This window comes from Apteryx mantelli, chromosome 15, assembly GCF_036417845.1.
Source record: "Apteryx mantelli isolate bAptMan1 chromosome 15, bAptMan1.hap1, whole genome shotgun sequence".
NCBI classification, from domain to species: domain Eukaryota; kingdom Metazoa; phylum Chordata; class Aves; order Apterygiformes; family Apterygidae; genus Apteryx; species Apteryx mantelli.
This window is the reverse complement of record NC_089992.1, coordinates 26,007,983-26,135,372: the sequence shown is the minus strand read 5'-3', so window position 1 is coordinate 26,135,372 and position 127,390 is coordinate 26,007,983. Positions and strand designations below refer to the sequence as shown.

Sequence of the window (127,390 nt, the reverse complement as noted above, 5' to 3'; positions counted from 1 at the left end):
ATATCCAGGCCAGGATAACTGCTATTTCTTCCCTTGCTCTTTGGAGTTGAGTTTCTTCCTCCTCCCTAAGGGCATCTATTAATTTAAATCCTATTTTACTATTTAATGACTGGATTTACTCTAGCTTTTCTGCAGATCACAGCCTTTTTGAGATTTGCAGTATTTTTTGAAATTTTATCTCGTAAAAATAGCCACTGACCACAAATCATTTCAAATTCATCTTTTCCAGCTGCAGTTCGTTTAGGGGGGAGAGAATATATAATCTGGCATTTTGAGTGGCTTCTCGCAGTTATCTCCCCCCACATATGCATTGGTCAGCTTTGGGGTTCTGACACCTCAAAGACGTCTTGGGATCTGTTATAAAATTCCGCATTATGTTGGCAGTGCAATATTTCTGCCCTCACAGGCAGTGTTATTCAACATAATCATTGTAGTCACGTCCTCTTGTTAGTCTCAGGAACATTTTATGTCTTGTCTGCCTGCTTTTTTCTCCTGGGCATCCAATGAGAAGTTCTGTGCTGATATTTATTCTGTCTCCCTGAAGAGGACAGCACAAAGGAGGGCTGTAAAAGGTGGCTACATGTCACAGAAGATTACTGAGAGTGATTTAATACCAAATGAAAACACAATCCATAATAGAATTGAAGTTGCTTTTGTTCCACTTTCATCTTGCTTGTCAAGCTGTTGTATTGTATGCCGAAGGCACATAAGTGCTAAAAACAGATCTCTCCATCACAGCATTGACTGATAGAGCAAATTTGGTCCAGATCAGTTGTCTGTCCCTGACTGCCCAGCTGTATGTTTCTGTTGAACTAGTCAATGTGATGTGGTATTTATGCTGTCTGTTGTAATGGGTGTCCTGTGCCAGGACGTTTTCCCTCTCCCATAGCATGGTGGGGCACGAGCCCCACTGAAGTGTAGGGTGCTTGTGGCTGCCTTGCTTAGGGAAGAGAGCTCATGTTCCCAAGATCAGCCTCAGCCTGGGAGATAGAAAGCACCACATCTCCTTTGCACCTTACCACCACCAGACCATCACACTACTCCCCCTCTCTGCTTCTACAAGGCCCTTTGCAGTACACATTATGCTACAACATTCAGGCAGCTTGCTAAGAGTTTTTCAGCAGAAGTTGGCAACGGAAATTAATGCAAACTTCCTTTGCCCCAGGAGTACCATTTACTTTCTACATATTCTAAGGAAGATGGGGTGCATAGGACAAGTAATACAGAGCTGACCATATTCCTAGAGCTTTCCTGGTACTAAAGAAGCTCAGAGTTGAGGCTAAAGAACTGCTGTCTCCTATTCGGTATATCCTTGAGTAGGAAGAACATAAGAGTGGTAGCAACAAGTATTGCTGTAAAAGTGAAAATACCATTGTGAAGAGAGGACTCCTTGATGGGAAAACAACCTGTTTTGAGCTTATCAGACACTTGGTGAGACAAGCAAACACATGAGACAGTAAGCAACAGGGGAGAGGATGGTCACACCAGTCATGTGGAAGTTGGACATCCCTCATTCTGGTTGTCCCCACCAAACACAATGATTTGGAAGGTGACCTCTGCTAGGGCTCCAGGACCCAGAGGCTGCCTGCTGTGGAGCTGCCAGCACCTCAGTGAGGGACTTCAGCGGACTCGAGGGCCCAGAAGGCACCCAGTCCATCCTGGCCCTGCCGGCAGGGGTGTCTGCTGCTGCATGGCCTGGGTCCCACAACAGAATACCATGGACAGCTTACAGCTGTGGAGGTTTGTGATGGGAGCACAACACCGGTGTGTATGGAGTGTGAAAGTGAGAAGTCAACAGGCTGAGACCAGCCATGAAACCCTGGAAAAGAACACAGAAAACAGCAAAGGATGGTCACGTGCTGGGTGACACCAGGCCACAGCAGAGATATGGAGCAACAGCAGTTTGACATAACTCAGCCTGAACCTAAGCTGACTTTGTCACAGATATATCAAGCTTTGGTCCAAGTGGAGAGGGAGATTACAATTTGAGCCTGATCTGAGCATGGAGAAGCTCGTGCCCACCAAGGGAATTGCCAAGTCCAGCAGATGTTCAAATCTATGCATGTAGGAGGGCAGTGACATCTTTGGACCGGGGGTTTGGAGAGAAGGGAGTGGAGAGAGACTGTGAGCTGGCTCTGGGTGATTCAGCCATGCAACCTAGTAGAGCAGAACATGCAGACAACATCAGATCCATTGCCAAGCCCACCAAGTGAATTTTGCTCTCATGCAAAGTTTCTTGGATCCTAATGACCTGTCAGAGTCAGTTTATACTGGGTCAACAATTTATTTTTTTTTTTGTGTGTGGTTGCAGCAGTTCTGATCTGGTCTTAAACAAACTAAATCTGGATTTATTCAATTGCCTGACTGTGGCCTGGCCCAATATGTTCCTCTGGCTTTCTAGTGATCTCTATAAAGATGGCCACAATTCACTGAACATGTTCAGTCATGTTATTCCCTTTTCACTTGACAAGTAGCCAATATTTGAGAATTTCTTGTGCAAGGCTCTCTCACTCATCCAGATCTATCCATCAGGATCAGACTTGCTGCACTTCCATTCAAGTTCCAATGAAATACTTTTCTCAGCTCAGATCTCAGGATAACCTTGCATTTGACCAGTGTTTTTGGAAAAAGGTCTCTATCGCTTCAGGTGCAGGTATTGGAGTTTATTTGCTTTTTGCAGGCCACTGTGGCAGATGATTGTATTATAAAGCATGTAAATAGCTAGATTTGTGACATCAGAGAGGATACTCAGTCCTGGCAAATGCAAGTGATGAACCTCATAAGATATCTGGATGTGATCCTAGGAAATATGGGGGAAAAGGTCCTGGGGACTTGTGGTCCCAGTGGGCTGACTGAAGATCCTGCCTGAGCAGGGAGTAAAATGGCAGGTGAAGTTCCACAATGACAAATGTAACATGATCCATATGGGAAACAACAGTAGTTATTTTCCATAGGTAGTAGTGGGCTCTGCATGGGCTAATCCATCTCAAACAGAATATAATAGAACTGAAAAGAAAAAGAACTTCACAGAAGGCAGTAAGGATGATCAAAGGCCTGGAATGGCTGCTACCACATGAAGAACAACTGCATAGATGTGGACTCCTCAGCCTGGAAGAACAACAAAGGTGCATGTGATGGAAGTCCACACAATCCTGAGTGACAGGGAGACATTATGTTTCAAAACAAGTCTGGGGGCACCAAGTGAAATTAGCAGGTGGTAAAATTAGTAAAATAGAGTGCTTCCTCATGCATGTTGTTATTAAGCTATGGAGCTGCTTGCCGCACAATACTGTGGCTGCTGAATGTCAATAGGAGTTAAAAAAAAACAGAGGACATGTGGAAGGAAAATCTCTGGAGGTTTGTTCAGGAGAAGGATACTCGCTTTTGATCAAGAAGTCTCTGAGTGACCAAGTCCTAGAGTACCCTGGAGAAGATTCCTTCTGTGCATGCCCCAGTCTCACACCCTCCGTGCGCTCCAGCATTTGCCCAATGTGGGGGGCAGGATGCTAGGCTGGGAGGACCCAATGTGACGTTCTGGTACTTACATTTCTTTTTCTGAAAGAAGGAGGACCTTTAGGTCCATCAGCTTCAGTTAACCTGAATTCAAGTCCCAAGATATTAATTACATGTTATTTTACCATCCTGCCACCATTCAGCCCTATCCTTTGGGGTGTTAGTCTGACAGAAGAGACAGTTCAGACCATCTTGAGAAGGGTGCCCAGAACTGGAGGGGCTCTGTGTTGCTCTGTGGGGTGAAACCGTGTCCAGTTTCAGGCTCCCAAATGCAGGAAAGACACTGACATCCTGGAGTGAGTCCAGTGAAGGCCACCAAGCAGATTAGGGGAGCTCAGACACATGACATATGAGGAGAGGCTGAGAGAACTAGGTTAGTTAAGTCTTCAGAAGAGAAGGCTAAAGGGAGATCTTATTGCTATCTTCAGCTACGTAATAGGAGGGCGTAGATGAGACAGAGCCAGACTCTTCTCTGAGGTGCAGAGTGATCAAATGAGAGGCAACAAACACAAGCTGCAACAAGGGAAATTCTGATTCGATGTTAGGGAAGAAATTATCCTGGAAGGGGGATCAAATAATACAACAGGGGCCCAGAGAAATGTGCAATCTCCATCCTAGGAGATAGTAAACTCTGGACTGGACAAGGCGCTGAGCAACTGATCTAAGTTGGCCCTGCTTGTAGTAGGAGGCTGGACCAGAGACCTCCAGAGGTCCCTTCCCACCGCAATTATAGTGTGCTTCTGTGACTCACCCTATTAGCAAAGGGAAGCCTGGATGGTGAGCACAGCCCTAACACCTACCAGCTCAAGTTAGCTGAGATGAATCCTGTTCTAGTGATTGATCCCTCATCCAGACACATGGGGATTTTTTTTCTGTCCTTTTGAACTCTGAATGATTCTCGTGCCAGTTACACTGCTGAGACAGAGCTTTCTGTTGCAACATCTGGTCTCTAGTCATTTTGTTTGCAGAGAGTGAGACTGCCCTCTGCTCTTGTCTCTGTTTTGAAACTCACTTTCTCAGCATTTAATTTTTGAAGTATAAACCAGTCAGTCACAAGGCTTCAATCCTGCATTCTTGTTAGCAAAGCTTTTGTTCTCTGCCTCCAAATCCAGCACTGATTCACAGTTGCTGAGAGACACAGATGTTCACATTCTTCTCACACAGTATATTCTTCCCTTTCCTATCCAGCACAGATACACATATGCTCCTCCCTTTCTAAAATCACGCAGACTTGTTCCTGCTCTCCAACACGGCATCAACAAACTCTACCACCAGCACACAGACAAAAACATATTCTTTATCAGATATTCCTGCAGACTATGGCTGGACAGGACTCTTCCCAAGTTCAGAGGACAAGAGTAATACAATTTTTGACTAGGCATCTGATAGAGGATGAAGCCCAAAGAAGCAGTCCATCTGGAAGGCAGCAGTGCAATGCCTCCAGCTGTTTGAAAAGATGCTGTGTCAACCAGAAGTTTCATCTTTAGCTCTCTGAAAGTGTTGGGGTTAATTTAACTTTTACCATTTACCTGAGCTGTATTTATGATAGCTCTGCATCACAGGAACAACATGAAGCTGCTGGAACATATTCAGTCAGAACCTTAATCTGCAATCCACTAATATGTTTATTTTAAGCATGTAACAGGTACATTTCCAAATGCTTGGCCAGGCCCTCTCTGTACTAGAAATTAAGAAAAAAGAGGTTCATTATGCCCATACACTGTGTCTGTGGCCTCTCAGAGACAACTGGGGAGGTAAGCACAAAGGAAGGCCATACCTGTCTGGTTTAACCATGAGTAGGTTCACGAAGTGAAGCACTAACTGGGCCACGGCTGCACCTAGTCCCACTTCTGGGCTCTGTGGCTCAAGCCCAGTTGTAATAAGCAGCACCCATCACACACATGTTCCTCCTACCATCCCCTGTGGAGGAAAGGACTTGGATGGAGAGAATCCTTCCTCCATCCACCACTTGTGTTGTTTTCTGCTTTTTCCTAGAATCTCCTTCCCCATCCTTTTCAAGAGAAGAGCACCAGGCAGAGGCACATCCTTCATCCTTGCTTACTCCCTCTGACCCTATGGCACAGCTTAGCTCTGTCCCTTCTGCTGCTCCTGGGGAAGCACGTGTGCTATTCCACCTCTCCCACAGTCTCCACTCCTGCACACCCCATTTCAGTCTTTTTCTCTCTCAGCCATGACTGCTTCTCTTCTTAGAGGTGCCTTAATTGGCAGCCCTGGAGGCCTGTCCTGCCCTCTTATGCTGCCTGTGAAGGTACTCAGGATATGGGCCAAGGGAGAGACATCCCCAACAGCGCAAATCTTGCTTTTCCTTTGTCAGCCCCCATTTTCACCACTGCAGAGAAATACAGCATGGGCAGGGGATCAGCAGTCTCTCTTGCAGCTTCTCCTCCAGGTGGTCTGTGGTTCCCCTCATTCCTGACACCACAGGGAACTACTGCCCAGGACCACTGTTTTGCACCATCTATGGGGTTGTAGGAGAAACCATTCTGGTGGGAGTTTGTCTGCACTGGGGATGTGATCTGGCCAAACCAGGCTCATAATGTCAGGGCTGTCCTCCAACCTGAAACACCTCTGAACTCCAATAGGTCCTGAGCAGAGGCAGCCCCTGCCCACCTCTCATTCTTGGCTCCGCACAGCTCATGTCACCCAGAGAGGGTGAAATCTTTTTCCAGCCTTTATTCCACTTGAGACCTCAGGCATGTTTGTGGTACAGTTCTCAGGTCTCCCCCAGTGAAGGGCAGCTGCCACACACATACAGCAAGTATACCAAGCTGCAGCCCCTCTTCCAGAGCTTCCTCTTGAGGATTATTTGGGGACATCCAAACTATTATGTTTGACCAAAGCCCAGCAGATCAGTCCATCTTCCATTTTTTTGTCTAGTACCTTTCTACTTGGTGATGTCTTTCAAAAGGTGAAGAGTTCTAGTTTAATGAGTCTGTTCTTAAATGGAGGCCATTCCAGACCTCTGATCATCTTTATTATCCTTTGTGTGCCTTCTCTAACGCTATTACATCCTATTCATAAGGCACTGAAACAAAACCAGATATGGATATGCCATGGAGCCACATAGCAAAATTAAGTGTAACTACAGTGAATTCTTTTTATTTCTTTGCTCCTATTAGGATGGGGTCTGAACTCTTTTGCTGCCCCACCTGAGATGCTGTTGGTAGAGGAGAGTCTGCCTGTTGTCCTAGCTTTGTCTGTAAATAAAAATCATGACTGTATGGCACAGCAATAATGAATCCTTACAGTCACTGCCATCTAGTTTCTCCAAATACAACCTGCATACAAGTGTAATTCATTTCATTAAGTTATAACTCGAAAAGGGCTTGAAGGATCTCTCATTCTGCTATAAGAGACTATTTGAGATAAAAATTAGACAGGCACAAGTGTTCTGTTCCCAGAGGCCTCCTTAAAAATTAACTCCTAAATCAATTGCCTGCTTTATTAATGAATCCTCAAGCTCATTTCAGTAGCCAAAGAAGGAGACTTCAGGAACCAGGGGAGAGATTTCATACTTTTCCTTTGTACCAAGAAGGTAAAATGTGGGCTTTAAGAACAAAATCAAACCAATGAATGACTCTGAGGCCACAGGTAGAGCCAGTTTGCAATACAGGCTCTAGAAGTCATAACTTTGGCCTGGAGAGACTGGGCCTCAGGAGGAGAATAAGCCCCTGGCTCTGATCTGTCCCCTTTCTGCCCAGTCCCAGAGGGACCTGTGTAACCCCTGGGCTGGCTGGCTCAGCTTCGCTTCCCATGAGGCCCTCATGATGCCTGGCAGGGTTGTCTGGGGATTTTTCGGAGAAAGCGATCTGGCAAATTTTCACCAGTGTAGGCTGGATCCTCGCTTGCCTTCTCCCAGCTGAGGGAGCAGGTGGCAGTGTAGCTGTGGCTTCAGCATGAACCTTTGGGATACGGCTCTGCAGACGTGGGCAAGGGAGGCTGTGGGCACAACAGAGTGGCCATGGGGACAGATGGGGGTGAGGGCAGCTGTGGGGACAAGGGTGAAGGTGGCCGTGGAGATGAAGGTGAGGGTGGATGTGGGGTTGGTGGTGAGGGTGGCTGTGGGGCTGAGCGTGAGGGTGGCCATAGTGTTGAGGATGAGAGTGAGGGTACCTGTGGGGATAGGGACGAGGGCAGCTGTGGGGATGGCTGTGGAACTGTGGATGGCAGTGGGGATAGGAGTAAAGGGAGCCCTGGGGACGGGGGTGAGGGCAGCTGCGGCACAGCAGGGTGGCTGTGAAGATAGGTGGGGCTGAGGGAAGCCATGGGGCAAGGTGAGGATGAGGGATGTAGGGACAGTGGTGAGAGTGGATGTGGGATGGAGGGTGAAGGTGGCAATAGGGATGAGGATGAGGTTGGCTCTGGGGATGGGGACTAGGGTGGCTGCGGGTATGAGGGTAAAGCTGGCCATGGCGATGGGGGTGGCTGCGGGGATAGGGTGAGGGTGACCGTGGGGTGAGGGCGGCTGTGGGATGGGGGTGAGGGTGACACTGGGGGCAGGGGTGAGGGTGTTTTGTGGGATGGGGACGAGGGTGGCTGTGGAGAGGTGAGGCAGGGGGCCACGGGGCCGGGAGGGGGGGCGGCCGTGGGCCCGGCCGAGGCCCCCACGGAGGCGGGCCGTGGCGGCGGGGCCCGCGGTCCCCGGCAGCCGGCGGGGCGGGCCGGGGCCGAGGCCGGGGCCGGGCCGGGCCGGGGCAGCCCCGAGCGGCGCCGCCCCGAGGGGGCCGGGCGGCGCGGCGGCGGTTGCGGTTTCGCTTTCGGGGCGGAGCGGGCCCGGCCCGGCGGCGCGGAAGTGCCGCGCTCGGCGCCGGCAGCGCCTTCCCGGGCGGCGGGGCAGGCGGCAGGTGAGTCCGGGGTCGCGCCGCTCCCCCCCGCTCCGCCGGTAGCAGCGGGGCCGCCTCCCCCGCGGGCACGGGGGGCGCCCGTCGCGGCCCCTCGAGCGAGCCGGTCCTGTGGCCTGGCCACGCGGGCGCTGCCGCTGGTCGGAATGGTCCGAAGGACCCGCTTCCTTCGCGCCCTCCTGGGCGAGCTGCCGCCGCCGGGGATCCTGGCCCGCCGGAGCCGCTGAGCCCCTCTGCCTCCCCCCTAGGGCCCCCGGAGCGCCCGGCCTGTCCGCCCTAGCGAGGCAGCGCCGACGGCCCGACCCCGGCGCCGAGACACCGAGCCCGGCTCTTCCCGGGAGGAGGCGCCGTCCCGGGCGACCATGGCGGCCCGCAGCTTCCCCCGCGCCGCTCCGCCAGGTGAGAGCCCCGGCGCCCGCCGCGGCGCGGCCCCGGCTCGCCCGGGAGCTCGGCCGCCTCCGGCCCGGCCCGGCCCGGCGGCTGCGGAGCCCGGCCAGGCGCGCCGCTGCCTGCTCTGCAGTTCAGGCTGGCAGGAAAGTGGAAGCAGCGTGCGGAGAGTTAAATGCAGCCGTTCACAGCTCTGCCCTGAGGAGTGTAGAGAGCCTGGGCTGTTTGTCAAGGCCCAGGAGGTTGGGAGGGTGACGTGAATGGCATACAGCCGTAGGTTCCTTCTCCTGCTCTTTCTTTTTTTTATTATTTTCCTGGCAGCCTGCTGTGGGAGTTGAGGATAGAGAGAGGGAGTCCTGGGTGACTCTGGGCTCTGATATGCTCCACGGGGGACCTGGAGCTTCCTTACCATCTCTGCTGTTTCCTTCCCTTTCCTAGGCAGGTGCTGCTGCTTAACTGGGAGAAGAGCCAAGTGTGAGACTGACGGCTGTTGAGGCCAGCTGCGTGCATGTAGACTTGGGAGGACAAGCCGCTGTTAAAGCGATGCAGAAAGGTGAGCAGCTCCCTGGCCGTGTTCAGGCGCGGAGTCAGCTGGGGAGCTGCAGCTGGTGTCCTAGAGTAGGTGTTACTAGGGCTTGTAAGTTGTCAGTTAAGCAAACTGAGTAGTCCCTTAGGTGATCCATGTCAAATAAATGCCTGTGTTGTGTTTCATCTGGGACAGCACAAAGCATATGCCTCAAAGTGCTGTGACCAGTATATTTAAGCTGTCAGGAAGACTCTTTAAAAACAGTGGCATCCCTGTGCTTTGGAGGTGGGGCTTCCTCACTTTTCCAAATCTCCTTCCTTTGAGGGATAGGCCCATCTACGCAGGGGGCCCAGTCCTAAGGGACCTGAGGGGTTTACTCCCTTCCAGAAGAAAGTGCCCAACAGGTCTTGCAGCACTGTGTGCCCAGCCGCTTTATGAGAAAGCACCAAACAGAAGTGAGCAGCCTTGGTCTAACCAAAGCAGAGCCTGGGTTGTGCTGGATCGTTTCTCCTCTGAAGGAGGAAGAGTGACTTGTGCGGGTGAGGATCCTGCGCGCCTGCCCTGTTGTTTCTGTCTCCTTGGTTGTGTTACAAACCTGCATCTGTTTCTCTGTAGCCATTGTGATCACCGAGCAGCCGGTCTCCGTCTCCGTCCCTGTCGGATACTCCTTCACTCTGCGATGCAGAGCTGAGGCCTGCACGTCTCTGCAGTACCAATGGTTTTGTCAGCACCAGGTTAATGCTTTTATATGGAGATAGCCCTGGGTCTTGCGGTCACAGGCTGGTGAAGTGCACTGCAGCGTAATGGAGATGACTCTCTATGGAGAAATCTGGTGGGAACCAGGAGGGTAGAAGGGAAAAGAGCAAAGAGCAGAAGGAAATAGGATATGTTTGTATGATTGTGCTTGCCTAGGGCTTCAGTGGCTGCTATGTGGGGTGCTAAGCTCCTTCTCCCTGCATCCTTCTGGCTGGAGGAGGGGACAAAACCAGGGACTTTCCACTCTTCCTGCTCTTAACAAGGTCCTCCTAGTGCCTTCTGCTACCAGCGATGAAAATGGGATGTGCTGCCCACTGCCTGTGTTTTCTTTTTAGTCTGCCTGCTGCCAGATTCCTGGTGCCACTGAACAAGACTTGCTCATCACTGCACAGCAGACCCAACTCTACACCTGCAGAATCAATGACCTCTATAAAAATGCCATCTTCTCTAACTGGGTGAAAGTGGAGGTCCATCAGTGTGTTGCCAGAGGTACGAGCATGTCTTCTAGCCTTTCTCTGTTTTATGCTTTGCTCAAATATTGCCCACGGATGAAATGTTGCAGCCCCTTGCAACAGTGACCCTTTGCAGTTCTAGGGTCAGTGTGTCCTCCCAGCTCTAAAATCATTATACAGAAGGATTGTTCCAGTGAAATGACCATGCAGGTCCAAGCTGGACAGCTGTGTCCCTTGCTCTGGATATGTCAGATCCTGTCATGATCCCAATAACCCAGGCTGTTTTTACCTGTTCCTCCTGCTGATAACTCACCAGAGATTTCCCAAAGAGATGTTATGCTGGGTGTTTGACAATTTGCATTTGGCAAATGAACTTGAAGAAGCAGTCTGGCTATTTCAAAACTGAGCAAATTAACTCTGAGTGTGTCTGACCTCAGCATGTTGACTGCACCCTTGGCAGGAGATGTTGAGCCTCTTCAGGCATCAGGGCACATTTGGGACTGGAAAGCAAAAGATATTGCTTTGGCTTGTCAGTGGGTGATCTCACTATTGTAGATGTTGCTCTCGAGGACTCCCTCCTCCAAGAGCAGAAGACAGAGGCAACTCTGGAACAGCAGCCTTGCTGTGGGGCATTATCTCTGTGCAAGTGGAAACAATTCATTTTTCTGGCAGTCTGCACAGACTGCTTTACAGGGAAAAGATGCCTTTATTTTCTCTCCTGGCAAAGGGAGGACCAACTCTGTTTGTTGCTTCACAGATCTGCTCCCTCAGCTTTGGCGAGGAGAACCAGTCATCATCCTCAACCCCATTGAGCAGAAGGTAGAAGTAGGGAAGCCACTACAACTGCAGTGTGCTGCCATGGGGGTCCCAGCCCCAAGCTTCCAGTGGTACCGTAATGGGAATGTGCTGGAACACCAGAAGAAAAAAAAACTCTGGGTAATGTTGCCTCTGGATGATTCATAAACTGTGGATGATGAGAGAAGCTCATTGCTCGGTCACAAGCATGGGGGAGCCTCAGAAGGCTTGGAAAGACTGCTGAAATATTTTATTGCTGCCCTGGATATGGCAGGTCACAGTCCTTATGTCTGGCTCTTATCTGCACTTAAAGGCCCAGGCATGCTTTGATCTGTGAGAACAGAGATCTAGAAAATGAGGAAAAGTGGGCAACCCAATTATAATCATGCACTGTCCTCCCAGCATGGCTTCCAGGGACAGAATATGACTGTGACACAGTGCTTCAGGGCTGTTGTAGAAAGAAGGGAGAGTTTGGCAGGAGATCTTTGTGCTCTAGAAGCTGAGGTCTGCAATAGACTCTGTGTGAACTTACTGAGCTTCTTATAGAAAGAAAAATCATGGAAAAGCTTGTTAGACTGAGTTTTTTCAGGCAAGGAATGAGATCTTGGTGAACAACAACAAAAGAGACGTTGAGTTCCAGGAACAGGGTTGCGTTTGGCAGATACTGTCAGGACAACGCAAGCATTCATCATAAATAATGTGATTTAACTTTCAATCTGTCTAGATCAGCCATGCAAAGGTCAGCGACTCCGGCACGTACCTTTGCTGTGCTTCCAATAGCCATGGAGAGCACTGGACCAACGCAGTGGATATTCACGTGGGTGAGCAGAGCCAACCAACATCTGGTTTGTTACAAATCATCTTTTAGCGTGAAAAGCTATTATAGGGCGGAGAGGATTTTAGTGCTCTCGCCTGGAAAGGCTGGGCTGGTGAACAAGGAGCCCAGTGCAACAAGGTTATCCTGGGGCTCACTCTGTGCAGGGGAAGTTGGGCTGTGGGCTGTGAGATGAGGAGAAGTAGGACACGCAGCTCTGATGCTTACACCTCTCCCCCATCTTGTACACTGTTAGTAACAAAAAAAGGCCACCGGTTTTAGATACCTCCTCTCAGCAGAGCACAGCACAATATGCTTCCGAGTGCCTTTTTTTTTTTTTTAGAATGTCATTAAAAGAAATAGCCATGTTAAACAGTGAGTTATTTACTTTTCTGCCTTGGTTGCTGTCTAGAAAACTGTATGTGTGTTTGTGTGAATGCTACGTGCCAGGCCCTGAGCAATAATGTGCTGGGCACTGAAAGGTGAGGGGGGCGCTAGGCAGAGGTGCATATGAGGCCTTGGATATTGGAGAAGCTTGCTGCTGCTGAACCTAGAAACCCTTTGCAGCCATAGCAACTTGTGAAGAGGCAACATGGGGCTCTGCAGAGAAATTGGAGAGTCCTGGCAGTCCTGTGACAGCTGTCACTGAAACAGCCTGCAAAGCACAATTTCACACCTTGGATATACTTGAAGCGATGATCTCAGTGGAGCTGCACAAGCCCTCCCTAGCTGAGGACGTGGGTGTCTGTTAGTCCCTGCTGACAGGCCAGAGCAGTGATAAATGGAATTCCTTGATAACAGAGTTCAAAATTAGCGAGGGAAGTGGTGTCTATAAACGAAAAAACTCAGTGATCTTCCTGCATGTCTGTACAGCTGCTTGGCCACAGGGATGCCGCTGTAGCCTTTGGCATGACTGAAGTTGAAAAGGCTTTTGCATTCTGTGAAGTGTCTTGCGGGACATGGATCTACACGTGGGATTCAGATGGGGTCTTTCTGATGTCTGGGAGTAGAGAAGAGAATTGGTGACCTGTGTCGGAGCTGTCAGGCTGCCAGGCAGGCAGATCAGCACACATGCGGCTGGGCATAGCTGAATCCTGGGTACTTGGCTGCTTGCTCTCTGTCTGCCTCAGTTTTTGGTTGTGCGCTTTTGAATGCAGCTTTTAAAGCACCTCTGATCAGCTCGTAAAAAACCTGCCACATTAGACTGTGCTCTCCGATGCTCACTCGGGTATTCTTGCCCTGCTGAGGTGCTGGTTTAATAGCTGTCACCCCAGATTGTACTGGGGTCCTTTGCTGAAACTAATTTACTGTCTTACTGAGAGAAAGTATTATGTGCTCAGATTTATAGAGCTGGGAAGGACAGTGTTTATTTCAGGAAGGTTAAGGCTGCTCAGGCTAGTAGGCCAGGTCTGATTCTGTGCTTCCTGTATGACCTGAGGAATTCTGGGAAAAGATGGCTTTCCAGGGCCTCATACATACTCCACCTACAGTATGATGGCTGCTTTGGTCCTGTGCCTTTGCTAGGTCATGAGACAGGAATAGCACAGGACGGCGTTGCTGGCTCTTGACTCCATCTAGAGATTTTTCTATGCCATAAGTTTCTTATCTGGCCATTTAGGCTGGCTGTAAAATCTTTCTAAACTGCAAATTGGTCCTATGTGACTAGGGAGTCTTGTCCACTCTCCTTCACTCCTTGCAGCTGGCAAAACAGCATTCAGGATAGACAGGTGGTGGGAAAGGGGTATCAGACTGGGCTGGGTTGAAAATGTGAAGGCTGTATAGTTTTAACATGCAACTGGCAGCTCTGCTGGAGGCAGAAAAGGACAAATGGGCTTGTTCTGATGGCTTTCCAGGCATCCCTGGAGTATTAGCAGCACTGTCAGCACTGCGTATCCAGGTCCTAAAAGTCTTCCAAGCCCATGAAATTTATGCAATTAAAAAATATTCCCTTACTTTCTTTATTTAGAGCCTTTAGGGTTTCAGGACTTTCTCCTGGGCTGGATTATTATTATTTATTTATTTATTTATTTATTAATAAAAAAAGCTGAAGCTGTCAGGGTAATGATGACTTTAAGAGGCTGCATGCTGGGAGAGCTCAGGGGATGGGATGCCTGCACTGATGCCCGCTGGACATGCTGGCACCAATGAAGTACCGTGCTGCGCTCATACTCAGGCAGGGAAGCTTATGGAGCTCGTGAAAATGACTCATGTTTGGGATGGCATTTCTGAGACGGAACTGCTAAGAGGCAGGGAAAGGCAAACCAGTGTGTTGAAACGCGCTGGAAATCTTATCGGAATCTAAAGCAAACAATCTGCTTCCTAAGTGCTGACCGTTCATGGGGAGATGCTCTTTGTTTTGAAGCTTATGTTGACTGAGTTTCTTCCTTGAGTCCTCCTGTTTCCTTTGCTTTCCCTGCAATGAGGGAGCAGGCAGGTCATCTTGGGAAGAGCAGCAGCCCAGGCAGGGCTGATATAAGCAGTACAGACTTCCTGATGGGCAGCACTGGCTCTTCCACACCAGCCCTCCTTCCCCCAGCCTGCCACTTCTGTGAGCTTTGCTTTGTTGGCCTTCCCAGCTGCTTATACACTGGCACCTTTCTCTTGTGCATGCCCTGGCCTTCGTCCTTGACCATTCACCCTTTGCTGCCCACGCATGATTTCAGGTACTTCTGGAGGGCTGGTACAGGCAGGCTCTTGAAATCACCAAACTAGTATCTTTAAGGTTGGTAAATGGGTTGTGAAAAACTTGTCTGAGGAGCAGCCTCTGTTGCTCGCTCAGCTGTGCTGCTGCATTGTTTGATCCAGCTTTGCATAGCCAGGGACCATGGGAGCAGGTTTGAGACCTGTGATGGGTGTTGGCATTGGGAAGCTGGGTGCTGAGCGCAGGCTCATCATTTCCCTCTTTCTTTTCCAGGTACGTGTCGCTCTGAAAAGTTTTTTGGTGAGTACTGTGAGTACTTTTCCTGAGCAATTATTCCCCTATTTAAAAGTCAAGCTCTAGGGTGAATGTGAGGACAGGACATAGGAGTGTTTTTCCTGCAGAGACCATTTTGAGTCTTTGTCCACATTGTCACAGGCTCTGCTGGCACTGTTCTTTTGGGATCAAAGTTGCAAGGCATAGAATGAATCTCGTCCCCTGCCAAGAACCAATCAGCCTCAGCAAGTGGAGTAAGAATACTCCTAATGAGTAACCCAATCTCAATCTCTGCTTGCCAAATGACTTTGTAAAGTCTTGTTTGCGTGACACCTTTTTGCCTTCTTTGAAAGAGCTCCTTGGACCAGGACAAAGCTCTTTTCTCCCGTGGCTGCTGAATGCCATATATCTGTTTTTCTCATGGTGGAAGCTGTGGGCAAAAATGAAACAAGAATCTGGGACTTCTTCCCTTCAAAATCGTGGGGAAAAGGACCTCTTATGCCTGGCTCAATGCTTCCCCTTCCAAGGCACTGCTGGCATGCAAGACTCAGACACAATAGGGTAGGTGCTGAATAACTTCAGTACCGCAGATCCTCCTGCACTGCTGGGGTTTTGCTTTCCAAGTAAAACTTCTCAAGTCTTGCTTTCAATATGATGGTTTGTATGAAACCATGTTTTGTTAAAATGTTTAAAAGATGCAAAATGCCTGAGAATGAAATGAAAATATTTTCTCCCGTTTGGTTTGTCTGCTGACAACCCTCCCAGCCCCCAAAACATTGCTCTGGTTCCAAGCAGAAGGGCATAATGTGGAGCTGGCATGTGGGCTGCTAGCTCTCTGGACAGCAAGTCAAACAGAACTTAAACCGGGTTAAAAACTAGATTTGTTCCCAAAATACTATATACTGAGGGGCGGGGAGGGGGCACTCCAGGATTGTGGCAGTGTAGGGTATATATCCCAACTAAACATAAGATTTCATGTATCCTCAGTCTAACTGAATGAAGTGATACCTTGATCCCTGCTGAGCATTAACAACTTTGTCATTTGGTGTTTCTGTTAGCTACAGACAAGATAGCACTTTTAGTGGGCAACAACCATTACCAACATCATCCAAACCTGATGGCTCCTGTCACAGATGTATTTGAACTGAGTCTTCTTCTAAAGCAGCTGGGGTTCCAGGTTGTGTCTCTCCTGGACCTGAACAAGGCTGAGATGATGACAGCGGTCAGTCGGTTCCTGCAGCTTCTGGGGAAAGGGGTCTACGGTAAGGCAAAGTCAGCCTGGCCATCCACTGAGGCCAAGCAGGCAACAGCCAATGCAAGCTTAACAGTGGTTGATGGAAGGGAGGAGCAGGGTTTCGGCAATAACTTTTCGTAACAGCTGTTATAAAAAAAGAAAGAAATTGAACTTTTTTTTTATGTGGGGCAGGGGAGCCCTACAGCACAGTCTGCAAGAGTATCAGGCTTGGCAGGAGCCCCCAGGTAAATGCTGCTCAGTTTTGGCCAGGTTACAGACAGTCATAATGGGTGTTTCTCTGGTACATGGCTAGCTTTGAACTCAAATAGCATGGTCTTGTGCTGCAGTACCGAGGTTTCGGGGAGCCAGTGCATGTGAGAGGGTGGTTTTGGTGTTTTTTTTTGTTTGTGTTTTTCTTAAAAGATAAAACCTAGGAGACTGTTTTTAAAGTGAATATTGGTGGCCCCACAGAGTTCCTTTGTGAGGGTAGGAACTCATTTTGAGTGTTGCAGCTGGCCACAATTTCCTTGTTTCTCTTTCCTGGTGGTCTAATTTGAGACACTAGCAGCCTTTTTGCAGAAGTGCAGAGCATTCCTGGTTGTAGATGGCTTAGGTTGGAGCTGCTGGGCTTTGAGCTTATTGCACACTGTCCTCAGTGGGAAGCATTCCTTAAACAAAATCAAAGAACAGATTTTGTGGATCTTAAAGCATGCATTCAGAGTTGTTGGTGGAAGTAACTTCTTTGGGGACTGTGAGGCCCTCTCAACATGACAAATACCCTGGAAACACCTGGCAGATGGTTTCTTCTTCCAAACCTCAGGGGGGCACAGCCTGCTTTGTATGGTGCTTTTTTTCCCAGCCCTCCAGTCTGACAGAAGACATAAGTGCAGGCCAGTGCCAGCATGGTGATCAGTGTGAGGTCTGGATGTTGTACAAAGGATAAGGACAAGGCCACAGATGAAATGTTAATATGAAGAAATACAGCAAAGCTACTTCCTTCTGGGAATCTCTGACTCACTCTGGGAGGTTCAGCTGGTGCGGAAATGGAGCACACGATTGCCACTGCTTGGGCTGAGTGCATCATCTGATGACAGCTTATTCCCATGATTTCACTTGCAAACTTCCTTTTGTGGTTTCTCTCTGAAATCCCCTTCAATCTCAGGCATTACCTCCTCTCTCCCTCACCAGAGTCCTCTGCTTCTCCTGGGCTCCCCCTGGAGAGCTCCTCCACTTCTTCCATGGATCCAGCAGGGTATAAGGAGCTGCAGATCCTACCCAGCAAGTCTGCATCCATAGCATATGGCAACCAAACAACATTTTCTTAACACTGAGATTCCCTTATTTTCATAAGCATTGGAGAGAAAAAAGATTTTAAATGACAAACCTTTCATGCTGTCATGCCTTTTTTAAACTTCCAGTGCTTTTCTGCATTCTTGGCCATTGATCCCTCATGGCAAAACTGATTTTGTGCACTAGCAAGGAAAATATTAACAGCTGAGGGACTGAACCTTAATAAGCCCTGGGTGTTTGTCAGGCAGAGCCTGCTTTGAATAGTGGTTTTTCTTTACAGCTTTCTAAGCTGAGTGGACTGCTAATGTATTGAGACAGCAAACATCAGGCTAGTCCCAGTACAGTGATCAAGTTGAAGACTCTTGTGATAACTGGGTGACATCCAAACTTACAGTGAGGACTTCGGTCAGTTTGTCTGCTGATTGCCCCAGGGTTTCTGGATCAGAACTGCAGTGCTCCTCTCTGATGCATCTTGCAGTGTTTCTTCAGATGTTTATCTTGCATAAAATTAAAAGAAACTGGTGAACAGCAAGTCATTGAAATTAACTTGTCATGCTGAGAGAAGTGCGTGTTTAGAACAAGCCAACAATTCATCCTAAACTCTGCGTATCAGATTTTCAAGGCACCAGCTCCAGAATAAAGGCCTAGAACCAGTTGACAGATTGAGAATTCAGACAGCTCTGATGCAGAGGAAGGTAATGATGACACAGCAGCTCCAGTGACAATCTAGGTCACCTATTAAAACTACAAAGCTCATTAGTGTTCACCTGTGCGTGTCCTGTACATCCGCATAGGTGTTTTAGATAGGCACCTACACAAGCAGAGCCATCCCAGTGCCTGCCCCTGTATTTTCTTGCTCAGGGAACCCTCAGGTGCCGTCTGCTGTGTTGCAGCCACCAAAGCTGAAGTCACGAGAGCTTTGCGTAGTAGCATGGAGCTGATCAGAGAGCTGGGAGGAGAGGGCTAACTTGTGAAAGACTTTTACAAGGCTGAAGTGGGAGATCCTGGCGTAACACAGACACATCTGTCTGCACACCCTAGGGATGATGCTGACTGTCTTCTGAAGCTTAACAGCAACAGCAGAAATGTTGGCGCGTTCGTGCATCTTTCTCCTGGTACAGATCAGAAGAGAAAACATAGCTACTTGGGTTAATGTTTAAGCAAGATACTTGTTACTGCTACAAGAGTTTTTATTTAGCTTCAGGATGTTGCTAATAGCTGAAAAAGTAGTACCTGACCACCCTAGGTTCCTTTTAATTCAGGGACTCTCTGGATGGCCAGGCCTCCCTTGTGTGTACTTACTGAGCCACATGTGACTTATACTCATATACGGGTTGGTGGGAAGGGACTTCTGCAGTCCAAATCCCACTCACAGCAGGACTGTCATCAACACAACATCCGGTTGGTTGTGGCTTCCTTTATCAGGTTTTGAGGACCCCCAAGCATGAAGCCCCCTGCTACTCTACCTGCCTGTCCCAGGGCTGCACCACCCTCCAGGGATAAGTCTTTCTTCCTGTCCAACTTGACCCTCCCAAGGTGTATTCTGTGCCCATTGCCCCACGTTATACCTGCCGCTGCTGGGAGGAGCTGGGCTTTGTTGTCTCTGTAACAGCCCCCGTGGGAGTTGTAGCCTGCTGTTAGACCCTGGCTTCATCTTCACTTTACCAGACTAACCCTGGACCCCACCATCTCAGTAGCCTTTGCTGGCCTTTTTCTAGTTTCTCCATCTCCTTCTTGAACTGATGGCCCTAAAGCTGGACACAGGATCCAAGGGGGGCCTCCCCAGCGCCAAGGAGAGGGTGCGACAGCTTCCCTTGCCCTGCTTGTCCTGTGTCTCCTCCTGTAGCCCCATGTGTGTTTTGCTCTACCCCCATTAGAACCCCAGTGCTGGCTCACCTTCAGCATGGTGGCCACCATGATCCCAGGCCCTTGTCTCCAGGGCTGCTGGTCAAGCAGTAGCTCCCCAGCCAAAATGATGCCTGGGATTATCTGCCCCAGTGCAGGACTTTGCACGTTTTATTATTGAACCTAATCTGAGATTTCTCAAGATCTGAGCCAACACAGGCTTCCTTTTGAGGCACAGGGGTGTTGTATGCCTGCATGTTCGAAGTGATCTAGCTAGCTAAAGGCTTTTTTAATTCACCTTCCAGAGATGGTGGCTTATCTGTCACCCTGCTTCCCCTCCAGATCTCCTCTTAGAAGAGCTGCCCCAAAGGGGCAGGCCCCAAACCCACCCTGAATATGTAACCCTCAGACAAGCAAGAACTCTCCCTAGATGTTATTTCAACCATCCTAAAAAGTCCCAAGTCAAAAAATAATGTCAGAAGTGCAACAGAGAAAAAAGTTGCAAGTGAAATACTAGAAATATACTGTCATATGTTATTTAAGCTGTATGCTGACATTTCCTGTATTATAACCAGTCTCTGGAACTTCCCCTTTATATTTTGGTACTCGGAAGCTAGTCTTGGATCAGCAGTTTTGTCTCACAAAACGTGGGAAGACAGTAAAATTAAACTTGTAATTAAAAACAAAAAAATCTTTTCTTCTTCTACTCGAAATGTTGAGGGGCCTGTTTAAAGTGAGAGATTATGTTTAGAACAGGTTTCCAGCAAAGTTGCTCAACCAACATGATGTTGATGTCCTGGTGTTTCCTGTCTCTCTAATGGAACTGGAGTCATTTTTGTCTTGGGGTTTATACAGTGCAGGAGAGCACTTGATGGTGTATTCAGGTTGCAAAACAAGCTCCCAGAAGTTAGAAGGTGCTGTATTGAGCTGTTTGTGGTGTCTTAACCTGAGCCCTTCTGTGTCTGTGTGTTTTGATGCTGTCTCTGTTGACACATTTGCATTGTATTTTTGTAGGCAAGGACCATGCCATCCTCAGGGCAGGTGACATTTGTGATTCACTTTCATCATGGAAGGCCTGCTATGACTAGTGATTTAATCATTCTCTTGGGGCTTTTCTATAATGTTTTAGTTCCTTCCAAGTGTCAGTGATGTTATCATAACAGTGCCTTGGTCCGGTAAAGGATCTCATCATCTTCATTTTATGTACAGAAAGCAGAGCTAGAGAGATGAGAGCCAGAAGTGCTTTACTACTTTAGAGGCCAAATCCGAAATGCCTGCATCTGATTTTTTCAGAATGCTTCCCATTTGGTACTCTTTTATAGTCTCAAAGCAGGGTTTTGTGGCTTTGATTTGCAAGTTATGAAAGTTTAGAACTTCTGCAAGTGAAAGCCCACTGCTTCTGCCTGGGGTTCCACAAGAAGAGGAACCCAAACCTTTCAGGCACCTGTGAAAACAGCCGTTTGAGTAACTTTCATCCCCTGAGAATAGAAACCAAAGATGATTTTAGGTTGTCTTTTCTATGGGATTATGCTTTCAGTTCCTGCTCCATTCACTGCATCCCTTCCAGCATCAGAGATCAAATGGGTGCCCTGCAAACTACAGGGGCAGGAGCAGTGCAGGGAAAATAGAGGAGGCAGTTATTCAGTGAAGCAAGGGCTTTGGCAGCAAATCTGACTTGAGACGTTCCTCTGCTTTTGCCTCTTAGCTGCTTGTTCCCATTTCTGAACTCTAGTTCTCTGCTGTCCCATAATTGCAGCAACGCAACTGTTTGCATCATCTTGTAGAGCTATTTCCAACGCCTTTCAGTTCCCCGAGCTCTCTTTCGACAAAGTCCCGCAAACAGTTGTATCAGTGCTGGGAAGGGCTAGCAAGCCACTGTGCAGCTTCCTTTCAGAAGGCTACAGCTCACATGAGGATCCCTACGTGTAAGGAAAGCCCTTCTGCAAATGCATGTGCGGGGAGCTAAATGGGAGTCAGAGAGAAGCACCACCTTTGGCCTCCACTGTGCTGGGCTTTCCCAGCTGGAGGTTCCCGTATTGCCTTCTCTAGTGAAGGCAGAAACTATTATTATGGTTTGCTTAAGAGCAAAACTTCAAACCAAAATCTTTGTTGGATGTTGGACTCCAGAGGTCCCTTCCCACCAACACCTCAAAGAGTCTGACTCCCCTCCCACCTTAAAGGGCTGGTAGCTGGTTTGAGATCATTGAAGCATGTGGTACATGTGTTCAGATCTCTGTTTCTTTTTTCACTGGTTTATATATATATTAATACAGGTAGACTTTTGAAAGCTGAAGGGTGTTTTCTATCACCTAATGCATTGCCAGTCTCTGCTCTAAAACTTGAAAGCTGTGGAGCTTCTCATTTAAAAGGTTGCTAATATATTTTTGATCAGAGTAAAATACTATTTTGTCCATTGTCTCATTCTTACTAAGAGCCAGACTTTTTTTAACCAAAACTTTGTACAAAAATGAAACTCAGCCTTTTGGATACTGAGCCTGGATGTTGCAGTGCAGGTTGTTACTGTTTAGCAAATATCCAAACCCAGCGACACTGGGGTCTCCTGAAGAACAGTGGTGGAAAACACAAGTACAGGAGAGCCTCTCAGGGCTGAAAGGAGCAGATTTTGAAGAAAGTCAGAATTGTGAAGTCAATTCAGTTCCAGTTTCCTGCCTAAAGGTGCTACTGGTCCAGGTCTCTCCTGTGCCAGTATCCCTTCAGGGTGGGATATGGGACATGGTCATGGGAAGCTAGTTACAGGCTTGCGGATTTGCATCATGACTCATCCTGTTCTCGTCACATTCCCAGCTATATTTTACTACGCCGGGCATGGATACGAACATTCGGGGAGGAACTACATGGTCCCCATTGATGCCCCACAGCCCTATGCCCCTGAGAACTGCATCAGTGTGCAGAGGATCCTCCAGAAGATGCAGCAGCGGCAGACGGCCCTGAATCTCATCCTTCTGGACACCTGCAGGAAATGGTAGGGCACTTTTCACCTTTCCTCTCCCAGGATGAGCAGAACATGGTGTTTAGAGGGGTCAGGAAAGCAGCTGCCAGTCTCAGCCCCCGTTCAGCAATGTCACTGTTCAGAGATGTTGCTGTGGATTGCTGGGAGCACGTGTTCTGTCCCTCTGTTGAGCTGAGGCCTTTGTCACATGCTATTAGACTGTGTCATAAAGTCTCCAAGACTGTTGGGTCTTGCAGATTTTCCTGGGCAGCCTTGTCAGTCACACATTAGATTCAGCCTTGTAAGCATCAGATCCTGCCTGAGATCTGCTGGAGAGAAGGAGCTGGAGCTGGAGGGCTGGATGAGGAAGCCTGACAAACTTGAGGCTATTCGAGCAAGTCTTGATGATTGCCTCAAGTCTGTGCAAAGCCAGCTCTGCCCTAGCATGAAGCATTTGCTGCCACTAAGCACAAAGACAGTACAGATGTGTCTTTTTACATTTCAGCCCCATCACCGTGGCCCCATTCTCTGCTTCATCTCCAAATGATTTCCTCCTGCACTGAACCACCCAGCCTGGCAGGCTATAACAACATCCCTCTGCTGTTTCCTTGCTTCACACTGTTTGGCCCTGCTAGTGCATGAAGACCATCGGGGCCCACTGTGCAAGTTTGGCCCTTTCCTGCCGCTCTGTGGGATGTGTGTGGCTGACATGCTGGCTGGCCCGCTGTGCTTACTTGCTGACTGTCCTTGCGCTTTCACTGTACGTGTTGCCCTGCATGCTTTGGCTGGACTGTTTAGCTCATCTCTTTTCCCTTGGCTGTGTTTTTGTTAATGTCTCAGTGAAAAGAGTGCAACATAGGAAACATTTGGGAACATGATGGGGAAAATATTTTAAACTGTGCTACTCGGATTTACTGGCCATTTCCTTTAAGACTTCCAAAGACTTCATGCCTTGAAGTGGGACTGAGGCTGATGCTGAGGTTGGAGATCAGCTTTTTCCCTCTCTCTGTGGAAAACCCATCTTCCCTCAGCTAATTTTTGGGCTGCAGAAAATTACTATTTGCCCATTTTCAGTAGAGTTAGTTAGACTTATCCAGTAAAAGCTGTCATCATTTCATTTATTTGGGGCTCCTGTGGCAGACTTGCAGGGCAGTAAGGACCTGGAGGGCAAAGGCAGTAAGCCTCCCTTTTCTTCCTGTGGTCCTGGACTGAGAACTGGGAAGTCACTAGATGATGGAGATTTTGATACTGCAGGCATCTTAGTCTTCCACCCTGAAAGAACCAGCAACCCCTGGAAAGATGTTAAATCTTTGTTGCCTTTTAGATGCAGTGATGGAGCTTGGAACAGTTGTTTCGAGTAGGTTTACAAGCTGACGCTTGTCCTGCCTTTCACAGCTCTAAGTTGCCAATGGTGCTGGAAGCTTCTGTCCTTGGTACTTTCCCTAAATGCCTCATAGTGAAGCATCTCCATTTTCCCTGTCCTCCATCTTGCTCCCCTCTGCCCTCAGCACACTGCAGAGCCTGTTACATCTCTGCGCCGAGTGCCTCTCTGCCATCCCAGCACACATGGCAGCACCTTGCTGCTCTCCCCAGTGTGACGCCAGGCAGGGGACTGCTTGCAGATGAGCAGGAGCACATAGCTCTAGAGTATACACTGACAGGGATATATTAGCGTCCCCTTGATCCACAGATGAAGCAGACTTCCTGCTTGGAAGAAGCCCGTGGGATAGGGTTCTAAAAGGAAGAGGGATCCAAGAAGGCTGGTTGATATTCAAGGATCACCTCCTCTAAGTGCAAGAACAGTCCATCCCAATGAGCAAGAAGTTGAGCAAAGGGGGCAGGAGACCTGAATGGATGAATGAGGAGCTAGTGGCAAAACTCGAACAGAAGAAGGAAGTATACAGAAGGTGGAAGCAGGGACAGGTAACCTGGGAGGAATATAGGGACATTGTCCAAGTATGTAGGGAGGAGGCTAGGAAGGCCAAGGCCCATCTGGAATTTAATCTGGCAAGGGATGTCAAGGACAACAAGAAGAGCTTCCATAAATATATCAGTAACAAAGGAAAGAATAGGGGAAATGTGGTCCCACTGCTGAATGGGAGAGGGGCCCTGGTGACAAAGGATACAAAAGGCAGAGGTAATGAATGCCTTCTTTGCCTCAGTCTTTACTGGTGAGACCAGCTGTCAGGAATCCCAGGCCCTGGAAACCAGGGAGAAAATCTGGAGAGAGGAAAACTTTTTCCTTGGTGGAGCGGGTTCAGATTTTTAGAGATCACTTAAGCAAACTGGACATACACAAGTCCATGGGGCCTGATGGGATGCACCCACAAGTGTTGAGGGAGCTGGCTGATGTTATTGCAAGGCCACTCTGTCACCTTTGAAAGGTCATGAAGAACAGGAGAAGTGCCTGAGGACTGGAAGAAAACCAGTGTCACTCCAGTCTTCAAAAAGGTCAAGAAGGAGGACCCAGGGAACTACAGGCCAGTCAGCCTCACCTCCATCCCTAGAAAGGTGATGGAGGAGCTCATCCTGGATGTCATCTCTAAGCATGTGGAGGAAAAGAAAGTGATCAGGAGCAGTCAGCATGGATTCACCAATAGGAAATCATGCTTAACCAACCTGATAGCCTTCTGTGATGGAACGACTGACTGGGTAGATGAGGGGAGAGCAGTAGCTGTTGTTTACCTTGACTTCAGAAAGGCTTTTGACACTGTCTCCCATAACATCCTCATAGGCAAGCTGATGAAGTACGGGCTAGATGTGCAGACAGTGAGGTGAATTGAAAACAGGCTGAATGGCAGAGCTCAGGGGGTTGTGCTCAGTGGTGCAAAGTCTAGCTGGAGGCAAGTCTAGTTGGAGGTCGTAACCAGCAGTGTACCCCACAGATCAATCCTGGGTCCAATCCTGTTCAATTTATTCATCAATGACCTGGATGAAGGGACAGAGTGCACCCTCAGCAAGTTTGCTGAGGATAAAAAATTGGAAAGAGTGGCTGCTACACCAGAGGGCTGTGCTGCCATTCAGAGGAACCTCGACAGGCTGGAGAGATGGCAGAGGGGAACCTCATGAAGCTCAATAAAGGAGGGGGGAGGAATAACCCCATGCAGCAGTACAGGCTGGGGGCTGGCCTGCTGGAAAGCAGCTCTGCAGAGAAAGTCCTAGTGGACACTAAGGTGAACATGAGCCAGCAATGTGCCCTTGTGGCCAAGAAGGCCAATGGTATCCTGGGCTGCATGAGGAAGAATATTGCCAGCAGGTCGAGGGAGATGATCTTTCTCCTCTACTCAGCCCTGGTGAGGCCGCATCTGGAGTACTGTGTCCAGTTCTGGGCTCCCCAGTACAAGAGAGACATGTTGCTTCTAGAGCAAGTCTGGTGGAGGGCTACTAAGATGATTAAGGGACTGGAGCATCGCTCTATGAGGAAAGGCTGTGAGAGCTGGGCCTGTTCAGCCTGGAGAAGAGAAGGCTGAGGGGGGATCTTATCAATGTGTATAGATATCTGAAGGGAGGGGGTAAAGTGGATGGGACCAGACTCTTTTCAGTGGTGCCTAGCGATAGGACGAGAGGCATCAGGCACAAACTGAAACACAGCAAGTTTCATCTGAACATGAGGAAAAACTTTTTTACTGTGAGGGTGACTGGAGCACTGGAAGAGGTTGCCCAGAGAGGTTGTGGAGTCTCCATCTTTGGAGATATTCAAAAGCTGTCTGGACAGGATCCTGCTCAACACGCTCTGGGTGACCCTGCTTGAACAGGGGGGTTGGACTAGATGATCTCCAGAGGTCCCTTCCAACCTCAACCATTCTGTGTTTCTGTAATTCTGAGATAAGCTTTGCTGAGCGGAGCTGCTGAATCATCACCGCAGCCCATGCCAGATCGGGGGGTGGAGGTTAAGCCAGAAATTCATCCAGGTGTCGAATACACTGCCTGAATATAGCATGGCAGCGTGCAGCTTTGCTGTGTGAAGGCTTCACTGGGATTTCAAACACGAATGACAACAATCTGTGAAATAGCTTTTGGGTTGGTGTTTCCTTTCTTGGCATTGCCAGTAGTTTCTGTGCTCAGTGAATTCTTAGGGCACTTCGGGAGAAGGATGCGATGTGAGATCTGCTCTGACATTTAGATATGGTTACATGGCTGTTTTTCTCCCCCACTGCCAATCTGACACTTCTTTCCTACCCTTTCTCACAGCAAACACAGCACTTCAGTGCAGTAGGTGTTATGCCTGGGCTCACGATGGATTGCTGTAGAAGGCTCTCTCCTGGGTTTATTTTTCATGAAAAACATAAGTCAGTGTTTCAGCTCAGCAAAGCATCTGGATTTCATAGTTGTGCCTGTTTACACCACTCCTTAAAACGGCACTCTTTTTCCCAACACTTTTTTGATTAGACTAATGTTGAGAATTGCAGATAGTTGCTATCTTGTGACTGTTTGCTCAGTCCTGCTTGAACCAGGAGGAGCTGCATGTGTGCTAACAAAGAAGGGTCTAACTTGGAGTATCTCTTCACCCCATGTACCACCATCAGAAATGCCAAGTCAATAAGAAATACATCCCCCTTGGCCAAATGATAGCAGATGTTCAGTGTCAGTGCAGGAGGAACCAGGAACGTGGAGTCTGTGTGTAACCTAGTACATCTATGTGTAGACCAGTGCTAATTTTGGGTGGATGCAATTGCCTCTTCCAGGAATTTCAGCACACTTCCTCCCCAGGCACTGTTTAGGAGGGTTTCTAGCACCTGCTGCTTAGGACAGAAGGAAGACACCATCTCCTATCTGGAACGCAGATCAGAAATGCATTCACTACAACCAAGTTGCAGGAGATGTGCTGTATAAATGAGACTTTAATGGGGGGCTCGTGCAGGAGTGAGCAGTTTTTGGGCCTCTCACTATGTTCAGTCGTGATCTGGAAATGCCACTGCAGAACATAAGCAGCTGTAGCAATGTGTGCCTGTTGGTGCAGTCACGAAAGGCAGGCACTGACTTGTGTCTGTGCAGCCTTGGATGAGAAGCACCCACTGTGGGGACAGCAGGGATCTCAGCTTATTTGGGGATCTGATGTCTTGTGTCTCCTCAGGCCTGGAATCCTAGCTATCTCCATTTGTTTAGGAGAAGCTGGGAGGCAGATAAATCTCCTCATTCTGTGTTCATATTTAGAATCATCTCTTTTCCAACATTTGTCTTCTGAGCATCTTTAGAAAATGTATACAAGCCAGATGAATATTCACCATTCAACAGCTTCTCCAGACTTTACCAGCAGCAGTAGGTAACTTACTGTCTGCTGGCCATATAACAGCCCCTTCTGTTCTCCTCAGCTTGCCAGCTTCAACCCCAGCAAACTATCCTGGAACTGAATAACACCGCCTCTGTTCTCAGCTCTTGTCCCTATGCAATTGGGAACAGCTCCAAATCACTAGTGTAAACCTCATACCCTGGAAGCAACCGGTCCCTATGCTGTCCAATTTGTCTCCAGTCAGACGAGCTCCTTAGAAAGGCTTGCCACTGAGTGCTAGCATGACAGCTTTTTCAGTGGAAACCAGTCACCCCAGACAGATCTAACTGCTCTTGGAAATAGGTGAACCCATATGTGCTCTGTCTGAATCTGTGGAAAAAATAACACTGGGAAGACAGAGGCATGGTTGCACCCACAGCTCTGGGCCTGCTTGCAGGGCAGGGAGCAGTTCAGCAGCACAGACAGGCCAGAGTTGGCCCTATCTACTCATTGCCCTGTGGTTTGGGTCCTTCATAGGACTCCTAGCTGTAGTCTCTGCTGCTGCCTGAATAACAGGAGTGGTTGCACTAGATGTGAGGGATGATCCTGTTGCTACCCATAGGAGACAGGTTTTGTGGAGCACTCTGGCTTTGTCCCCTCCAGGCACAGGCCTGTGCACATGCTGATTGATGGCCTTGAAACTAACTCGTACCTTCATCTCCTCTTCCAGGTACAACCCAGAGTGTGCCCTGTCCCAGGTGCAGCCACTGGAGCCCTGGGGCAATACTGTTTATGGCTATGCCACGTAAGTATACTTTGCCATGCCCACGCCATGACACAAGACCTCAGCACAGCCCATAGGCACCTGCCCATGGTGGCAGGGGTTGGCATAGCCCTGTCTCCTAACATCCCTTCATCCTTAGTGGCTTTGGAGGTTTGAGAGGGTCTTTCTTATATTTCTTCTGGCTCTCACCCTTCACCTCTCTTGTTTGCTCTTCAGGTGTTTCTTTCCTCCTTCCCTGCATTGCCAGTGGCTGGAGCTGACCCACCATTCAGTCTGACCCCCTTTCCAAGGCGTTGTGAATGGAGTCTCTCTCCACAGCACAGTGTATGCCTCTCCTGAACTATGGGACTGTAAAGCTAGGCACACAGCTCATCAATCCTAAGTTATGTGTGAAGGTGACATCAGCTCCTGTCATCTGTCTCTCTAGGCCTGAGGCTGATTCCCAAGGCGCATGTGCCACAAGCAGGTTATCTGAAGCCTCCCAAGATGGGCAAGAGTACTGCTTACTGCTCTAATGCAAGTTCCAGAGGCTTTTCAGCTGCTGTCACCCACCAGGGCTGGGAAAAGAGGCTGTGCTCTCCTCTTCCATCTGTTCCCTTCTGCTTGTTCCCACCCTCATTTGTGCAGTTGCATGAGGAGCTAACCAAAGCTAGACTCAGCCAATACAGACTGGATGTCAGCAAGCCCTCAGTACCCCAGGGCTTCATGCCAGTCGCAGAAAGGTGAGGACAAGTCGTTATTTTTGCAGAAGTGAAGATGCAGAAGCCTATGAGTTGCAGGATGGGGAATTCAGCTCCGGGATCTTCATGAAGTATCTGAAGAAACATATTCTGCAGGAGAAAAAAGTTACACACATGCTGGAGGATGTGTTAGAAGGTAAGGGAGTGCTTTTAAGCTAGAAACCACTTATTTCAGTAGCAGTGGTAACAGGAGATATCAGCAGAAAGTGAGTGATGAGTGCTCAACATCTCTGCAGCCTGGCCATCCCAGCAAGGGTGAGAATGAAGATCAGCACCCACACTCCCCTCTCCTTAAAAATAGAAAATGCATATTTGTGATCTGGAAAGCAGGGAGGCCTGGCAGTCAAAGAGGGAGATCAGGAGTCACAGAGCAGATGCAGTAAGATTGTTAAAGTAGAGCAAGGCCTTCATCTAAATCACTGGTTATCCATTCCTTAGACACTCTGCAGCATAGGTGAGTCTAGTTCACCCAGCATAACCAGGGAGAGTCCAGCCATGCCAGAATTGCAATAGAGGCGCAGCAGGACATGCCTTGTGAGAGCTTTTAGTAGCCTGGCAGCAACACCACCAGGATGTTCATGTAAGGTCTGAAAGTCAAGATGAGAAAATTAGGGACCTGGATGCCTCTGGGTGCTGCAGTGCCCTTAGTGCCTCTAAAATTTCTCTCTCAGATATTGGCCGGGATCCTTTGGTCACTGGGAAGCAGGTGATGGAGATCAAGCACACACTGAAGGAAGCCCGGGCCCTGACAGACCCTATCTGCCCCTTGGGAGCAGCTGCACTGCACTGGGGACACAACCACGGTGAGCATGCAAGTAGTGGGGAGAGCTAACAGACAAGGAAGGAGGACCACTGAGGGGCAAATTCAAAAGAGACTTGCCAAAAGAGCACAGTGGGGCTGAGAGGACTAGGGAGCCTCTGTGCCCCTTCAGTGCTGAGGATGAGGAGGGAGTATCCAGGCTGGGCAGGGGAAAAGATGAGACAGTACCAAGTGTGAGATTGCCTCACAGTGCCAGCTGCTGGGTGAGCGCTGTGCAGTGTGTAGGGGAAAAACCCCATTCTCTTCCTTGCTCTGCCTCTGGTTGGGGGTCACAGCACAGCGAGGAGACAGGCAGCAGCACAGCAGTAATGAGAGCACAGCAGAAGAGCGCTTTGCTTCAAGATGGAGGCCAGGCGCCACAGCAACTGGGCTGCTGCACACACGCAGCCTCCCTGAGTGCTGGCAGGCAGGAGAGCTCTTACAGCTATTTAGGAAGAGGTTGTGAGACACTGGCCTACAGGGAGCAGCTGCAGCTGATGGCGAGAGCCCTCGAGGACGTCAGTGCTGCACTTAGTGCTCATCCTGCTCGACTTTCTCTTCCAGAGCTGCTTAATGAAATAGTGATGTTCCCGTGTGGGGCACAGGTGGAGCTCCGCTTCCACCAGGTTTTCTCCAACGTGATATATGTGTGCGCCAAGCTGCAGGCACCCCCATCCCACATCGCTGACGTCCGCCTCCTGCTTTGCCGTCCAACTGTGAGTCTTTCACAGGGAGGAGCTGGTCCCGTTTCCAGTTCCTTCTTGGCTCCTTTCCCCGGGGCATACATGGGAGAGGGTTTATTGGGATTCCAGCAGGGAGGTGGGGTGCATGCTTCAGGGTGAGTTTGGAGGATGATGTATCTAGCAGAGGGGAAGGAGAGGAGAATGGGTGCAGAATGGGAGATGTGGCATGTGTTACATGGGCAGAAGAGTCCTGAGGGCTGGAAAGGGCTGAACCCATGTGCAAAGGCAGGTGCTAAGCTAAAAGAGGGAATCATACACTTATTTATCACTTGTTAGGCTCGTCGCTGGGGTGTCTAGCCTAGCTCTCCAAAAGTGAGAGCTCTGCTGGGCCTGGTTGCTTCTTACTCAGTGAGAGGATCCCAACAGGAGCTGTGGCACCAGCCCTGTGCAGTGTCTGGAGGAAAAGAAAAGGAAAGTGACTTTTCCCATCATGTGACAGTCCTTGAGCACACTCACGTGCCTACTCTACCTGCCCTAGAGATCACTGTGATCCTGCTCTCTCCAGCCCAGCACCAGGTCTGGACTCCTCTTTCCTCCCCACTTCAGACAGAGTGCCTGCAGGGGTTGGTGGCATGAAGACAGACATCCCCGTTAATCTGAGCTCTTCCTTCAACAACCGCAGGCTCTATGAGCACTTGTGTTCAGTCTTTGTCTCAGTCTCCTGAGCTGTCAGTGCATCGGGTCTGTTGTACCCTTGGGATGGGGGGGGACCAGAACAGTCCTCAAGTGTGTGTAGCCCGGGATTTACACAGAGGTGTAATGACACTCTCAAATTTATTCTCCGTCCATTTCCTAACAATTCTTAACAGAAGTTGCAATTTCTGCTGAGCACTGAGAGTTACATTTTCACATAACTTGCTATTATAGTCCCTGGTTCAGTGCGAGGATCCCCTTTTCTAATAACATTGACCCAAATAATCCACGTGGCACCTCTGCAAAGGCCTTGTGCTCTTTGAGTGCTCCTTGCATACATCAGTGTCCCACAGACTGCCTGCCACATTCCTTGCTCCTAATGCATTGGAAAAAGGATTTAATGCTAGTTTTGATGCCTTTAGCTAGTTACTCCTCAGACTGATATTTTTCGGTCTGCCTGATTAAATCTGTGCATTTAATCTGCTGGAGTTGATCCTTTCTATGTTCTTTGTTTGGAAACAGTTCTGGCTTTTTGAATGATGCTTTCTTAATATGCTGTGCTAATGTATCTTAACATAACAATATATCCTAATGTGCTTGTTTACTGTTCAGCCATACCAGCTTCCTTGTACCCTTTCTCACACCTCTCCTAACAGGCAGGCACCATGCTCTCAGTATGGTCTTTTCCAGCAGTCTGCATGCCTCCTCTAAGAATTTAATTCTCTTTGCTGCTCCTTTTTGTTAACAATCTTCCTCATTTTCTGTAGCTCCCTTGCTGAAGTGTAGCACGACTGTGGTGGATTTTTCGGCCCCTGTTGCTCCCGGAGGGATGCTGACCCTAAGTATCTTGTAGTCACTGATGCAGAGCGGTGTGTCCAGCAGGAGGTTTGGAGCCTGATCCTGCCCATTACTCAGTACCAAGCCGGAGCATCATTTCCCCTTGTGAGCTCCCTAACCATGCATGAAATTTGTTTGTGGGTGTCTGTGTCTGTGTGCGGGTGTTTGTGTGCATCACCCCATATTAGCGCTTGTGGGGAAAAGGGAGTCCATCTGCTTCCTCCTGCTTCCAGAGCTGGAGCAAGAGGGACTGAGGAGACCGAAAAGGGACCCCGGTGCAGCCAGGGCCCTAGGATCCCCTCCCTGTTCCTATCCTGCTCCATGGCAGAGCTAGCACACACTGACCCCCAGTGGCGTTTGCTGACATGGCAGCAGATCTTGTCACTGGTGTGCAATTCATCTGCCCCACGTTAGACAGCTGCAGTGAGGCCACGCACACTGATGCTTGGGACCAAGCACCCTTGCCCACCAACAGAGAGATGCAAGGGTGTCTGCAGGAGGGCACCTGACTCTTTTTGCGATCTGGGTGAGTGGGCTGCATCCTCACTGTGCCAGCCCTCCTCAGGGATGCTGAGGGGAGCCTGGATGACTGTCTGGGCTGCACTTGCATGGCTAAGACCCCAGAGCTGGAAGCTGAAGCCAGACAAACATAGGCATGATGCAAGATGCATGTTTTAGCCCCTGGGGAATCAACCCATGGACCCATTTGGTCAAGGAAGGAATAGTTTTTCCACAATTTGCCATATTTTGCCTGTCAGAGTGACTTGAGCAGAGAGTCTGGGCTCACTGTAGGATTGCCAGAGATAATTACAATGGTCTTTTGTAGCACAGATCCATTTTCTTTCATTATTCAGTGGTAGCGTTCTCTCCCATCTCATGCCTTGCCTGACTTGCATTTTTACTTGACAAGGACTGTCTTCAGAGAGAGAGACTATTTTAGGAAATATGCAGAAAAGAATGATGCTGAGAGTTAGACAGTTCCATTTTTTTGCTATGTGCCGCTTAAATGCTTTTTTTTTTTTTTTTTTAACTTTTGTCATGGATCCCCTTGTTTTCAAGGTAAATCACTTGATCTGGAGCTGTTTGACCTAATGGTATCTCCAGTCACCTTTTCCCCAGTTCATTTTGAATATCTGAAACTCTGGGTAAGCCAAAACTCTGGTCTTGCCAATTCCTGAACATCATCTTCACTAAAAAATAACAAAATCCCCACCATGGGGATTTTACCATAGAAACATTTATAAGTAATTATGAATGGGATAGAAAAATTAATTTAGAAAATCCTTTTCTCCATTTCCTGACTCCTACACAGCAAGAAATGATGGAGACTAACAGAAGGAAATACTTGCCTGTATCCACTGTAATTATATTGTGGTAGAACAGGAGACTACTGAGGCTGGGAATTTAGCAGAGTGCAGATATTTGCATGAATAGCAAGCTGCTGTCAGTAAAGGGGTATTGCGTCTCACATTTCAGGGCTTTAATTCATCCCTCAGGATTAGGGATTAGAATATGGACTTGGTGATTTTTTTTTCTAATTAACCCCAAATTATTGACAATAATTGACTTTCCTGTGGGTAATAGGAGATGGAGGGACCTGCTGTTTACTGGAGGAGACATCCCAAGAGGTGCTGTCCCCACTAACCCGAATCCAAGATGACACCTAAGGGCTGCCAAGGCTTTTTCTGCCAACCAACCAGGATCCCATGCTAAACCTGCGAGAGGCCCTAATGCGACCCCACAGAGCCATCTATGGAAGGGGGCTGCAAGATCATGGGAATGGGAGTGCAAGGCAGAAAGAACCAGGGCTGGGCAGGAGGAGATGCCTCTCTGCACAGTGAGGTCTTACTGATTCAGGAAGTGGTGGGAAGAGGAAAGAGTATATTTGCAAAGTGGCTTGCAAGATTACTGAGGAAGTCTTCAAACTAGGATCAAGGTGGACAAATGTCAAAACCCTGCAGCACACAGAAGCAGTGGTGCCATGGGCAGAGACCTAAAACAAGGGGGATGAGGATATTTACAGTAAAGTAGAAAGAGGCTGGTGAGCTGGTCTAGTAAGCATCTCCAACATCTGAATACTAGTGAAAGAATGAAAAATGGCCAGGAAGACCTCAAAGCCTTCATACACAAGCAAGACTATGAATGAGTATGACAGGGCCTTGGTGGGAGAGTTCAGAAGATGTGAATATTATTATAAAAATATGTTGTTTTTTTCTGAAAGACCAGGGCTGTGATAGTGTTTTATATTTTCATTAATGACCTCAGTAATGTGTTGTAGCATGCTCTTATTAAATATGCAGATGCATGCTGTAACACTTGGCAGCACAAGATGCTAAAAGACAGGATTAGGTTTCAGAAAGATTTTGATAATCTGGAGATACAGTCTGCGAGCAAGACTATTATTCAGCATGGACAGATGCAAGGTGCTACCTGTGGGCAGGAGTAAGCAGTAGTGTACACACAGGATGGAGAACGACTCAGGTAATAGTTTTGTCTGAGGTCCACACTGGTTGGAGAAATGGAAGCAGGACAGAAAACTGTACTGAGGGTATAAATAAGAGCTCCAAGATTTGGGTGAGATCCTCTCTGGCTCCCCTCGCTGTTGCTGAGGCTGGAGCACTGGATCCAGTTTTGGACCCATGTTTCATGAAAAAAGTGTACCAGCTGAAACATATCCCAAGTAATAAACTGAAAGATTGAAAGAACTGTGATTTAGGCAAGAGAAGCAAAGTTTGGCAGAGGGGGGACCCTCAAATACATAAAAGGTTGTTGTGATGATGGAAGAAAATAATGGTTTAAATAGTACTAAGGAAGATCCAGGTTGGCCGTGATAAAGATGGTAAAGAGTGTGAAGGTCTGGGAGAGGTTTTGCCTAAAGGTGTCACAGAGTCACCATTCGTGTAGATCTCTAAGAGCAGCTGGAAATGCATCTGTCAGACATGACGTGTGTCACTGGATCTGCCTCGTAGTAGGGTCTGGGCCACACGACACCTTTGGCCCTTTCTACTTTAGGGTCCATATCCTAGGATATGGATATATCCTTAGGGCCCTCACCTCAGGAAGAGGACACAGGATCAACCCCCTGTGCAGAAGCAGACTGGCATTGTGTGGCTGGCTGGTAAATCCAAAATTATTTAATCATGCAGTCATTTAATCTGTTAATCACTCAGTCTTAGTCAGAGTGGGATCTGCTGGATGGCAGATCTTCCCTGCATGGATGCTGAAGGGACTTTGAGCTTTTCACCACAGCGCTGAGCGTTTGCTCCTTCCAGGGATAGGTGTTCTGGGAAGGATGCCAGGTCCGTGGCAGAGAAAAACAGCGCATCCGATTTGAACGTTCAGCACTTGGGGCTTGCTTTGTCCCAGTCACTCAGGGCTGCAGGGTGGTTCACCCCATCCAAACATCCCAGTGCTGCCTGGCTTTTCATAAGCTGTGTTTTCAGTTGTGATGGAATATTACTGTATTCACACTAATCATGTTTGTAGTATGCTGAGTATTTTTTTAGATAGGTTGAAAAAAAAGGGTGGCCCAGCTGCAATGGGCTTGAAACTGTAGCACAATAAACAGGCGTTAGGGAGAAGAGTCCACTGTAATAGCAGAGATATGAGCACTCCTGCCTTGCTTCTAAAAACTGAACTGTGATGTTAATCATTGAAGATTCCTGGTGTCTGCAAGGGTGGTAACACAACTGCAAAACCAGGCACTTAGAAGTTACCTGATCCAGACCCCCTCCATGCCTGCAAGGAGAAAAAAGGGAATATGGCCCAACCCCAGCTCCTACAGGCCAGTGAATCCCCAGAGAGGAGACAATTAGAGAGGTCACAGATGTGGAGATGCACCAGGAGAAGACAGAGCTGCAAAAGTCAAAAGACAGATGTGGAAAGAGCAATGGGGAGGCTAAGGAGGAAGTCAGAGGAGAGGCCTCAACTCTGGAGAGCAATATGGCATCAGAGAGCAGATGTGGGCAGGGAGGGTGACCATGTGGATGACTTCTGACCATGGACTGGACAGATTGTTTTCATAATAGCAAGTAGGGCACTGTGGGTATTACAAGTCTAGCAAGGTTCAAAATGAAATTGGACATGTTTGTAAGAGTCCCCCAAAGGCTGCTGAAAGCACAGACACCATCTTTGGCTCCGAGAGTCACCGATTTTCCCGTTGCAGGAGGCTGGCAGCATGGGCTCATCCTGGGTGGGGGTGTGCTTGCCTTCTCCTGTTCTTCCCTAAGCATGTGCTGCAGCGTGATGTCAGCAATGTTGGGTGAGATGGAGCCTGCTGGACCCAGTATGGCCGCTCATTCCTTAATGCGGTCCTCCTGCTGAAGCCCTGTGGCCATGTTAGTGGTATGCAGGTTGATCTGCCCTGTGCCTGGAGAACCTCTCTGTTTTGAAATCTAAGTTTAGTTTAACCGAGGCTGCTGGGCTTGGAAGGGCTGTGACCACATCAGAGCAGCAGACGGGAGATCAGAGCAGATGATCTGATGCAAAGAGCCTAGGAGAGCCTGGAGCAGGGCCTGCAGAGAGGATGGCTGGCACAGGAAGGAGAGAGCAGGAGAGGGCAGTATTCACTGGCAGAAAGTGCTCTGCATTGCAGTCTGTCTCTTCCCATTTCACAGTTCAGACCTGTCAAAGAAACCAGGATGAGGCCACCCTAAGCAACACAGCAGGAGGGCAACTTCATCCCCCTCCAAGTTGCGTCTTCCCCTTGCTGGCACAGCTAGTTCCCTTTTTGCTAAGTCCATTCACTGCCCTGATCTTTCCTAAAACTCTCTGTGGTTTCTCATTATCTTTCTGGTTACAAGTTGCTGAGTGCACAGAAAGGATCTGGTTTTGCTTTATATAGAGATAATGCTAGTTTTGCAGCTTGCCTCCAATGGACCCACTGGACCAGCTATAGAGGGATGATGTAGTGTTTACTCCTGTTCTACCACCCTTTCAGTCAGGGGCGACCCTGACACGTGCAGATCCCAGCCAGCATTTGGGGTCAACCATTTGAGCTTCCAACCCCAACCTTCTCCCTTGTGTCCCAGCCTGAAACAAATTGCTTTGTCCACTTGCACCCAGCAATTGGGAGGTGTGTAAAAACTAACATGAACGTCCTTATCATGAGCCACTGTTTACAGCCCCTTTGTGCTGTGAGAGCCCCCAGGGCTTCTCTAACCTCTGCGTCCCTGTGAGGTCCCAGACAGCCTCCTGCATCAGCATGCTCAGTGAGGCATTTCACACCAGCGATGAGAAAGCTTTGCGAGGATTGGCCCTCCTTGCACTCCACCAGCTTTATGCAGGGCCGCAATGGGCCTGCCTGGGCCGCTCAGCTCCCGTGGCCAAAGACAGGCCAGCACATCCTCGCGCTGGCCAAGCCAGGCTGGCAGGAGTGAGCTGTAGCAGCTGCCGGAGCCGGATGGCAGAGTAGCACCGTCGCATGCAAGGGGCTGGTGGATAATGGGTCCCAGGCTGTCACCCATCCTAGAGGGATCAAATCCAAAACAAGATGCAGTATGTTTGATGGGCTGATGCTGAAAACTTGATGCGTTTCCTCTTGTTTTCCTAACCCAGGAGAGGCAAGATGTGGCCATCCTGAAGGATAGCTGTGCAGACCAAGTGGAGTCTCTGCTTGCCTCTGTTTACAAGCAGGAGGAGCAGGACTGTGCGTTCCAGCTCACTGGACTGCAGAAAATTCAGGTAAAAAGCTGCTGTGTGGGAATCTCTGCAGTTCTCCCACACCCTCGTGTAACTGGTACTCTCTATCCCTGCCTGCTCAAGCCTCGTGTGCCCCTCTGATATCCCTGGACTGCATGCAGCAGTTGAACGGAAACTGGGTTGAGACCCTTCTGTATTGCAGGGTAACACCCAGGTGAATACTCTAGGAGCCCAGGCATCTCAGAGGCACAAAAACCTGCCTCTTTCTGCTGGCTCACCCTGCCCTTCCACACTGTCTGGCCAGAGAGGCTGTTCTTTGCCCCCATGCCTTTTTCAGGCTGGTGCTTTGGTCCTGGTGGAGATCAGAGTAACCCGAATGTTTCAGGTGAAGAAGGATGTCTAACTAGGCTTGTGTGCTCTTTGGGGAGCTGGACTCACAGGCTGGCCAGGGACTCGAGCGGCGGGAGAAATTAGCCCCTGCCTTCAGAGTGTTACTACCAAGCCCTTCCTTGCTTGAACCAAGAGCAAGGAGGACTTCAAAAGACACTCAGACTATATTTAAAGACTGCAGAAGAGGCAGAATTGCTAGTCTCATGGCTTGTCTCTTCCAAAGGATTATCTCTCTCCAAGCAGCAGTGTGTACCTTGTTTCTTGTTTGATTTTTTTCTGTCTTATATGGATCTTGCGAGGTGCTTATCTGCATGAGTAAAGCCTCTGCTCTGCATGGTCTTGCACCAAATGCAATCCAGTTGCTGTCTGGATCTGCTTGAAACAAGCTCGGTTTGCTGAGTACCTTAAGTGCCTCAGTGTATGGCAGTTCTTGCAGTCCTTGATTGTTCCTGGAGCTCTCTTCTGAACCCTTTCCAGGCATTCAGCATTGCTTTTTAAGTGCAGACATGGGACCTGGACCCTGCATTGCCTGCCAGACACGTAGGGAAAATCTCCCTCCTGCTCCATTATCCATCTCCCTTCTTTGTACAGCCAGGTGTCTTAGTCACAGCCCTGTGCTAAGGGTTCATGTTCAGGAATTTGGCTGCCATTGATGTGTTACTTTCTGATTTCTTCACCATCTTTGTAAAGATCTAAAATAGTGCTAGACTGAGAATGGATCCCTGCAGAGCACTGCTGTTTTAAACTGCCAGCTTTTACTGTGTGATGCACGTTTTCTTTAAGTGGTTCATATTCCTCCCCTTGTGCGCCTCTCTCTCATGTGTGCTTTGGCCAGGACAGACATCACGGTGCTCCTTGCATGAGTGTAATTTTCCTGGGCACAGTCCTCTCCACTCCTGCTCCCCTGCAGCAGTATACTGGGGAGGTAGTGCTCTCAGTGACAGTGCCCTGGCCAGGCATCTCAAGAGTCATGAAATCCAGAAACTGTGTCTCAGGCCCACAACCGTCATGAACATATATTAGAGCCCACTTATTCTGGCAGTAGCATTGCTCCAGCACACCACAGTACGGGGCTGTGAGCCTGCAGAACAGCCAGCCAAACCTGTAATTTCTTGACAGTGCCTGCAGAAAAAGCAAAGAAGTTCTGCTTTAAGTCTCTGATTCACTTTGTGTCCTTTGCTCTCCTCCTCCAGACAGATGTGCTCCTGCAGTTGGATTTGCATTACACCCAGCTAAGCACAAAGCAGAGGACTTGTGAAAGCCTGCAGAAAATCCTCCAGAAATCTCTGGTAGCGCAGTTGTTCAGCCACAGAAATTCTACCCTGCCAAACTACCAGCAAACTCCAGTATCTGCAGGCAGCCTGTGCCTCAGGGACACGTCCACGCTGAGCGCAAGCCCAAAGGCACAAGCATCTCTGAGGATGGGCTCAGGACACAGTTTGCCAAACAGCAACCCCTCCAACTCATGCAGTGAGCCAGAAGAGAATGACGAGAGCAACTTGAGTGAGCTCTGTTCAGCGCTGCTTCGGGCTGGTCCGGGGCAGGACTGTCCCTGATACTTGCAGATTGTCGTGACCAGCCTGGGAACCGTATTTTTGAAAAGGCAACAGTTATCCCAGTGATAAATACAACAGAAGTCATCAGCTGCCTTCAGCCTCAGCAGTCGCTCTGGCCAAATCAGGCCGCATGTGGCTGAGGCTGCTTTTGGAAAGACCTCTCCCATCAATGCCCTGCAACATGCAGGGCCAAAGCCTGCTGGAAATAACCTCTGTCCCACAAAACATTCTGCGCTGTTGGAAACACCGAGGAGTAATTGTCATGTCTAGTGAAAGACAGGGCCACCCTACAAGTCATAACATTTCCAGGCAAAACCTCATATTGCTTATAGTCAAGGACATTGGCTGATGTTTTCTGAGAATCAGCCTTTGCTAAGCAAGTGCCTGAAAGCAAGCATTACAGCATTAAACATGGTGAGGTAGGATACCCATAAACACTACAGGCCTGTGCTACAGCAGGGACACAGTCTAAAAACCCAAACACAACTGCTGACTCTCATCACGCTTGTGCAAGTGATGCAAAGAATTAATGAGTGACCAAGATAAAACTGTATGAATGTATAAGCTTTACCCCAGGGTTACAGTGTGGTTTTCTTTCCTTGGAAGTCCTGCCTATGTAAAAGCAGATGTTAAATTATGTGTTTATGTATTTCTAAAGAATGCATTTATATTTTCCTGCTTGCCAGGAAAAGGAGGTTGAGATGTCCTGTCAAATGCATGTTTGCAACAGAGGCTGGTTCACGCTTCCACCTGCCCCTTCTAGCATGTTACACACAGACATAAAAGGGTGTTAAAGCCTGTGTGGTCTTGCGTTCCTCTCAGATGCAGAACCTCCTAAGTGTGGGAGATGGAGAGGACAGGATGGAGGAGGGAGAACCTGGAAGAATTTTTTATTAGTACAAATTTTTTCAAAGTGCCCATCTCTCTCTGTGTGCATGCACCCTGGGCAACCTCAAGTCCTACCTTTCATGCAGAACCAGCTGTCCAGAGAGAGCCACAGGTGAGTGGGGACCAAAAGACAACCTAAGTAGGTGCAGTACCCCCTGCCTGCTTCTGTAATACTTGTTTAATAGAGGTTTTGGCATAGCACCAGCTGATTGCTCTGCAAGGGCATGGGAGGGTGGTCAAATAGTAGCAGAGGGACCAGGGATTCCAGTGAGGTGTGGGATCTCTATCCTTGGAGATGGTCAACTCTGGACTGGAGAAGATGTGGATGAACTGATTTAATTTGGCCCTGCTTGGAGCAGGATGTTGGGCCAGAGACCTCCAGAGGTTCCTTCCAGATGTGATTTTGTGAAAGGAGGAACTTGGAGATAAAGAGCTTCTTGTGAGGTCAAAGATGGCAGGGTGGGGAGAGCACCTGATGTCTCCTGTCTTGGTCTAAAAGAGGGATGGGTAGAACATTTTCTGTTATGGTTCTCTGTCAGCAGGAAAGATACTTGCTTGTATCTCAGTCTACAGTGGGGACTCTCTATTCCAGCATGGAAAAATATGAAATGCTATTTCCAGATAAACCATCCTATAAGTGCTAGAAGCCTGTCCAAAGTGAACAGAGGAGGCTTTTACTCTCCTCACTGTGTTGAGGGGAAGAAGAGAGGCCCCATCTGGCTGAAGACTAGAAAGTCACCTAGGAAAAAATGCAAAGCTCCCTCCCCCCCAAAATGTAGCTTAAATAAGATGGACTGACAGAGAAAGTAAACCAGAGGAAAACAATCTAATTGAGGGGAGAACCAAAGATCAGATCAGCACTGGTAGAAACCTAAGGATAGATCAGTGGGAATTGCTGTGCAGACAGCTGGAAGGTGCTGAGAGTCTCTGAGAACAGCATTCGAAAGGATAGCCCTCTCTATAGCTGTTGGGGCAAAATACATCTCTGGCTCGCGTAATCATGGCAAATGGCATCTCATGTGAATGTTGAGCTTACTCAAAGCAAAGCTGCTTATTTTTTCTGAATAAAACACTATTGGTGTTTTTGAATTGTATTGTACAAACCACCATGAGATGGTGAAGTTGAGGATCCTGCGAGGAGGAAGCAGGGCAATAAGTAGGATTGAAACCCTGGACTTTGGGAGAGCAAACTTTGGCCTCTTCAGGGACCTACTTGGAGGAATCCCATGGGTTAGGGCCCTAGAAGGAAGGGGGGATCCAAGAGAGCTGGTTAATATTCAAGCATCACCTCCTCCAAGCTCAAGATCAATGCATCCCTATGAGTAAGAAGTCAAGCAAAGGGGGCAGGAGACCTGCATGGATGAGCAAGGAGCTCCTGGCAGAAGTCAGACAGAAAAAGAAAGTATACAGAATGTGGAAAAAAGGACAGGCCACGTGGGAGGAATATAGGAATGTTGTCAGAGTATGCAGGGATGTGATGAGGAAGGCCAAGACCCATTTGAAATTAAATCTGGCAGGGGATGTCAAGGACAACAAGAAGGGCTTCTTCAAATACCTCAGTAGCAAGAGGAAGACTAGGGAAAATGTGGGCCCATTGCTGAATGGGGTGGGTGCTGTGATGAAGAAGGATACAGAGAAGGTAGAGTTACTGAATGCTGCCTTTGCTTCAGTCTTTACTGCTCAGGCCAGCCCTCAGGAATCCCAGATCCTGGAGACAAGAGAGAAAGTCTGGAGAAAGGAAGAGTTTACCTTGGTTGAGGAGAATTGGGTTAGAGATCATTTAGGCAAACTGGACATACACAAGTCCATGGGCCCCGATGGGATGCACCCACGAGTGCTGAGGGAGCTGGCAGATGTTATTGCTAGGCCACTCTCCATCCTCTCCATCATCTACTGCTATTTTATGCTTTAAACTTTAGCTTCTAAGCTCTTGTCTGTGGGGATTACTTCATTTTTTAGGTAACTGTATTTTGAAGTTTGGATTTAGAAGATGGATAAAATGGCATTAGATAAGAGGTAGATAAAATAATGTCAGCCTTTACTGTGAATTATCCAACTCGTTGGTAAGGTATTGCCCTAACATGGCTGGGCTAGGCTTAGGAGATCTGTTGTCCTGGGAGGCTTGGTGCCAACCACAGGACTTGTCCTTGTCACCGACTCTCTTGCTTCCTCTAGGAGACCCTGCAGCCAAGCCCAGCCCTACCACCGTGTTTCTGCTCACCTCAGGCAACAGCATGTTACAATTACAAACACAAGCACTTGCAAAGCTGAATTGCAAAAGTGGAGGTCAGTCGTGTCCTGGGCCTCTGGCTGTGAGTGACAGCATGCTGCCCTGCCACCAGCTCCTTCAGATATCAACCTCTGCAGCCTGATAGTCCTTCTGATCTGCCCATTTTTGTTTTCACTGTGAGCTGAACCTCTTTGGCCAGTTCATTCATCTGTCCAGCACTCTGCACTCACCCTTGAAGTCCTACAACATCTGCTTCACCCTGAGACCAGTGTCACCCCATCCAGCTTGATGGTGATTCACACTTGGGCCTGGATTCATTTTAGGACTGGCTGAAGCTACTCCTACCTTCGTTCCCCTACCTTAGATATGAAATCCAGACTCTCCCATGGTGGGTTAGATGTTCAGTCCCAGTAAATTTTCTTCGGAATACCCGCTCTTTCTGTTTCCACCATTCAGCATGGAGTATGGGCAACTCATCCAACATTTCTGTATGTCGGATCTTGTGACCCTGACCAGCACATCCGTGTACTTCCTGATTTGCAGCAATAGTCTTTGGGCTCCATCAGGTCCCTGCAGTGTAGGAAGGAAGGGGTGCCCATCTCTGTGTGATGTGCTAGCATTTTATATTCTGGTCTCAGCATGGCTGTGGCCAAGTAGTCCCAAAAGTCTCCTTCCACTCAACCCTTAATTTCTCACGTCATTACCACCATTGTAATCCTCCTTGGCTCTTTATGAATAGTAGTGAATGCAGGTGCTCCTGGGACTGTCCTCCTCTGCCTATCCTGATTCTAGCCCAGAGCCCGAGGATGGGGACAACATAGACAGGCTTATGAGCAGCCCACTGTACTCTCCTCCCCACCTCAGCACTGCAGTGACTGAGCTCCCAAATCAGCCACTTCATCCAACACCACATCCCTCTCCTCCCTGATCTGATTGCCTCTCTCTGTAATGTGCAGTAAAGAGGTCGGTTGCCTGGACAACACCGCTTTTTTTCCCTTCTTTCTCTCTCTCTGAGACTTTACCTCACCTCTTGTTACTGTATCTCTCTGGCTTGCCCTCCTCTGCCATGGCACTGACCCCACAGTTCCCACAACAGACATCCATTCTCCTTATCTGCTTCCCTTTCTCACCTGACAGCGTATATCCCACCCATCTTTCCCTGTCTTTTCCAGTTTTCTCTCCATCCCCAACAATTTCGAGTAGACCTTCATGCCTTTTTGTACTTTTTCTGAAGTAGTGAGTGGTATCTCCAGACTTAAAAATCTGGAAGTTTGGTGTTATCCTATTGCATTTCTTTACAGAGTCATATCCTGGACAGATCCTGTGGCTGGACAGTACAGGTACACTCGCATGTCTGTAGTTTTCTAGCTACCCTTAGTAAGAAACCAGTCTATTAGTTTGATTCTCCAAGAAGGAATACAAGACTCATTGAAGGCTGGGACTCCTTCATTAGATGCACAACTGCAGCCTAGGTGGGACCAAAAAAATAAATTCCAATTTACATTCCCTCTCTACCTCCACACCTTCACTTATGCATTCATAACCATGGTCATTGTCATCCTCTTCCCACTGTCCTTGGGCCAGTCTGTGCAGAGGAGCTACAACCAGCTACTAGAGCACTTTGAACCATATTTTAGGTAATACAGTTGCTTTCCCTTTGCTCAAGGCTGCTGTGTTTGCTTTGACAAGCAGCAAACTAACCAAAACTTTAAAACATTCATTAATCTCTGAAAAAAATAGCCACATCTAAATGTTCAATAATTTTCTTTTTAGACAGATCCCCTTGTGTTTTTTTTTTCTTCGCCAATGCAGATGTCTTGAAGGGAAGGACCTTGGTCAACAGCCTGGTTGTGCTTTTCTTGTGCTAAGGACAGAGTTCGTTTGAGATGTTGTTCTCAGCATTTTTGCAGATGCTTGGCAGTTCCTGACAAAACAAGGCAAATGCTCCCGAAAGGAGTGAGAAAAAAGGGTCAGCAAAAATCAGGGAATTGCCATTTCTGCCTGTTTTATTTAGTTACTGGAAAATCACTGGCACTAGAAGTGTGTTATATATGGCATACATGCCCGAACCTGGTATATTTGTGTTGGCAGCAGATTCCTGAAGGTTTGTTCTCAGCTGGCTATTTTGTAGATGAGGCAATGTAATAGCAGATATGTCCTGGATCAGCCATGCTCCAAACTCAACCAGAAACAGAAAGTTAGAAACATAAGGCAATCCTTCTGCACCTGAAGCATTGGTAACTAGGGTAAACCAGTAAGTTAGGGATGAGCAGGAGCAGCAGATTCATGTCACAGGGCCAGGCTGGGACACAGCTGTGGAGGCAGAAGACACCAGCTGGTCTAGCCTGGTGGCACTGGCTGTTGTTGCCATGTGTTGGCCACCTGCAGCTGCTGCTGAAAGAGATGTGTAGCTTCACTACCAATCACCAGCTCTCTCTTCATCCAGATGAATGTAGCATGTGCAGTGACTCTGAGCCTTTTGTAGCACCTGTTCTACAGGGGTCCACATATCCAGAGGATACTTCTGGCACCTTTGGGCAGCTGAGACATCAGCAAGTCATTGTGGGTATTTCAAACACCATTGGGGCATTACTGCCATGCGCTGCTCCTATGCGTGCAAGCAGCAGCATGAAAGCAGGGCAAAATATGGGATTTTCTTGGTTCACACAGCCCCTCTCTGGACACTTAGCCATTCCTGCTGGCACTGTGCAAGAGCTCTCTCCTATCAGACTCATCAGAGCTCCAGGTACAGAAGGATTGGGACCCACTGATGGGTGCCTATGAACATTTCCATGCTCTGTAGTGCATAAACATGCTTTCTTCCTTACCAGTCTAGAGTGTGCAACAGAGGGACAGAAATGCCTCCACCAGCTCCTGGGTCATCTCTCATCGGAGTCATACTAGTAAATCCAGAAACAACACAGTTACATCCTAGCCATGTTAGCACACCATTTGAGTTCTGCAGGCTATCGGACAAGGAACAGTGATCTTTAGGTGGTTGGAGACACACTTATAACCAGCTTAGTTCAGTTGACCCAGATGACTTGCAAACTGTGCTGTAATTTGGGTAGGATGCAGAAAAACAGATGGTACATATGCTGTCAAGTAAGAAAGTAAAGATCATAAGGATATCTTATATAGTTGTATTTATAAGTGTTGTGCAGGTAAGAACATTGGACTGCTGCGTGGTTTTACTGAAGTGTCCTCAACGCAGTGGAAAATGTCTCCTCCATGCAAAGCAGCTGCTCTTCGTTTGCTTTCTCAGGGTTATGCTGCCTGCTAGGTAGGTTTGGGTGCTGTCGGGGAACTGAAAGAACAGCCCAGAGGTGTTTCACCTCCTTGACTGAGTTTACTGAGAGCCCCAAGCTGGGTCACCAAATGTCCATGATGCAACAGTGTGTCAGCATACCTGGAGCACCAGGTAAAACATAATGTGATCTAAAGAGCTGTTTCTAAGGAGAAGAATGTCTAGATGGAGGAATATTGAGCAGTTTCACTTGCCAGATCACTTATCTCTTTTCAGTTTTTTGGGAAAAAAAATTCTTTTTTGCAAGAGTGAATTTGAATTTACTCTTTAGAAACTGGTAGAATCTCTTTATTTTCCACTTGCTAGAGATTTTCCTTAACAATTACCACAGAGCCTGCAGAGCATTCCCTACTTCACATTACAGGGCAGAGCTGGTCGTGTTGTCTTCTAGATATGCTTGCTTGCCACCTCCCACTATAGTCACTATTTGCAGTTGCTTATAGCTGTCAAATTGTAAGAGTTTGAACTGAATTTTTCCATGCCATGGGCCAATCTCATGCTGTTTTCTGGCCTTTCCTACCATATGAGCACTTGAATTGCAACCTTGTGAGTTTTCTTTCTTTTATTCCAGAACAGCAGCTTCCTGACACACGCACAACCTAATCGGTTTGGGCCTGGATGGCTCCTTATGGAAGGATGCATGCAGTACAGTGGAAAATATGCAGGAGAGAGGAACTGCAAGGCTCAGGAATGCCTTTTTGGTCCTCTTTCCCTAGTTTTTGAAAGTAGCTTAACATATAGCCAGGAAAGGTCCTGAAGGCATTAGCTGGCCATTCCTTCCTAGGGGAGGAATGAACTTCCTAGTGGGTAGGTTACAATGTTCTGAGCAGTCTCTCCTGTAGACACAGATTGAACAAGATGATCTCTTGAGCTGATCTAATAGAAGAATTCCTCTTTTTTCTAAAATGCAGTCATTAGCTGAGGATCACTTCTGAACATACTGAAATATAAGGTAGTGGCAGTCTACCGCCTATAGGCATAACAGGACCATACACAAGATGGTAATCAAAGATACTAGACTCAGGACTAGCAAGGAGCTCTTGGATCATTAAATCCAGGCCATGCTAGCAAAGGCTGTGTGTCACAGATGGCCTTCATGCATTATGCTTTGCACATGCTGACACCCATGGATGTGCTCTCCTCTCTCCTAGTGTTGTCAATCATCCTGCTTCGAGCAGGAAGTTGGACTAGGTCCCTTCCAACTGACACTTTTGTGATTCTGCTACCAGATTATATGCCCAAAAGACTACGTATTCTGAATGATTCTGAACAGCAAGCAGATTGGAGGATGCAAGACTGTTTTCATTGAAATATTTCTGTTCCTTATCCAAAAAGCAAACAAAGACATTGGTTCAGCTCCACTGGTTCTGAAACTTTAAAAAACAAAAACTTATGGCAGGTCTAGAAAATAAGGGAAAGGTGGTGAAACAGCCCATCTGAAAATGTAAGACAGTTCAGATTCAGTTCTTCCAGGCTTCCCCAACAAGCAGATTGTTCAGTGATGAAGCCAGGAGGATAGCTGTAAATAAAAAGGGTGAGTGAAGTCATCCACTGTGAAGGCAATAAACACAAGATTGATCAAATTAAAAAGTGGATAAACACTGTTGATCTACATTCAGGCCAGCTACCCCTCTGCAGCTCGCTGGCTGCCTCTTCAGAAAGCAAAGACAGAAGCAGGTTTTGTGTCATGGTGAAGCCTGCAGACTAATACTGCATTCATGATGAGAAATTATTGATAGTACAGCCTCTTCGTACGGTCCCAGAATTCTGCTCCTCTATCAAAGGTTATTTCGATAGCTGTTTTGCCATTGTTACTAATCACTTGAAATTAGGTCCGTGACATCATGTGGCAGTGAAGAGAAAAGCTCATCACCAAACAAATGAGACTTCTTGAAGGGCTTGAAGGTTTGTCTTCTCTTCACAGTTTGGATAACCTTTTGCATAATAATCAACAATTTCAAATATATTGGTTATATCATCTCCTCAAAGAGATGAAGACACTCTTTGAAATTACAGACTAGACTTCATAAACACAAGAAGCACTGATGTGGTGTCACACAGTAACGAAGAGCTAATGTCTCTTTGATAAAACTGTCTGCTCAGTTGGATTTTCTTGCCATGATGTCAGGAACAGTTGACGAGACAGACGTGTTATTAAGTGGTAAAAATAAACAGATGGAAGAGGCAAGTGAGAGATTTCAGCTATGACTTTCCAGAATGTTTCACAAAGAATAACCTCCTAATTTCCATTCCCTACTGGAGATGAAAAATATGAGGTACTTACTTACCCAAGTGTTGCACAGTCACAGCTGTTGTGCACTAGTGGGGCTTCACTGCACCCACTGCAGCTCCTCTGCTCCTAGGACAACCCTGAGTGAGGGTGGCCTTACTGGGTGAGACCACAGCTAGCTAGCTAGCCAACATCTCATCACTACCCGAGGGCAGGACCCACATGATGGGGCAGTTCAGGGACCTACAGAAGGGGTGCTGGTCCTGACCTGCTGCTACTCTGGGTGCAAAGCCATCATCGTGAAGAGCACTGATGAACGTTCACATGTCTGTTGGCTGCCTATATTCCTGCTGGGCATCGCAGTCCATTTCTGAGCCCCCAACCTCTATGCCCTTGCCCTATTCTCACTTGTCCTCCCCATCTTCTCCCTGGCTTTTGTTTTCATCTAGCCCTTCCCATTGCAGAAGGACATGGCAGTTCAGTCAGGGCTGTGCTGGCACCCTGCCCGACCAGGGAAGGACAGATCACAGGTAGGCTGAGGATGAGTTTCAGCCCCTGGGCTTGCAACAGCTCAAGTGTCTGCTCCTGCAGAGATGTGATGCTGAAATAGCTGTTAAGTGGCAATGTTTGTGAGCATGAAGGAGCCTGCCTTTCCATCCAGGGTACTACCACAGTGGAGCCTGAGAGAAAGCCCTTTTTTCTGTAGAGCCCACAGAGAAGGGCTGTTGCGCCCAGAGCTGGCTCCTGCACAGGCCCCTGTATGACACATTACTGGGAGAGCAGAGGACAGTTCCTGCCATGTCACCGCAGGGCTGCAACCATCTCCAGACTGCCTGCCTTATTCTTCTGTATTGCTTAGTATCAATTATAAAATATTAAATCAGATAAATACCTTTGGCCTTTCTGGATGATAAGAAAATATATTTTTCTGCCTCCTAAAATGCCGTTGCTTTCACTGGAAATGCTAATGGGATTATATAAAGGTTATTTCAGCCTCCTCTCAAGTCTGGAGATGTGGCAAAACAATTGCAATGCCCTTTGTTTATGCCTTTTTAATGACTACTTTTATCTCCAGGTATCTGAGACCTCGTCTCAGGTACTCACTTGCAGGGTCCTGGGGCTGCTTAATGGGGGGATCCTTCCTGGGGAAGATAGATACATCCGTGCTGTCAAATTAGAGATCCCAAGGAGAGCTGGTGTGGTGGAAAGCTGTGGGACTCTGGCAAGGATTTGACTTGCATGTCTAGATACATCTGGGTATGCACCCTTCTGTGTTTTGCAGTATGAACATATCTGGGAGGGTGCACGCATGTGTCCAACCTGCTCCTGTGGCATGTCTGCACACCAGTGGCTGTGCGCGCACCCCTGGGGCTCACTCTTCTGGTTTCCCTTCTTCAAGGCATCTGTCTGTGAGCCTGTCCCAGGATGCACGCATGAGCGCATGTAGGTCTTGTGATGAGCAAGTTGCGTGGTGCCGTCCCTGTGTGCAACCTCCAGTCTAGACTGGCCTTCACCGCACCATGCAGAAGTGACAGGCTGAGTAAAAAGCATAGTTCATGAGCCAGAGACAGCTACAGAAATAACTGTGAAGCCCCACTTGCCCTGTTCTCTGAAAAGATGCTTCCAAATGCATGTTTTCTTCTAATGTTTGTTGCTGTTCTTCTGCCAGGCCCCCAGCAGTCAGACAGCCCTTGATTTTTACCAAGTTCTTCCTTAGCATCACAAAACAGCCCCAGGCACCCAGTGTGGTGCAGGGGGGTTGTGCCAGCCTGAAAACCTTGTTGCTTTTCAGAGAAAAGTACAAGACCAATATAGACTGTCATAATTTGTAACATCAGAAATGCCAGGAAATAATTGGTTGTCACTGCAGAACCCCCACATCCCTGCCTCTGCATGAGCTAATAGATATATTTCTTTAAACTGGCACTGCCACAAGGGTTAGGGTCACAGATGTCCTGGCCATCAGGCTCTGAGCAAGTTGAGCTAGCATTGTGAGCAGCTTTGCTTTGAGGAGGTGGTTGGACTAGGGACCTTCTAGAGGGTCCTTCCACTCTAAGTCCTTCCAGAAGTCTATAAAAATAGCTGTGAATTTTTGTTTAGCTAGTCTCGTGCCTTTTTATGCTCTCCTGGGAGTTTGTTTCTCTTGTGGAAGAGCTAAAACCAGAAATGTGGCGCAAACAAGGACACTCCTCCCTGCCCACACTGGCTAAAGCTTCACATTGCTCTGGGTCATTCACACCACTGGCAGCAGAGAAGGAGAGTGTGTGCAGATACATTGGGGGCTGCCCAGAGCAGTAGGATGGGGATTCATGTCTTTCCCCCCAAATTTCTGTTATTACCTCAACGGAAATAATTTGGGGGGGGGGGGGAGGCATCTTGGGAACAGTTGTAGTAAGTATAGCTTGATTGTGTTAATAAATTTAATAATTTGAGAAGAACAAGAGGTGGTTCCTAGAGAGCAGAAGGGCACATTAGCTAGGACAGTTGGGATTACGTCTTTAACATCTAAAGGACAAAGTGAAAAAGAAAAGGTGGTTGTTACTGCCTGTTGAACACTAAGTGCAAAGAGCATGGACAGAGAAAGCTGGCATATCTCTGGTGTTCAGTGGAGGTACAAATTGCAATTCCTGTTGCTAAAAGTTGTAATTCCATCTTTTGAAGTTATTTTGTAGGTTGCCCTGGAGGATCGCACCTGAGAGTTCAGAGACGGCAGCTGATGATCAGCTGTTTATGAGGCCAGTCCTCTCATTGCTGACCAGGCCTTACTGTTGTGCATTGGCTATGCAAATTCATTTAGTAGGTTTGGTTTCCTCACCTAGTTTCAGTGAGACTGTTTGAAGCCCAGGCTGGAGGATTTTCTGGTGTGGGATGCACATTAGCAGAGTTTGATGGCACAGTGATGGGCAGTGATCTCTGCTGTGTCTGCGGAGACGCATGGCCAGGATTTGCATGTGGTACTCAGGCCTGGCGTGCTTCTATGTGACTGCTGCTCCCTGGAAGTTTATTTTGGACAATCAGTTTGCGGCATTTGAAGCGAGGTGAGGGAAGAAGGGCGGAGAACAGTTCTTTTTCCAGTATTTGTGGTATTTGTTTAATGTTTTTTCTGGAGAGGTCCCAGTTCCAGTGGTATGGGACAAGCAGTGCAGGTTCAACAGGGGAGCTCGTCTCCCTGCTCCCCCAAAAGCATCAGCTGGTCTAATGAAATATATGAGCTCTCTCTACAGCCCTTGCCAAGTTATATCCTTAGACCACCACAGCTACTACTAAATTGATATCATCATTCATTATGCTGTTCCCCAAAGTCCTACTGCTGCTGAGTTAATCTGATGCTTTCACTTTCTATATATCTTTCAAAAGAGTCTCCCTGGCATCTGTGTTAATTAGAGAAAACCTGAAATGTAATTACTAAAACAATGTGTTCAGTTTTGGGATCATCTTCTCCAGTACACTGCCGGGAGCCACCCAGACAGAGCCGCTAAATTTACTCCCAGTACTACTGAGACCCACTACAGTCTCCAAGTGCCTGCCTGCAGTTGCCCGTCACGTCTGCCTTACTGGTGGGATCCCCCTTGACTCCAGCTGCACTGGGCCAGGTGCCCACAGCCTCCCTCTCCTGCAAACCAGTGAGACACCTTGGACTCACACTGATAAAAATCACAAGAAGCAGCAAGATGATATGCAGTCATCCCCAGGGACCAAGCCCCAGCCAGCTCCCTGGAGCAGCACTGTAGGCAGAGAGCAGCCTGGGCTTGAATTGCCTCAGAACTTCAGTGAACTTTGCATGCACATGTGTCTTCAGCTCTTTTGTGCATCTAGGCCCTGAATGAAATGTCTGTTGCTTGTGAAATAGCAATGTCAAAGCTAGTAGTCTAGCATGACAGGTGAGATCTCATCTGGAGGGTCCGGTCTTGGCACTGAGCTGGGACAGTCCTGCTGATGGTGCAATAGAGAACACCAAGAATGAGCAGCAGCATGCTAAAAAGTATGACCCGGGAGGAAAAACAGAAGGAACTGGGTTGTTCAGCCAGAAGAGAAGATTCTTGAAAGTCATGATGAGATTGATCCCTCAAAGTGGTCTGCATGCTTTGTCTGTCAGGCTCTGAAGTACCTCAGGTGATGGATACTTATCACTTGGTGAGGCAATGCAAGAGCCTATTTATTACTCTTCCCTCTGACATCAGCCCAGTTAAGCCACCTCTGACCCTTCATCTGGAAATTAGCAAATGCATCACAAACCCTCAGCATGTCTGCAAATTATGGAGGTTTCCTTAAGACAGTTTAGGTGGCTGGATCAAAAGGCCTATCTCAGATATGTAAGGTCAGCAGACAGAGTGCAGCAGATGATCCTGAAGTACTTGTAGGACCTGCATCCCTCTTTGCTGGCCCTGACCCTGCAGAGCCTGACTCCAAAATCAGGGTCTCAGCCTGGCTGTAAAGCAACGCATTGCTCCTGCTCCCTGCCCTGGAAAGGCTGATGATGGCTGAAGAGAAACACAGATAGCTAGGTCTGAAGAGAGACCACCATCCACTCCAGACTCACAACACTGCTCTGAGTGCAAGCGTATTTCTGACATGATGCGATGGAATAGCAGCCTCCTTTTGCACAGTACCCCACTCATTTCAGGATCCACTTGACATAGAAGTCATCGGTGGGACACCACAGTGGGACTCTATCCTGGGTCCTTAAGCAGGAGGGACTCTCCTTTGGCCCTATGGCCTTTCCCTGCCTGGTGGCCCAGCTGAGAAAGAAGCTGTCCATGAAGACTGACTAAAAAGCACCTCTAATATTACCACCAGGGTGCTGGTCATGAACGTGGGATCTATTCGATCAAACCCTCTGTCTGAGAAGAGCCTTAAAGTTAGGGTATTGTAAGTAGCAACGGTGATAGCAGTGGTGTTAGAGAGCAACATGCTGATGCTCAGAAAGGGCTGTCCAGCTTGGGAGGTGTTGCCCTGTGAAAAGGGAATAGAGGAATGGAAGAGATGTTCACCAGAAATCCCTATAGCACAATACATTACTTCTAGCAATGTGACGTGGCAAGATGCTTCAGAAGACTTGAGAAATCTGCCACCTCCCAGAAAGGCAAATTCCTTTATTGCTTGTTTCATTCCTACCCCAAAACTGCAGGTTCGTAATTTTACTCTGTTTAATTGTAACTCCTTGGCTTCAGCAATGCTTTAACCAGCCCTATTCAGCCCTTTTGTCGGAGGAGGGTTTTTAATCCAGCAGTCCAAGGGCAGTCATCTCTCCATTCTCTCCATGATTTTCTTTTGCAGGAAATGCTTGTGCTCCCAGGTAGACTGCAATGTGCTTAGCACATTGCTCTGCTGTGCTGGGGTGAGTCAATAGGAGTCCAACCTTTGGAAAATTGTTTCTTGAAGGCCAGAGACATTTGTTTGTCCTATACTTAAATGTCTTTCACTGACACGTCAGAGCAACCACAGCCGATCGCTTAGCATCCTGAATGACAGCATAACTGATGGCCCAATGAATGTCTAACAGGATAAAAAAGAACATGAAAATACTCTAATGTCCACAGTTAGCAGGGTCAAAGGAGGCCTATGGTGGAAAACTTCATTTCCAAAAGGCTTTTGACTGTGCTAGTACAGTGTTTTCTTATCATCACAGTCCTTAGTGTTTTTAAGAGATAAAAAGAATTTTTGCCATAAAGAATCCTACAATTTTTTTCTTTTCTGAAAAACCTGTTTGTCACCGCCCCTTATAATTTCCTGTCTTTCTTCATTTTACTCCCAAAGCTTGTCCTGAACAAAAAATACTCTGTCTCATGCTCCTTTTATAAGACCCTGTGTCCTGATTCTCTATGCTATTTATTTCTCTTCTCCACAATCCGATCATCTTTATCAACTAGTAATGGAACAAGACGGTTTCTACTGTTAAACAACACAAAACAAAAAGGAAGCTAAAGCCTTTTGGTGCCAGAACCCTCCTATATTTTGCTGACTTCTAGCCCAAGTTTGCCAATGGGTGCAAGCCCGAAAAACTGCTGCTTCCTAGCCCCTTCCCAACAAAAAAAAGTTTGGGAGTCGGATAGACACACTCACTGCTGAACAAACTGCAGTTCCCATGTTAGCATACAGGCTGCAATTTCTTGTTTAGATCCTGACTGTATCAGGCTCTAGCTCTTTTTCCCAGGGAAATATGAGTGTGAAAACAACTTATTATCGAAGGCAGAATGGAGAGCAATTCTGCCCACTCAGTCTATCTATTAATGCAGCCAAAGCCTCAGGGACTGCACCACCAGTTGTCTCAGCTAAAGTCAGGTTTGAATTTAAGGACAAAGCAAGGTGAGAGAGAAAGGTAAGATATGGTGTATAAATTCCCAAGGTTCCTCTCTCTCTCTCTGTTTCTAGGGATAACAAAGCCAAAGTTCTGGAGAAGAAGGGAGAGAAATTTATTGGCAAGCAAAGATTAACTTTTAGGAAATAGATTTTGCATCCAAAACTGCTTCTCAGGAGCTGTAGCAATATCAGAGGTGTTGCTGAAGGCTGTGACCTCTCCACGGGCATAATTATTGCTGCTTAGTAGCCGTTTGCTCCTCAGCTTTTTCTCAAAAAGAACTGTGAAGTGGCATTGAATAATGTGCTCCACGACACGGGTACGGGCTGCCCCGTGCTGAAACGGCTCTGTTGATCCCACAGCTGAGGGCAGATGATGCCAAAGCCAAAGACGATGCAGACGCCAGAAGCAGGCAGCATGCCAGGAAGCATGAGCAGAGGTGTGAGGAGGAAGGCGAGAGATGCTGCAGCTGCAGCGACTTGCCTCTGCATACCCGCTGCAGAATAGACATGGGGTAAATGAGCAGATGTGGAGGGGCTCTTCCCTCGCACATGAAATAATGTGAGACATGCAGATGAAGGCAAGACGTTCATTGTTATCTAAATCCAAAATAGAGTGAAAAATCTAGCAGTTTTTCTGAGATGCTGATCTTTCCTTAGACTAACAGGCAAGTGGAAGTGAGATACAGCAGAGCCCCTTGAAGCATACCTTCAGGGAGCGTGGAGACAGAGGCTGGGAGAGACACATCGGGTCATCACGTAGTCAAAAACCGGCTCGTAATGTAAACGTACAAGCCAAACTGCATTCTGCGATTCCATGGGACTTTGCAGCCACTCTGGTGTTGTGAAAGGGTGACACGGAGCTGGCCCGGTTCCCAGAAAGCACAGTCAAGCACCAAGTTTTGGCTGCGTTACCCTGAGAGTCAGCGTGACTTAGCGGTAAAGTTGTGGGCTTTCCTGGGAGAGCTTAAGTGAGTTAGCTCAGTTGCGTGGCGATTTGACGCTTCAAAGTATGATGAAAATTATGGCAATTTAACACTTCATAGTATAATGAAAATTACGTCAAGAACATGCTGGCAAAGCAAACGGTCCATTTCAGTATGACTGTGAACCTCCATGATGGCGTAATAACAAATACTTGGAGACTGATGCTGTGATAAACAGAATTCATACGTGTACTTTTCCAATTTAAAGGTTTAGCTGTGTTTTCCTACTATAATCCTGAAAGAGGAAATAGTAACATACAATTTTAAAAACAAAAATCCACTAAATTTTACTAATACTTTCCAGGGGAGAAAAAAAAAAAGACCTATCACAGGGTGGAGATCAAACATGGAAGATTTCTGCCTCAACTGTGGGATTCTTGGGAAATGGCAACATTTGAAAAGTAAGAAGAGGCTGTGAGTGTTACATGGCACCATTAAAAATCCTCTTGCTTGGTTTTGTCCCTAGCTATAAAGAAAAGCCTCTGCCCCACACTGACTACAGTTTAAAATCCAGTTGTGTTACTCAGGGCAGGCTGTGGGATAAAGCCTCAATGTGGGCTGCCAAGAGCTGGAACCACCTAGCGTGCAGTGCAATTGCAGATTAAATCGCTCAGGTGCCGAGTAGTCCCCCAGTGACCTTTCCATCGCGCCCCAGGGAGCATAGGCAAGGTTCCTGCAAGCACCTGGGAAAGGCTCATTTCAACACAAACAAGCATGGGACATGCGCCCAAGTACATACAGGCAAGGGCAGAAATGGCAATTTAAGTGGGGCTGGGCACCTGAACCCCTCATTTCCACGCTAAACAAAGCCAGAATACCAGTTGCTTGCCCCTTACAGATATAGTCTTGTTTTAAAAGAATGTGCCCAGGGTGCCAGTGTGTAGCTGGTTTGGTTTTAGTGCTAAGAGTAGCCTGGCTTGAGATGTTTTTTATTCTTGCTGTAGCTCTGCAATTAGGTTCTGCGCATGATTTTAGTTTTAGTTTTCTAAATATGAATACCCTCCAGCTGCTGGATGATGCCAAAAGTGTCAGACTCACACTATTAGGATTATCAATGCATTTGCACAGAAATGAAAAATCCAATGCATAGTTTTGTGGCTACATTGCACATAATCCTTGTTTGACACCTGGAAACAAAGTCATGCATTCTCCTAAATGCATCTGCTAGGTATGCAAGATAATTTTCATGCAATGTGAGTTTCTTATCTACTCACCTCTTCTTTCTTGCCTGACTTCAAACCCTGCCATATTCATTGCCCTTTCCATACAAGTGTCCTGTAGGGAAAAAAATTGGAGCTTAGTACAACGAAAGGCTATTGTAACATATGGATGCAAGCTGTGCTTCCACAACAGATCCATTTCTCCAGGCATCTCAAGAGGGTAAGGATGGAGTGAGAGGGCAGATTATTACAGTTTCTGGGGTATCTCCGTTTGATGTAAGCTTTTCACTATTATGTTTCACTGGAGAAACTAATTGAAGAAATGTCTTTGTGCAGAAACCCCAGGCAGGGACGCAGACCAGGTTGGCCCAGCCTGCCCACACTGGACTGCCATATTGCAGTTTAATGCGTTGGCCAAATCATGGTGCTAAATAATGACTACTACCAAACAGCTCTGGTTTCTGCTGGTCCGCGTACCAGCCAGCTCTGCCTGCAAAACAGACTGACCCTACGGGTACGTCACCATCTTTTTTTTTTTTTTTAAACCTATTGTAATGGGCAGTTTAGGAAAGAGAGCCCTCCCAGTGCTATTCTGCTCGCTGTTTTCCCAAGCTTTGATTAAACTTTCTAGCAAAGTTCAAGAAGGTTTCCAAGAGTGATGTGGACCTTGGTTGGGCGACAGGTTGGCGCTAGTATTCCTACCCCAACAGCCCTCCCTCTGGCTGGCTCCCACCTGGGAGCCAACTACCCCATTCCTCAGTTTTGCCTACACAAGTCCTTGTGGCACCATGTGTGAGCAGATGAGGGAACTGGTGACATTTAATTTTTTTCCCCAAGGAGGTTTTTAAAGTCGGGATCAGTTCTCTCTGGTTCACAGAGCGGTCCTGCTGCAGCTGCGCAGTGCAACTGAGGGCACAAAGGCAAGAACAACTTAAGCCAGCATTGTCACCCTGGGAAATGTATGGGGAAACCACAGTGTCTCCAGGCCACTCCAGCCCTGAGGCTGGGCCCGGGGCTGCAGTCACACAAAACATTGCTTCAGCAGCAGAACCAGCCTGGGAAGTTCCTCCAGTCGCAGCTGCGTGCCGCAATTCATTCGCCTCTGGCTTTGCCAGAATCCCAAGTGTGGAAGTGAGCCCATCTTAAAACAGCTCGACAAGAAAGGGGTCGTTTTAGCACTTTTCAGCATGGCACGGGCAGAGGTGGAGCCCCCCAAGCAGTTGCATCAGTGCTATTTGAGAGAAACAAAACAAAGTGCAGGGCTTTGCACGGCCTTTGCTGTTAGCATAGAGGATTGTGCAATGGACCCTACTCGCCCAGGCCTTAAAGGGTATCCGTACTCCACCAGAGCTGGTACGTTTCTAGCATGCCTGCAGTTCTCACGGAGGAAGAAAACTGTCTGTCTGGAAGTTATTTATTTCCTCAGTTTTCTAGTCAAGTAGTAAAACGAGTTTGCTGTTGCACTAGCAACCCGTCTCTTGCCATTTTGGTACCCTTTGGTTACAACTTCCCCCTCAGAAATCAGCCTAATTCATCACATTCACGACTCCAATAAATGGGAATCGTAAGTAAAGCAGAGCAAGAAACAGTTCTTCTCTAATAAGTATTTGCCAAATTAGAAATCTTACTCCTATTCCCCTACTCGCACAGAGACAGCAGCTTTGGTCTATTCGATTTGATGTAGGAATTTAAGGTGAGATCTCCCTTATCGCAAGCGCCACAGCCCCCAGCTGTTCCACATCCATGTCCAAAGTAGCTAATAAGGGCAGTTTTTTTCCATGTTCGTGGTGGCTCAATGGTCATACAGAGGTCTGTTCAGTGAATAGATGGGACAGTTTATCCACATATTTGTCAAGAAGCAAAAGGGGGAAAAATCAGTTGGGGGAAATGCAGAGGGCATGCCCTTACAGTCAGGGAGAACTTCTTGTTTTAAAAGCCCGAGTGAAAGGTGTAAATGGTTTTCAATGTATACAGATGACATCTGTATAATTAATTACACTGATTTAAGTTACACCAATTTTTTTTTTTTTTTTTTTTGTGTAGATAACGCCGAAGGCTATGCTGTTATCTTAGAGGAATGTTTGTGTCTGGGGATTCATTCTCACCCTGCCAGTAATAAACCTTCCCCGGAGTTTCTAAAACATTAATTATAGTTTTGTAACGCAAAAGTTTTGCAACCAGCTCAAGGTAATTCTCTGTAACACCTCGTTCTGACAGACACAAATTAATCACGGATTTGAAAACTGACAGTTGCCTAGGCATGAGTGCTCAGGACTTTATTACGTTTGTTATGTATAAATAAAATAAGTCTCACCGTCCTTGCCAGCCAGCCTGCCTACATACATACTCACACATACACACCCTCCGACGTAACTAGCACACGAAAAGATTCACTTTCCCCCAGCTAAAAAGCAATCACAAACAACACCAAGCAGGAGGAAAAACTAAAAGTGAAAATCTCAGACACAACTGGGCATTGCTTACTACTGTATCACACGCCCAAAAAACTGTGACAGAAGGCTGCTCGACTCGTAAGCCCATCCTGGCCAAGTGGATGTGCTGGAAAGCAGTAAAAAAAAACAGCCCTAATTAAGCCCAGAGAGTTGCTTTGTAATCACATCTTCTTTAAAGCCATTCACGACTACCAGGTTAAGTGGTTTATTTTCGATCACAAAATGATCCCGAAGTGACAAATTTAAATCTCCTAAAGAAAGCATGAGGATTTTTTCTTCCCAAATTCGTCGGTTACCACATAGGACTAAAAAAAAAAAAAATGCAATTTTTAGATCATTCATAAGAATAAATATTGTCCTTAGTCCCTTTTGCGTTCTCTGCTACTTTGTGGAGGGGGATTTAGCTTCCCAAACTGCCACTCTATGGATGCCTTTCCTCCTTGGCCATCTGGGATGGAGCATCTCTAAATTCACATTTGCATTATATTTCTTAATTAGCACATTCCTTCAAATTACAGTGGCTTTCCTGCGAGCCATAACACGTTTAGGACTGTGGCAGTTCTTTATAAATTGTGCAAGAAATGTCAGCTATCTTATTAGATTCAACATCCAACTCAGAAACAGCTTTTCATAGAGACATGCTAAAAATATAGATAACAGTTGTGATATTCAAAGCATTTTCTCTGTGTGAATTCCTTTGCCCTTTGTTAGTCTTGAGGAACTGCGTATCACCTCCAAAAGGAGAAAGGTGAAAACAGCGATTCAGCATTGATGGAAATGAAGCTAAGAGTGTCGAAAAAAAATTTGCCCACAGGGCTGAGGATAAGGGAAAGGCATTACTTAATTAGATCAGAAACAAACACCATATGAACAGCGCTGTAAGTCCACTCCCATGTATAAATAGTAAACCTGTCATGTCACAGGAAAGAAAACTCAGTAAGTATTTCTGTCTTTCATTATGATGGAAGGAGGATGACAAATTTGTACCTTAACATGAAATGCTTCCTAATCTATCAGTACTTATGAAAGATATTAGGCATAAGCCACTACAGTTAACATCTTTTTTAAAATTGCAGGACTTGATAATGTATACCCAGCAGTTTTATCAGCTAAGGAAGTCACTGTACAATTAAAATTGATAGTCGGTAAATCCTAACAGCCTATGGAAGTTTCTCAGGACCAAGAAAAAATTTAAAGCTGTACTCGCATTTAAAAATGAAAGTGGGAGGACAACTAAGTCCAAGTCAATTAGTCTAATAAAAAGAATCATAAATAAAATTACATACATGTTGATATGGGTCACAATAAGGAAGGAATTAAAGGACAGTTAATTAATAAGAATGAACTACCAGATTTGATGCCAGCCAGCATGCCTGGCTAGAAAATAGGTCTTGGCAAGCAAAAGTTAAGAATAGATAAATGAGGCATCTCAAAAATTAAAGAGTCAAGAACCACCCAATATGGGATGTATCAAGCAATGTCCCATGAGGATCTTTTCTTGACATGGTGCTATATGAATTTTTATCATTTTTAAAAAGAGTCACAGGGGAACTTGTACTTGAAAAGTACTGCCCAAGGGGTAAATAAGGTGGGGTAGGTGTTTTCCAATGCCTGAACTAATTCACTTGGTAAAATAAACTTCTCGAGCAAGAGAATTACTCCAGACAAGCTCATGGCCATGCAGCCAATAGGAGAAAGCAAACCACACTCCAAACCCTGCAACAGCGTTGCAGGATCCAACAACCAACAACAATTCAGAGCAACAGTGTGCGCCTGACTCCAATAACAAGCCCAATGCTCTGTCCTTATAGCAAAAATCACCAGAAAACCGGACAGGATTCGGAAGAAGACTCCAAGGCGGCTTCCAAAAGGCGTAGGAAGAGACGGAACCCCGCTGTGCAGACGTGGTGCTTGGCCCGGGCTGTGCTTTGGGGCAAAACAGGCTCCCAGCCGCCAGGAATGCCGTCGCTGCTCCCGTCCAGGTGCACGGCGCAGCCGGCGGGCCCAGGGCCAGCGCAGGGCGCGAGGCCGCGGAGGGAAGGGGCAAGAGGCCGCCGCCTCGTGCTGCAGCGGTTTGGGCAGCCGGCGCAGGCCGCCTGCCCTGGCGAGAGGAGATGGGCGCATGCCGAGGCCTGCGAGGCCGCCGGCTCAGCGACCCGCGGGGCAAGGGCCGGGCGCTGCCTGGCTGTGCCCTTCGTGCGCGTGCTGCGTGCGGGCAGCCCCGCGGATCCTTTGGCTCTCAACCAGATCTTTTCGAAGATCTTACAAAATCGCCCAGGCCGTGCTGGCCGACGAGGTAATTTCGCTGGTCGCCGACCTTGGGGGCGCAGCGCCAGCCGAACGACGCAAACGCCGACCTCCCCGTTAACCCCCCCCCCCCCCGACAGGGCGGCGAGGGCCCGGCGGAGCTGCGCCCGGGCGGCCCCGGGAGGCCGCCGCCGCGACAGCCGCGCCTGACCCTCGCTGCGGGCCGCAGGAGCGGCGCAGGTACCCGCCGCCATTGCCCCCACCGAGGCCGGGCTGCGCCGCGCCGCGCCCCGGCCCGGCCTCGCCGCCGCGGCCCCGCGCTGGGGCGGCTCTCGGCGGTGGGAGAGCGCGGCCCAGGCCCCTGGGGAGGGGCGGCCCCGCGGCCGGCGGGCCCGGCGCGGAGCGGCGGGGGAGGCGGGCCGCGGTACTCCGGCCCCGCCCCCGGCCCCGCCCGCCGCCGCCGCCGCCATGTTGCGGCCGTTGCTGCCCGGTGCGGGGTGAGGCCTGTGCGGGGCCCTGGCGGCGGCGGGGCCCGCAGAGGAGCCGCCTGCGTGGGTGAGTGCCGCTCGGCCGGGCCCGGCCGGGCCGGGATCCGCCCCTCCTGCTCGCCCTCCCTCCCGCCCTCCGCCGTCCCTCCCGGCCGGGCGGGTGCTGCCGCCCCGCGGGCAGGGCGGGCGGCCCCGCCGCCGCCGGCAGCCGGAACCCTGCGCGCCCGCCCGGCCGCGGGCACTGGCTCTTCCGGCCCCGGCGGGGCGCCCGCCGCCCCCCTCCCATGCGCAGCGCTGCACCGCCCGCCGCGGCGCCCCCGTCTCGCCGGGCCGGCGGCTCCCGCCGCGGCGGGCGAGCCTCGCGCTGCCGCCGGCCCCGCGGCGGGCACGGAGCGGCCCGGCCTAGCGGCGCCGCGCTGCCGCCGCTCCGCCCGCCCGCCCGGGACAAACTAACTTCTGCGGGGCTCGCCCACGTGCGGCCGCGGGGAGCCGCGCCGGGCGGGCGGGCGGGCGGGGGGGCCGCGCCGCCGGGCTGACAGCGCGGGGCCGGCGGCGGGAGCCGCGCCCGGGCAGCCCCGGCGCGGCCCCGCGGTCAGGTGCCGTCCCGGGGGCGGCGGGCGGTGTCCGGGCAGCCGTGGCGCCCCCATTGTCTCCGGTGGGTTTTCAGCGCGGACGGCGCGGCCCCGGCAGGCCCCATCCCGTTTGCTGGAGGCGGGGGCGGGGGGGAGAAAAACTGCAGCGCCTGAGGGTGCCGAGGGATGGGGCCGTTGGCCCCTGCCCCCGCCTCCCCCCTCGGCCTTCTCGTTCGTGCGTGGCCGGGGGCTGTGGAGCAGGGCCCACCTCGCAGGCTGGGGCAGAACCGGCACCTGGGGGCCCCTGGTTCACTCTGCGGGAGCCTGGCTGCCTCCTCGGCCCCTGGTCCGCAGCGCCGTGGAGCCCTGCTCGCACCGCTCCTGCAGCTGCTCTGGAATGTGCCACATTCCTTTACAGCGCTCCTAAAACTTGAACGCGTGTTAAAACATTAGATACAGCCCTCGGTCTTGTTTGCGTTTGTGCAACCTCCGATTTGATCCTCCCCCCTGTTGGCGAAGTTTTCTGTTCCTTTAACCTCCCCAAACTCTCTGCCTGCTGACAGTCCCTGGACTGCTGCTTTCCTCAACCAACTCAGTTTCTTCTCCCGCTGCCAGTTGGCGTATGCTCCCTGTGCTTCCTCAGTCACCGCTCCTGCCATCCCAGCCTTCCCAAAGTACTCCACTGGCAACCAGGCCCTGTCTGCCTCCCTCCCACACCCCCACCAGAAAAAGTCTGACTTCCCTGCACCCAGGAGTCACACAGAGAGCTGCCACTGGCATGTATTTTTCCCTTGTCCCTCGCTGTTGTTTTGTAGACTTAGAAGTCCTTATTTTTTGTAGGATGCCTACCTTGGTATGATTGTATTGTCACGCTTTAATATGAGGTGGCAATCTTGAGCTTCTTCCTTGAACAGCATGTCACGCAGTGTTTTAAAATCTGCAGAGGAGCTATTGCAGATCTCAGAAAGTCCACAGGAATAACACTGCCAATAAAAGGTTTGTCTAATGCACCTATGGGAAGCTGGTCTTGTCCTACCTCTAGTTGAATGTGCAATCTTGAAACTTAGCCAGCGCAGAAGGCCCTGGGGCTTATCAGACTACCTAGAATGAATTCACAGTTTCTTTGAAAGGCCTGGAGAGTTCTAGGTTCCTGGCCTCCTCCAGAAACATGCCATTTTTGTGCACTTAAATGTATGCATCTTACTCTATAAGTCCTTGTTCTTTGCTTATCTTATTGACCTGTCTCTCACCTATTGCTTTGCAAATCTCAACCTCCATATTTGCATATGCAAGTAGAGCAAATTGCCTTCATAACTTTGTTTTTTAACTAGCTCTAGTGCTAAGGACTTGCATTAGGTAAGGATGGATGCTCTGCTTTCCTCACAAGCTAGTTTGTGGAAGGCTTTGGTAGAATTTATTGTATATACTTAATTATAACTCTTTCTCCTTGCTGTCTAAGAACAGAAATAAATGTTTGGTGCTTAGGCAAAATTTTAAATTTATGTCATTTAAAAATCTCTTCCATCGATATCTACTTAGTCTTTTCCAGAACCTGTGTTCAATTTGCTTTATTTTGAGAAATTGTAGCGTCACATACGACAAGTTTAAGAAACAATTTTGTTAAGAAATACTTGAGTAGAGACTTGTGTTCTCTCTAGTAATAGCAAAGAGCATAAACTAGTCTTTTATAGGACTTGAAGACATACGCAAAATCTTCTGAAAACATGGGATTTCTTCCAAGAAAAGCTTATTTTGCAATGCTCCAGATACCTTGATTTTGTTCTGTCTTATATTTTTAAAATACTATAGCACCCAAAGATGTGGATAGGTGTTTGGAGGTGGGGGTGAGAAGGGAAAGGTCAAAAGCTTTTTATGAGTGATTGGCAAGCTTATTTTTTTGTATGTAGCCCTTGGGCATTCCAAGTTATGGAAGGAAGTGTCTTCCTTGCATAAGGATTTGTATGCCAGAAATTTCAGGAGCTGAATGATGCCTAGTTCTCGCTCCCAAATGGCACAAGTTTTCCCACCCAAAGGAAAGGGAAGTTTCAGGTCCATACTCCTTGCCAACTGCTATAATCTGGGGTGTTTCTAAACTCATTATCAACTGCTGGTGATTTGAAGCATATGGATAATCTTCCGAGCTTCCAGGGACTTAACTAAATGCAAAGTTGCCCTACCTTGCTGAGGGATCTAATTGTAAATTATTGCAGAGCCCTCTGTGGACATTCATATTTGTGGTTTAATTTAAGAACAAGAACAAGTTTAAGCTAAACCACAGTGAGCCACTCTTAAGCCAAGTAAATCTCCACCGAGTGTTTTGCAGTAGATTAACCAAAGCAACACCTCCAGGGCTTGTCTGCAGGCAGAGCCGAACTAAAGCTCAAAGAGCAGCGTGTTCTCTTGTTTGGTGCTGAAGTGATTTCTCTTGGGCCGGCTCTGGAAATTGTTCCGTTCACCAGCAATTTGGCAGGAAGAGTTTTGTTTTGTTTTAACATGATACTTGACAAACTTTTTTTCTTCTCCCGTCATAAATAATGAAAGCAGTCTTACATCAGTGGCCCCCAGATTTTTTGGAAGGTACCAAATAGCTTCTTTCTCCTCGCTCCTCCTTGTCCCAGGGTCCTCCTCTCCTCTCCACCTGCACCTCTGCTCCCAACTCTTCCCCCTCCTTTTGGGTGCTTGCTGCCCCTGCTGTCTCCCTGGCTTGCTGCTGGCTCCAGCAGCGCTGATGCAGACCGAGTCAGTAAGCATGGCAGAATTTACCTTGCCTGTGAGTGCTCCTTGCCACATAGGAGCTGGTGTTCTGCTTAGCTCAGTTGACACTCTTTGGGTTTCTTCTTTATTTTTTATTTTTTCCTTGTGTACCTCAGTTCACATAAACTTTGGGTTTCAACAAAATGTCTTAAAAGAATGGCTTATTAAATATTCAGAAAGTCTATGTATAGCACCAGCTTTAAACCATTTCAATTAAATGAGGGGGGAAAACCAGAATCCCTTACGGTTGTGAATACAAATGTTCCAACAACTCTGTGCTGTCAAAGTTTTCATCATGCTTCTCATCAAAGCTTGATCATTGCTTTAGTAGGACTCTGCAGCTAGTGTCTAGGTCTCCACTTCCCTTCTGGAGGGCTTATAAAGAGAACTAGCTAGGAATGTCATTTTTATTATGATTCAGATACAATCCACCATTCTGTATTTGGGCAGTTTTGCCTGGTGATATCACTACCTAGTTACGGGCTACAGAACTGACCCTCTGTTTGAAATAACCCCCACTTGGTTTACAGCACTTTGAGCTGCTGTACTAAAATATTTAGTAAAGACTTCTATTATTTAAAATGCTGTGGGTAGGGAGTCATCTCACTTTTCAGTGCTGTTTCTCATGGGCCACCTGTTTACTTCTGGGGTTTTTGCTTGAAGCAGGACTGAATTCTTCAGATAAGACAATCTGTTGCAAAATTAGCAGTGATTGTCATTTAGCTCTTTTAAAAAAAATAGCATAGTAAGGTACTTCTGAGTCTACTGAGGCTAATAACAGTTGTTTTTGGAGCAGTGATGTATCTGACAGGTTGAAAACATGCCCCCTGCACGTGATGCTTAAAAGGCTGTGTTTGAACCAGCCCTGTTGTGAGGGATACTGGAAGAAGGGGATGCAGTCTCTCACCGCTTCGCTTGCAGCACCAGCAGCAGCTCTGCTGTGACCTGAGACCACTGCAGCCAACCTGGAGGTGGCAGGCTGTGTTGCCGGACAGGAGGCGAACAGCTCCTGTCTCTTGCCATCTGCCCCTAGCAGCCCAGGCAGGATGCGAATCGAGCTTTCACCGAGCCTACTGGTGGGTTAGGGCAGGAGAAGTTCCTTCCCGGTGATGTCCTGCAAAACAGCGCAGCAGAAGGCGGAGAAGAGAACACACAAGTTGAGAACCAAAGCTCATGAGAGACCCCCCGCTCTCAGCCTCAGGTCAGGTGAAAATAGCCTGGCAGCAGTTCAGGTTGATGCCAGCCGAAATGGGCCTGGAGCAGCCAGTGTGGGGTTCCCTTCCCATTGGAGAGCTTGTTTTGGCCCTGAGACTATTCTGCCAAGCAGGTGGTGTTGAAAAAGCTGGGCCCCGCACAGCTAATATTTTTGTGTATAGACAGTCAGTCTCAGAATAGTTAAAATGGAAGCTGAAGTGACTGCAAGCAGATGTTTCTAGCTTTGGTACCCCATTGCATTAGCGTTTTGGGTAGTTGTGTTTTTTGTCACATAAGATGTTTATGCAAATGACTCTTTCAGAGTTTGTCTTTGGGGGAAATATACCTGATGAAGTATTTTGCTTTCAATTGTAGCTTTCATCATGGGGGACATGAAAACCCCAGACTTTGATGACCTCTTGGCTGCTTTTGACATCCCTGATCCGACTAGCCTTGATGCCAAGGAGACTATCCCATCATCTGGGGAGGAGAATGAAAATCACCTGAAGTCATCAGGAATCTGCATAGATGAAAATGTGTCCTTATCCCACTCCTTGCCTCCCTCTGATGCTCCTGTCGTTAGTGTTATTGTGAAGAACACAAGTCGTCAGGAGTCCTTTGAAGCAGAAAAGGAAGGGAATCATCTCGGGACTGGTCTGTTACACAATGGGTTTCGTGGCTCTGATTTGCCATCAGAGGCTCACACTTTGGTGCATAATTATGGGAAATTTGAGTCAACTTTTATTAATGGTGATAGCTCAAGAAGTTACTCTGAAAAACTGGACCAGTCCAAGTCGGAACCTTTACCAACATTTAGTCAGTTTAGCCCTATTTCCAGCCCTGAACCAGAGGATGCATTCAAAGAAAACAGCATTGGTGATAAACCAAAACATGCCCAAACTCCGTATTTTCCACCACCGTCAATGTATATTCCTACAGGAGCTTCAGTACTAGATCATTTTAGGAAGGTACCAGAGCCAGAATTAAGCATGTTTGATCAGTATTGTAAGAAGGAACAAAAGATGGAAATTCACTGCCAGCCAGAAAGTAGGCTGGAAATGAGCAGAAGAGAGCAAGACAAAGCAACAGAGAGATTTGTGGAATCAAGCAAGGACTTGGTAGATACCAATAGTTTTCTTGGAGAAGGCTTGGTGTTTGGAGACCTCCCTAACAGTAATTTAGGAGAAAGTAAAGGGTCTGTGCCTGAGCTGAACATATCCTCATCGGTACCTCCTCGCCAGAGGTTAAAGCCAACTCATTCAAAGTTGTCATCCTGTGTGGCTGCGTTAGTAGCTCTTCAGGCCAAAAAAGTTGCATGTATTCCAAAAGGTGATCCATCGAGTCTTACAAAAGAACCTTCTGGTCCTTTTAAAGATGGAATGAAGGGAAGTCCAAAAATGCCTAAGTCACCAAAGAGTCCGCGAAGCCCCTTAGAGGTGGTAAGGAAGGCCAGCAAGCAGCCTGAGAGTCCTCGAAGTGTGTGCAGTGACAGTAGCGGGAAAGGCTCTCCTTCCATGGCAGCGGGCTCTCCGCCAGCTATTCCCAAAGTTAGGATAAAGACTATCAAAACATCCTCTGGTGAAATTAAAAGAACTGTAACTAGAATTTTGCCAGAAACTGATGAGTTGGGCAAATCTTCAGAAGAATCACCTGTGGAAACTTCATCTGCTGAAGAGTTTATCAAGTCTTTACCTTCCCCTGACACTAGTGCAGTAATGGAAAATGAGGCTAGCAAGAATTCAACCAAAAATGGGGCTGTTGTGGCTATCCAGCTGTCAAATGTAGCGAGTCCTTATGCAGATAGTATGAAAACAGATATTGCTGCAAATAACGCATCTGCTGTGTCTCTATCTCCACTGCCAAACTGCAGCAGTGGTGCCATAAAAGTAGGTATTGTGGGTCAGCAGCTGAACAAGAGGCAGCAGCAGGGCATCGTGGTGCAGCCGTCTAATGCGACCAGCTCCAGTCTTCTTCCTAAAGCTGTGCACTTGGCAAATCTCAATTTAGTTCCGCATAGTGTTGCTGCTTCTGTTACGGCAAAGTCATCCGCGCAGAGGCGAAGTCAGCCTCAGTTGACACAAATGTCTGTGCCACTGGTACATCAAGTAAAGAAAGCTGCTCCTGTAATTGTGGAGGCATTTAATAAAGTACTACACAGTGCCAATCCGGTGCCAATATATACCCCAAACCTTAGCCCTCCACCTGACACCAGTATTAATTTACCTGCTTCTGGGTATTGTTGCCTGGAATGTGGGGATTCATTTGCCTTAGAGAAAAGCCTAACTCAACACTATAGTAGACGAAGTGTTCATATTGAAGTCATGTGCACTCAGTGTTCAACTATGCTACTTTTTTTTAATAAGTGTAGCTTGCTTAAACATGCAAGAGATCATAAGAGCAAAGGATTTATCATGCAGTGTTCTCAGCTGCTAATGAAACCAATTTCCTTAGACCAAATGTTTTCACCTTCTCCTACGAGCTCTTCAGTGTCTTTGGCTCCTCAGACTTTGCGCTTCCCCTCTCCTTCACGTAAGCCCAATGCTACTTCAGGAAGTGGCGTAGGAATTTCTTCTAACACTCAACCAGCCTTGCCTCTGTATACGGACCCATTGAGACTAACCCGTCATGGACTTAAGTGTCTTGAATGTAACAAGCAGGCGCAAGATTATATTGCTTTAGCAGCACATTACCAGAGAACCTCAGAAGATAATGAGAGACTGGTAAGTCATCATTTTAATATTACTAGTTAAATCGCCCTGAGGTTGGTTGGTTTGTTTGTTTTTTAGTATATTGTCCTCTGGGAATAAAACAGGCATCATAGTGGCAAATGAGTTACTTTGTCTAGAAAGCTGCTTGTGGGGAAGATTTGGGATACATGCACAGAGGCCAGTGAGCCCAGGCATAGTGGTCTCTGTGTGCATCTGAGGAGACTGCACTGAATGTTAATCTTCTATTTTGGGCATGTTAGTATTGCTTTCTTACCTTCTTCCTACACTTTGAAAACAGTAAGGGGGTGGTGTCTTTAACTATGGGGATGGCAGGTAATGGACAGTAAGGACTGCGGAGATCCACGAGCATCAAAGGAAGTTGGTGTTGGAGATCAAGAATCACTTAGCTGAGGTGTGCAAGAGCACTGTAGGGGAAGACCAGCAGAGTGGTACCTTAAACAGATTTTTGTGCTCTAAACTTGGTTAGAGAAAATCTGACGTAATGTAATTTCACCTTATGTAGAACTTGTGCCAAAATCTTCTGTGTAACAGTGGACTTTGGGAGCTGCTTTTACTTTCAGCCTGGTAAAGGAGTGGGATGGGACTGGCAGAGAGGCTAGCAGTGTGACATATGTGGTGGCGCTTGTGTTCTGACAACAGCGTGGACTTGGCAAACCACAGGCTTGGGGGGCTTTCTGTTCGTTTATTTTTAGAGGGTATGGTCAATACCTTCTGAATATAGAAGAATCTAAAGTTGAAGAGGAAGAAGAATCCTTTCTGCTTATCTCTTTAGATGAAATGAAAGCTTTCCATGTTCCTCTGGCTGCTGGCAGACTCCTAGTATGAACTCCTCCATAAGCTCCATAAACAAGGGCTCCATGCCAATATGAGACATCCCGGGGATGTGACTGCCAGTCTCTGTCCTGGCCATCTTAGTAGTTGCATGCTCCAGAGCATCCCTTTTCTAGTTAAATGGATAACAGGAATATTGAGGTTACTAACATGGGCACACTGTGGTCCCACTTAGGTGCTTTGTTATCTTTCTCTTAAATTCATCTTCAGCAAAAAACAGTTTATGCCTGAATGATTTTTATCAGGTGAAAAATGGTAAGGCTAGAAGGGATTGTCATGGCTGCATAATCAGGTTTCTGTGTAAGGCAGACCAGCAAGCACTGGGCTCTGTCAGCACCATAAGTTGGTTTTGAACCATGGTGCATTTTTAAGAAATGTCAGCAGTCTTGAATTAAAACCTTCAGGTGAAGGGATACAGTGGGTGCTCCTAAGGGAGCTAAAATGTTAATGAGTCATGTCAAAAATGTATTTCCTATTTTTGTTGTGGGGTTATCAATTTGAGAGCTACTTACAGAGGGAAGAAATGTCTGATAGTATTTTTAGACTATAATCAAATCATTGATTCTGTAACTTAACTGAGAAAAGAGTTTAAGCCTCTTGCTTCAAGTTATGTTCTGTAGATATTTTTGTGAATATAAGTGTTGAAAAAATTGGAAAAGAGTGGACAGTAGAACTTGTAAGACCATCTCCTCCCTACTTGATCTTTCCATGTTTATATGCAAAGGGATCCATTCATCCTCTTGCTACAGCATTGCACTGAGAGTCCTTTTTCAGTGTATCTGCTGTCCTCCAGACTGCCCTGTGGTGCTCCATACCATTCCCAGAACATCTCTTCCAACAAAACTGGTAAAATTCTTAAGGAAATAAGAATTTGTGCCCACCTGCCTTCAGCTGGTGCTTTTCTGTGAAGTAGGCTGCCTTCTCATAGGGGAGCTATAAGTCGCTCCTGTTCATTACAAAGCAAGAGTAATGTTATGCTATGATTTTATTGGGATGTGGCATGAGAAGGATGTAGTTAAGACTGTTGGAGTATGTGTCTTAAGCTCCTGAAATAGGAAGACATGAACTGGCTGAAGTCACTCTGAGTAGATGCTGAGGACATCCCTGACTCTGCATTAATGAAGACAACTTGGATTGCTATTTTTATTTAAGTCAGAAAAAGGAATGTTGGTAGGAGCTAGAAATGACCGAGCATCTAGTTTCATAGACACTTTCTTAGGTGGCAAAAGCAGTTGAAAAATACTCCTCTTCTCCTCTTGCCCACACCATCTGCTTTCATCTCCATAGTTGTGCCATGTCACTTGTTTTGGGGGCAGTGGTATAAATTGTGCTGCTGAGGAAAGTATTTGTGTAACAGCTGCATTCAGCATAACCTTTTAGTTTTATCCCCTAGTAGGGGATATTTTCCTACTGTGTTGAGACCTTGCTTAAGAAGAAAGGTATAGTGAGGAGGGAAATTACTGTCATGTCCTAAAGCTAGCAAATGACCACCTAGTATTTTGAGTTTTGTATTTTTGAATATTGTGCTCAATCCCAGAGTTGAGTCACAAACTCTTCCCCATGTGTCCGTAAAGTACAGAGTGTCTCGATACTTTCTAAATAAAGCTATGGCTTGATTTCTACCTTTCAAAGAGCTTCAGCAAGCAGAAAAAGTCCTTTCAGTTTTGTTTGCAGCAGAGCTGGTCCCCACTGTATTATAGCCTAAAGCTCATCATCAGTTGTTATATTCAGATTACCCCGGTACCAGATTATCCTTCAAAAGTGGGTTCTTGGGAGGGATAGATGGATGTGGAAGGGAAAGAATGTCTTTGGCTGAATAAGAGAATAAAGGGTAAAAGTGTATTTGCAAATGTAACGTTAAGTTCTCTGTTGAATGGCAAAACCCCGTGGGGATGAATGTAGCCCAGGAGTTGCATCTCCCAAATTTGTACCATTCACTTCCTTGGGTGTTCCCACCTCCTCTTCCTAGTTCCAGCATGTGCGGTTGTGTTTGTTCTCAGTTTCTCATCATGGCCTTGGCACGGTGCTCAAATGCTCGCTGCCGGCTTAATCCAGCTCTCCATTTGGGACTTCTAGGTGGGATCCTGTGGGCTTGCAGGTGGAAGATGGGCTGTCAGCTCTCTGACTGTCAGATAATTGGTTGGTTGGTCTGCCTGCTGAATTTTCTTCTTTGCTGTGGGGATAGTGTGTGGTTTGCTGTTAGTTGGAGTAAGTCCCAGGAGACTGAGACCCCAGCCTATGTAAAATAAGCTAAATAGTTTTTTGATCTATGCTTTTTGGAGCTTTTCTGTCAAGTGACACCACATCTGGATTATTAACCATTCCTGCCCTCCTGCAGGAAACATCTTAAGGTGAAGATAAGCTGAGAAACCAAGCAGAGTTTGAAGCTCTGGAGAGTACAGTGCTTTTAACTCAAAAGAAATTTTTAGCCCTGATGTGGAATGGGAACGTCACCTTGTTTAGAAGGAAGGGAAGGCATATTATCCAACGGGGCTGGATAAGAATAGAGGTGGAAGGGAGAAGACGTATTTTTTCACTCTGATAGTTTCAATTATGCAGTTTCACATTGCAGTGATACAACTGAAGGATGAACAAGCAGCAGTAAGAGGCAGGAATGATTAGTTTGGAGAGAGAGCAACAGCTTAAGCCGGCTTTGCTACACAAGAAAATGTATCCTGTATTGATACTTAAGACTTCTCACTTTAACTGGAATTTCTTGCCACGACTTTGTGAATTACTTTGGCATCTTCACGTTTCCAATACCCATTTAAAAGGAAAATAAAATGATTGTTGGGTTTTCTATTAGTTTGTTCCTTTTGGCAGTTTGGAAAATATTTTGTCTTAAACTTTCTGACTAGCCCCGAGTAAAGTCCGTGGTAATAGGAATGCTAAAGAGCTACATGAGTTTTCTAGGTGTGGCCAAAATGAGAATGACAGTACTGGATCATGGTTGTTTTGGAGGAAGAAACCAAGATATGGATGTCGTCTGGACAGCAGGGAAAGGAGGAAATTTGGAGAGAGGGAGAGGAAGGGAAGGGGACGATGCTATAATTGAGAAAGTGGAATGGAAAGACCTTTAGCACAATTGTGAGCTTGGCTTTAATATTACATTATAGATTTGCAATAGGTACATGACTGCTCTTGTTCAAAGTACAGCAGGGAAATCCAACCTGGCTTATTTTTATACAGCGTATGCATAAGATGGAGGCAGGTTATTTTATCCAAATACTGAAGTAGGATCTCTGTGGCTTATAGTGAGGATATAGGCTTTAAGAATTGTGAATTAATCCATTTCAGAAATAGAAAGAACTGGATTTACTGGACATATCTTTTGAGCAGATCATATTGGTAGATCGCAGTTGCTTTATTTTTTTTTGAAGTCTTCTGAGGCCAATTTTGCAATTTCTGTGAGCTTGTGAATTGAGTCACTTGATGGGATCTGTTTACAGCTTTTCTGTCTCTGAACACAAGAAGGAAATGGTATGTGAATTTGAAAATCTGGTCGGTTTGATTTATTTATTTATTTTTCAGTCAAGCTATGAGCTGAGCTGCCTTATGGGTATTACGTTTGTTATTCTCCAGAGGTGCAAAAGCTGGTAGCAGATGTTCCAGGTAACTTCAGGTCTGTTTGGTCTGACTGCAGCAGTGTGCTACGTTTCCGAGCAAGTTTGAGGGGAAAAAGGACAATTAAATAGGTGCAAATGGAAAGCAAAACAAAGCTAGATTATGCCAAACTACTTTGATACACATCTTCTATGTTTTTTTGGGGGGAGCGGGGGAGGGAGGGATTAGAGAAATGGTAGATCTGACTCTTTGTGATCAGTGAGATAGTTGATCGAGTGCCATGTGGGGAACAGTTGTGCTGAGGAAGTTGAATTAGGAGGTTTGGGCAGAACCAGGTAAAAGAGGTGATTGCAACTGGAGGCAGGTTGCTTATAAGATTCCCTTAGGAATGTTTTTAAGATAAATCTTAGTTAATATTCATATTAAGGACCTTGGAGGATGAAAGTGTAGATAAAACTTTGCTGGCTCAGCAAATAAGAGAACATAGCGGAAGGGAAAAATTTGGGGATATTTTTCAGGAGGACCTAGATGGCCTTGAAGACTGAGTAGGAATGGGATGAAGCAACTGAAAAGCAGGACGTGTATTTGGGCACAAGAAGACTCTGAATGACTAAGGCGATACAGTTGTGCAAGGGTTATATGTTAACCTGCAGTGTACTAACCAGGTTCCCATTTATATTTATTACATAGTATAATATAAGTATTATAATTAATCCCTGTTGTGGCTAGAAAGAACTTGCCTGGAGAAATGTATATTGTTCTGTTCACCTGTGTTTTACAGAGATGAACTGGAACGAATGAAGAAGGAATGATCAGAGAAATGGAAAGATGACTTTGAGGGGAAATTAGAAGACCTTTGTTAGTTTAGTTTGTCAAAGACCTGATAACAGAGGAAGGGTCTCCTTCAGTACTGTACTGGCCAGAATATAAGCTGAGGGTTGTGGTTTTCTCTCTTTTTTTTTTTTCCCCCTCTTTTTCCTTCCAGAAATTAAATCTGCAAAAATCAAGTGTTTCCTGTATTCTTAGGCTGCACTGAACTCGGCTCCTTTGAGAGTCCACATGATGTTTCCTGACTGCCCAACCTGGCTGCTGGGCTCTGCAAGCTCTTGCAGCGGGTCTCTGAACTGCATGATACTGAGGACACTAAATCAGGCTGTCGGTCAAGGCTGGAGTATTTCCTGTGCATTTTCACCCCAGGACTTGCAGGGATCAGCCTATGTGGTTAACATCAGGCAATTTTTGTCGCCTTTACAGAACTGGGCTTAAATTACAGGAGACGAGCAAAAACCGTGCAGCTCCTAGTGCATTGCTTTTTTTGATTTCTTTCCTAAAAGAGCAAGAGTGTGCAAGGCCACTCTCTATCCAACATGATGTTTATAGAGAAGAGCTTTTTAAGCTGAAGGGCAGCATTGATGCAAGACCAAACTCAAATAGATCTACCCTGAAAATTAGAAAATGGTGTCTAATCATCTGAGGAATGAATTCTGGAAGAGATTTCCAGTAGGAGTAACGAACAAAACATACAAATTGGTTTTAAAGCAAGCTTATTTGTTTTTTTGGAAGGATAGAATAGTGCAGAATAACATGTGCAAGAATTCAAAGTACTTTCTGACCCTCTTGGGCATAATTGTCCATCTACTGGTAACCAGAGATATTTCTTACTGTTCTGTCTTTTTGACTTGACCACCCAAAGCCCACTGAGGTAGCTGAGACTTAAATAATGTACAGAATGTAAACTAAGGACCTCTGAATTTTTTTTACATTTTTGTGCTATTGTTCTTCCCCTTCTCTTTCCTCTTCTGTCTTCCTTTATTTGTCCAATAAGAATTTTTCAATTAATCATGACGTATCCTGTTTATGCACCACCTACATCAGAGTTATTTAAAAGCTGTTTTATAGCTGCCTTTTCTTTTTCTTCTTCCTTCCCCCTTTTAAATCAATGCTTTATAATTTATTGGCTAAAACTTGCCAGAAGCTAGGAGGACCACATGCTGCACTGGTAATTTCCCAGCAGCAAAGTAGCAAGCAAGAAAGACAGCAGCCATCTCTGCTATTTTTCTCTCTTCTTTCCCCCCCCCCCCCATGTGTTCATGTTTTACTTTAGAAAGCAAGAGGATTGAAAATCAACAAAAATTCACGTGGCCCTGTAAAGGACCACTTTCTCCCTCTCCCAAACCAAGGGCACTTAATGCAAGCCTTAGGTATTAGCAAAGACTGATTTTTGTTTTATACAGAATTTTTCCTTCTGGATTTTACAGAAGGAAAGGGGTGGAGGATGTTGTTGTGATGAATGTGTTGAGGGAATGAAGCTCAAGGCAGTGATTGCTGGGAGCGCAGACCAAGAGATGAGTGGCAGGATAGGAGCATGAGCCTGCACCCCGAGGCCAAAATAAAGCATTAGGATGAGGAGGAGAAGAGGCTGGGGAGGAAGGAGAGGTAGGGTGCAGTTTCATGGTCTGCATAAATCAGTCTGTGAGTCACTGCCGCACAAGGGGACAGTCTCCCCTTCTGCTCCTTCCGCACCTGCGCTTGTTCTCTCAGCTATATCTATCCTGCAGCCCCCAGGGGAGTCAGATCAGCTCAGACGAAGCTGGGAACAGAGAATGAAGGCAGGCGCAAAGAGGCGGCTGAGACATGTGCCTGAGGGCAAGAAGAAGGGAGGGGATTGCCCATTGGGTGACAGACAGTAGCTAGACTGGCATAAGCTGGTCGTGAAATCTCAGGGTTGGAGAGGAAGCAAGAACCCGCTGCCAATGCCAGGGACTAAGAGACTATTGGAAATGGGAGTGTAGAAGTTTACCCTATCTCTTCCTTCCAGGTGGAGGAGTGAAATCTTGCAGTTGGGTTTAGCAAAGAAGTGATTGGACAAGTAGAGAAGTGAAGATGACAGCAAAAGTGGAATCTGAACAGCCATGGTGCTGTCTTTGGGATGCAGGGAGCAAGCAAGAGGAGGAAGGTGAGAAGAAAGAACCAGAGTTGAGCGACTATAAGATGGGCATCACCACTGATGGATGGGCAGAAGAACCATGTTGCAGGGTGGAGGGAAGAGCAGAGGACTTTAACACTAAACTTTAACTGGGGATTCTTCTGCATACGCAAAAATGTATTTTGCAGCTATTGAGCAACACTAGCTTTTAGGAAAAAAGGTTTTATTTGAATGCCTGATTTTACTGAGACTTGAACACCCTGGTGTTTTGGACCAGTTTAGACATATGTGTGTGGAAGAGTTAGTTTTGGTGAAGGTCTAAGAAGGACGTTGGATTTGAGAGCGTTGGGCAGTGAGTGAGATAAAGGAATACAAATAAGAGTGAACTGGGCAAGTGCGTGGAAGTGGAATGCAGAGATGAATCTGAGGATGACCAGATGTATGGTGGAGAGGGAGAATAAGCTAGCATTGGCAGGAGAGCAGGTAGCTTGAAGTTTTGGACTGGAGTAGGATTGAAGAGCATCTTCTAATCGTGTCCTATAGACTGAAGCCCAAACAGGCTCCCTCGTTGGATCTTAAGACTGACATTTTAAAACATAACCAATGAAATAAAAACCTCTCTGTTGTACTTAGGTGTGGCAATGTAAGAGTTGCATGCCTTATAGGAGTTAGCTAGGATAAACTCATCTACATTAGGACTGGGCTTGACACGTATTCTGTCATTGAAATTTCAATGCAGTGGTTTTAAGGCAGCTGGATTCTAGGTTTTCCTTCTTATAATTAATGTTTGACAGGCTTCTCTGGTATTTTTTTTTTAATCTATAAATTGAATATATTAATGCAGTGAGACAGATTCATTTAAAGAGAGCCTGAGGGGTGCAGTTTGGTTATCACAAAAGCAGAGGAAGAAATTCTCTGCCTGCCCCTTCTGCTTGTGTTGATAAACTTTTGTGCAGCAATGTTGTAAACTGGATTGTTGCAATAATACAAGTCAAAAATAATCCTCCAAGCATGTGGATTTGTTGATGTTTGGCATGGCCCAGAAAATGGGTGCACCAGCAGGAGGTGAAGAAGGCCAGAGGTGGGGAAGGGAAGCCTGGAGGCAGGAATTGCAGAGCTGATGGTGTGGGCTGGAGCCACAAAATTCGGTAACCAGCCTTACTGCTGGAGCCAGCACATCATCTAACTACACAGCAAAACATCTACTCTGAAGGATGCAGATTGCTGGCATTTGTCCCAGTGAGGCAGTAAGCGAAAGCTAATGTGAAGTTAAAGGTTAACTTTAAGTAGTAATTCACTGCTAATTTTTTTTTATAGTAGAAACATCCTGCTAATCTCCATTGCGCGTTTCTAACTGCCTGTGATCCCTCGGCTATCAGTATCAGCTGCCCCCCGAGTCCTGCCTAAAGTAGAAAAAGAAAAACTTTCAAAAGGCTGGATTTGGGAAGAACTTGGGGTTTGGGGCACTTCTGAGGGGGATTTTTGCTTTGAATATGTAAAGGACAAGTGCTCTTTAATACATTTGCATTCCAAAAATATCACGTCTGTTCCCCTCTACTGTTTCACTCTGAGTCCTTATATATTTATTTTTTAAGTTGTTAGCCTTATTACAAATTCCTCTTTTGTCTTGTAGCTCAGATCCCATGCTTTAGAGTTAGTATATCCCTGTGTTTTCGGCTGAAGGTACATGATGACATCAAGCGTCCTTGTAGTTTGAGGACCTCTCTAAATGGATGCCACCTTCGTTGGTGCTACTTACCTCTCTAACTATAAGGCAAATCTAAAAGTGATGTTCAGTTTCTTGACTTGTACCAAGGCTGATTCCTTTTCAATCCACATATCAGAAATAAGTGAAAGAGAAGGCTTTTTGTGCCCCAAGTTCTACTTTGAGATGTTGGTTGTGTGTTAATGAGAATTGTGCCCTAGCTGGTTACGGACTTTGAGCGAGAAAATCGGCCGTGGGAATTTAGCGGTGGTGCCAGTGTTTAAGGGGGCTTGTTCCGACTTTCTGATCCAGAGTGCTTTACACCGCTGGCAGTTAGGAGGAAAAAAATTGTTAATGGATCCCATTTGCCACTGAGTCATTTAGTCAATTGTTTCAATGAAACAGAAAGGTCAGTGGTGCTGTTTTTACGCAGGCACTTTTCGGTATAGGGCTGTGCGCTATGAGTTTCCTGATTTGCAAATACTTCAAAGACCACAAGACTGTATTTAGTAAAACTAATTTTTTGGAATGATTTTTTTTTTTTAACATGAACTCTACTTCAGTGAACTTTTTTTTCCCCCTTCCTTCTGAAGAAGCTAATAAGTAGAAATGGGAATAAAATTAAGTATTCTGAAATGACTGAGCTTCTGAACGTGTTTTTATGTGTGTGTGTGCACGAATGTGACTTCTGGAGGAAAAACTGAAATGAAATGTTACAGACAAATGGGAAGTAATGAAAACTTGTAATAAATAACTCTTGATTAAAGCGTAGGTTAACGGGAGTATATGAAAAACACAGACATTACACAACTCAATATCCTGGTAACATGCTTTAGAAATAACTGACTAATGAATGTCTCAAATTGCTGCCAGATTTCTTTGAAAAGTCATGGAAAACTAGAAAAGAGATTAAAAAAAATGTGACATCTGGAAGCAAGCTAACGATTCCTTACAAAAAGCAGAAGAGTCGCAAAAGAAAAAGCCACTGAGCCTCTAAAATGAAGCCCAGACGGGAGCCCCGACGCAGCTGCCCCTCTGCTTCTACAAACGCAGCGCAGGAGCTCCCACCTCAGAACGAGGCCTCGGGGCAGTTAGGTGCCAGGATTTCTGGCCTTGCCATCTTTCACGGATGTCGGAGGAAAAAGATGAGAATGAGCACAAAAACATTGGTCATCATTTTTCCCTGCCCTAAACCTTTTCCAGCTCTCTATGTGGAGTGAGGAAGGGGACCAGAACTCATGATTGTGCCCCATCAGCACAACATTCAGCAGCCATCAAAAATGAATAATATTACCCCCCCCCCCCAAAAAAAAACCACCCATGTACATCACTTAAATTTCAATAGACAGCTAAATATAGCTTGCCATTTAATTGCCCTGTCTTCTTGCAGTTCTTCAGGGCTGGCCCTTATCTGTAATGCCCTGAGTTTCCCAAGTATCATCAACCACTTCCCTGCTCGTTACCTTTCCCAAATCCCTTGTTAAACCTTAGGAGAGCACAAATCCCAGTAGAACCCTGCTGGGGACCTTCCTCCAATCCAAGAGGTGACTGTTTATTCCTCTCTTCTAACTAGCTATTTATAAAAAAATAATTCCTTCCTCCTTTATGCCATGGCAGCTTAGTTTCCTTAAAAGCCTCTGGCAAAAGGTGTTGTCAAAACCCTTTAGGAAATCCAGGTAGACTGCCCAAGCTGTAGGTCAAATCTTTCTTGTGCATAGATTTTTTGATTTCTTTGGAGAACTTGGATGGGTCTGTGAAGGAGGATGAGAGAAGCTGTGTTGACTCCTCCCAAGTACAGAATTAATACTGGTTAAATATGCTGGTTTCCATTATTCTTTACTAATTTGCCCTTGTGACTCATTGCTGTTCGTTATGTCTGTTTGCTCCATAACCTTGTTTCTATGGGACAATCTGGTCTGAAGTTTGGGGTTTTGTTAGCTTCTTTCTTTTTTTTCCGAACTCAGAGTTCCCCACAGAGCGTGGTGTCCGTGTGGGAATCTGTCCAGCTTCTTCCACAGCGGATGCAGACACAGTAAATTCATTTAGCCTTATCCTCACTGAGCCTGGCTTTTTATTCCCGTATTGGGTGTATGCACTCCCTGGCAGGCTTCCCACTCGTGCAGAGCCTGGAGAAGATAACTATTAGTTTTAATGCCTCTTGCCAGTCGTCCCCCATGCTTCCTTCTGCCCTACCTTAGCATATTTTGTCCCTGCTGAGCCTCTTGGGTGGCTCAACAGAGCTAACGCAGGCGCGCACGGCAGGGAAGATCCAGGTTTTTGGTGTGTGCCGGCTGCCAGAACGCCAGGGGAGCCTTTGCAGGTGTTGGGCATGGTGTGCTAGGTGAGGAGGAGGTGAGCCCCCAGTCTCTTTTGCTGCCTTAAAACTAAATCAGCTTTGGCGAGGCAGTTTTTTGGCTCCCGGGAGGAAGTGTTTCTCACTAAGCTGCAAGAGCAAAGGTGCTTTCTACTTGTGTTTCTGCTGAGTCTGCTTTAAAAAGTGGGCAAGATCAAAGCGAGAGCAGGCCTGCCTTAACGCAGCAAAAAGAAGTAAAAATCCCTGCTGCAGACTGAAACCCAGTTAGAAAGAAATTGCATAAAAAGCAATAAAACAGCCTGAGGCTTCCCTGGCCATGAATTTCTTCTCGTAGCAGTTATCTGGGGGTTGGAGAGCTTTGGAGAACTGGAGATCCAGCTCGACAGTGCTCTGCCCCTAAAATCTCCCCTTTCAGAGCAAATCTCTCCTGGGGCTACCGGTCCCATTTGTATTTCACAGGTTCAACCCATGTCTTGGTAGTGCTGTGGTTTCTTGCTGCAATCAGGGGGTTTCTCTGGCATCTGGGGAAGTGCTGAAATACTCTTGAGTTTATTTGAAATGGATTTCTTGGAGGTGTGTGTGTTGGTGGGGGGTGTCATTTGGCTTTCTTCCACCCATTTATCTCTTTCCTCAAATATTTTCTGTTCTTGAACTGCTGTTTGTAACGTGTCTCAAGTCGTGTGTCCTTGAGGCTTTGGGCCTGTTTGGCGATTTATCCAGTTTCTTCTTTCTGTGAGTCTTTCTTTTTTTTTCTTTCTTTCTTTTCCATGAAGCTTTTCAGATTTGTCATGGCTTTGCCTTTTAATAGAAATGATGCTTTCTACTCCCTGCAGTGTTTTCTGACAGTTCCCTGATGGGAATTGCATAGCGGAGTGTCCTAGAGCTGTTGGGTGGAATAGTGACAGTGGAGAAAACCGAATTGGCCCTAAGCGGTGTTACGTTTTTGCCAGATTTGGGGGCTTCTGGCACAGGTTTCTCCTCTGGTTGCCAGCTGGTGCTTAAGTCTGCCTGACTTGGTTTAGTCTGTCAGGGCTACGTGGGCACACGCTACGTTAAAAGCTTCACTGGGCTACGCAGACATGCCCTCGGGTACAGTTTCGTGCCGTCTCTGATCTAATCAGCCCTGTAGCCTTCTTTAAACGTAGCTGAACAAAGGATGCAGTTAAATTACCTGATTTGATAATCTGTAATGAGCCATTTGCTGCAGTTCATGCATAACGTAGAGCTAGGAGTAGAGGAGTAATTTTGCATAGGCTTATTCATGACGGAAGAGAGTTTCACAAGTCCGGAGGGTAGGTATCTACTACCGCTATACTGCTGCTTAGGAATTAGGTAACATACATCCTGGTAGCTCACTAAGCTGCTCCTGGACTTTGGAGGAATCCAGAAGAGTTAAGGTATCTGTGAAAGGGAGCGAAGGTTTGAGAGCTGTTGAAACTGGGACTATGTGTCCACCTAGAAAAGCTTTAGGTATCAAGTAAATGATGCTGCTTTGGCAAAACTGTATTCCTAATAAGCGTCACCCTTCTAACGGCAGGCAAAAAATGGGATTTCACAGAGGGTATAAAAACAGGGAGAGAAAGAGTCTTTGTGTTATTTCTAACGTGAGGCTACCAAGAAGTATCTTTAAATGTAGTATAGCACATGTGGCATGTAGTCTTCAAAAGTTCAGATTTGGTGTGGTCAAAAGAAATTTTTCAGAAGAGTCTGATGCATCTTTGGTAGGGAAGGCTACCACATTTCAACACTGCACCACATTCAGCGTTAACAGAGTTTTGAGCTGGGGGATAGTTGGGTTTTTCTGGTCTTTTTAGTTGAGTTGCGGGGGGAAGCAGCGTTAAGAAAAGTACTTTCCTGCTCAAAGGCTTTACTGCTAAGACAAAAGCAGTGACTAAGCAGAACGTTTTCTGAGCTAAGAGGTGAAAGGTTTTGTTTTCCTTTTTTAGGGGGAAAAAAAAAATTAAACCACAGAGGCCCCGGTTTAAGAATGGAATACAGTCATCTGATATGGCTAGTTATAAAAGTACTTTGGTTTGTTCTGGAAAAAGCCATCAAGCAGTGTAGCCGCAGAGTTTTGTAGCATCGGGGTGGAAGGTGCTGGGGCTTTCTCTAAAACTCAAAGTTTTCTAGGATGAATTGGGGGGGGGGGAGGGGAAGCCGGCACGGAATAAATAACTAATGTGACCTTTCTTTCATCAGACATGTCAAGTGTGCCAGATGATGCTACCTAACCAGTGCAGTTACTGTGCTCATCAAAGAATCCATGCTCACAAGTCTCCCTACTGCTGCCCGGAGTGCGGAGCAGTGTGCCGGTCTGCCTATTTCCAAACCCACGTCAAGGAGAACTGCCTGCATTACTCCCGCAAAGTCGGATTCAGGTTGGTGCTGCTCCAAAAGGTCTGAGAACGCAAGAACAAACGGGAAGCTCATGTAGATCTTGGGAAACATGTGTGCCTTTCGGTGGAAGCTAAAGAGAGGATGCAACATGGGATGGACATGTTTTTCTGTGTGGCAAAACATGTTTGAAACTGGGAAATACTAAATGAGCTTAAGAGGAGATATCTCAGACCAGAAATGATTTTGAGCTGGCTTTAAGTTGAGAGATGTTTGCCTGTTTGTGTTAACTTCACATTGCAGACAATCGTCTCAGAGTTGATATTTACAGGAAAAGTTTGCAGATCATAATCCTCTAAATCTCTTTCCAGTTTGAACTTATGTTTATGTCAGTCATAATGGACTGAGGGATGTGTGCCTTCACAGATAGGGCATAGATTATTTTCTTTCATGACCCTAAAAATCTCCAAACTCTTGCCAAGGTCCGACACAAATGGAAGAAGGCTTCTAAGGTTTCGGATGCGGTGGTGTGTGTGTGCATGTGTTGTCCTTTCCTCAACTGAATTGATTGCTTTAATAAAATACATGATTACATTTCTCTACAAACCTTGCCTGCCTTATGTGTTTAGATCACCACAGGTGCAGTACTGCTCTTGTGGTAAGGTATAGATGATTTGCCTGGGAGATGAACAGTGGACATGGGGACCTTTTAAGAGTCCTTAAAGTCCTGTTATTTTTCTCTGATTACTATTAAATACTTAACTCTGAAATTTAAAATGAATAGGGCAATATCTGCTGTTGGACTTGCTCTTGTAGACTGTCTGCAAATTCAAGAAGCCTCCCCTGTGTGGTTTATTCTAAAATCACATTTAAGTTTTCAAGGGCTTTTTCTTTCAACCATGAAGAAGCAAATATTAAACTGATTGAGTTTAATTATATACAGATTTTTTTTTAATATGGGGTCTGATTGCAGGGGGGGCATAACCTACGACAAAATTAAGTCCATTGCAAATTAAATGGCTGTGATACCGATGCTGCTGGAAAATGAATTAATTTGAGAGAAGAAGGAATGCTGGGAAAAAAAAGGTTTTCCCCTAGAGGGAAAAATGCGAATAGGAGTAGCTGTCAGATACCTAACCACAGTGTTGATACAGGTGTTTGTATTGCACTGGCACCTGAGAATCCCAATAGCAGATATAGCTTCACTATGCTGAGCATTGTATAGGTGCCGCTTGCACAGCATCGCCGTCTCCGAAAACACCTTGGTTGACAATGTGTCACCCTGGCCTAAGCTGCATTATATAGGAAGCTCGGTCTTCTGGCGATGATGCAGTGTAAGTCCTTTCTCCTCTCTTTCCAGTTGATGGGCTCCCAGTTTACAGCAGAGGTTGGTGCTGATTCTTAAGTGTATGACCTTGCATTTTTAAAAAAATATTATTCATTCCAGATGTATTACAGTAATATCTTTATGATGGCCTAATCCTTGTCAGTAATGCTAGCTTTCATCCATCTGCAGATGTCATTAGTGAGTATCTGCTTTCTGTGCCAAGGTCATTAATGAAGACCTGAAGCAAGACAGAGCTCAAGAATGATACTTAGGGAATTCTTTAGCTTCAACTAGCTTCTTTAGAAGTTAAATTTCTTTAAGTTCTCTCTAATTCTCATCCGTTCAAACTCACCTGTGGGAGCTGAATCCACCAGACAGGTGAAAGTCTGCATCTATGCCTTCCTTGTTATTCTTCCTCTCTGTGCTGTGGAGTTGGTATCATTGCCGTTGTTGAAAACAGATGAAATATTTCAGTTTTAGAACCAGATCTAGATAATCCATGGCATCTACCCTGTTGTCACGTAGTGACTTTAGTACTTCCCTTTTACTTTTGTTTCTTGCAGAAGTGAAAAGCCTAGGAGTTCTTTTAAATCCTTCCCAGGATCAGCTTTTGCTGCTTCTCACCATATCCCTGTATTTCTTGAATTTCTGAGTTTGGTTTTGTTTTTCTGATTAGTCCATGTTCTGTTTCCTTTTCTGCTAACATCCCAATTCACCCAATTAAGTTTGGAGTAGGATTGTTTTAATTTGGTTTAGTCATAGCTAGTGATTACATTGAAGATGAGGGGAAAGGTCTTATTCAGAAATTAAAATGAACAAGCCTATTCTGAATGCTGCTTTCCACATGATTCCAAATGTCGCCTCCCCACCCTTTTCCGAGTAACTCCAGCACCTTCCAGCTGTCCCCGCTGACGTGGCGCTGTGTGGCATTCGTTTCCCTGCTCGGTGCTGTCCAGAGAGTTCAGGGGCCAGAACATAAAAGCATAAGAAAGAAATATTTAGAGGGTTAACACAACATCTTGTGGCTTTATCTGTTCTTGTGGGATTCTTTCCAAGACGTTTACCCTATCCCTCCTTGCCCTGAAGCTATCCTGATATCTTCTCCTGTGAATTATTCCCCTGTGCTTGGGATATGTTTTCTGGATGATAATCAGAATTTGTTATTTACAGAAATTACATGGCAAGCCTCTGAGATCCTCCGTCCGCTTTGCTCCACTAATGAGTTTACTTTATCAAAGTTTGTCCTTTTGGCACCGGGGTTCTTGGTTATGAAGAGGCTTTTGTTTAACTTCCATTTACTGTGAATTAGATCAGCTTGACCCAGAGTTGGGAGTTATTTCATCGCTAATTCTGTATAAGATCATTAGTGCTTACCAAAACCAAACATAATGCAGAACCATCTCTTGTTAATTCAGTGAGAGTTTGTTGAAGAATCCGGTCAGATATTCCTGGATGTAATGGCTAGACCTTATTGTCAGAATCAGTGTTTGTTCTTCCATTTATACTTGGGAATTTAGTCTCCCGTAATGACACAATTCCTGGGTGTTACTATAATAGAAGTCTCTTTCTGTGTCTCATATGACTGAGGGCCTGGCTTGAAGGCAGAACTATCCAAGCAGAATATTTTCATGCTTTTCGGAAGACAACGACAGCTGTTGATGTCACTGATTTTCTTTCTGAATTTAAGAAAATAGCATTTCTGTGTGTATTTAGGGGGAAAGGGTTTGGCTAGCTTGGGCTGGCCTCTGCACCATTTGAAGTCTTTTTGAAATACAGCTTCAAAGCACAAAGTCGTTCCCTAAACTCTGTCGGAAGGCTCATTTGGATGGAGGGATAATCTAGTGGCTTGTTTGTTTTTGATACAGGTTGGCGCTCTTCCAGTTGCTAGATAGCTGGGGTCCCATCTGGGACAGAGCTAGTGGTGTACTGTCTGCCACAGTGCTGCTGAGCGCTCAAACGCTAGTAGTGCTGCTAGTGAACAGGAAACCTCAGAATTAAGAAAAAATGGTATTTAACCCTGGGCTGCAGTTTGGCTCACTGAATGGAATTAGCCCTCATTTGTCTCTTGCGTCCTCCTAGTGGAAGCACTGTCCCCTCCCGTGGACCAGCCAAGCTCCTCATGGGAGAGCTCATTCATTATAATGATCAATATGTGCTGTGCTGGCTTAAACAGGGATCTGTTGTTAGTCATTTTGTTTGAATCTAGTTAGGAGCAGTCACTAGAGCCGCTTTGGTCCCCAGGCGGACTAGGTGCTCCTGTTTGGCCCACTCACGGTGGGAAACTCTTCAGCTGGCATGGCCCAAGCCAGGCAAGGCCAGGTATCTCTGTCCTCATGTGCCCTTGTAGTGTTTGTTTGTGGCTTCCTTAATAAGCTAAACAGTCAGGTGGATGTTTGGAAAGGATATTAAAGCTAAATATAGTACAGCTGTCGCTTGTTGCTGTCTTGGGGAGTATCAGTTGAGGCCTGTCCCGAAAGTGTTTTGAGAGGAGTGGCAGGCTGGAATGGCTGGATGACCATAGTTACCCTCCTGGGCCTGAGTCTTCAGTTTTGGCTGCAGAGAGGAGTCCTTTGGCTCCATACACAACCTCTGCAAGCACTTCTTCCTCTCTTTCCTCCAGGAACGCCCCCCTAGCTGCCAGACCAAGCACTACTCAGTCAAACACCTGTATCTTCAAGATTTTAATGAGCTTAATCAATTTCTTGGATGTTTCTGGTTTTAGTATGTTTGCTGTTTCTGTCATTATTTGCTGGTGCTTAGTGTGCTTAGTGAGAGGAGCAATTGTATGGGTTACTGAAGATTTCCCAGCTGAATATTCTCTGTTGCTCATTTTGGTTTTGGTTTGTACTGGGGGAATAACTGCCATTTGTGCTGCCTATTACTACCTGGAGATATCATCAGGTACTTTTACTTTTTGAGTTCTTCACTTGTACTTATGACTGAATTGGTTTTCACAGATGCAGGGATTGCATTTTTGCCAAACTGCATCTCCTTTTATTCTTTTCGGGTTGTTTTAAGCTCTGAAGGCTTCTTTTATAGTTTTGTTTGATTGTTGCTAACATGTAGTTGTGAGATATGTCCAGCTTTTGAATTCCTGTATTGTATTCCTCCTTGCCTCTTCCATGTTGCTACTGAAGAGACTAAATGAGGACCCACCGTAGCCTGGTGCTTCCCACTGTGGTGCTTTCCAGTTGTGTGTGTTTGTTGGAAGCAATATTGTATAGATAATTCAGCTCTCTTTTTTTATACATCTTCCAGGTGCATCCATTGTGGAGTTGTCTTTATGACCCTAGCCATGCTGAAAGTGCACATTCATGAGAAACACTGCGAAGTCTTCCACAAGTGTTCTTTTTGTCCAATGGCCTTCAAGTCAGCAGACAGCACCACTGCTCACATGACTAGCCAGCACCCAACAGAGCCTCACAAGACTACTCAGTAAGTATTTTGTAATTATCTGTAGGTTCTTACCCTTTGCTGGGTAGCTCCAGAATTCCCCATTTCTGTCCCCTTTTTTTTTATTATTATTATTATTATTGGTTTCTGTCTTTGTGGCAGAAGAAGAGCTGTTGCTTTGTCTACTGACAGGAGTTCATCCCTAACTGTGGCCCGCTCTCCTCAATATGAACACGGTCTTCTCGGGTAGGAGGAGAAGGGTCCAGGTATACAAAAAAAGGGTCTTGACCATCGCCCCTTTGTCCAGCAGGAACCAGAGTGGCACCTCTTGGTAAATGACTCCGGGGTAGCTGTTGCATCTGGCACTCAAAAAGAAGAGGAGGGTTATGCCATGCAGCATTGCACCAGAAAATCACTAGAGAAAACCTCCTTTTCCACTCCATAGCTTTCCCTTCCAAGCCTTGAGCTAGGGCTGAAAATGTGTGCCTTAAGGCAGGGGCTGTGGAAAGGTCAGACTAGAAGTAATATGTAGCTAGAGTACTTTGAATCTGCTCCCATCTGTCTGCACTTACCTACACACATGTAGGTAGTTCTGCATATACATATAAGCATACTTATTTTTGGAAAACTGTGGTAGGTGCCTGAGGCATTCTGTGGTTCTTCCCAATTGAGTTAATGGTTCAGTGGACCATGTGGGTGTGTGTTGACAATACACTGAGAGTGCGGAGCTCATCAGAAGTGCATCCCTTCCTGACATTAAGTTGCTGAGATAACTTTTTCCACTGTCATCTTGAGATAACTAATGAAGAGAGAGTGAGTTTACTTTTTTTTAATTGTTCCAGGGTGATCTACAAATGCTCTTGCGAGACTGTCTTTAACAAGAAGAAACTGCTGCAAGAGCACTTTCAGCAGAATGCCAACAAGTTGTTAGTGGGAGTGTTTAAGTGCCCACAGTGTCAGCTGGTGTATATGCAGAAACAGCAGTTAATGCAGCACGTTAAGGTAGGTAACTTCCACCAGCTTACTGATATGAGGTCTTATTTTCTGAGTTCTCAGAGAGTTTGCAGCAACTATGTGAGGGAATGGTTTGAAGAAGTGGAAAGTTCTAATTAGTCAACACATTAGTGGAAAAATAGATTACAAAAACTTCCAGTACTGTGGAAACATCAGTGGAGAGCATTTTGTGTTAGTTGGTAATAGTACAGGCAATTACTCTCATCTATAGGTAATTTAACCTAATGAAAAAGCTAGTTTCCTACAGGTAGACCTTTCTGATTGTTAACTGTTCTATATTAAACCAAAGGAAGTGATTAAATTTGGAGGATTGGGGGGAGCTTTACCTTTGCTGGGAAGGCAGGGGGAAGAGTTTGCCACCCATGGTATTACTCAATTTATATAATGAAAGGTAAATTTTCTCTGGCCGTCTTGTAGCTGCCTCTGAGAGAGGCTGTGCAGCATTTGAAGCCCTGCTTCCCGAACTGCTCTGCTTGCCAGCAGAAGCATATCAGATCACAAGAGGGGAATGAGAGGGGTGGCAGGAGCAATTGCTGTAGAGGTGCTAGCTTTTGGGAGGTGGGACCTCCTGCCTTGCGCATCCATGCTGGCACTGGTCCGTGGCAGGCCCAGCACAGCACAGGGTGCTCCAGAAGGTGATTTGAAGATTGATAGTTGTGTGTGGGCTAAAAAACTTGGTGGGACTAGTGATACGGAAAGCACCCCAAGCCTGTCCTTCCTCAGTAGTAGCTCATATTCCAGGAAGCACTGCAGTAATTTCACTGCCATTTGTAGCACTTTTATACGTATGAAAAGCCTGTTATTTTCCATTTGCTGGTGGTCTATAGTGGGATGCGTGTGAGGACTTGTAGATTTGATTATACCGTGAATGTGCGAGCGCCACATTTATTGTTTTAGCGGGTATGTTTCTATGTACAGTATCCAACAACACTGCTGTGGAAATCCTCTTGGAAGACTTCCTGGTGGCATTCTGAAAAAAGAGCTTGCAAAGTCTTACTTCCCTTTGATTAGAAAGAATAGTGACATAATTTTTTAAATCAGTGATTTTATTTTGTTTATACTTGCACTTTAAAAAGCAAGAAGATTCGTTAGCACACTCCCAAAGAGAAAACCATTCAAAACGGCTTCTTTGCCTGCTCCTCCCATGCCTTTAACTTGCAAATCTGGGAATGCTTTGCATGCGTTAATGAATTAAAATATGAAGCCCTCCTGTGAAGCTGATGATTACTAATCTTCCCATATTATAGCAGGGAAAATAGAGCTGAGATTAAGGCCGGGACTTTCAAAGAGGCGTTCAAACCCAATGCTAATAAATGGGCTTGAGGTACACAACTTGTTGCAGATCATTTGCAAATTGCAGCCCCAAGGACTTGCCTGCAGCAGTCTGTGCCCATCACTCTGACACCTTGACTGCAAAACTTTTGTCTTTTAACCACGAGGCCACATTTGGCCATCATTGGGTCTTTGAGACTGTAATTGAAGAAGGCTTTTTGTCTGTCGCAGGGTAGCAGTTGCACTAGACAGTCTCTTTTCCCTATCAGATTGGGCTCCTTCATGCAATATAGAATTCACAGTAGGTGCTCTCTGATTTATGCCCACATAAAAGGTAAAGAAACCTTGTGCCTTCATGTCTTTCCTGACTTTCGGTTGTTAAAGCGTAAGAGTAGGAGTTAGAAGGTCTGGTTGCCGTTATTGACTCTGCAGTGAAGTCAGTTCACTTTTCCGTGCTGCTTTTTTTTCTTTTTTTTTTTCCTTCTTCCTGTGGTGTAATAGCAGGAGGAATGGATAATGGGTATTAATGTATTCTTTGCCCATAAACTACTCTCGGGCTTTCCACAAGGGGAGAAATGTGAAGTGTTCATATTACCCTAAATAACTAGTGATGCCGTGGGACAGCTGTCATTCCCCTGTGACTGCATGAAGCAGCTCCTGCAGACACCAGCTGGATCAGGTGCAAAGCAGAGGAGACCTTGTGTTTTGAAGTTTCTGCTTGGTGTCCAACCCAAGGAAAGACTTTCAAAGGCCTGGGGCTTTCGTGTATTGAAACTTTACCCGTTATTAATTACTGTGCACAATTAAACCTCTAAATTATCCTTTTGTGTGGATGAACTGTTGTTGTTCCTAGGGGAGTTTCTTGAGGTTTCATTGGTATGTTGCTCTTTTATTTGCTTTTGCTTTCCCACAGCTCTTCATTTCTGGATTATTTTCTTTATGTTCAATTTTTTTTGTTAAAATAACTTTTGGGGGGACTTTGGATTTTGACCTGTTGAATGACCGAGAAGCCTGCAGACATATTCCTTATAAGGCTGGTTTCTGGCTTAATACTTGCTTTTATTTGTAAAAGAGCAAAGTTTTGAACTGTGAAAATGTATGTAGCAATAGGAGCTGTGGAATTGTAGAAAGTAGGGTTGGAGAAACTGTGAGAGGTTGTCTTTTCTCTTCCCTTGAGCAAAGATCAAGCAGCTTTGGAGCCCCCAAGAAAACAGCAAACATTTCATTCGGAGCTTACCAGAGCAATGTCTTTTTAGAGTTTAGGCTCTTGAAATAAAGATAATTAACATTTCTCTTTTATTACATCTTCTCTTTTTAACCAGAGTTCTCAGAGCTCATCCAAAATGTTAAACAGACAGCACCAAGGAGCTGCTGTTGTCATGCAGGAAACATAAATAAGAGCTTCGTGTTTCTGTGGGAAAATCTCTTGTCAGGCAAAGCTTTATAGCCAGTTTCATGGGGAAACAGGAAGATATACAGGAGCAAGTCATGAACGTATTGTCAGGGGAGGGGCTTAGATTATTTATTTAAATAATAAATGTTATAATACACCTCAATTTATAAACATATATAAATTATGTATAAATGTCATGTTTGATTCAATTATTATTATTATTATCCAGGGTGTTCATGGAGTCCCCCAAAATCCTGAGGAGCTCTCAAACTTTCGACAGAAGTCTGAGAAAGCATCAAGGAACCAGGTTCAAACCTCACCAAAGGAGCTGTCAGTAGCCAACGGGACTTCCCACTCCCCTCTGCCGAGGAAGGACATGAGGGTGGAACACAATTCCGAATCAAAGTCCAGGCTGAGAAGAACTGGTTGGACTTGTAAGGAATGTTCACAATGGATCCCCGATCGGGAAACCTATGTGTCCCACATGAAGAGAAGTCATGGAAGGGTAAGGACACAAATGAAACACTTCAGCTGCATAACAAGATCCTTTTAGTAAAAGAATCCAATAATCGTTAATATTTTGTGCAAAAAGAAACTGAGAATCTGTTTGTCAGCTCAGTGAGGAGTGTGAGGAGGGCCAGAATGAAATAATGAGATAGCATGTTGTAAGCCTGCTTTCTGTCCTTGATAGTATATCCAACAACCTGCGTACCTCATCCTTTTTTGCTGTTCCTTCTCCCACTGCATCTAGTGTCAGGCTTCGTCATCTGCTCATTTGGGTAAGTGGATGGAAAGTTGCATCTTCTCCAGCTGCTGGTTTAACAGTCAGCAGCACCAGGATTTCTTCTGGGTGTTCTTAAGTTGTATTTACAGTTTCCTTCAGCAGATCCTCTTCCTCCAGTGTGGCAATGGTAGCGATGATACAAACCTACCACATGAGCCAGTGCAGCATAGCATGGACTGTATTCTGAGTAAAACGTAACTGGAAGTAAGGTTGTAGTTACGGTAAAAAATGGTCTGAACAAACTGAACACAAAGTTAAGGAAGGAAATGCAATTCCTCTAAACAGTGTATTGTTTGCTGAATATCACAGGACATCTAACTGGGGAAGATTCTTGTAATGGACACATGCAGTGAGCAGAGCTCTCATTATAGGAAGTGTAAATCTCAATTTTGTTGGTTTTATACGGCTCAAGCCTTGTGTTGCTTTGACCTAGTTCTGTCAAGCTAATCCTTACTCACTGGCAGAACATAGGCCAAGATGTCGTGTGCAGCCAGATTTCTTAGTACTTTGGCATCAGGACTTCTCATTTGATGCACTGAGTCACTCCTGTTTTGAGTCCCATGAGCAGAGGCTGTGGAAATCTGGATCATCATCTTTGATTCCTTCTAGCTTGAACTGGGGATTGCGGGATTGTGCACTTGATAAATGTCAAGAGGAAAAGATTGGGGCATGGTGGGAGTGCTGGATTTTCCCATTTGACTTCTACAGGAGTAGGAAATTTGCCAAATAGTTAAGTTTAGTACATACATTCATTCATTAAAAAAGTCCAAGAAGACTTGAATGGAATGCATGCAGATTATACCAAGGAGCGTAATTTCAGACAGATGTAGGAAAAGGAGAATGTTAGTTCCAGGGCAGAGTTACATTCGGGAGACATAGAAATAAATGGGTAACAAGTGGGACTGTGTGATGCTCTTTAACATCCTACTTTTTTATTATGCTGAAATACAAGGAAAGAGAAGGGTAAGTGGACTTGTACTTCACGCTGGGGCCCTGCCTTATTTTGGGGGAGAGGAAGGGACCTTCCGCCTGCTCTCAGCAAGGCAGAGATGGTGTCTGATATTGTCTGCTCCTTTTTCTCTGTTTGGTTCCTGCCAAAAAGACTGGCAGGAACCCAAGGAGCAGAAAGTTTCTCAGAGATTCTGCAAAAATTAGGTCTGGAGATAGTTTTGTGGCTGCTGAATTAATTCCACAGGGTCCTATAGTGAAGTGAACCCACAGCAGGAGCAACTAATGCAATTGCTATTAAGGAAAAAAAAAAAAAAAAAAAAAAAAAAGGAGGCATGTGCTTTAACTTGTCCTGATTTCTAGAAAACCAGTGCTGAGATTAGCCAACTGTTGGGCTGTGTATATGTGAGACCCCAAAATCTTGATGATCTCTATCAGTGGAAGAGGGATTTTTTTGCAACTGAGAGGTAAGGTCCAGAGGAACAGCATGGGTATGTTAGAATCCAGTCAGTGTCTTCTGTCTCCTTGTTATTAAAAGATGTTTCTGTTCTTCTGCTAGTCTATGAAGAGATATCCCTGTCGACAGTGTGAACGCTCATTTAATGCCTCTAACAGTCTGCGTAGACACATCCGCAATAATCACGACACAGCAAAGAAAGTTTACACTTGCTGGTAAGTACTGAATGCCGCTCTTCAAATTTGTTTTCAACAACAAGCTAAACTTTCACGTTTGGAAGCCCTTTGTAATAGATCGTGTCTGCTCCTATCTACTCCAGGCTATAAATTACTGAGGGAGAGTGAGACGAAGAATATGTTAAACATGAGAGACTTGGTGGCTAAAATAAGTCCTTGGTTTTGGCTGCAAAATGCCCTTTGAAAACTTAGGGTAAGGTCTGATTTGAGATCTGCAGGTGCAAAATGAGAATTATATTGCACACTCTCATGAAATGGCCAATGAAATACCGGGCCAATCTTACATTGTTTCGTAGTTTGTGTAGTTGTGCATCACTCTTGTGCCTTCCCCATGAAAAAAATGGTGCAAAAATGGTGCAAAAGGTGTATAAAACACTAACGAATCAGGACACTACATCTTGCCACCAGTCTTTACACAGGCACAGCTGACTGCACAAGTTGCAGGATGGTGGAGAATTAAGCCTGCTGGATTTGCTTGGGAAGATGCACCTCAAAGTTGGAAAATGGATTTGGAGAATTCCAATGAGCTATGTAAATCAGCAGTGAGTGAAAATCATTGCTGATGAGCATATTTTAGCTGTGAATGCAGTCCCATTTCAGGAAAAAGCCCAATGCTTACAAAACTGCCTCCACAACTATTGTGTTCATGTCTATTGTAATAGCATAAGTCATACACCAAGCAATTACGCTGACCTGATTACTGTCTCATTCTGAGACATTCTTCTGAAAAAGAATTAAAGCACATTTCTGCTTGGAGGGAAGTTTTCTGTGACATAGGTTGTGGGATTAGTTGTTTAACTAAAATTTTGGTTCAATGCAAGTGTTTCTAAGAGTGCGCTATCACTTTACTTGCACTTAAAATTACTAAAACCCTATTTTGAAGAGTACCTCCCTCATGTACTTTATTTCTCTGGACAGCATAGTGAGCCACAATAGCTTTCAGTAAGTGGCGGAAGTACTGGCAACACCATTAAGGCCTGATAGGAATAAGTTCCCTATGCATTTTTGAGCCAGGACTTCTAATCTTTCCATTTCTTTGTACTGAGTTGTGACTTGGCACCGCTGGAGAAGATGAAACATTGGCTCCCAGTATGTTTTGTTCTGTGTTAAGTTTGTGGGCAATGGTTTATGGAGTTACATGCACCTGGTTTGTATAAATCTGTTTTCTGGCTCGCTTGTTTTCCAAGTGGAATGTATTGGAATGAGTGTAATGCCTAGCTGTGACGAAGGATTTGTAAGGAAAGGCGTAATAACCTGGGACTTGCCAGCCTACCGTATGCATTAGCTTGTACAGACCCAGGAGTTCAGTTTTTCTATTGCTTTTCAGAACAGCAGGCAGTTGTGGATGCAAAGCTTCACCCGAGCGCCCAAGGTCATGCCATATTTACAGTAGGGAAGACCCAGCTACACATTCAAGTGAACTGCGGTTGTATTTAATTCTCAAGCTTGTAATTGCCCCTTCTCAAAATGCACTGATGAAGTCTTAATTGGATAGTGGTTGTGTTCTCCTTCCTCATAGCAGTGACAGACTTACTGAGGTCAAGGCACCCTTCAGATTAAACCTCTTCCTTGAAATAATTGTCCCAGCACCTCCAACAGCTTCTCTTTGGGGGTGAGGTCTTCTATTTGGTCTTCCTTTTGTCAGCTGCTTGACTTTGGTGTGTCTTGATATTCAGCCTCTGTGGTTGTGCTCCTCCCTATTTACATACCCCATCTTTGATTGCCCTCAGGGTCACCTCCAGCCATCTTCCTACCTGTGTGCATTAGAACCGGGGAAAGCCTCTACAATGGTAGATGGGGATGACTTTTTGTCCGTCTGGTCTTTTCCTAAATCCTGTTTTCGATCACAGCCCCTGTTTTCTGAACTGGTTCAATCCCTTTTAGTTTGTCCAGAGTGCTGTTCTAAAAATCACCTTTGTTATTGCCCCTCACACATCCTCTCATCTCTTTGAATTCCTCCTCTGGCTCCTTCCCATGCTCTTTCCTTGGGTTCTGATATCTGTTTTTCTTCCTCCCACCAGGCCTTGCAGTGAGTTTTTAGTGCCTTGACTTCATGTCAGCCTCTCTACTCCTGGATTTCCATGTGAAGTATGGAAGTATGAGTAAACTTTTCATTGATCTGATAGCTGAGTATTTCTTGCAACACCAGCATGCTGTCTTGTAGGTCACCTCCCTCTTGCTTTAACATTTCAAGCTGTGAGATTTTTTTCCCCCTTTTCCCCCTGCCCTGCTTAGGTCTCTGCCTTCTGTTAACTTTGTAGGGAGAAATTAGTGATGGAGGATTTGCCTGAACACCCTTCTGCCAAGCTTGCCACTGGAATAATTAGGTTAGGAAAGCATCTTTCCCTGCTCACCTGGGAAGGATTCCAAATTAGAGCAAATTGCAAAATAATCTGGTGGGGGGGGTTTTTTCATAATTCATTTGGTTATTGTTATTGGAACTTGCTGTTATTTTCCAAGTCTTAAGTACAAACTGTCTAGAACACTTGATTTTAGAAATGTTTATTTTTGATAAATACTACTTAATAGGCTCTCTTATTGCCTCTGTGAGGGAGAAAAATCCCATCATTATTAAATATTGATTTGTCATCCAAGTGGTTTCAGTTAAAAAACAGAAATATTCAGTGAGCATGTCTGCATTTTCACATCATTACTGACTGTTGTTTAATTTCCATCTAGAAAAGAAGCTAGAAGATCAGTAGGGAACTTCTCTCCTCTTAAAAAATTTCTTTATTGCCCAGAGATTCTTCATCCTCTAGCTATTGCTTTTCATCCCTTGCTGCCTACATTTCAATTGTAATTTATGTGCTTCACAGAAGTCTAGTATTGCTTTCCTCATTTCTCAGGTTGATGCATAGCTGACAGACCTTCCCCACGTCATGCTGGCAGTCAGCAGAAGAGCTCGAAGTCAATCTTGGGTTTCACAGCTCCTAATAGAGTCCACTATGGACTTGCCCATGCTACAGGGATTTTTTTTTAATGTGGCTGCAAGACCTGATGCTTATTTCCAGTAAACCTCAGTCATCATGGAGGGAAGGTCAGCGGATGGCACTGCCTGTTCACATCTCCTTTTGAAATTTCAGCCATGGTCTCGGGCAGCTGTTGAGTTCTACCAAGTTTTAACACGTATACATATGAGCTATGCATTTGCAAGTGCTTCTGACTACATTATTGTTATCAAAGCTGCAAGTTTAGCAGTGTTATAAGAACTTTGCATATTATGATAAATGTGGTCTGTGGATGGGATACTACACCGGTGCTTGGGACAGCTGGGTGTCAAACCTGGGTCTGCTGGAAGCCGCCCCAGTGTCACACAAGTCACGAGGTCCCTCTGTGTGCTGGTTTCTCATCTGAGAGTAACTTTTCTCCCGAGCTTTTTCCATCTTGACTATTTATCTTGTGTTTGTATAGCATGTGTCACAGTGGGCCTGATCTCCGCTAGTCCCTCTATTTATTTGCTAGTGTACTGTAAATAAGTGCCCTACTTTCATTCTCATTCATGCTTACTGTGGTAAACTCTAAACTGTTGTTGATTTCCATTAGGGATAATGTTTTATTATTAAAACAGCAATTTGCTGCATATTTTGGTAATCTTAATAGTACATTACTCACCAGCTTCTGTCTGCAATGACATCTATTGGTTTGACACTTAACCAAGAGCTGTTTGTATGGAAATGAACAGTTGGGCTTCTCCTCTAATATTTTTCCTCCTTTTGTATTTCCAAGGTACTGCACAGATGAAAACCAGACATTTCCTCAGCCATTCATGCTGGAGAATCACATCAGCCTCATGCACGGCATCAAAAACCCAGACTTATCCCAGATGGCCAAAGCAAAAGTTCCAGAGAGAGACACAGCAGAAGTAACTGATACATTTTCATTGAAAAATAAATATACCTGGCGAGTAGCTGTTCACTTAGGATGTTGTGTTGAGCTGCAGCCTTGCAGCAGTAAAGTCCTCTCATCCATATGGCAGATTTCCTTCCTCTTCTCTAAACTCCACCCAGTTTGTTTCGTTCTGACAGTGTCGTGATCAAAAGTGAAAGTGCAGCTGAGCTGTGGCAGCACCAGGGCAATGTATCTTGCATTTTTCAAGATATTCTTGAACACATGACCCTGTGTTTTATTGGCCTTTTGTCAGTCTACTCTGTAACCAGATCTAATTTGGTTTGTAATTACCCTGATTTTCCTCTGTCATTGTATTCTGTTTCCTTGAGGTACAGTAACCTGCTACATTTTTTCCTCTTCTCCACCTTGTTTTTTCTGTTACTTATGTAAAGATTCCTTTTCTGTTTTAAAATCTTATTAGATCTGCTACATATAAGAACTGTGTTTCTCCTAAGTAGAACGGGGTAAATTTATTCAGCAAATACATTGTTACCATTCAACTAATTTTATTTTGGATTGGTTTGGGGGGAGAGAGGTTGGCTGATTGAGTTTCTTTGCTCCATTTACTTTAAAAACAGAAGTAGGTTTTCCGTATCATTGCTAGTTATCATTCATCTGTACTAGAGTACTGAGGGATCTCAACCGTGACTGACTCCCCACTGTATTTATGCCATATGTTTGTATAGTGCTTACAGGCATAGTGACATGGAAACATCTGGGGCAGCTCAAGAATTCCCTTCCAGGAGCTGTTAGCTGCTTCCACCCAGCAGAGCTGATGTATTCATCAGGCACACCTGGCTAAACTGGGGACAGACAGTAGCTTCATGTGTTTCTGACTGGGTCTGGAAACACAGCCCTAACTGTGCCTTAAACAAAGACGTAGGTAACAAAATCACATGAAATGGCATATGCAAGTGAGTGATCCTCGGGGGAGGAGAAGCACACTGCAGGGTTACAAGACAAAGGGAATGAATTAATGGAGACACCATGAGGAAACAACCTGGGAGTGAAGGGAAAAATGTCCACAGTTAAATCTGAGAAACATTGCCTGGGCTAATTACCATCCCTGTGTCCCTCAGCTGTGACCACTCAGTGGGCTTCTCCTTCTGCTCATCATGTTTTCTTTTTCTGACTTTTTTTTGCCTCCCCCATCAAGTTCAAATTCTCCTTCCCCATCATGTCTCTGTCCAGCCAATCTCTCCCAGGTCTCCCAACTCATGTGGCAGGATAGCAGTTGAAATCCTGCATATTGGGATGAAGATGCAAGTTCTTGGAATAGAGTTTGCAGTAAGCCCTGAGGTGTTTAGGTGCTTGCAGGAAAGACAATGCAACAGGAGTCCCCAGACATGGCTTCATTTTAGTTTGTAACAAAATACCTATGTGTATTTGCCCTCAAATGCCTTTAGATACATGCATGGAATTTAGCAAGCTAAGGTGCTTACTCTTACATGTGCTAGAACAATAAAGTAACTTTTAAATCTTATTTTTAAGGCAAAATCTCCAAAGAGGATGTCAACAGATGAGCTGGGTCAGGCAGAGACCACTGCAGGTTCAGACATGCCGCCAGCCAAAAAACTGAAAGCACACTGGAAATGTGCTAAATGTGGATTTGCAACAGACATCAGTACTGAATTTCAGGAACACATACCTCAGCACAAGACGGACAGCTCCACGTATCAGTGCTTGTTCTGCGGCTTGTGTTACACTTCTCAGATCTCTCTGAACAGACACCTCTTCATTGTTCATAAAGTAAAAGATGAAGAGGAGGAGGAGGACGATGACGACGACGAAGAGGAGGAGGAGGATGAAGAGGAGGAGCAAGAGGAGGGAGAAGAGGAGAGAGAGAAGTTACAAACAGAGATGAATGAGAATGGACATGAGGGGTATAACGGTGAGATGAACACTACGGTGGAAGAAGAATATCTGAAATGCAAAGAGTGTAAAACTGACTCAACTCTTTGTGAACACAGTCAGACGTGTGGTGTGGAGGGTCCTAATAGCACCTCTCAGAACAATCATTCAAAGTCTCTTAAGACTTAAAAAAAAACCTTTTGGTTGTTTGGGGTTTTTTGTTTGGGGGGGTTTTTACTCAAAATACTGGGTGGGGATGGGGCAAATCTTTTAAATATTCTGTTGATTTCTTGGGATGGACATTGCTTTCCGTTAACTTCTATTTGTAAGGGAAATTTAAAAGAGAAAAACCCCGCCATTGCATCCTAAGCACTAAATCTCTGCCAGACCAGAGAGGTGAAAAGGGAAAGCAGGGCGAGAATCCTCGCTGGAATTTGTCCATCTCCTGAGGATCAAGGAGCACTTTCTGCAACTGCAGTTTCCTTAAGATGAGCTCTCTTCCTTCGAGTGTGCACTGCCTCAGCCTCTGCCTGGAGCCCCAGCCTTGCCTTCCCTATCTTGCTTTCTTTCTCCTAGTATTTATGACTTATTTTTCTCTTCCCATCCTGCCTTTGTTTTATGCATTTTAATTCATAATGCTGTCTCAGCGAAACACGTTTGTCAGGACTATGCTGGCTGATACGAGATCTTCTACATTACACAGGACAGGTGCAAGCTGTAAGTTGTACTGAAGCTTCACATGGTTTTTTTATTGCCCTTGTAACAGTCTTATTTCCCACAAGGTAATTTAATGAAATGCCATGGATTTGAATCCTCCTCAAAGAGAATTTCATAGCTACCGTCCTCTTGTGTGAGCAGAGCTCAAAATCACGTGTCACAGATTGACAAGGGCCTGGTCTGCCCCAGGGACTTGTCAGTCATATGTCAATGTAGTCGCACTGCTGGAAGCTATACGGACGGTGGGTGTAGCCAGCTGTAGGCTGGGCCTTGTACTCGGTGGCTTATCCCTGCTCAAAGCTCAGGCAGAACAATGTGGCCAGTGAGTATGGCACCATAAACACTTGTGCCTCTCTGTGCTAGGGATGAGCACTGGAGATTGGATGTCACAGTTCACAAAACAGGAGAACTCCCCTCCCCGTCTCAGTATTGGCTGGAACAAAATAGTCCCCGTACTGTTCACTAACATCAGCTAGGAGCTCTACGACACAAACACCCCTCATCTGCTTTTTTTAAGCTCCTTGCTTAAGAAGCAGATACTAGGATTACAGCGAAGCAAAATCAACCTCGTAGCCCTCTAGCGTATGGCCTGTTCTGCATGTTATCTAGCTAAGCTAGTCTCCTATGGCAGTCAGCAGCAGTGCCTTTCAGTAGCTGAGGAGGTTCCCAACATAGTATCAGACAAGGAGGAGAGTGGTCCCTGGAAAGGGGATTGTAGAACTGAGAAACCGCCATACTGTAATGCTTCAAATACTCTAGCTCCTTTGATAGCTCTTCTCCCATCTTGACTCAGTTTTATGTATTACTTTGGAGACATTTATTTCCATGTAGTCATATTGACTCTCTGTCCATGCTGTTTCCTCACTTGTTCCCCTCAACAAACACATGCTTTTGTGTAATATAATTATCTTCTATACCGTTTTTTTATGTTGAGCCAGAATCCTGCTCGTTATTGTTTACTATGACAATGTTTAAATAATTTAAGAACTATTTATCTTATTGCATTTGAATTGCTCACTTTCTTGTCTCAATGTGTTTTGATACAAACAGTTTGGACTCTTTGTATTTTTTGATACTGTGTACATTAGCCTAGGGAATGTTTTACAAGGTAGCCTATGTAGAGTAACAATAGCAGGGGGCACTCCCAAGCCATCACATATCTATTTAATCTGCAGTGGCATTTGTGCCTTGCTATAATGTTTACTTCAAAGTATTTCAAATAAAAGCATCCAACAATGCCTGATTGGGCTTGGTTCTTGCTAGTTGATGTGGGTGAGCTAGTGCAGAAAATGGACCTACTTCCAGCCACCATTTTCCAAGCATGTCCTGCTACAGCAAAAAATGAAGATAATTTTTTAAGGACCGTAGTATTAAGAGTCCTATGTGGTCTTGCTCATTAGTATTGAGAGTCCTATGTGGTCTTGATCAGTGCTACAAGCCAGGAAACATCCCTGGTAATCCAACAGCTTCATTAAGGCTGTGTGTGGCAGCTTTCTGCTTTCCTCCACAGATGGACGGCAGCCTTTCTGCATGTGGCAAAACCCCACTTGAAGGTTGTGAAGGATAATTTTCTCCTCTGCTACTTAGGCTATTTAGGACTGAGAGTGGCATGAAGGTGAGGGAGCTGCTGAGAAGGACAACATACACATCCTAGGACTCAAGGCCTCCTGTCATAGGAAAAAAGGTGTAGGGGAGCACTCTGGGCTCTTCCACATTATGGATGCTGTAAAATGTGTCCGAAGAAAGCAAAGCCACCTCTGTAAAGCAAAGGACCAGTATAAGTCCTGCTTGGCTTCTGTAGTCTTCTGGTTCAGGCAAAGAGGATGTCATTTATCCACTTAGCTCATACTGGCCTTGAAATAAGGACCTGCAGTTGTGGCTACAGGGGATGCATGTGTGCCATGAGTCTGGTTTGCTGTGCTTTTTATGCCTGGTCCAGTTCCCCTGCTCATCTGTGTTGCTCCTTTGCTAGATCTCTCCTGGATCCATCCCTAAACAAAGGAATTGCAGATTTAAGAGCAGCAGGAGGGTTAGACTGCTCCATAGGTAGTATATACAGACCATGCATGGCTAGCTGTGTCCGAGCTGGCACCATGCCATTCTGGAGGTCTGTGATGTGGCTTTCTGCACCCAGCACACACGGATCATCCAGCTGTGAGAGCACATACACACCAAGCTCCTCTCTTTTTCTGTGGGGTGCAGGAGAAAAACTATTTTTTAATTTGAACAAGGTAATGTATTTCCAGCCTGAAGAAGGAGTCCTGGGGGCCTAGAGGAGGCCTGAGCCATTGTGGCAGTGTCTAAAGCTATGCCTGAAGCAGAGGAAGGTTGCAGGAACTGCATTTGCAACTGCAAGAATCTCAGGGGCTCCGTAGTGTGCTGGTGGCCAGGGATATGTGGATATGTCCCCTGTCACCTTCCCTTCCCCTAGAACAGAGGACATCACTCTCCCTTCAAGAATGGCATGGTGCAGAGCAGCAAAACCTCATCCTCTTCATCCAGCCTCAGGCCCAATGGGCACAGCCTTACTTTTTACTTTTTCTGCAGGATACAAGAGCAAAATGGTGCTGCTTGCTTACTTGCTGAAGGGCAGGCACGGGATTTGGGAATGGGAGCCACGTGCTGAGGAGCCGGCAGGGTCCTCTCCTGCAGACGTTATCAGAGCACCCAAAACCTCTTGCCACCAGAAGGTTAAGAGCACAGAGGCTAGAGGCAGACTGCTGGTGGCTACAGGCGTCTCATGCAGCCAGTGCTCTGCTAGGGCATGTAATGGGCTCGAGCCATGCCATGCCAGGCTGCTCCACAATCTGTCTAGGCAGCAACACGTGGCGAACAAGGTGCACAGCACCCCTTTTCCTTCCTGGTGTGCAACCCAAAAGGCCTTATCTGTACCTGCAAGTGTGACCCTTAAGATGCCAGGGCTGAGGTACAAGGCCTCCTACTAACCATGTTAGCAAGTGGCCAAAGCCATCAATTTGGTGGCCAGGCATGGCCTTTAAATGTTATACAACCACAGGTCCTTTCGAGGCTCAGGTCTGGCTGACCCAAAGGCATGGTCCACCATCATTCTGGCAAGGCCAGGAGCCTCATGGGAATGGGTGTCAGCTGAATGTGCTGTATAAAGACAGCATAACCCTATGCAGATGGGGAATAAGGTGCTGGCCTGGCTCTGTCAATGAAGGAAGGAGTTTTTGACATGCTACCATGTAGCTGGTGTAGCTGATGATAGCATCTATAATTTCCCCTTCTCTGGGCTAAAGGGCTTGCATGATGACTGGCAAGCCTTGCAGGTGATGTCCTGAGTGGTAGGGTGGTCTATGAGGATATGAATCCAGTTGGCAGTCCCCGCACAGCTGGGAAATCCACAATGAGCAAATACACACATGGTTTTAGGTATGTTTTTGACATGGGCGAGTCATGAATATACAGCCTGTGCAGGGACCTCAGAGACCACCACTGTGGCTGTGCCCACAGAGGACTTACCTATCCAAGTGTGGTTCCCCCTGTCCCAGCGTGGTTACTCACACGTTGGCATTGGTGCGAGGCTGCAGTGATGAGCTTCCTCCACGCCGGGTGCTCCCTGCGCTCGGCTGTCCTGCCGAGAGGCTGTGCCGGCGCTCAGTGGCCGCCTTCTGGACGCAGTCCTCTTCAGCCCCAGTGCACAGCGCAGCATCCACCGCTGCAGGAACGCGCCCTCTCTCAGCCCACAGATCTCCGACTGACGCAGGGGAGACTGCCACAAGTGACAGGCAGCCAAAGGGATGATGCTGTCTCACGCTTCACAGCCTGTATCAGCCAGTACCCACTTACGGGGCCTCTGTGTTGAAACGGTCTCATCTGAAGAGTCTGAAGGACAGTCTGAATGGTGTAACAGTAGGAGAGCACACAGGCCCTAAAGGCAGCTGGTGTGCGTATGTGTGTATGTGTGCGGCCTAAGAATTTTAGGTGGAACACTGGAAGGTGAAAATCTGATTTAAATGGGGCCTGGCAACTGCATTTGTCATTGGTGGGATTATGAAATGGAAAGTGCAAGCCATGGGTTCAAGATGAGAGTTGTAGGGAACGCACCTCTTTCCCGGGCAGGAGGAATTCCCACGTCCCTTTGGAGCATGGGAAAAGAGCCCATGGACAGCCAAGACATCTGTGAGCTCTCAGAGGGCTCGCAGATGAAGCACATTCAGTGCAGGAGATAACCCAGTGGGCCATAAGTTTTGCTCAAGGTGATGACAACCAGCACACTCGGATCCCATCTGTAAACGTCTCTAACAGTGCAATTTCCCCTTCTACTTTGGCCAATGCGCAGGTTCTGTACTCAACCAGCTGCTGTTGGTGCCAGGAGACATGAGGACCACTAACCACAAAGATGGATTTGTCCCCCAAGTCTGTGGTATTTTGCCCTGTGTTGCATTTCCTCAGGAAGACTGCAGGCTCTGACCTTGTCCCAGGTGAAACCTGCCCGAGCTCCCAACAGCACCAGGGTTTAGGGGGCCTGAGGGTAGATATGGAAGCCCTCCAGTCATGGACAGCACCAACCAAGGGCCTGCAGCAATCCCAGAGCAGAACGGATGTTTAATTTTCCAGTGTCGCCCACTTCGTTTTGGGAGGCACGTCCTCGTCGCTCTGCCGTCGCTGCCCCCGGTGCTTGGGATGGCTGCGGGATCCCTTGGCTCCTGCAGTTTTGGATGGTCGCCCATCCTCAGAGCGGTGGGCGACAGGCGGTAACTTGCTGGTGGATGCCGGTCACCCTCTCTCCCAAATGCCCCGGGCGCAGCACTGTCTTGTTAACCCCAAAGTGACGTGGGCTACCTTGGTGCACGGGCCACCTGCTTCAGTGGCCGGGACCGAGGGGACCAGGCACCCTGTGCACCCGTGGGTGCTGCCTTCACCACACTCCTGCCTGAGGAGCCGCTTTGCGGGGCTCCTCTTGCCTCCCCATCGTCCAACGTCCCTGCTGCTGCCACCTCCGTCCCTGCTCCTGCCACCTGTCCTGTCACCTGTCCTGCCACCTCCCTGTCACCACGCCTGTCGTTTCGCCTGTTGCCTCCCATCAGTGCTCCTGCCAGCCCTATCATCTCCTTGTCACCACCTGTCACCTACCCACTACTGCTCTTTTCTCCCATCACCTACCTGTCACTTCCTGCTACCTCCTGTCACCAATTCTGCTACCTGTCCTGTCACCTCTCCTGTCAGCACTCCTGCCACCACTCCTGCCACCTGTCACCTCCACAACACCTCCCTGTCACCACTGCTGTCACCTGTCCTGTCACCTGTCACTTCTGTCACCCCTCCTGCCCCCTCTCCTCCATGTCACCTCCCGGGTCACCTGCACTGTCCCCTCCGTGTCACCGCCCCGCCGAGACCGCCCCGCCCCCGAGGCCGGGCGGGGCCGGAAGCGGCGAGCGCGCGGGCGGAAGCGGAAGTGGCGGTCCCGGGCCGCCGCCGCCGGCGCCGCGATGCTGTCGCTGGACTTTCTGGACGATGTGCGGCGCATGAACAAGCGGCAGGTGCGGCCGGCAGCGGCACCGGGGGCAGCGGCACCGGGGGCAGCGGCACCGGGGGCAGCGGCCGCGGCCAGCGCGGGGCGGAGGCGGCCCGGCGGCGCGGGGCTCTGGGGGCTGGGAGGCGGCGGTGCCCGGGGAGGCCCGGGGCTCTCCGGGGGGCCGGGCCGGGCCGGGTCGGGTCGGGTCGGGAAGGCCCCGCGGGGCCGCCGGCTCCGGGGCGCCGTTGGCGAGGGCCGCCCTCGCCTCCCCCGGCGGCTGCGGGCCCCCCCCGAGCCGAGCTGACCCTCACGCGGCGTCCGCCTTCTTGCAGCTCTACTACCAGGTGCTGAACTTCGGTATGATCGTCTCGTCCGCCCTCATGATCTGGAAGGGGCTCATGGTGGTGACGGGCAGCGAGAGCCCCATCGTGGTGGTGCTGAGGTAAAGCTCTGCTGACCGCCGGGGCCGGGGCCTGCCGCGGCCTGCCGGGGCCGGGGCCGGGGCCTGGCTGCTCAGTCCACCCGGCCGCAGGGCGCCTCGCTCCCCGCTAGGGACGGGCCCGGCCGACCAGGTCGGAGTGGTGTTTCAGCAACCCTGCGCCAAAGCTTGCGCCCACCATTGACTCGCGCCCTTGGTTTAATCTCTGTTCTCCTCCCTGTACATACAAACCTCTGAAGAGGTGGGTCAGAAAATAACACAGAAGAGTTTAAAAGGGTCTTGAGGGCATGTTTAATAACATACCAGGGTAAGGGGTATAACTTCTTGGGCCATATGAATCAGAGAACGCTGGGGTAACCTGACTCTCAAAAATATATGGTATGCCAAAAATTTGAAAAATAGCTGTGAAACACTAACCCTGGGGTGATAGCATTCAAGACTGTTAAGCCCCAGTGGAGAATGTTTTCTAGAGAGATTGGGCAGCAAGGGATTCCTGACTCTGGTTCTTATTTCTATCTTGTGCTTTACATCCACAGCTGCCAGGTCCTGACAGGCGAGAGCCTCTCTTTGTGACCTAGTATAACACAGAAAAAAAGTGAAGGAAGAGAAAGTAGGTAGGAAAAATATGTAGCCTTACATAAAAATAGCATTGTACTCCTCAACTGCTGTTAGTTGGCTAACTTGTATGTGATAGAAGGGGAAAGAGAAGAATGGGAAAGACTTGAAAGAATATGGCAAGTGGAAGAGCTCAGCCCAGGCACTTCTGAGTTTTATCAAGTTTCATGGGAAAATGCATGACTGTGGGCAAAAGCAGTCGTTAAAAAAGAAGGCCTTGAAACAGAGGGCATGGCACAAGGGATAAATGCACTGCTTGGGTTGGGGGCAGGGGGCGGTCATCACTGTATGAAAGCAATGTTTGTGGTAGAACTGACCTTCCCAAAATGGTTACTAGCTCTTCCCCATAATAGAACTTTTAGTAGTAGAACATTGAGATGCACTGTTATCTCCTGTCAGAATTGTCTGCCTATCTGGCTGCCTCTGTGTGAATAGTTGGAGTACGTGTTGAATCTTGATTAATGAAAAAAGAAGAAAATGTGTTATTTGCATCTAACTGTTCTTTCATAGTTTCTTGGTTTTTTTCCTGGCCTTCTACTAAGCTGTAGGAATGCACCTATGAACGGTGTCTTTGTGTTCCTCTAGCTCTCCCCTTCTTCACATATGACTGAAAATAACGGATATCACTCCACACTTGAATATATTTTCAGGTGTTGTATGTTGCCTTCACGTAAGTGGAATGCAGTAGGCACCAGAAATGTTGCTCACATCCTCCTATTTATTACGACAAATTCCTGTTGTTGAAGTTCTTGGGCAGCCATGAGATGCTGGTGCTATCAGACTGTGTGGATATTTCACAGATCCTGTTCTATAGCTGCATTGTCCTTTTAGTGTGTTTCCATGTCAGTGTTAATTACTACATGCCATAAAAAAAAAAACAACACAGAAAATAAAAGCAGGTGGCATTCCTCTTCCCTCCTGATGGATCTGTGAATCCAGGTGAGAGATGTTTCATGCAGCTTCTTCCAGCGAGTAAGACAGAGGTCACATCCCTTCTTTGGTGATGTGATCTTATACTCTGAATAGCAGCTTCTGCACAGTCTCAAGATAAAACAGGAATATGTGCAGTACTTAAAGGTCATCAGTTCCTTTTGTACTGCATAATTTGTTTGAAATTAAGAAGGTTAAGTGTTCGGTAACAATTGCCATTTACAAGACAGTAGAAAAATAATTTGAATAGCAGTGCCTGGAATGAGATAGTTAAGCAAAGTGATGAATCATGATAACAAATTTTTAGCACACCCGTCTGTCTGTTCCAGATGGGAATGCAAGAGCCGTATGCTTTGAGTGCTTTGTTCCCAAAGATCATCTGTCTACCTGTAACAAAGCTTTCAAACACTTTGAAGGAAGAGGACTGCAGTATTGCCAGTGTAGCACTATCAGTTGAGAGCTCAGGAGCAGAGAAGATACTGCTTGTCATCCACCCTTTTATTATTAAGAGCAATAGCAGCTTTTCCCTATTTGGTACGCTGTTAATGCTGGCTGGTGGCATTTCTCTTACCAACAAATCCGAACTTGTGCTAGCATAGTGGATGAAAATACGAGTGTAACAGAGGTGAGAGATGGGCCGAATCTCCAAATCCATTCCGTTTTCTTAGGACCTCTGTATTAAGGTTATTCTGAGATTTTTCTCAAAAGACTATAAACTTCAAAACCTGATTCTGAGTATTTAAATATTGTTCAATTGCTGCTCTTCTTTTTTTCAGTGGCAGCATGGAGCCTGCATTTCACAGAGGAGATCTCCTGTTTCTAACCAACCGAATTGAAGATCCAATCAGAGTGGGAGAAATCGTGGTCTTTAGGATAGAAGGAAGGGAAATTCCTATAGTTCATCGGGTCCTGAAAATTCATGAGAAGTATGTCTAGAATATGGGGGTTGTATTGCATATGTCTAAACTGTGGTTTTGCTTATCTTCTTGGGGTAAATGAATGAGTGGAACTTCAGTAACAAATACCCAGCTGCTGTAGGAAGCAATATAGAAGTTTCAGCCAGGTGAAATCTTCCTCTTTTGTTTAGTTATAAAGATCATCTAGCAGGATTAAGAAGCTGGGGAGTCAGTCCCAATTTCCTGATCTCCCCATATAACTTAATGGTGTCTGTGCCATCATTTCCATCCCAAACTGCTAAGTTTTTTAACATCAACATTTTTTAACATCATCACTTGCTGTGATGTCTCCCCTAGACAAGACTACATTTGGGTGTGTGAAGTGACTCTTGTCTGTAGTGCTAGAACCTTGTAGGAAGAAAGATATTTTGTATACAGCATGCATTATTTTAAAGCTTCTTTTTCATGGTTCTGGTTCCCATTGTCATACAGAGGCAGGGTGTCTCTGTATGAAGTTTTCTTCTCTGTAGGAAGGTTTGTGTTGTTGTATTCAGAGTCTCTAGATATGCTGCACTATATGTGTACTGTTCATTCTCAAAATGTTTAACTGGACGCATTTCTGAAACTTTGGTCTGCAGGAATGAAATGTGGTCATTCTGACATGATTGCTGAACAGGGTTTAGTTTTCCAAGTGAGGCTTTCTCTGCAAGCTTTCCTATTTTGTTGGTCTAGGAAGATGCAGCTGTGACCACATGAGGCCAGTTTGTGGGGATATAGGCCAGCCCTGTGAGAGATTTGAGTGAAAACTAAATCTTGAACTGAATCCCTATTTCCTGAAGTCAGCGCTGAGAAGCGGACAACAGTTGAATGGGGTCCTAGCGTCTGTTCCTGCTGAGTAGGTGACTGCTGCATTATGGATGAACTGGAGCTATACCAGGACTGAGAGACCGGTTCCTAGATTTAGTGAATCACTTGAATCATATATAAAGGTGGCATTTGAGGATTGCTGTAGCCAAATCAGGTTGACAGGATAGAGAGGATCCCTTCCCCCAAGCATTCGTAGCAGCCACAGCTGTTGGGGCATTGAGACCATTTGTCCGGCCCAACTTTAAGGTCAGGCCAGCTTCATGCACATAAATAGTCCAGCTTAAATCCTGGATGTGAGTGACCTATCTTGCATTAGACAGCCAGATTCTTTGCAGTTCAGGTTACTCTATACCAAAATTTTTAACAACCACTTGGTCAGTTTTCAGTGCGAAGATATTTCTCTGTGATACTGTTAATTTGAAAATAAGGTCAGCATACATGGTGACTCTGATATCAGATGGTGCATGCACACTTTTTGAGATGTCTTGGGAACTCATTTAAGTGAAATACTATTTTCTTTCTCCCTTGTTACGTGCTAATGGCTCAGGTGGGCCCCTGTACTGCTGCTCGGAGCGATTACTGAAGAGGGAAGAAAAGTCAGGGTCCTCTCCCTCTGCCCTCAGCCAGTGCAGGGGAAGGAGAGAAGCAGAAATGTGCACTCTGTGCTATAGTTCATTTCCAGATGTTCCTCATCCTTCTTTCTTTTTCCTGGCTCTACCTCAACGCCAGATCTTAAAAAAAAAAAATAGGTCCTTCTGCAAAGCATAGCAGGAACATAGTACCAATCCTAGATTCTGTGAAGTTGATTCACTCCCCAATATTTCAGATTTCATTTAAAAAAAAAAAAAAGAAAAAAGATCTTTTTGTCAGTAAAGATACAACTGAAAAATGAGTACTCTGAACTGAAGCTGGATGCTGAAGACAGGACTGTGAGTTATCAGTCATGCCTTTCACTAGGTAGGGAATATTTATCTGATGACAATTTGGAATTGAAGTGTTCTCTGAATGGCCAGTTGTGCTTTGCAACTTCTTCCCGTAGTTGTGGACTGAAATGAAAACTGTCTGTGAAAAGTGTCTGTGAAAGCTGATGGGAGTGTCAAAATGAAGGAAAGCTGAATACCCTGTTCTGCTTGATTATGTGGTAACTGATTCCAATTTGCATCAGCTTTGTTTTGCTGAGAAAATGTTTTCTACCTGCTGGCCTTTTCTTCTTTGTTCAGAGCCAAATTGGGTTCATTTTTTGTCACTAAACATGGAGTCTGCAGTCAAAATGTGGTTAGTGGGTTTAGTGCACGAAAGCCAGACCGGATTTCATTCGCTTTTCAGACAGCAGAGCCACTTGGCTGTGGGCTTCTCATGCTGGCACCCAATAAAGCAGTGAAATTGGCTCAATAAGATGTCACACATCAGTCTTCAGAGTTGAAACTACATTATCTGCACCTTTGGGTATCTTCCTCTTTTTCCAAACTGTATCTCTAAGCTCCTAGAGCATTTGCTGTTCCAAAACTGTGAGCCAAAGGTGCTTTGAAGAGATGTGTGTGTTTTGGGAAGGGGGTTGTTTTTTGTTGTTTTTTTTCGAGCTCTCATGTCAAGTAACACACATTGGCATTCAGGCATGATGAAAACAGCACAAGCTTTGAAGATCTTTTGCATGCCTTCCTGTGTTGTACTCGATCTGTCATTTCTGTGAGAAAGCCAACAGAACCAAGCATCAAGAACACTCCTGCTCAGCATGTGCCTTCAGACGCCATGGGGAGATGACAGCGGCCAGCTGATCCCCAAGTAGTTGCACAAACTGCGGCTTAGAAACAAGCGTTGTTGGGAGTCCAGCAAGCTGAATGGAAATGACTGGGGAAGGCTGAATAACATGGTGCATAAAGCTAAGAGCATAACAGCAGCTGTGCCAAGGTCAAAGCCAAGGTCCATCTACTCCAGGATCCTGTTTCTGACTAGTTAACAGTCAGCTAAGGACAAATTAAATACTAGAGAGAGTGTGCAGTGATAATTTCCCCATCTCCTACAAATTATGGTTTTGAGCAAGAAGTGGTAGTTCTGTACAACCCCTGCCCAAAAGCTGTGGGTATTTTCCATCAATATCCTCAATAGCCCTCAAAAGATTTCTTATTTCTTTTTTACCTGGAATACCTGGTCACTTTTTGAACTGGTGGATTTTTTTTTGCATCCAAAAGATCCTGCTGCAGAAAGGCACGGTTTAGTTGCATACCAAGTTAGTTATGCACAGCACTTTCTCTTGCTTGTTTTAACCTGTTACCACTTAGCTTTGTTTGATGCTCCCTAGGTCTTCACAGAATCACAGAATCACAGAATCACTGAGGTTGGAAGGGACCTCTGGAGATCATCTAGTCCAACCCCCCTGCTCAAGCAGGGTCACCTAGAGCACATTGCACAGGATTGCATCCAGGCGCATTTTGAATATCTCCAGAGAAGGAGACTCCACCACCTCTCGGGGCAACCTGTTCCAGTGCTCTGTCACCCTCACAGTGAAGAAGTTTTTCCTCATGTTAAGATGGAAGTGTCTGTGTTTCAGTTTGTGCCCATTGCCTCGCGTCCTGTCGCTCGGCACCACTGAAAAGAGTCTGGCCCCATCCTCTCGACACCCTCCCTTCAGATACTTGTACACATTGATAAGATCTCCTCTCAGCCTTCTCTTCTCCAAGCTAAACAGGCCAAGCTCTCTCAGCCTTTCCTCATAAGAGAGATGCTCCAGTCCCCTAATCATCTTTGTGGCCCTTCGCTGGACTTGCTCCAGTAGCGCCACATCCCTCTTGTACTGGGGAGCCCAGAACTGGACGCAGTACTCCAGATGTGGCCTCACCAGGGCTGAGTAGAGGGGGAGAATCACCTCCCTCGACCTGCTGGCAACACTCTTTCTGATGCAGCCCAGGATACCATTGGCCGCCTTGGCCACAAGGGCACATTGCTGCCTCATACTTAACTTGGTGTCCACCAGCACTCCCAGGTCCTTCTCAGCAGAGCTGCTTTCCAGCAGGTCAACCCCCAACCTGTACTGCTGCATGGGGTTATTCCTCCCCAGGTGCAGGACCCTGCACTTCCCTTTGTTGAATTTCATGAGGTTCCTCTCTGCCCACCTCTCCAGCCTGTCCAAGTCTCTTTGAATGGCAGCACAGCCCTCTGTCTTGTATCAGAAGAGGCAGTGAAAAACTGTTTGATTGTTGCTGTCTGTGTCATTTATGACTTTATAGGCTACTGTCTTATCTCCCATCAGTTCTGTCTTTTCCAGGCTGAAGAGTTCTGGTCTATTGTTTCTTTTATGGAAGTGGTTCCAGACTTTTGAATGCCCTTGTTACCTGTTTCAAGCCTTTTCCAATTCTTCTCTCCGTTTCAAAAAAGGATGTAGGGGATGCACAAAGCATTCAAGATGTAGGCATATTATGAGTTCATGCACTATCATAATGGGATTCTCTGTTTAGTTCTCTTCCCCTTTCCTAATTATTTCTAAGATTCCGCTTGCTTCAGACCACTGATTGAGTAGAACTATCTGTTTTAACCCAGAAGTCTCACAGCAGTATAGAGCACAGGCCAACATTTGTATATAAAGCAAGAGAAGCATCAACAGAAGAGAAATCAAAAGCAAAGAGACATGATAGCTGCACCTTCACTAGATATGGCTTATCGTGCTGGTTCTGTTCTTAAACGCTGCAGGAAAGCTGCTCTGTGTTGAGCTTGGCTGGAGCCAGAATTCATTCTTTTGTTTGCGGGTTTTTTTCAAACAATCTGCTTTCCGCTGTATTTTTTTATGAGTTTCCCTATTTCATTCTCCTTGAACACTTAGGACATGGTTGCTTCTGATATCTTTGTGTTAGTTTCTGTGTGCTTGTTCTAGAACAGCTGTTAATAAGTCTTTTTTCCTCCCCTAACTGGCTCTCTTGTCTTTGCTAGGCAAAATGGTGACATCAAATTTTTGACAAAGGGAGACAATAATGCTGTTGATGACAGAGGGCTGTACAAACAAGGGCAGCACTGGCTGGAGAAAAAGGATGTAGTAGGAAGAGCAAGAGGGTAAGTGAAGTTGAGAAAGCTGCGGCTTATTACAGTGCCCTCCCCCAATGCCATCTGTTAGCCACCCTCTCCTGTTGAACTCTCCCTGCTGGGTTTTATGCAACCTGGGCAAAAGCATTTCAAAAGGTAGCATGGAGAGTTAAAAAAAACAAAAGTAATTCAGTTCTGAGCTTGGCTTAAGTCTTTACTTATCAAGCTGTGAGCTGCATTCAGAGATTTTGATGCTGAATGGACACCAATGCAAAGGCAGTGCATACTCAGATGTTAAGGTGTGATCGGAATTTTCATCAAAACTCTTTTGCAAATCACAGTCTTTCCAGGCAAGCGAGATCTGAATTTATAATGTGGAATCCCTTGTGTGCACAATCAGGTGCTGAAATGGTGCATGTTCTCATCAGAGTTAACAGAGAACTTAAGAGCCTGCTTGCTAAATAATTCTTTCCTCCCCCTCACAGGAGGAAACTACCACCCATTTCTAATCTCCACAGCTTGCTTTTTTAAGTTGTTCTTTCTCCTGAGGACTTTCTTCAATTAGATGAAAGAGCTCCACTATCTGCGATGCTGACAAAACCCGTTCTTCCTGATAATTGCACTAAAAAGTTATAAAAAGCTCACCCTTAAGCTTTTTTGATATCCAAAATCATGGATAGGCACATCACTTTAATTAAACATCAAGAGCATTTGGATTAAAATAATTTAAAGTAGATGGCCTGACTCTGTTGCGGGGCTGTTTATATTTTGGTCGTAGCTAGAGTGATTGCTGGGAACTGTACAAGCCAAACTGTTTCTATGCAGAATCCATCTATCCCAAGGCAGCTCCACTGTGGTTCTTTTATCTTGAATCAATTCTTTGCAAACCTGACACTGATTACCCCTTTCCTCCTCTTCAGATAACAAGCTCATGCTACACCAATGTTTTATTTTCAACGTTTGCTCCTAGAAACTTGCTGGCACCTGGATGTGGGTTTGCCATGCTAAAAGGAGCTGGGGAAAGTAGGATGAGCAGTCAGTGACAAGCTGCAGGTGGTGACTCTCTAAGCTGGTTGAATTCCTTTGCAGCACACCATATGTAACAAGGAGTAATTTGAATGACTGTGCCTTGTTTGATCCAAAAGAACAGCTTAGGAGAAAGTCCCTTCTCGCCTTTCAGATCTCTGCTCCATTTACAGTGGCCTTAAAGAAAAGCCAGCCTGTTTGAAGATACAAGCAAGGGAGCATTGGGTGAAACGGGTAATGTTTTTCTAGCACTACCTAATTAGGTCTGATTACTTCAAGATGTCATTGAGCCCTTGAGTGCCAAGAATCTAAAAAAGATTGCTGACATAGGAGAGAATAGCCAGTTATGTCAGTAGAGAGATAAAGGATTCAAAACTAGGCAGGGAGGAAAGCAGCCTGTTTCAGAGCCCCTGCCAAGGAAGACATAGGTGAAAACATGCCCTGGGGATAGGATATTCACTCAGCCCCCACTCCCATGTCTTCCCTGCTTGGGAGGGAGAAGTCCTAACCCTGTTGACCATAGTGCTTGGCTAGACAAAGCACACTTAAATGGCACTTCCTTTGTACAGTCTCAGGGCAGTGCTTGTCCTTATTCACTCTTGAATACTGTTTGTTTTAATAAAACTTTTTTCCTTATAGATTTGTCCCTTATATTGGAATAGTGACTATCTTAATGAATGACTATCCAAAATTTAAGGTAAGAGCTTGTTCATCTTCTTCCTTCCTTCCCCATCCCCAGCTAAAATTACTTTATGAGAACTTTCTGTACATACAGCCTGAACTGTTTGTTCTGTACATTTGCTGCTGTTACTGCATCTTTAGATGTGAATGCACACTCCTGACTCTCCTACTTTCTCTTACAGTATGCAGTCCTCTTTTTACTGGGTTTATTTGTGCTGGTCCATCGAGAGTAGCCCGTTGCACTGGAGTTCGTAGTGAAGATGCCATGTTTTTTGTAGATGAACGTTTTAAGTAGATGATGGTCTGATGTGCGGGGAGGAAGAGGAAAACATACATTTCAGAGCTTCTTACCAGTTTGGGTTTGTTTTGTTTTTTACTGCGTAAGGACGAATGTTATCACAGTATTTCCAATGGTTTGTCACATTTTAGCATTTTTGTACATCAGTGAGTTTTTATATTAAAAGATTAAGCCAAACTGTTCAGTGTTTGTACTTTGAAGCTGAGCTTCCTCTCAAAGTGCCTACAGGACTGTGTCCTCTAAGTCTGTGCCTCCACTGGGCAAGCATGACCTCTCCCTGTGCTGTCTGAATTGTCAAATGATTATCTGTGGAGGTGGTACTTTTTCCAATTCAGAACTGGAATAAAGATTTTGCATCTCGCCCAGTATGAGCCCTGCCACATTCTTCCTTATTCCCCTGCTGAATGCAACCTCTTATTGCCCAGCTTCCCTGGGGCGTATGTGGACTTTGCCTTGCAGACTGACTTTCAGAGCCTAATGAATTAACTTGTCTTCTCTTTGCAGAACAATAGTAACTGCTGCTTTTCCTTCTTTTTGGAGAATACGCAGTCCTTAGCTGTAGATCAGTTCAATATTTGTTTCTGTAAATCACACTGAAGTAATATGCTTAAGGACCCCAAGGTGTTTTGGGCAGAAGATGGCAAAAGATTACCTTTTGCATTGCTGAAAGAAATGTTGCTGCCATAAGCATTCAGTGTGGCATGAGGTAACAGAATAATTTGGATGAGAAATACTCACAACTTTTGGGCAGGGGCTATTTAGAGAAGTAAGAGGCAAAAGGCAAATTTTCTTCTGTTTCGGAAATGGGATTTGGGTCCCTAATGATCCCCACAGTTGGCTATGTCTTACAGCTCACCTGAAAGCTACGCTGCCCTGACATCTGAAAGGAGAAACCCCTTGTCACCACCTACAACAGCTTTTTCTGGGCTTCTCAGTCTGGAAAGTGATTCTGCTTGTGAGATGTGGTGTCAGAAGAGAGCCTGAGGTAGAGGTACAGGGCAGAGGCTATGTAGTTAACTGCTTTTATATTAGTTTGTGCTACTTGCATTGAGTTGTCTTGCTAGGAAGGCTTGCCCGGCAGCAGGAGCACATCTCCTCCACGTCTGTTCTTTCCCTGGATTAACAGCAAGATCAAGTCCTCTTGATCTTGCGGAACCTATGGACAGTGCAACACTACTGATTGTTACTTTAGGTGCATTTCGCTGCATCTTTGTTTGCTCTTCATGACTGCTCCAAGATTGCACATCAAAAAGGATCGTTAAAGATGTTTACTGCTGCCATATACACAGGCTGTGTGGGGTAAAAGCAGTCAGGAATGGCAAGGCCAAAGCCCAGTGAGGTGTTAATGGTATATTTACATAGTTTCTTGCCTACGCATCTTGTGTTTTGCTTCAGGCTTGCCCTGTCTATGGAGGTAGACTGTGCTATTAGTTGTGTCCACAGGGACCACAGCTCACTCGGCTGCCAGCTCTGCTGCTTTATTTAATGCTCAGTAGCTGTGTTGACCCATGGCATCCCAACACGGATACAGCCAGTTGGTTTAAACCATGTGGTTTGTTCCCTGGGTAGGATGAAGCAAAATTTTATCTTATGTTTGGGATGCTGCAAAGAGCCTGCACACTGGTCCTGCCTCTAGCACTGAGCCTTGGGCCTTTCTCTCTTTGAGTAATAATAAATTAGTATTAAAAAACAGTAATAAAAATCCCTATCTGCTGCACCCAGTGTTGGAGCCCTTGAGAATGGAATTTGGAGACAAAGTTTCTCCAGAATGCTTGAGTGATAGATGAGATGCATTGCCAAAAGCTAAACCCGGGCAGCAATGAGGGAACACAAAATACCTTTTCAAGGGCTGCTGTGGCCATGGAACCCCTTCCTGAGGACTTTGAGCAACATTTCTGTGCTTACAGATAGGACTGAGGCTGAGTCTCTGTTCCCTAAGTTTGCACCACATCTGCTTTGCCTTTAGCTTGAACTGTTTTTGTGCATAAGCAATTTTATTAACTTGGAAACATATAAAGGACTGAGTTGAGCACTTCTGAAACCTGCTAATCAACACCTCTCAATGAAAAGTTGCTGAAAGTGCTGCTGTTGCTGTTCTCTGAGTCCTCTCACTTTCGCACCTTTTGCAAAAATCTGAGCACAGAAAAGCAGTTGTTAAATTCACTCAGTGACAGTAACACAAAAGGCTAAAATACAAAGGATTTATGATTGCCGGGAATGCAAGGACTAGCTCTTTAAAGTGCATCTTCTGAACTCCAGCTCTAAGAGAAAAGAAATGGTCATTTTACATGTTTGGAAATAATGATGCATCTGTCCTACCTTTGGCCTGATCACCCTGCTGGTGTTGCTGGTTACTGGCAGCAGGTGTCAGCAGTCAAAGTAGCTGAGCACACGCTCAGTGCAACTGTGGGATGAGCCTGTCCCACAGCCACCGATCCCAACATTGCTGGAGAAAATGTTCAGGCCAAATCTTAATCTCTGCTTTCACCACGGTGTGAGCGCCTGCTGGAATGGGACTATGAGCCAGAATGGTCCAAGCAAAACAGAATAACCAAGTTAACTTGGAAACCTATAAACCTCATCTTCCCAGGAGATCAATGCTGTTTGTCAGGTGGACAGGGGCACTTGCAGGCAGGTGTAGCTTTCTCAGCCTTGCTCTTCCAGGACTGTATGTGAAGTAGCTGAGCACTGCATTTGGCAGGAAGAGTTTAAAAAATGCAGAGGGGTTGGGGTAAAGGATGGGATAAAGCCTGCCGCAGCCCAGCCTCGGTGTGGTTTGGGTTTGCTCTTTTGGTTTGCAGACACTTTAAGAACAGAACGGATTGTTCTAAATCAGAGACTTTCAGGGGCCAGGGGCTGTGGTGTAAAATCTGGGAAGCGGTCTGTGTCCTGTGTCCTGTCTATTTTCATCTCAGAGTAGTTGAGAACGTGGTTCTGTGTTATCTGCAGTCGTGAAATGAAGTGTTGGCTCTAATTAGAGTGAGGATAAATAAGCAGTTAATCCGCTCACAGCTCAGACGCCCACTGACTCCCACGCTGCCTCCCACATCACCTCCTGCATCAATGTAACGCCTTTCCTGCCACAGTGGGAAGGGAGGGTGCCAGGGGAAGAGCCTGCACAAACTGAAAACTGAGAACGTGGGGGCAGGATGACAAAGAGGAGTTGCTGGCTCCATCTGTGTCTCTATATTCTGCTTTGCTGAGCGGAAAAGCTATAGAGCACGCAGGATCTCTGGTTCAGCTGGGTGCCAATGCTGAAATGTTTGGCAAGTGCTGCTGTGCTCCCGCAGAGCCAGGGGTTTTGCTGTTAGAACATGTTGTGGTCTTCAGTTTTATTTCATTTTTGCCTTTTTTTTTTTTTTTTTTGATGGTGAAGACTCTCTCTCTCTGTAAGCTGTCTGGCCAGCTCCAACAAAGACTTTGAGACTTAAGGTTCTCAGGATGGCTTGGGAAAGATGCAGCCCTTTGTGTCACAACAGGAATGGGATTCATTCGTAAAGTATGTGGGTTTTGACAGGCCTGTTTTATAAAGGCAAAGAAAGAAAAAATCTGTCAGGACTAAGATTGCCTCTGGCTCTGTTGTGGTTACAGCCAAACAGAGCAGGTTTTCTGGTAGGCAATTTCATTGCCTAATTACAGTTCAATCACATCCGCAGTTCAAGGCACAGTTCTGCTATGCGCAGATTCCTTCACAGGAAGGAACTGTTTCAAAAAACAAAGTAATGTTAGGGTATTAGTAACTGTTGCTAGACTTTTTTGCTTTCCATCAACTCTTTTTTCATATCAAAGACAAATGCATAAGCAAAAGCATGATGGATGGGAGGTCAGCTGTGAGGAGTAATGAATAAGCTGTGCTGAAAATTGAAACTCCTTGAGACAAAGGCTCTCTTCGTTTGTGTGTTAATGATGCTTGAATGCACGGTCATCGGTTAAACAGTAATAAGCATTACATTGTTTCATCCGGATCTGCTGATGCATATTGCTTAGCAGGGGTTTCTAGGGGTGGAATGTGTAAGATGATCTGTTGCATGCTTTCTTTAATAAGACTGGGTAATTCTCACTCTGCGCTCCTGTCATTTGAATTTCTGAGTCTGTAAACCTCACAATGGTTTTCCTGCTGTTAAAGTCCAAACAGGTCAGATGTATTTTTTCAAAGGAGAGTCTGTAAGGCAAAATCTTATCCATAAATGGTTTATACAAAAGTTTGGAAGACCACTTCCTGCTGGAGAAGTGCAAGAATGCAAGTCCTGTGTAGTGACCCTGACTGTACAGAAGTGGCTGAGCTGAGATGCCAAGAGAAAGAAAGGAGAGGTAGTTCAGGCAGAGCCTGTCACTTGGAGATGGCTTCTGTGCTGTAGCAGGGGAAGTACAAACCAGATCCCTCATGTTTATGCATCACAGGCTGAAGACCCACACAGTGTCTGTGACTCAGTGGCTGAATCAGATAAGGAGCATCCTGGTTCCAGTCCTCAAACTGCCAGGTATGCCTGGGTGATACCGGAAATGCAAAGCCTTCACAATTCCCATTGATGTCAGCAACTCTTGACGGTAATGAGGCACAGCAGATGATGGGTCAGGCAGTATTAGCTCTGGCAGCTGGGAAAAGAGAAATAGGTGATTTTCAGCACCTACAATGAGTTGTGGTTTGAGCTAGTTTAATAGCTTTCTGCCTTTTTTACCTTTTCACAGAATGACAGAATCATAGAATAATGGAAGAGATCTCTGGACATCATCTAGTCCAACCCTCCTGCTCAAAGCAGGGTCAGGGGTTGCTCAGAGCAGGTTGCTCAGGGTATTATCCAGTCAGGTTGTGAATATCTTCAAAGATGAAGACTCTACAACTTCTCTGGGCAACCTGTTCCAGTGTTCAACCACCCTCACCGTAATAAAGTTTTTCTTACATTTAACTGGAATTTCTTATATTTCAATCTGTGCCCATTGCCTCTTGTCCTTTCAATGAACAAGAAGCTAGAAGAGTCTAGCTCCATTTTTCCCTCCCTTGCAATACTTCCATCCCATACCAGCCTCTGCACCCAGCCAGCTCAGCTTGCTCACCCCTCCAAAAGCAACAGGTCCCTGCAGAAATAGCTCACCAAGCAGTCTGATGAGTGCTGGAGTTAGTATGTGGGAAGGGGCAAAGTGGCTTTCCTGGTGGATATACCTTGTTGAATCTACTTAGCCATAATCAGGTAGTTTCATCACTGGTTGGTGGTCTGCCCATCCGTTCACGAGGAGCGCTCTTCATAGTAGCATCATTTATCCTACTGTGAGCTTGTCCCTGCTCACCTATCAATTTCTGTAACAGACACCAGCCTCCTTCATGCATAGCCCTGCTTCCCCGCGGAGCAGGTCCTGCCTGCATGCTGGGTCCTGCTGGCTGAGCACATCATGAATGAGATCATGTGTTAAAGGTGGCACCCATTCCTGCTCATGGTGCAATTCATACACATTTTCAATTCTGGTGGGTCCTGTCTTTTGATTGTTTGATCTAGCAACCTTGACCGTGTTCCCTACACCTTGGGGGAAATCAAATATCTCCATGGAGAAGAATAGTCTAATTAAGGACAGACTAGAAATGCACTCTCTGCAATGCAGGATGGAGCAGACATGTTCTCTAGCTCTTGCTCTCTTTCCCCGGCTCCTCATCGCTTGACTTTTCTGCTCATTCTATTTAATAATTTAAAATACACTTCTGGAACTTTCTCTGCCAAGCATCTACCTATTGCCTTTCCTTTACAATCTCTCTCTCTTCTATAGAAACTAGCCTTGGAGGGTTTCAGGTTCCAGAGAGCTAGAAATAAAAAATAATGTGGAGAAAATGAACTTCAATTTAATTTCTCTAAACCTCAATTCAATCAAACTGGGATGTCAGATTTCTGCCCCATAATTCTGGTTGGGACACTTCTGAGTTAGGTCTGGATTTGCCTGCAAAAAAGCAAGATTTTTTTTCTCTAAGTCTTCTTGCAAAGGAGTTATTTGTATTATGTCCAGTGGGTGTGGAATAAGTGGGAAACCTCAGGGGAAACCACAACTCATTTACTGCTTAAATGAAAATTGAAAAAGAGTTGAAAACACGATGTGCAAGATTTCAAATTTTATTTTATAAACAACAGTTGTTGCCTGTGGAAGAGTGAATGTAACAGAGGGATTTAATCTTTGTAAACAAGAGACAAATGCATCAAAACAGACCCTCAGGCATTTAACAAGACTTTAAATTTGACCTGGCTTTGGAGAAGCAGTGAAGAAGAAGCTGAAGCAACTTAACTGCTACTAAGAGTTTTATCTGTGAAGGAGACAAATAGGAGGATCCAAGGGCTTCACTCTTTGCATCTGTGTTTTATTAGAGCCATTGGTTTTGAACATGCGTTTCCCTTCCCAGGTGGATATTTGCAGGGTCTGTGAGCATCTGCACTGTGTTTCTGGAGTTCTCCAGCTCTGCTTGCCTCCCAGGCTAGACTGGCTGCCGCTCTGGAAGATGCATTAGTCAATGCCAAGGTATTAAAGCATAATTCAATGGTGAAGAAACAAAATGGACCTTGCTTTAAACCCTGTGAACCATGGTATTTCCAGAATGGTTTGTTAAGTTTGTTTGTTCTTAGCTCAGTGTTAGCAAGGCTTTCTTAGCTGTGCAGTTTCTAGATATATTTATTGTGCATAGTTATGGGAGGGTCTTCTTGCATTCCTTGAAATAATGCTTGATCTTAAGGTACATTTGGAGGATTTGTTAATGGAGACTATTTCACAGTTCTCTTCCTCCTCATCTGTCATTAGTCCTGTGCAAACCAGAGTTGCTCTTTGATAAGGAACGGGAGTTCCCAGGTGTCCTGTGCTGCCATCAGCTCCTGAAAACCATTGGTAGAAGATGCCGCAGAATAAATTGTTTATGGAGAGAATAGTAACAGACCCCCAGGCTCAGATGGAGCTGTCCACAGGCTGTGAAGGGACTCAGACCTGAAATGGCTGAACTATTTGGCATGGTGAGCAACCCTTCTGTTAAAACCGCTGTGGCACCAGAAGACAGAAAGGTGGCTAACATGGAGATGCAGGTATCTGTAGGCTATAAACCTGATTTCTGGACTGGAAGGGATGAGGACTTCCTCTAAAGAATAGACTTGGAGCTCTTTGAATGAGTTAGGAAGTTTGTGGGCACAGTGAGCCTACCGGAATCCTCCACCTGGATTTCCCAAAGGTATTTTGGGACCCAAAGGTCCCTCAGCAAAGGCTCCTAAAGAAATGAAACAGCCATGGAATAGGAGAGAGATCCTTACAGGGAGAAATAATTTGCTAAAAGATAAGGAACAAAAGGTAGGAGGAAACAATTTGTTTCTGTAGTGGAAAATGCCGAGGATCTGTACAAGAACTGTGTTCAGCATATTCAAAATGATCTCAAAAAGCAGGCAAATACTGAAGTTTGCTGCTGATACAAAGTTACTCAGGGTTGTTCGGATGAAGGCCAACTGTGGAAAGAGATGGGGCAATAAAAAAGATGAAATTCAAATGTACATAAATATAAAATGGTGCACATGGGGAAAAAACAATTTTAACTCCATTTATAAAACAACAGGTTCTGAGTTAAGTGTTACCATCTGGAATGCTGGGGTTATAACAACCCATGCTATGAAAATGCCAGTTCAGTGGTCAGTAGCCATCAAGAAAATAGATTGCATGCTAGATTTATTAGGGAAAAAACAGACAGCAAAACAGAGAACATTGCTGTTTGCTCCAACAGAGGAACTGGGAGTATCAAGGGAAACTGGTGCAAGCTAGGAATCCCTAGATCTTCAAGGCTACTTTGGGGGAGAAGGGACCATTCCCAGAGGGCCTGGATCCATGCAGGGACTCAGGATAGGTGCCTGCAGGCTGTTCCGGCCCAGCCCTAGAGGGTTAATGCCACCAGGAGAGGGGACGCTGACTTCTGTGCAGATGCGTGCACTGCCTCACAGACATAACACATCTATCAGAAGTCCGGCGCTTGCTGAGTCACCTTTGTCCTTCCCTGGCTCCATTGTGAGGGGCCTGCAGGAAGCTGGTGGCTGACAAGCCGCTGGCCTCTACCACCTGCAGAAGCCACTGTGGTGATCCTTGCATGCCAAATCCATTTCTAAAATAGAATTTGTAATGCCTTTTTTAATATATAAGCTGGGAAAATTCCTTTGACCTCTGGTAACAGTTGGGAAGGTGAAGCTATGCTGGGCTGGAGAGAGAGAAAGCAGTGGAGGAGCACTGTAGTGACTATTCCTGCTGTGAATGCTGGAGGTCTTAGCAGGCCCAGGCCAAAAGTGTCACAACAGCAGACTCCAACCTCCACTGCCATCCAGTGCTGGCTCCCCAGCTAAGTGGCAGGTGGCATGCTGAGGGGGGCAGCTCTGCAGTCCAAAGCTGAAGGAAGGCAGAGGCAAAAAACATACCACAGACCCTGCCAGGCTGGTGGCCCGGGGCTGAGGTTTGTGTCATTGGCACTGTAGAGGAGGAGGAGTGGCCCTGCACCTCTCTGAGGCAGGTGCCCTCGTGTGTGCATGACAGTTATCTTTCCCAAGTTAGAAACAACATCACCTCTTTGCAAAGAACATATGGATTAAAAAATCCAGAGGAAACTTGGTCTCCATTTGCAAGCAAAGTCAGTGATGTTGCGGCTGTCTCTCGAGCTGGATTTGTTCAGTCCTAGGGTGACAGGGTAGGGGGCAACCCTCTTGCCTTCACAAGAGTGGAAGAATTTGGTCGCAGCGTGATCAGCCTGCTCTGGCCTGTATGGCCAAGCTGCAGCTGCCCGTTGTGCGACCTGCAATCCTTATTCCCAGGTGCCGTAAAACATCTTCTGGATGGACCCAGCTTGTCGAGCATCCATACCTCCCCAGGGACAGTTTAGTACATACACAATATTCATCAGAACACATGCTTGGCTGTAATTATGCCACTGAAAAGGGTGAGCTGTGCTGAACCTCCCATTCAGGATCTCTGTTGGGCACCTTTGTGCTGTTGAGGCTAGTTTTTAACAAGACTACTGTGCAGGATGAATTCAGTGCTTCTCAAAGGCCTGAGTGGATTTTAGCTGCACAGTTACCTTTAGCAACAACCCTGTTGCTCAACAAGCAGTGAAGTCCCACTTCTATCCTCCACTAAGACCCTGAGCAGCTTTTCCACTGCTCTTCACAGGACTAAAATCAGGATTATGGGCCCATTTTACTCAGCTCTCCCCACATGCCCCATCAGGCCAAAGCTTAGTAATCAGCAATTGTCTCAGTGTCCCCTCAGTGCCTGAGTATTTGCTACAATGCTGGGACAGGGCAGGACTGACTTCCATCCAGGAACTCCACACTCTCCTTGCCCCAGAGAAGGACCAGTCGTTCCTATGTCTGGCTTGAAATGTTGTGCCTTGCCAGTCCCTCATCAGTAGCACCGGGATCAGAAATACTTTCCCCTCCTCTCACACCCAGACCCAGATAACACTTGCAGCTTGCAGCTGCCAGCTGAAAAAGAAGAAAGATCTGTGCTGGCTTGGTCACATATCTAGTTAAAATCAGATCAGAATAAAAGTCTTCACCCATTTGAAATCCTGTATTGGTTCCTGCTGCTTGGAACATGACAGTCCCTGTCCCTGGGGCTGGCATCCTCTCTCAGCTAATCTCCCAGGAGCATCCTGCTGCACGGAAGGAAAAGGACTTAACCCCCGTCACGCTTCAGTAGGTGCAGTAATTGCTCAGGACTCCTTTCTCTGGCCTCTCTGTAATTGGTATCACTTCATCCCTGGCTTCATCCTCTGTAATCCTACAGGTAACCCCTTGTCTTGCTCTTCACCACCTTTGGCTCACATGCCACGACACAGCAAGCATCACACCAGACTCGGCTCTGCTGGCTCACTGGTAAGTGTTTCAGCCCTGCCATCAGGGAGCCAGGACAGATGGAGTAAGGAGAGTTTCTTCACCTCAGTTGGCCTCTTTAATCCCTGTTGTGCAGAGCCTCTCCAGGAGGCATGCCAAGCTTTCTCCAGATGCCCCAAATTTCCAGCACTTTTGCAACCGTTAGCGAATTTAAAACTGTTTTGAAAAAAGGCTTGAAACTGTGTCAGTCTGTTTCAAGGTATGTTTTCTCAGTACACAGTGACAGTGCAGTACATTGGAGGAGGGATACAGGCTGCAAGAGGAAACAGATAAAAGAACATGTGCTTGCGTGGCTGGAGCACCAGCTGCAGCAGCAACTGCCATGCAAATACTGCTGCTGCTCCAGAACATCAGTTTTGGAGCAATATTCCTCAGAAGGTAGTAGCTCAAATGGGGCAATGCAGATCAACCTTGCAAGCTTGACCACCTGGAAAAGGGTGAAACAATGCCAGTCAGAGGAGGAGATCTCAGCTCTGTGGTACCTCATGTGCACTGGCAGGATGGGATCATGGGCATCATCCCAGGCAGCCCAACCAAACTTTAGTGAAACCTTCCAGCAGGGTTCATGAGGGACTGCCAGGTGACATCCGAGCCAAAGCCACAGTCACAGCCATCTAGCACCACCAGGACAGAGGGCTGAGGGCCTCAGGGCCTCCTCTCTCAGCTGACCTGATGGAGGAGATGAAGCTGTCATGATGTGAGTGAGAGTCAGGGCCACAGTGCTGTAAATGCCACACCCACAGTGTGCATTGTATTTATGTATGCCAAACGGTGCACAGGGAGTATCCTAAAGGGCCATCTCCTTGAAAGGTGAGCGGAGAAGTGGCCCCAATGCTGCCCCACATGCCATTACTCCAGCTAAAAGGGAGAGCTGGGAAAGTGAGAGAGTGAGATTCCCCCAAGAGCAGAGCTGATGCAACCCAGGGCCTTGAGCACACGTGGGCATGAGGCTAGTGGAGGCCTCCCTGGTGGGTGGTAGACCAGCTAGTAGGGCATGTCTCCTAGTTGGCCTGCTGGCCTATCTGCATGTCGTGCCTCCCGGCTAGACAGAGTACATATGCTGATCGGCTAGCTGCCTTAGGGGAAGTCTGCACCCTCTGACTGGCCAGCTGGCTGCCTTCAGGGAAGCCTGTGCCTTCTGACTGGCCAGCTGGCTGCCCTGGGGGGAGCGTGCACAGTGTGGAAGTATGCACTTGCAAGTGGCAGGAGGGAAAAGGGAATGGTGGCAGGAGTACTTTAGTTTGCTTTTAATTTTTTTTCCCTCCTTGTAACATTAAGGCTGCCTTTGCAATTAGGAGTCTAACCCCCTGCTGTTAAGAGGCATGAATCTTATCTAGCCCCTTTCTCTTGAAAAGCAGTAAGTGCTGAGAACATTGCTGACAAATCTTCCCCTGTGCTAATTCCTGGGAGAATTGGATCATCTCAGGCATTTCCACACCCTCCCCCCACCCCAGCCAGCATCCTTGTGCAAAGTCACAGACCTGTAAGTTTGGCAGAAGTTGTCAGGGCCCTGAGTGCACTAATAGGCCTTAATGGCCCTGACCAGCCTCACCTGGGACCCCCACCCATGCATCCTCTGCTCAGGGACGCAGGAGCTCCATTTAAACTCAGTCCTGTTGTAGGATTATTGGTCTCCAGTTCAGCCATAGCCTTGCCTGGCTATGGACCCCAACCTGCAGACTGACTTCCTGGCTTGACCTCAAAGCTGCCTCTTTACCACAGCCTGATCAGCTGGAGTCTTGGCTGAACCTGGCTGCCATCTCTGGGGCTGCCCTGTTTGCCCCACTCAGGTACTGTGGGACTGGGCCCCTGCCGGTGAGGCCCATGCCCTGCTGGCTGCGTTATTGTGCTAGGCTCTGGACTCCCTATCCCTTAGGGAGCAAGCTGACCTTTGCTGCTCCCTGATAGTAGTCATGTATATGCAGCACAGTGAAGAGCAGCACAAAACAGATAATTCAAAACCCAGCACATGAGAACTCTGGGCACTAGAGACTTGTCTAGTCTTTGCCATTTCAGACATGTGGGTTTTTCCTGCACCCTGCCAACCCCTGAGAGTACCCCTGTAAAAACCTGGGGAACTGGATGAGCCTGGAAACCCCTGTGGGCTACAGG

At 46.5% G+C, this 127,390-nt stretch overlaps 3 protein-coding genes and 1 long non-coding RNA gene across 11 annotated transcripts; 3 read left to right on the top strand and 1 right to left on the bottom strand.

The window, feature by feature from the left end:
* The first annotated feature begins 8,312 nt into the window (after positions 1-8,312).
* LOC106487985 (mucosa-associated lymphoid tissue lymphoma translocation protein 1-like) lies at positions 8,313-41,646 on the top strand. Of its 5 annotated transcripts, none has more exons than XM_067305470.1 (16): positions 8,313-8,378; positions 8,624-8,774; positions 9,201-9,315; positions 9,904-10,022; positions 10,380-10,533; positions 11,254-11,432; positions 12,016-12,112; positions 15,020-15,046; positions 16,078-16,281; positions 22,194-22,371; positions 28,278-28,352; positions 29,080-29,207; positions 29,743-29,874; positions 30,435-30,586; positions 37,640-37,765; positions 39,307-41,646. In XM_067305470.1, exons 3-16 carry the CDS (start codon positions 9,306-9,308, stop codon positions 39,667-39,669), a joined length of 1,944 nt encoding a protein of 647 aa, XP_067161571.1. In that variant the 5' UTR covers positions 8,313-8,378; positions 8,624-8,774; positions 9,201-9,305; the 3' UTR covers positions 39,670-41,646. The 5 variants fall into 5 exon arrangements, with proteins under 5 accessions (XP_067161571.1, XP_067161569.1, XP_067161573.1 ...); XM_067305468.1 differs by having other exon boundaries at positions 12,016-12,136; XM_067305472.1 differs by having other exon boundaries at positions 12,016-12,136; positions 39,311-39,440.
* Positions 41,647-47,600: 5,954 nt separating this feature from the next.
* On the bottom strand, positions 47,601-62,862 carry LOC106487980 (uncharacterized). Its single transcript, XR_001293145.1, has 3 exons — positions 62,796-62,862; positions 56,822-56,882; positions 47,601-47,613 (listed from the first exon to the last, which is right to left on the bottom strand). It is a non-coding gene; the product is annotated as an uncharacterized lncRNA (long non-coding RNA).
* ZNF592 (zinc finger protein 592) lies at positions 61,969-101,396 on the top strand. Of its 4 annotated transcripts, none has more exons than XM_067305864.1 (9): positions 61,969-62,022; positions 66,851-69,195; positions 82,744-82,922; positions 87,464-87,640; positions 88,441-88,600; positions 91,507-91,782; positions 93,569-93,681; positions 97,429-97,564; positions 99,082-101,396. In XM_067305864.1, the coding sequence occupies exons 2-9, from the start codon at positions 66,859-66,861 to the stop codon at positions 99,628-99,630; spliced, it is 3,927 nt and encodes a 1,308-aa protein (XP_067161965.1). In that variant the 5' UTR covers positions 61,969-62,022; positions 66,851-66,858; the 3' UTR covers positions 99,631-101,396. The 4 variants fall into 4 exon arrangements, with proteins under 4 accessions (XP_067161965.1, XP_067161966.1, XP_067161964.1 ...); XM_067305865.1 differs by lacking the exon at positions 61,969-62,022 and adding an exon at positions 63,448-63,523; XM_067305863.1 differs by lacking the exon at positions 61,969-62,022 and adding an exon at positions 66,375-66,482.
* A 4,166-nt stretch (positions 101,397-105,562) lies between these two features.
* On the top strand, positions 105,563-115,582 carry SEC11A (SEC11 homolog A, signal peptidase complex subunit). The gene is made up of 6 exons (XM_067305587.1): positions 105,563-105,662; positions 105,970-106,079; positions 108,398-108,547; positions 113,306-113,425; positions 115,061-115,118; positions 115,285-115,582. Exons 1-6 carry the CDS (start codon positions 105,612-105,614, stop codon positions 115,333-115,335), a joined length of 540 nt encoding a protein of 179 aa, XP_067161688.1. The 5' UTR covers positions 105,563-105,611; the 3' UTR covers positions 115,336-115,582.
* The last annotated feature ends 11,808 nt before the right edge of the window (positions 115,583-127,390 follow it).

Coding starts and splice junctions, on each gene's coding strand:
- LOC106487985 (XM_067305468.1), top strand. Junction 11,433..12,015: donor AGAAGAAAAAAAAACTCTGG/GTAATGTTGCCT, acceptor CAATCTGTCTAG/ATCAGCCATGCAAAGGTCAG. Junction 16,282..22,193: donor TCTGGGGAAAGGGGTCTACG/GTAAGGCAAAGT, acceptor TCACATTCCCAG/CTATATTTTACTACGCCGGG.
- ZNF592 (XM_067305863.1), top strand. CDS start 66,455: ATGAGAGACCCCCCGCTCTCAGCCTCAG. Junction 82,923..87,463: donor TCCCGCAAAGTCGGATTCAG/GTTGGTGCTGCT, acceptor TACATCTTCCAG/GTGCATCCATTGTGGAGTTG. Junction 88,601..91,506: donor AGTTAATGCAGCACGTTAAG/GTAGGTAACTTC, acceptor ATTATTATCCAG/GGTGTTCATGGAGTCCCCCA.
- SEC11A (XM_067305587.1), top strand. CDS start 105,612: ATGCTGTCGCTGGACTTTCTGGACGATGTGCGGCGCATGAACAAGCGG. Junction 105,663..105,969: donor GGCGCATGAACAAGCGGCAG/GTGCGGCCGGCA, acceptor GCCTTCTTGCAG/CTCTACTACCAGGTGCTGAA. Junction 106,080..108,397: donor CCCATCGTGGTGGTGCTGAG/GTAAAGCTCTGC, acceptor TCTTTTTTTCAG/TGGCAGCATGGAGCCTGCAT.